The sequence below is a fragment of the Lytechinus pictus genome, chromosome 11 (genome assembly GCF_037042905.1).
Source record: "Lytechinus pictus isolate F3 Inbred chromosome 11, Lp3.0, whole genome shotgun sequence".
Classification (NCBI taxonomy): domain Eukaryota; kingdom Metazoa; phylum Echinodermata; class Echinoidea; order Temnopleuroida; family Toxopneustidae; genus Lytechinus; species Lytechinus pictus.
In genome coordinates, this window is record NC_087255.1 from 26320058 (window position 1) to 26464236 (window position 144179).

The following is a 144179-nucleotide window of genomic DNA, read 5'->3' on the forward strand; positions in this document are numbered from 1 at the left end:
CCAACATGGATGTCCAGAATTTGGTTGGACTTATACATCTTGGCATTCTAAAAGAACATCAGTTAAAAGTTGAATGCGAGGACAGGACAAGGAGGAGGCCAAAAAGATACAGGGTCCGATCCTGGCTGTCACCTAAGTCATAATATACAATATTTTTAAAATTTCATTCAAAAGATGTCGATGAGCCTAATGGTTAATATGAGGGATGCATCCAAAATTTCATAAAAGAGCATAAAAATCTTCTGTTTATTTTTTCCACAAAAGTTTGTCACTCAAAAATATTTGGTAAATTCCTTTTAAATTTGCTGACAAGAAGTAGTCTACTGATGTGAGAGCACTCATAAAAAGGGAGGGGGAGGGGAGCACAATGCCAGAATCTCCCTAAAGATTGCCTTTCCCAATCAATACATTAGTGATCGAATCATTAACAAAATTTGATGTTGTCTACTGTCACTGTGGTTAGAATTCAATTTATTTTCAAAACATAATCAATTTATTTATTTTTGCAGAGGTAACCCATTTCGTCATCAAGACATGTGAGCGTCTTTTTTCTCTTTCCAGCTGGCTCAGCAGTAAGATTTTCATCCTCCTCCTGTACCCCTCCTCCAGGGGCCGCGGAAGCGGGGGGGGGGGGGCTGGGGGGGCTTCAGCCCCCCACTTTTTTCCAAATCCGTGTACAAAAACGTAAAAATGACCATAAGATTGTGATTTTTTGCATGGTCAGCCCCCCCCCCCCCCCACTTTGAAAACCGTTCCGCGGCCCCTGTCCTCTTCCCCCTCTACCTCCTCCTCCTCTACCACCACCATAACCCCTTGATCTTCCTCTTCGATTGCCGGCCTAAGAGGGGTAGCTTGGGCAGCTTTCCCTTTTCTGGTCCTTTTTCTGGGAGGTATGTTTGAAAACGCCGTGGTGTCGCCTCGTAATCTGTTGCAAATATGATAATCCGCCACCATCGGCACGGCGTTTTATAGCAGCGCGGACGGTTGTTGCGCAATCGCTGCCCAGTCATCAGCGGCGCAGCAAAAGCGCAACGCGAACGCCTGTAGCGGGCTGAGAACGTGTGCCACATGCCACCCAAAGAAGGAAGCGTCGTGGTGGAAGCTGTGTGAAGCGTGTCGAGCGCAAGGCAGTCGCCTTGTAAACGGAAGCAGTGTAGCAGAATTGTCTTGGGAACGGGCCTGAAAACCACGGGCGATCGGTGCCGCTTTTAATGCGCTTATACTACGCTTTATGCGTTGGGGCTCCGTTACAGCTACGAATATGTCGTTTGTAATACGCTCATGACTCGATTGTGATGCGCTTTAGCACCTCCGCGATCTCGCTACGTAAGTTTTGAACATGTTCAAAATTTTGTGGCGACCATAAAGATGGTGGCGATCCTTGCCGCTTCAGAAAAGATCAAGGTACGACGGAGAAGATTGAAAAGATCAAGGCACGATCAAGCTACGTTATACCACGCTTTGTCGATTTTTGACGATCGCAGTGGAATCGCCATCTAGTGAGATGGGGGTATAACTGGCCTTACTTACACTAACTTCCCTTTGTGTCTGCCTACTCCTTTTCTTTCATTCCCTTCACCAACCTGATTGGTCTTCTCTAGTAATGCCCCTTTTGTCTCCTTGTTTCTAGTGTTGCTGTAGACCAAAAGCTTCGGTCTCTGTTATGTTGGTTGTTCAGCTGAACTCCGTTGGCTTCACTCACCAAATACAGAGACCGAAGTTCTAGCGCGAACTGTACAGGGGACTCAATGGCCATATGTTTATGTACTTAAGATCGGATAAAACGGGGAAGTGAATTTGCGCGACAGCCGAGGTAAGTCACTGTTTTTGTTCCTTTTAACTTGATTTTTCTCCGTTTTGGGGCAATTAATGCCAAGAGGGAATATTAATTTGCATTTTGGTCGCGTTAATTTTCAAAATTTTTATTCATTAAAGACAAAAATTGAAGAGCCCCGACGGGGGGATTTCGCATTGCAAGTCCCCTAATGGTGGCTGCACGCTAGCGAGCCGTCTGTGTACGAGGAGAAAAAAAAAAAATGTTAAAAAACTCCTCGAAACAGACGGCTGCCAGCTGTCTAGTGTTGCTGTAGCTTGTCTGTGGTCTATATTATGGTTGTTCCACTTTATATGTTTGTCATTTTGCCTCCGACGAAGATTCTGCTAGGATCGAAAGCTTAGACCCCTTTTGACTTTCTAATTTACCCAATTGGCTCTCTTTTATTAGATAAGCAGTTTTCAGCAGCTTCTTTTTGCCATTAAAAATTTAGAGGTTTGGAGACAGAAAACAATTAAATTGATGAAAAATGGACCTAACCCGTTTTGACAAAATATGAGTTCTTCAAAAGAGTTTGGTTGCAAAAGGGTTTAGGTCCACTCGTTTTTTTTTTAGTCTCTCATATTGCAATATTCTTTAATGCGAAACTGAATTTTCATTATACCCTACCATGAGAACATCAAATTGGGTATAAAAGAAGTCTACCTGTCTTAAATCTATTTTTAAATATTCTTTTCCAAAAAAAATCTGTGTGGACCTAGCCCCTTTTGCAACTAAACTGAAATGGACCTAACCCCTTTTGAAAAATAAGTGATTTTTCTTTGCCATTCTAGTTCACTTTTTAATAGGAATTTTAACTTTTCTTTGGTATCATCTTATAGAGCTATCAAAAATCTATACATTGAGACATAAAAGTCAAATTTGATGAAAAATTGACCTAACCCCTTTTGCAAGTGAGCTCTTCATATAGATAGATGGAAAATATCATTGGTATACCTACTCCTGTGTTAAATTTTGTTTGTGTTATTAAATTGAAAATTGGACACGAGAAGTAAACACTGATTGTCACCACTTCTGCTCACGTCATCAGCAAACCTTATTTCACGCTTGGTCAATGGCCTTTTATTTAAAAATATTGTAACTATATATTTATAAAAGGATATTTCATGGAGTATTGTCACATCCCACATTTTGTAATGGTTCGTTGAATTACTTTTCAGATGCTTATGGATAAACAGTACATTTTTTCTAGATCAATTCTAAGAATTTTCGCCTAGTATTTCCAATTATTTTTTTCTTCAGGGTGATTTGATATGTACATAAATATGAACTTTAATCTATTCCACTTTAGTCATTTGTGAATAGTTAAACCGTGAAAAGCGTGATGATAAATTGTTATTACAAGTTATTACCAAGTCAATTGTGATTATTTGGAGTAATCTTTGGAAGCATCCCTCACTTCTTCATAAGACAGCAATCTTACTTATAAAAATTGCCCAATGACTGGTATAGAGACTCCATGTATCATTTAAAAAAATCACTCAATTCATTTGGGTTGAATAGACTTAAGGTTTTTTAAGGGCTTTGTTTGGCCAGGGTCCCGTTGCATAACAGTGACTATTATGGTAACTTTACCCTCTAACGATAGCTACCATGGTAACATTGATCAGCAGCCAATCAAAATCAAGGATCCCATGCAAGTTACAATTGCATGGCCAAGTTACCATAATGGCAACTTGTATGCAACGCGGCCCTGGTGTATGAAAATCATTTTTTGTTTGCTCTTCCGTTGCTTTCTTTTAACTCTTGCTGCGCTGATGTTGCAATTTTGCACATTCGTACAATTTAATTCAACACTCGTAATAATTATTTTTCTCCCTTACCTTAATACCGGGGAATACGATAAATAGCTATAGTTCTCGGGTAGCGTCTATTCAATAAATATCAATATTGATGGTGAAATTTGGAACTCTATATTCAAAGATGATATCATGAGTACAATTGTCATTATTTTACCCCCAAAATTAATTCAGCGTCCATAGAGTTTGCATTAGCATTTTTCAAACATAATTATGTAACAAGTGTAGCCGGAAGTCTATGGAGCAATCCATGCGAAGGCCGTGGAACCGGGAGGTGGGGGAGATGGGGGCCTAAGCCCCACTTTTTGACCACTTTTTTTTCTTCAAATCACCAGATCTTATTGCGATTTTTTTTGCATGGTTTATCACCCCACCCCCCACCATTCTCCATCGGCTCAGCCTATCCCCGTTTACTTTCAAAACAGTTCCCCGGACCTGCCAAAGCGATGCCATATTGGCTGATGGGTGCAGGGGCGGATCCAGGATTTTCCAAAAGGGGGGCACATTTTTCCTGAGGGAAAATTTGACAAGCAAAAAAAAAGTCTTCACTTAAAAAAAAGGGGGCACACCTCTGTTTTAATGGCATTTTTACATTACAAATTCAAATTTTGCTTCTCAAGGGGGGGGGGGGGGGCACGACTGGATCCGCCAGTGGATGGGTGATATCAATGGAGGTAGATTAGATCGCAAAAGTGATATGTAAAACAAATATCGTGTCATATAATATAGCGACTGACATTGAAAGGTTTGGATTCAGGATTGGCCAGAGAGGGGGGTCGTTGGGTACACATAATATTGCAAATAAACAAAGACAGGTAGTAGTAAATGACAGGAAACTAAAATACGGCTACTCATAATTATTGCATGCAGGCCGATTGTTGGTGGTAATTGTTTATTAAGGTAACTCTGATTAATACAGTATTATTAATTAAAATAGATTCTCACGGTGATTGTAATTCTTTAAAAAATATTAATTCCACTCTAAAAAGTGAGGTAGAGCGTATACTCAAAATCCTAACACGCCCCTGACTTTACAGTGCCCTAAAAAAATTGGGTTAGGAAAATCGTGCAATTCCCCCTTGGAAAGTAGTTGTTTTCTCACTTTTGGGGTTATTATGACCATTTTAATTATGTATTCATTCGTTTATCTGTATATTTATCTATCTACTTATTTATTCATCTATATGCTTGTTTGTTTTAAATACGAACATTTAGGAGTGACAATATTTTACGTCATGTTTAGCAACCTTAAAATCTAGAATATATGCACTTTCTTTTTATATGCTTTTGGAAAAAAATTACCCCTCTTCCCTCCATGTGTAAGATATGTTTTTTTACTTATGTCAAGCAGCAACGGATTTTGATCAAAACAAGTATCATCAAACTCTATTTGATACATCAAATGTTATTTTAAAGTGAAAGGAAAACTATGATACAAAAAGGGAATGTGGTTTTGAGTTTTATTGTTTCATTGACGATATCCAAGGCTTAACCCTTTCCTGTGTCTTCAATACCATGAATACATTTTAGACGGAAGTGCAGACATCCACGCTTTCTGACTGATATTCAAATTATCAGTCGCTGAAATTAAAATGAAAATGAAAGGAATACAGAGTCACAACTCAATAGAATCGTATATATCATACTGTAGATAGGAAGAAAAACTCTGCTATTTCATATGAGTTAATGTTTGTTTGCTTTTATTTCGGTCATGGATTAAAAAAAGTATCAAATTAAAGCATAATATTAAGAAGAAAAGAGCAAGTTTTCTCTAAATCAAAATGGAATGACTTTTAACGGGGTTTAAGTACAATAATTCAATATTAGTGTACCTACTCTAATAAACCAGCCTGTAAAAAGAAGACTGAGTACATGAATAGAATAACATCCCAAGTCAATCTCTTGGCCGGGGGGTGATCTTGGGGGCCAGTGGCACTTTTTGAAGCCCTGAAAAAGTTTTTTTTACGCAAGAAAAATGCCCCCTCACGAACGTATAATGTGCCCCTTTCACAATGACCCGTTTTAGGTGTTACAAAGTGCCCTTTCTCGTATAAGTGATGATTTTTAAGAAAAAGTGCCCTTTTCCTTGTGCCCCCTCCCCACTTTCAACTTCGATCCGTTGCCCCTGCTCTTGGCCAAATAAACATGGATTATCGTTGCTTTAAAAATATAATTTTATCTTTCCAAATTTCATAGAAAGCTTTTTGTACGTCATAATAAGAGTGAATTCTGGTAATTCTCACCATTTATTTCAATGTGTGCTCTCTCAACATTTACACCAAAAATTGTATAGCGTAGGAGCTTTATATGAACAGTATAGTGAAATAGTGTAAGAACCATGATCAATGCATAAATTAGCATTTTTAGTTAAAATAAATAAAAATCTTATTATTTCATAAGAATATACAGCATTGTCAATTATATCGCAAACTGCTATCGATAAAATTTTCGCGGCTCTCGCGAGATCGATCGGCTGCCGAGATCTCTATAAAAAAAATCTATGAAGGGGGCGGCGTAGGCCTATATCACCCCCCCCCCCTCCCGGCCTCGGCCATAGAAGAACCACAAAAGCCCTGTCTGGTGCTCACTCATCCATCTCCTCATGAATCACTTTTTCTTCTTGGAGGAGTTCGCAGTTCGCTAAATACACTCAATGTCCTTACCGTCATAATAAATCCTTTACGATTTACACTGTGGTACGAAAGTGCTTATTCATTTCTAAATCCAATCACTGTGACGCGCTGCGGACTTGCAATGAGATAATTTAGAAATAAATAGGAAACAGAACGGGAAAACCCAAGTTTGCTTTCGGTCATTTAGGCTCTCGTCATGTCAACATTCATATCTCTTCCTGTCAATACTGGCAGTTCGTCTACGGTCTGAAAATAGGATCAGAAAGGAATACATGTACCTCTGTCCATCAGCAACACTACTATTTGGTCTCGAATATGAAGTTAACAAGAGAAGAAACTGTATATTTTGTTATCCTCACTGTAGCCATCTTGTCTTCTGAAAGAGGAAAGAACTTTCTTTTTAAAAAAGAAGAAGCAAGTGCATACCGAGTTACCAAGAACGCATATAGCGTTTCCATTTATTCGAATGCAGGGTAAAAGAGCACTGTCGATTAAGTTACTTGCTCACGGGCATCATCAAGGGGGACCGGGGACAATTGTAACAAAATTTACTAGATTTGAATCATCACCTTTTTAAAGCTACTTGTTACCTGTTCAAACCTAAATAAAACGAAAGATGCATATCTTGGTTTGACATATGAATGGATTAAGTTTAACAATTAATTTAGAAGGTATTATCATGTCAAAACAAGAGGTCAAGTGATACAATTATTGCCCCACAACACGGGGTAATTGTAGCACACCTATGAGTCAATTGCAACACATGGAATTTTAACATTAGTTTTTCTTTATCAAAGTTTATGCACTTGACAAATGCAAGATTTTTAATATATAATTTTGTACAACATGAGCCCCATATATTATAGCAAAACATGACAATGCTCGACTCATTTACATTATATTTTCCACTTGCTATTATTATTTGGGTTCTGTTTCTACTTTTAAATAATCAATATGAACCTACCCAACATCTCTTTAAATGGACGACTGTGGTAAAACCCTACACATTGTGCTTTTAAACTTAAATGTATTCCCTTCCCAATAAATTAATGTTATTTCTTAAAGATTGGGAAATTTGAAAAATATGCCACTTTTTCTGACAAAATCAATATTTATTTTCCTTGTTAACAAACGTATCAAACGTAACAAACGTATCAAATCCCGAATGAGTGTTTTCTTCAGATATAATTTGTACGAAAGACATGACTCGTTCCCTCTTTCAATTTAATCCCTCCAATTAAACTTCCTATATATCTTATATCCTAAGTAATAAAATATATATCAATGCTTAACAAAGGGGTGTTGGGTATTTTTATTACCTGTTTGTATATAGGCTATACTAAATTTTCACTCTGTACAAATTCATGTAATTTAGCCTTTCGCTGCGAATTGGATTTCATTAATAAATATAGTTTATCCATATCTATGTTGGATAGATATGTTCAAAATTATTATTTCTTATGTAAATTGTAAGCTTGTAGAAAAGCTCACCATTTTTTTTTAAACAAAGCATTATGATTAACAAAACGTTCTCATATTTTAGCTTATCGACGAGGCTATTCTGTGCTGTGCTTTTATTTCCAATGAGCGTTTACTCAGATTTACAATTTTGACAATAGAAGAACCTATAATAGTACAGCCTCCTCGTGTTTTTAAATCATTCTTTTCTAGTAAAGTGATATAGATAATGAAATTAAAAAAAAGCACAAAATCACGGAGTAACCTGATTACAATTAAACAAATAATACGCAAACTTTATAGGACAAATTTCCTATTTTGCATTATAACAAAAGATTTTGGACAGATATATGTTCAGTGATGTAGATCTTATTTCTAAACTTATATAACTTAATTAACCTTGTAAACAAAAAAAATAATAGACAGGTACGTTTCAAGTTATGCAATTCTCTTTCTTGAGCTTTAGTTTTAACAATTTAAAAGTGTCAGGGGCAATTGAAACATGGTGTTACATTTTCCCCCGAGGAGGGTGGCCAAATTTGGAAAGATTTTTTTTCTATCTTAGCATGGGTGTTCGTCGTTCAAATGTTAGTCAAATACACTTTCTTAACATATAAAAATGACAGCTATAGCTCAATTACATATTTGTCCAAAGGGAAAACATTATGTAATGTGAGATTTTACTTTCCTACAAAAAAAACCCCAGTTATTTTGCTGTAAAACGTTCCACGAACTGTTATATTTTCTTACACCCGAAAAGCATGTGGAGCGATGAAATGCGCATGCTCTGTAAAAAGCTTATATCCTTGTAGCTTGTTTCTGCTAGCAATGGGAGCCTCTGTTACAATCTCCCCTACCGTGACCGGGGATCGGACCCTGAACATTAAGCGATTCTGGTTGTTATTATTATAATGATGATGATTATCATTTTCATTATTATCACCTCTACTACTGCTACTTATACCAATGCTACTGCTACTAATACCAATACTAACTTACTAACTTACTAACTTACTAACTTATTACTACTACTACTACTACTAGGCCTACTACTACTACTACTACTACTACTACTACTACTACTAGGCCTACTACTACTACTACTACTACTACTACTACTACTACTACTACTACTGCTACTAGAACTACTACTACTACTACTACTACTACTACTACTACTACTACTACTACTGCTACTAGAACTACTACTACTACTACTTCTACTACTACTCTACTACTACTACTACTTCTACTACTAGAACTACCACTACTACTACTACTACTACTACTACTACTACTACTACTACAACTATTACTACTACTACTACTACTACTACATCTACTAATACAACCACTACTACTTCTACTACTCCTACTTCTACTACTACTACTCCTACTTCTACTACTCATACTTCTACTACTACTACTACTACTACTACTACTACTACTACTTCTACTACTACTTTTACTACTACTGCTACTACTACTATTACTACTACTACTGCTGCTACTACTACTACTTCTACTACTCATACTTCTACTACTACTACCACTACTACTACTACTACTACTACTTCTACTACTATACTACTACCATACTACTGCTACTACTACTATTACTACTACTACTGCTGCTACTACTACTACTACTACTACTACAACTACTACTACTACTGCTGCTGCTACTACTACTACAACAACTACTACTACTTCTACTACTCCTACTTCTAATACTATACTTCTACTACTCCTACTTCTACTATTACTACTACTACTACTACTACTCCTACTACTACTACTACTACTACTACTTCTACTATTACTACTACTACTACTACTACTACTAGTCGTTGTATAAGTGAGCCCATTTGGATGACTACTGTCTGGTGAATCCCCAGCAGCACGGGTTTATGAAAGGTCGTTCATGTGTAACACAATTGATGAATGTAACTAATGCCTGCTGGTTGAATATTCTTGACAAACCCTGTCCTCCAAAAAGTGATGCAATTTTCTTAGACTTTGCCAAGGCATTCGATGTTATGCCTCACGATGTACTTTTGATGAAATTAGCTACACAGTTTAATATATGTGGTAATATCTGGAAATGGCTTAAGTCTTTCTTACAAGACCGTCAACAGCGAGTTGTTTACAAAGGCTGTTACTCAAGTTGGTACTCGGTTACTTCTGGAATACCACAGGGTAGTGTAATCGGCCCGCTCCTGTTTGATTTACTCATTAATGATATTTTTTCTAGAGTCATGTCTGGCACTGGTCAGATGTTATTTGCTGACGACTCACTGGTTTTTCGTGCTATCCATACCCAAGAGGACGAAAATTTATTGCAGTCGGATCTGACGGCAATCAGTGACTGGTGTAAGAAAAATGATATGAAACTTAACACTTCCAAGTGCAAGGTTATGCGAATAACCCAAGGTAGGAATCCTGGGCAGCCTCATTACCATATCAACAACTTTGCTCTCGAGGTTGTCTCAGAGTTCAAATACCTTGTTGTTATTTTAAACAGCAGAACGATCTGGTCAAATCATGTTGATTATGTAGTATCAAGGGCAAACCGTCATTAGGCTTCATTATCAATGTAGCAAAACATCTATCCAGTGACACTTTAATGTGTTTGTCCAAGAGCCTTGTTCTCCCACTCATTGAATATGGGCAACCAGCCTGGTTTTTACATAGTAAGGGACATATTGATAAAATTGAAAAAATACAAAGGCGAGCAACGCGCATTATTCTCAAGCAGAGAAGACAGGAAATGGAGTATCTCATACGTCTTCAAAACTTGAAGTGGTACACACTCAATTCTAGACGGAATTACCTTTTGATGAGTTTTTTGCCTTATAAAATGTGAAGCTGTTGAATATAATATCCATGTTAATCCCAGATATTTTGAATGGATTCAATTCAAACATCTAAAAGCTCGCACCCAAAGATTGCATGGTTCTGCTATTCATACATTTCCTCGTGTGTGGGATTCACTACCTTCTACTTTAAAGGTAGATATTGTACTACTGTCCTTTCACACCTGGCTTGATAAATTAAAACAACATGTATTATCAACCGGTTAAATATAAAATCATTTTATTCTTAATTTATTAACTAATTAAAATTTAAGCTCTGACAACTTTCCAGATTTGTGTAAGCTTTATGTTGTACAGTGTACATGAGACTCTGACGTGTGTGGGTTTTTTTTCTGAATTAATTGTTCCAAATTCCTTACATTGATTATAATTATTTTCAGTATACATCAATGAATTTGTAAAATTTGCTATTGGTCATATATTGCGGGGGGGGGGGGGGGAGTAATCTCTTGTCTCAATCATAATGTTGGCTTCTCAGCCTACACGTATAGGGTCTAATCAAACTTAATTTATATGCCAATCATTTTGTATAGATGCATGCTAAATCATTTATTGCACAGCGCCCTCTTCATTCAGATTGTGTCAATCTGGGCACGTGCTCACATTTAATTTTTTTTTTCTTGTGAGCTCTACTTCTACCCAGGTTGACACTTATTCTTTTTTATTCTTTATTTGATTCTAATTTAATTTGTCATCTTCAACAACTATATAGTTGTATTTTACTATTTTGTATTACATGTATGTTATCTTTGTAAAGTCACATGGATTGGAAAGGAAGACCTTCGGGTTATAGTTAGGGCCTATTTAGTTAATCTTTTTCCTTTCCCGGCATCCATGTGACTCTCCTATTCCTATTGTTTGTATATGTTGTTTATGTGTTTGATTATGCCGAATAAATAATAATACTACTACTACTACTACTTCTACTACCACTACTACTACTATACTGCTGCTACTATTACTACTACTGCTACTTCTACTACTACTAGTACTACTTCTGCTGCTGCTACAACTACTATTACTAGGACTAATACTATCTATAATAATGATAAAAATACTACCACTGAAATTATTTATACTTTTAGCGCCATCAGGACTATACTTCGATATCAATATGAACAATTGCTTCAAAATCTTCACGATTATATCATAAATTACAGTAAAAAGTCAGGGATCCTCCCCCACATGGCACAGACTAGATGATGCAGTCTATCTAGTGGAGAGCTCCACCGTGCTATCATTCGACCAGGCGCAGTCTCGGTGTCAAGAATACGAATCAAATCTGGCCAAAGTTGACTCCGATGAGATCCAGGTATGTTCAAAGAATATGCGAGTATTCAGGGGCGGATCCACGATTTTTATTTGAAGCAAATTAACAATGAAAAGGGGCCCTCGATTCAAGAAGTGTCATATCGTGGCCCTTCAAAAATTTGCAGTAGCAGAGGCAAATTAATAAGATAATATATTATGATTCCAATACACCTATGGTTCCCCCTCCAAGGAAATTATAATGATAATAAAGCAAGCAACCTAAAAAAGAGGAAATAAATATAAAATGGTTACCCCCAAAAAAATCCCACTTTCGATCTTCGAGGTTGGTAGGCCTACAACCCATTAAGGGTACAAAATGTATGTAAAACTTTGGTTCTAAAGGGATTGGACGCCCTTTTCCCTTCTCTTGGGCCCGTACTTGTGAGTAGCTTATTCGATGATCCGTTGAAGTATAGTATTTTGCGTGACTTTTAAAGGATAATATTATAAAAGGTATTAAGCATTTTCGTCAAATTTAGGCTTTCTTGACGACATTCGTCACCCCTCCGCTCCAAGATACCAGATGTTTTAGGATTGGTGCAACTGACAGAGTGGAAGAAGATCAGTTTAAATGGCTTGATGGAACATTAGTGACGTAAGCAACACCATCACGATGTTAAAAAAAAAAACATGAATATTGTATGACTGATCGGATATTTGCCTTCCCAAAAATGCAATGAGGACTTGTCAGGTTTTATAAGTAGCATAAAGCTTATACCCTCGTTCTTTCTCGATCCAAATTCCGTACGTAATTCAGATAAGATTATAATGATAAAAATCAATATTCCATTATAAGTGAGCATATCAGTCATTGTTATCACCAAGAGTGATATTATTACTTTTCAGTAATTATTCTGATAATCATTATCGTGAATATCATTATGTTATCAAAATATCTATTAGCTCTAAATTGTAGGGATATTGTGCCCCCATAATAATAATAATAACAAGAATGTCGATGATAATAATGTGATGACGATAAAAAAAGCAATAATGATAATTACTACTACTACTACTACTACTACTACTACTACTACTACTACTACTGCTGTTGCTGCTGCTGCTGCTACTACTACTACAACTAATGTTAATGAAATTTAATAATACATATCAATAATGATAGAATTGTAATAATGATAATAATTATAATTGTAATAATGAAAATGATGATGATAATGACAACAGTTGTTTGTAAGGCGGGGTACATAACAAGAATCACACGTGAATCCAATCAATAGAGTGACATTCTTTTTTGATTTGCTATTCCTTTCCGAAGGCTAAATTTGATGTTGGCCCTTGAAATTAAATTGATCAATGCAAAGCTTAAGAAAAGGAATGTCGTCTCGTACGCAAGAGATCAAGACGCCTCCATTCATCTTCAGTTGACCTACATCTATGATTTTTCCTACAATAGATATGACGGCTGGGCACCAAGTCAACCAGATAACAACGGAAATAATCAAGACTGCGCATGTCTCTGGTCTAGCAGGAGAGAAGACATACATGGACAATGGGATGATGATAGGTGTTCATCTAAGAGGAACTTCATTTGCCAAAGAGGACTTTGTGAGTGAAAATTATATTTATCAATAGGCATCAGTGTGTTTTGAGTTTACTCAGAGGTGTTTACATGAGATAATAGGGCATTTTTGCAATTACTGCGCAGAAGCTTTCAACAACTCACCCATTCCTTTGAGAATGCAAGTCAATTAAATCCCGATGGACAGTGGAGAGGTTTTTGTCGAAAGTTGGTGGACCTGGACAGCAGATCATCCGAAGATTTAGACCAGACAAACATTGCAAATATGTTGTTTCTCCGGAGTCCTGGGGGGCGTTTCATCAACATTTTCGTCCGACAAGTTGTCAGATCTGACATCTTTCTCTGATGTTGATTGGCTGAGAGGTACCGTTACTATGGTAACTGTCGGATAAAATGGGACTTGTCGGATAAAACGTCCGACAAGTCCTTTCATGAAACGCCCCCCTGGACAACACTGCTGTTTTAATTTACCGATTTCGACAAAGGCTGTTTTGTCATCGAAGGGCTTTCGACAAAAGATTGTCTGCGTTAAAGAAGCGTCTGGATAGTGATTACGAATACTCTCTATAGTCGTAGGGCACTCACCATTTTCTTTTTTTTTCTCTCTGATAAGCCATGAATGTAAGGGTGAGGTCCTGCTTGCAGAGAGAGATTGAATGCGTAAACGATTTTCTTTTTAAAATGAGAGCATTTTTCGGCCAAGCTGAGGAAATTGTACTTTACTAAAATTGGTACAGGTGCATTAGATTTTGAAGCACTTTGATATCAAGCTTTCGAATTTTGCTAAAAGAATTAAAAAAATTATTTCATTTTTATGCTCATACTTGCAAGAGATTTGTAGACATTTTGGGTCCATTCCACAGTAAAAAACAAAATAAATGAACAGCACGTTCTTTAAGCCAACCACTCTAACGACAAATTGTTTAAACTTTTTGAAATTGCTTAAACTTTTTAAAACTTGTTTAAAACTTTTAAACAACTTGTTCAAACTTTAAGCGACTTGTTTAAATCTTTAAACAATAATTGTTGGAGTGACTGGCTTAGACAACTCGCTTAAAATTCTAAACAGCGTTTTTACAGTGTTTATTCTTTCTTGAAACCTTTTCTGAAGACGATTTCGAATTCATAACCCCCCGAACCAATCCGGGATTCGCTCTGGTCTACTGCGCCGTCGACGTTGATTCCGAAGGAGAAACACTGTTTCCTGATGATGTCAAGCTGTCCATCGGTCAAACACTTTCGTCCTCGAGGCCGATTTCCTTCTCATCCACAAGCCGCGATGGTGAATTCCGTAATAACAGTTACCTCCTAGGCAACCTAAGCGATACTGACCAGATTTTCTGTTACGTGGGCGAGTTACCGAGTCAGTTGGACTCCTTTTCACTTGCTACTCTTTCTCCAGAATTTAATTTTTATGGTAATAACTTAATGAAATTTCATCGCCAAACTTAAATGATTGTATAACTTCCCAATGAACAAAATTATGTTATAACATTTATTGTGTAGGCCGTTTTATTTTTCTCAGATCAAAGCGTTGAAACAATGACCTTAGACAGGGATTAACATTATCCATCATATAAAAGAAATTTATCAATAGGGCCTATAGCTTATTCCTGAATCTAGTACAATGAATATGTTAATGATTTACTGTATAATAATTTTATGAGATAAAGTAATAAAACAGGACCTCCCCGTATCATCATCATTAGTTTTGTTCTAGCCATTATTATTAGTAGTAGTAGTATTAATATACGAATACAGGAATATTTTGACACTCCTTGCTTTCTCACATTCTATTTAGTGGCAGGGGCGGAAATCTTTCCCAAAAGGTAGGGGGGACAAGGGGCTGGAAAATTTGACAAGCAAAAATAGGTTATCATCACAAAAGTAAGGTCATCTCGTCCAAAAATACAGGTTTTATTTCGATTTTGAATGATGTATTTCTTACCATCATAAAATACCAAAAATAGTAGGGGGACATTTGACATTGTGTCCCCCCTACTATTTTAAGTAGGGGGGACACGTCCTCCCTGGGATTTCTGCCCATGTTTAGTGGATATTATATAACGTTGTCGCTGATCATGACGTCCTAGTTTTATTTATCTGTTTACTTATTGATATTGTTACATAGGCCTACAATATATGCATGCTCTGTAAGAACTTGTACTTTGATATCTTCGTTATTTTAGCTTTACCACAACTCACCACCGGCCCAATACCAGGAGAAATCACATCGTCATCAATCGCTGTCTTCTGGAGCCATTGGACATCATCTTTTGACTCCGGTGATGGACCGGTTGTTGGTTACCTCGTCTATCAGCAACCTGCCGGGGAGGACTGGACAGAGGCCGGTGGAATAGACTCAGGATTGGAAGATGGTGATCCCAAACGAATCATCGAGTTTTTATTGACTGGGTTGGACCCTGGAACTGAATATAACATCAGTGTTTCTGCCGTCAGAGAAGGTTCGGGTGGAGAAGGTCCGAGGGGTCCTCTTGTGTCTGTCAAAACTACTTCGTATGATGGTAAGTTCTGTAGTGGTGACCAATCTTATGAGGATCCGTCTCGTGCAGCGAGTGATCATCTTTTTTGTAGAAGTCATGGGCCATGATATAACAGCATAATTACACAGGACCAAGTATGCAAAAGCCCGAGATATCTACAGCATAAATACATTTTCGATTTCTATTACTGTCGGATATGATTGTGATGCCGTAGTCGGTTGTTCAGGGGTCCTGAAGCGCATACATGAATACATTTACGTAAGTTCGGGGTTCGATTCTCGGCACTGCGATAATGCGCTCGATCAATAACTTATATGAATCGTTTCACCCTACATAAAATAGATGAAAATGCATTATCATTGCCAACGTGTCAAACTGTTAATATATTTATGAATTGCTTTTTTTTTTAGCTTTTCGTGCGAAAAAAAATCTGTATTACTCTGGCACTTGCTTCATGATAATTATATAATCTAAGCCAATGTGCAATCCTATGCGGATAATGAGTAAGCAGTGGCGGATCCAGGGGGGTGGCGCAGGGGGCGCGCGCCCCCCCCCTAATATTTGAGCGGCGCCGAAGGCGCCGCTCAAAAAAATAAAATAAAAGTAAGATAAAGAAAAGGCGCTGCTTGAAAAAATAAAAATAAAGGAAAGAAAAGAATAGGCGCCGCTTTAAAAAATTATACACTTATATAATATTAGCAACAGTAAGGAAAGACTTTCCCCCAGCAAAGCACAATCATATCATCTTCCTTATCTTTTCTTTTAACTACCCTTTTCCCAACAACTTCGCCGGTTAAAAATAATCAGCAGTGCGCTGCCGGCATATAACTGGCGCCAATCAAGAATAATCAGCGCCACCTTAATCTAAATCGGCGCCGGACAAGAATAATCAGCGCCATTTGGTTATAAATCGGCGCCAGTCGAGAAAAATCGGCACTGCCAGAGTCTTAACCGGCGCCGATCAAGGATAATCTGCGCCACCTAAATCTAAATCGGCACCAGATAAAAATAATCGGCGCCATCTGGTTATAAATCGGCGCCGGCACAGAAAAATCGACGCTGCCTGAGTTCTTAACCGGCGCCGATCAAGGATAATCAGCGCCACCTAAATCTAAATCGGGGCCGGACAAGAATAATCAGCGCCATCTGGTTATAAATCGGCGCTGCCAGAGTCTTAACCGGCGCCGATAGAGAATAATCAGCTCCACCTAAATCTAAATCGGCGCCGGGCAAGAATAAACGGCGCCATCTGGTTATAAATCGGCGCCGGTAAAGAAAAATCAGCGCCATCTGGTTATAAATCGGCGCTGCCTGAGTCTTAACCGGCGCCGATCAAGAATAATCAGCTCCACCTAAATCTAAATCGGCGCCGGACAAGAATAATCAGCACCACCTGGTTAAAAATCGGCGCCAGTCAAGAATAATCGGCCTCTCCTGGTTCTAAATCGGCGCCAGTCAATTATGAATTGCCGCTGCCTGAATCTTACGTGACGTCGGTAAAAATAATCAGCACTACTTGTTCTAAATCGGCGCCGGTCAAGAATAATCAGCGTCCCCTGGTTCCAATAAATAGGCGCCGGTAGAATAATGAAGAAGGGCCTATTGCCAACCAAATTTAGATCGACGCCGGTCAAGAATGATCAGCGGCACCTGGTTATACATTTTATTGAAGAATGGTCATAACAAAGCTTATCGCATATACCCTTACAGAGTGGACTGGGGCGGGGCAGTTGCCCACAGAATGACAGATGTCATGAAATCTTTAATTTATTTTAAAAATCCCAGAATCATACAAAAAGCGTAGAGCAAATCTTTTGATTTTGATCTTATTTTCCAATGCTTTAATAAAAAGAAGGTCAGTCACTTTTCTTCTTTCCACATTCCACATTGTGCCACCTCTATGGCCTTTAGTTTAAGACAGCTACTATAGTGTTTTATGAAGATGATTCGATATTTTAGCCCAAAACTTTGCTAAAACCCGTTGCTAGTACCGGGGGGGTATAATTACGCAACCAGTCGTATATTGAGATTGAGCTACACAACTCGTTCTTTATTTAAAATCGTGCTTAAATTATCCGCTTCTCAGATTGGAATATAAAATTTTTTCAGCTCGCGCTTCGCGCTCGCATCATTTCTGGAGCAAAACCCCATACTTTTCATGATTAAATAGGTGAATAGAATGTCCCTTTTTCAGGACTAAACGTCAAAAGAACTCCCGCTTCGATTTGCAATAATCTTTTGCTGGATATAATCTTGTTCTTTATTACAAACGTTCATTAAACTGTCATTTTTTTTCAGATCGAAATATCAAAATTTTAAGCTCGCGCTTCGCGCTCGCATCAGTTGTTTTTTTAGATACCCACCTTAATCATTGGTACCAAAAATGCATAGAATATCAAGCTTTCTGGTCAGAATATAAAGAAATTTCAGCTCGCCCTCGGCACTCGCATTATCTGTGTAGTGAGATATGTATCCTCCTCATGAGATACTACAAACAGTCCTAAACAGGCACCTTTTTCCTGTTTTCAGGTCAGTATACTAAAAAATTTCAGCTCGCGCTCGCATTAATTTTTTGGTGAGATATGTGTTTCTATCTCATGAGTCATATAAATATATATATATGCATATGTGTGTGTGTGTGTTTGTGTGAGTTTGTTTGTTTTGTGTGATATCGAGCGCCTTTGGAAAGTTGATTCATGATTTTGCCCCCCAAATCTTAAAAAAGGATCGACGCCCCTATGTATATATATATACATATAGTAAAAAAAAACTTGTATCTCTATTAATATACAAAAGTATTGGCCTCATCGCAATAAAAGGGTTAATGCACGAGATTTTGAAATCGCACATAACATGCATAATTTGTGTTACTTTTTGCTTGTTTCTTTCTTTAATAAGTTTTTCAATCTCTCTCTATAATTATGTTTTAGAAAGATTATATGTTTAAATTGATGTATATTTCTGTTATAATGAGATATGTTTAAGTGGACTTCAGGGAATGGTCGTACGCAGCAAGGGGGAAGGGGGGGCACATTCGCGATCTGCTATTGTGAAAAACAATTTTTTTTCCCTTAACATTTCATGAAAACTATGAAAAATTTGCAAATGTGAGATGTGCACCAAATTTTCGAGTCCTGCCCCCCCCCCCCCGGAAATATTAACTGCGTGTGGTCATGCAAAATGGCATGACTGGAAATCCTACATTTTGAAAAGAGCATTTGACAGGGTCAGACTTTACCCCTTTTTCAACATTTTCTTTTATGGCGCCGGTGAAGTGCAAAAATATGTGCGCCGCTCGGCAGTGCGCCCCCCCCCCTTCGCCAAAAGCTGGATCCGCCTATGGTAAGGACTGTGTATTGCATTATTCCGAGTATGATGTTTCTTTCATGTTTCAGGCAGTGCCTTTCAGGAAGACTCTCGTCGCGTTTGGATTGCTTTATTTCTGGTTTCATTTCTCGGAAATCTCATTCTTCTCGCTGTTCTTTTGATTATATGGTAAGTATGAAAACATGACACCGGCCCACAGGGATAGAAACAAATAGAGATTTCGCTGACCTTTATTTTCTATCATATTTGTCCCTAAATTTGAAATAAAGTCTAATGCGGAAATTTACAGTAAAAAAATATTGATAAACTGCTTGTTAATACTAGAATCATGTGAATTCAATTAGAGTAAGGTTTGCATGTAGTGTTGGTGAATCTATGCTGGCCTACTTTGACGTATGCGAGCGAAGAGGCAAAGATCTAAATGGGTATGTGACAAAAAAGTGACATATCAACCGAAACAGATTACTTTATGTGGTACAAAAAAAAATGATAACCTCTACCGGACGAAATTTGACAGAAAAATGCGAATGCTGCTATGAATGGTGGCTAATTAATCAACGTACTAGTCGGTGTCAATGTAAATTACAAAAAATAGCTCTTTGATCGATTATCATAAGTTTTTACACTTGTTCCCTTTTGTCAACGTAGGCCAGCAGGACCAATACTAGATGCCTTACATTTTATCATGATTCTGGTATCAAGATTGTTTAGCTATAAATTTCCGGTTGGTCTTTCACCGCTTCGTGTAGGCCTACTTTCCGTTTCGTCTCACCCCCGCAAATGGAAAATATAGTACTCCATGTTCGATCGTCTACAACCAGATCGTCTACTTACCATTTGAGTATATTGCCATAAAACCTATTTACCTTCTTGTCCTAATTCTATTTAGGCTATACAAATTTCGTCTTACTGGTCTAACACAACATGTATATAATTATGGTTATATAAACTCTTTATGAACCAAATTTTCAGATAAATTAAGAAATATAATTTCAGCTAAATGAGGCAAAAGGTGGGCATATTTCATATCAACTTCCGTTGCATTTCAAGTAATCACTCCACAATTATTTACAGATTTTTTTAAAATAGATATTTCTTTAATATTTCCATGTATTTCTGTTATCATGGGATTCTGCCCCATCCTTCAAACTTACAGTATACTATTAAAAGAAAATCATCCCGATTCTTTTTACAAACAGCAAGTGGAAGCAGAAGAAGCAGGACCTGTCTCACTTACGTGCTGCCCCAATAAGAGCAGGGGGAGGAGGAGCAAGAGGAAGCGACCCAAAGAGCTCCCATTACGAGCTACCTCAACAAAGTGGAGTCAGGCACGAATACCAGGGTCTTAAGGTGACTGGGAGCAGCGCTGATGAATACCAATGTCTTAAGATGACTGGAAGAAGCGCTGATGAGCAGGTATACGCCGACATCGAAGATCCAGAAAAAAACTACATCAATATCCCTTCTTAAAGACATCGGATACCATTTTACTACTAATAAAAATAACAATGAAATTCCGATTTCATATAGCGGTTATACATCGGAGCGGCATCTCTAAGCGCTTTATAGATACTGTACTATTACCCCGGTCATCGGATCCTGGCATACCCGCACTTTCTTGACTCCATGGTCATGCTCGTGAGCATTGGGATTTCAAAAATCGTTTTTATTTTCAATTTCTATGCAATACTACATAGGCTTTTGCATCCTACCGTATATCTCTTTAACAGCTGGATGGAGAGCGACATAGTTTGGGTCGATGCCTTGCCAAAGGACGCTAGGCCGCGGTGGGATTCGAACACTTGGCCATCTGATAACAAGGCGAGAGTCATGCAGAACCTGCTACACCACGACGCTTCCGTTATAAAGGCCTTAAATCCAGAACCTTGAAGTGTGTTGTATTTAATATAGGTGGTATGGATAACAAAAGGACCATGGAAGAAGAAATGTCGTGAAGACACTTTCAAGACAGCAGATCTCGGGAAAAATCAGTAAAATGAAAAGAACATTTCGAATGAAAATACCTGTGACTGAAAAAAAAAATAATGTGATTCATTTACTGGGGAGTAACAAATACATTTTATGGAATAAAGTTGGGAATGGTGTTTCCACTCACTTCATGTTTTACTTCTTTAAAGTGATTGGCTAACATTGATTTGAATTTTAAGACATCTGCGCTAGAAGGTCACACTTGTCACCTGTGTCTGTGACATGTTACAAAAATGAAGCCCAGAAAAAATCGCGTCCGAAAATCATTAATTAGTGCTTTAAAAAGTGAAACATAAAGTGACCGGAAACACCATCTTAATTTCATCCCATACACTTGTGTGTTCTATTTAAGTGTATTTAAGACGCCTAATTACAAAATCAGGGTTTGCTTTGTATTTTTAGCTTTTCATTCTCAATAATGGTTGTTTTCAGGTTTTTTTAGTTCTAGTACATGTTATACATGTTTCATCTTGGTTTGAGAATTTTTTAAATCGACTGCTCACAAAGTTAAATAATACCTTTAAAGCACTAAACAATAATTTTCAGGTGCAGTTTTACGTGTGTGTGTGTGTGTGTGTGTGAGTGTGGGTGTGTGTCTGGGCTTTGGTTTTACAATATATTACTGACACATGTGACAAATGTTAACTTGCGGCTCAGAATTTTTTTAAGTCAAATCAGTTTTTACTAATTCCTTTAAGTACAACATTAGCAATTCACGTTGCATATTCCTGAGGCATCATGTACATGTAGGTCTATGTATATTCGTGATATTGATCCATCTATGAGTGTTGCCGTAGACTTCTTTCTCTTGATAAGCCTCCCTAAAAATAATTACACTCGCGGTCATTAATTTCTTTCCAAACTATACTCTTGAATGCATCGTTCATATAATTATACATGATTATTTGTTATTACTCAACTACTTTCATATATTTATTGGATTGTTACATTCCAAATATAATTTGAATTGCAGTTATCTTCATGATTTAGAAACCTACAGACTGAATTTATTTTTATTTTACTGTAATGTTTTCAAATATTAAAGTCAAATGAAATAAATTTGAGAAGTACATTTCAGTTGATGTCTATTCATTTCTTTACATATTCAAAATCAATAAAAGAAAATAGTCCTCTACCTTTTTCTCTCTATCGACTGGGGCATTAATCCGAGGAAATACGGAGGGGCTTAAAGGGATGGTCCGGGCTGAAAGTATGTATAGCTTAATAAATAGGGTAGAATTCACAGAGCAAAATGCTGGAAATTTCATCAAAATCGGATAACAAATAACAAAGTTATTGAATTTTAAAGTTTAGCAATATTTTGTATTTTATTACATGAAATTAGGTTTATTCAATTTTTTTCCTCCAAGAACTAGAAAAATTGGACTGACAACTGATTTAGTGCATTATATATTTATTGCTGCAACTTATTTTTTTATAAGGAGACATATTATTCACACAAGTATGAAATAATGAAAAAAATATGATTTTATGTAATAACATAAGAAAACGGAAAGTGGAGATGTGACATCATCAGCCCACCTAATGAATATTCATGACGACTGTTTTCACAAAATATTGCTAAACTTTAAACTTCAATAACTTTATCATTTGTTATCCGATTTTGATGAAATTTTCGGCATTTTGCTCAGTGAGTTCTACTCTATGTATTAAGATATAAATAATTTCAGCCCGGACCATCCCTTTAAGAGAAAATATTATCCACAGATTCATTGGTTGCCTACCAGTGTTATAAAACAAATAATTTAGAGGATTTAAAGTCGGTACGTTAGTGGCAATGCAAGCATCTCGGGTATTGGCAATGTTAATGTAAAAGCGCATTCTACATGTTCTAAATACACCTACGGACGCTGTATCGCACGGACCATCATACTCGAAACTCTGCATTATTTGTATATAAAATACACATATTATGTCCTTTTGACGGTGATGATGGCGATTATCAAATCCATGATGATCGGAGAAATGACGAGACATGATTCAATTAAACTGGCAACTCCAAGTATACAGAACATGATATCAAATGATTCGGTGGCATTGTACGCAGCACCTGTTGAAAACAAATGATACAAAAGATTCTTAAATTCATTACAATGATGCATATCTTTATCGTCCAATAACCATGATAACTTAAAACATAAAAAATACTATGAAAAATATCTCACATTCCCTGTAGTGTTTTATAAAAAAAATGTTTGTAAAGTTCTCGTGACCATTTGAGCCCAATTGTTTTTATTGAGTTTTCAAGAAACTCAAATCTTAAGATGTTAAGTAATTACAATCTAGAGGAGTGAAAAAGTAGCAATATTTTTGAAAGTTTGTACGCAATGGTACAATGAAAAATGATGTATTTCTTAAGAATTTGTAATTACCGTACATATAATTGTTTTAATAGTCAAATTGATTTGTTCCTTGTCAAACAGCTCAATATGCTCCAATACACAAAACGTCTAAATATATTCTAAAGAACTCAGTCATATATTATATAGAGGACATTTTGGCAATATGCTATTTGTTGTAGTACTAATCCGAAAGTGGAAGTGCTTAGAGGAAACAAAAAAATTTAATAAACATCCCCCGTTCCCGATGATTTTTGCTTTCATTTATATTCGTCTTTTCGTAACCAGAATACATGGAAAGGGGATTAAAACATAATGTCGTAAACCGGAATCCATATTTCGAATGAATACACCATTGGGTTATGAAAAGTTGACATTATCTTCAAGAAAGAATGGACGTCAATGCATGCTTCATAGTTTTTCTGTTTAAAATTCAATTTTCTTTCTGTACCTTCGCCTTAACTGGGTTCTCTTAAAAAAACAAGACAAACATGGTACCAAAAAAGAAAAAAAGAGAAAACTAGATTTAAAAAATCAAATCTTTTGTGACATACCAATGATAAAACCGGCGAATGACTCTCCTAAACCAAAGATCAGTGATACTAAAATCATTGCAGATGGAAATCTTTCTTCTGGGACACTGCTCTTGGAAAGCAGTGTAGCACTGATGACCTTCACCCCCCCTGCAAAGGCATTCACGGCCGCTAAACAGCCAAGAACGAGGAAACGCTTGGTGAAGGAATTGTAAAAGTACGCCGCTGCCGACAGGATGCAGACCAAACTGTAGATGATCTGTGGTCTAATGTTGAATCGGGCAGAAAGGAGTCCCATGGTGAGTCTTCCAGAGATGTTCGCAGTCCCACCAACGGTTGCAAGTAAGACTGCTCTGTCGGGAAGGATACCCTTGGCTTCGGCATTTGGGATCAAGAATACAATCCAACCATAGTAGCTGACGGCAGAAGCCACCTCGGCCAGGCAGAATATGGTGAAGCGAGGGTATTCATAGAGGAGTTTTAGGTCAAATGTATCCAGAAACATCTTTCTTGCGATCTTGATGATAGAATGGAAGAACCCATCTTCATTCCAACCATCTTTCACCCCGTCACCACCACCACGACGACCACCACCACCCCCACGACCATCACCATCACCACCGCCATCGTAATCATTACCATCGGCGTCAACACCATCTTCACTTCCGGGACCAAACGCATCTCGTTCATTTATCAAGGATACTGTTAATTCGGGGTCTTCATTAACCTGTGATGAGTGTGATTTTGCCGATCTGACCTTTGGTTCAGCATGCTGATGATCACTGGTCATCATAAGCAACGCCGTTACACAGGAGTGTAGGTTCAAGGCCCCTATGACAAGAATAGCTCCTCGCCAGGAGTAAACCTCGTCGAGAAGTTCTGTAAGTAATGGGAGTGTCATCATACCAACACCACTGCCGAGGAGGACAATGGTAGAGGCAATCTCAAAGTGATCTGGAAAGTAATAGATCACACTGATCTGGGCAGGAAGGATGACTACGCTATAACCAAACCCTGGTAATGAACAGAATAGAGGTAACAATATTATTAAGTTTTATGTTCTCAGTGTTGCCACTCATATTCGAAATACTCTCTCCTTGAAGAGTTAGATATAGTTTTGTAAAGACCATCCTCTTCCTTAAATTTGCTATGATAAGACTATTACGTCTACGTTAAGTGTACTTTACAACACTATGTACGGTACAAACTGTCATAAGGCTAAATTTTGGAATTTTTAGGAGCCAAGATATGTTTAGTATATTGGGGTCATAAAAACGAGGGAGCGGAGTGATCGGGCGAGAGCTATTAGGTTTTGAAAGTAATGCGAAATCGGGTTAATTTAAGCATTCAAATGCGTTCAAAGATTAATTCGTTTAGACATTAGATCAGTGTTTTGATATTTCAGATTTGATAAGTTTTGTGTGTGGGGGGGGGGGGGGTGAAGCAAGTGATGTTTGTACACCCCACCGTCAGTTGATTCACCAATAAAAGAATAATGCATTTGAATGGGTTCTAGTTTAACCCACAAAACGGTTAATTCCCTCCAAGAAGTTTATCAAAATTTTGATATTGGTCGATTAATGTCAATAACAAATAAAAAAACATTATAATGATTATACTGACCAAAAAAAATCGTTCAATCAGTTATTCAAATATTTGGACGATATTAGCATCAGCATTTAATTTAGGTAAGTTCTGAGTAGAACACTGATCTTGAGTATTCCTTGCAATATTATCCGCTCTTTGTCCAGGAGAACTTTGCTGAAAAGAATACACAACTACAGTCCTTTTGAGGACCTATACTAGCAGGGGTTCTCAAACTACGGCCCGCGGGCCGGATCCGGCCCGCGGAGCTTCTCAATCCGGCCCGCGAGACTCTGCTGGGTTTTTTTAATCACTTTTAAGTCACAATATGAATCATAGCTCAATATGATTACATTGTGTATCCATGAAAAAGTAATAAAAGTAATGACAGTCAAATAAATTTGACTTTTAAGCAAAGTTTAGTGGAGTCTTTTCTGTCTGTTCGATCTACTTTCTTATTAGATGACCTGCGCTGTTCTCACCATGTTTGGATGTACATAATACAGGTGCGAAAGTGCATTTTCCACAATGAATATTTTAAAGAACTATCTCATACTGCAGTACCTTTACAGGGCCCGCGGAACGGTTTTCAAAGTGGGGAGGGGGGGGGGGGTGTGGCCATGCAAAAAATCACAATCATATGGTTATTTTTATGTTTTTGTACATGGTTTTGGAAAAAAGTGGGGCGGGGGGGGGGGGGCTTCAGCCCCCCCCCCTTCCGTGGCCCCTGCTTGACCAGTGAACATTTGCACCAATGCGTTCGTCTGGCAATTACACCTTTTGTGCCAAGGTTCAAGCACCTTGTTGCTGACAGTGTCACTTTTCCCACATTGAAAGTGATTATGAGACTGACATCCTTGTTAGAGTCTACAACAGACATGCTCTATTATTCAATCTACTTTTACAAAATAATTTATTTGATACTTCAAGACATTATCTGTCTCCCCAATACCAGGTATGTATAGGTACAATCTAGATTCCTTTTAACAAAGTACTACAATTTTGTTATCATTAATATTGACTCTCGCTGTATTTTGATTTTTTTTCTTTTAATTTTGCCTGCGTTCCATATGAAACTGTTATAAATTTGTTGGATGTTGGATAAATGCTCCCAAAATAAGGGCCAGAGTGCACAAGAGAGCATCTAGGACCCCAACCGCAAGGGTCTTTGCGCTTCGCACAAATTTTTTTTTTTATAAGTATCCACTTCACTCTGGCCCTTTTAGGTTTACTTGGAGTCTCATCTGGCCCTTCAAAGAAAAAGTTTGAGAAACCTTCTACGCTCACAGAGATCATTGTCGTACTTTATGAATGTTCAACATTACAATAATTAACTGATAACATACCTACTAAGATCATTAGTAGAAGAAAATGTACCCAAGCTGTTGCAAAACACATTAGGCTGAATCCTGTACCAGCTATGACACTGCCTGCGAAGACGAGTTTACCGGCTGAAAACTTCTTAAGAAGGGGAATATTCATCACCGCTGAAAAAAAACGACAACAGGGCAACACCCGAATACATTTCCATTACTGATTCAAGGAATAAAACATATAACCTATCATAGTTATTAAGATAAGTGATTAAAATGTTAACTAAAAATTATAAAAAGTATATAAGTACTGATATTATTAATATTAAAAGGTATATAAATATGTTACATGGACACCATGGTTTCCATGCAAAGCCATTTCACATTATTTTGATCTGCGACCTTTTGGTACACGATAGGCTGCAACAGGCATCAATCGCTAGCTGTCTTATAAGATCACATAAAGGCTCTCACAAATGCAACAGCTGTCGTACAACAAAAGCGACCAGTAAACACCGTTGAAGAAATAAGTCGCATTTGCTCGCACAACGCTCGTGCGAGAGGCATTTGCGTTCACATGCAAATGTTGCAAGACTGATGGCGAGTGGTTCTATACCAATCCCAACATGCACGACCGATTGCATCGTATTGAGAGTCGACGTACGTGAGGCAACGCGATCGCTCATGCGATTGAATGAAACCGGTGAGAGCGTTCGTGTTAGTGATGTGAGGTTTAAAACCTCCTTAAACAATTGAATGATATGCAGAAGAATATAGGTACAAAACAAGAAGAAACTATTAGAGGACCCTAGGAACTCTCTGACTGAAGCTCATTTTTAATTCCCCTACATCACCCCGAGGAACGGTCGTATGTATCATGCGCATGCGGTAATGCAACGTTCTAAGCCGTGTTGCGATCGGTCTTGCAACAGTCTCATGGTCTCTATGTTATCGCACCCGCGGTCACAAGACTGGTCTGTGAAGATCGCTAGCGCACGTGCAGGTGTTGCATGACCTCCAGCCGAATAAATGAAAAGTCGTGCCAAATTAAGTCGTGCAACTTTGCACAATGCAATATTCGCCGCGACAATCGCAAGACTGACCGTATACGATCTGATGCGAGTGAATCGACATCGACCGCGCCAAATTAAAGAACTCGGGAGCGTTTAATCAACATTTTTGTCTGACAATTAGACAGTAACTTTGTCGGATCTGACAACTTTCCTTGATTTTGAATGGCTGAGAAGCGCTCCCAGATCACAATATTATTGCGTTTCTTGGTCTTGGTCCATATCGAGGAGATATAAAGAGAAGGGTCTTACCAAAGAATTGTGCAACGCTATGAGATAGTCCAATCGCAAGTCCGACGACACCAATTGACGTTTGGAATTCGTTTGCCATTTCCTCCAGGATGACGCCGAGTGATTTTATCGATCCGATGTCGAAATATCCGACGGCGAATAATCCCACGAGGACCAGCCATCTTTTCATTGAATGGGGTCTACTGCGCTGCGAGTCCATTATTGTCATCAGAATCTAACCTGTGGATTCAAAGTTCATAGACTCTGTAATTAGACAGTTTTCCATATCGTGGTTACGGGACAGTGTTTTGAGGGCGATCATTGCCGACAGAACAGTGCGATTTCGCTTGAAACAGTCCACCTGGCAGTGTGTGACGAGATAATAATACATGTTTAAGTCTGGGGGAGAGACTAAAAAAAGGATATCGCTAGGTGAACAACGGACCTGTGAGTCGATCGGAATCGTCATGTGTATATATTTGTAAATAAACTGTTTTTAAACGATTTGACACGGCGTGGCTTGTTTGCTAATTCAGGAGTGTCTGAATGGAGAACAAGATTCAGGAGGTTTACGTTGGAGTTTGTCCAGGACAGGTAACAATAAGAGCTTGTCAGGACCAGCAAACGTAACAGTGGGGGCTTGTCCGTGAATCAATCCTCCGCCTAACAGTGGGGGCTTGGTGATGAGAGTCGAACCAGAACTCTCGGCGTAAGTTGTATCGAAGTACCGTATAACGTATAATGCTAGCGCCGGCAAAGTCGCATGAACGTATTATCGATGCCGTGTGCAATCGTATTCAACGTGAGGATTGTCATTAGACATTTGCATGGGTGTGTGTACACGTAGATGTAATGCCATGTGTGTGTGGATATCGCTGTCAGTTGTTGTGTATGACGCTGTGTGATGGCGCACAAGGTTGAGTATGGCGTGCCGTTTGTCCCATAGGCAATTCCATGTATTTCAGTGTGTCTCGCTATGCGATGTGTTTTTGTCACGTAGTGTTGAATGGAATTTGGGTTGATGATATTTCAACTGGTTAACCATTTTTTAAAGGGTTGCTGTGTCGGTTAATGGAAACTGACAGTGTCGACTGGAGTCAAGTTGACAGTGTGGTTGGAAAAATTTTCAACTGGGGTGACCGAGTCAGGTTACCGTTTCTGTAGGTTGAGGTCATATCTACAGGGTCAGCCAGGTCAGGTTGACATTTTCTTCTGTGGTTGATATAATTTTCAACTGTGATAACCGTATTGGTTATTGTCTTGGCTAAGAATTAAAGGTTTTCTTTAGCTGTTTCTAGTCTTTTCAGCGTTAAAGATTAGGGGTCTTTTGTTGACCATGGCGGAATTTTCTTTGGACGATTTCGTTGATTCTCCCAGTGTTGAGAAGTTGCTGGTTCTGAAGAAGGTTCATCTCTTGGAGATTGCTCATCATTACCAGGTTGCTGAGGTAAGGACTACTTGGCGTAAATTAGAAATTCTGAAAGCTGTAATTCAGTGGTTTGTGGAAGAGGAAGATGTTCTGCCACTTGAGGCTTTATCTAAGGTTCCGATTGAGTCTGTGAATGTGGACTTGACAGAACAATTACGTTTAAAAGAGTTGGAATTAGAGATAGCGAAAGTTGAACTTGAACGAGAACAAGTAGTTTTGAGAAGGGAGCATGAGAATGCTAGAGAAAGAGAAGAAATTAGGCAAGTAAAGTCTGATTTTGATGTTGCGAAACATGTTCGAATGGTTCCCGTTTTTCAGGAGGGGGAGGAGATAGAGAAATATTTCCTTCACTTTGAAAAGGTAGCTGTTAGTTTGAGTTGGCCGCAAGAAAAATGGTCACACTTGTTACAATCTCAGTTGAAGGGTAAAGCTCGAGATGCTTATTCAGCTTTGTCAGTTGATGATGCGGGTCGTTATGACGTTGTAAAAGCAGCAGTGTTGCGTGCTTATGAGCTTGTACCGGAGGCGTACCGTCAACAATTTCGGAAAACACGCAAAGATGAGACCGAAACTCATCTTGAGTTTGCTAGGCGCAAACAACAGTTGTTTGATAGATGGAGTTCGTCACTCCATGCAGATAGCTTTGATAAGCTTAGAGAAATAATTCTTCTCGAAGAGTTTAAGCGTAGTGTGCATTTCGATGTTAGGTTGCATCTTGAAGAGCAGCAAATAGGAACGCTTAATGAAGCAGCGAAGCTTGCAGATGATTATGCGCTAACGCACAAAATCACAAACAAAAAATCAGATGAGACAAACAAATCTGGAAAGTGGAAAAACAAAAACAAAAATGGTGCTTCAGCACACAACAAGAAAGAAGTAAAACCACAATCTAAAGATGACGAGCAAGAAAAGAAATGCTATGCATGTCACAAGGTTGGTCATTTTAAAGCAAAGTGTCCTACACTTAAAGGAAAAACAAGTGAATCAAGTAATGCACATCCAAATGCATTTGTGAATAATTTGCTAAGTTCAGAGAGTAGGATTGAGCCAGTTAACTTAGAGAAATTGAAAAAGCAATATGAACCGTTTGTTTCTGTAGGATATGTTTCCCTAGCTGGTAGTGTCGAAGCAAGAAAAGTGAAAGTGTTGCGTGATACTGGTTCTTCTCAGTCTTTGATTTTGGAGAGTGTGTTGCCTTTTGGTGAGAAATCTTGTGTTGGAACTAGTGTTTTGCTCCAAGGAATAGGAGATGGCTTTGTAAAAGCACCCCTTCATGTGGTAGACTTGAAATCAGACCTTGTTTCTGGCAGTGTGAAAATAGCTGTGAGACCATCACTTCCGATGGCAGATGTTTCCATCATTTTAGGGAATGATCTTGCTGGTGATAAAGTTGTACCATGTCCAGTTGTGAGTGCTATTCCGTGCGAGAGTAGTAAAACAGAGCAGTTGGTTGCAGAATTTCCTACTGTGTTTCCGTCTTGTGCTGTAACTCGTTCGATGGCAAAGAAAGTAGAATCTGAATCGAAGTCTAGTGAGATAGATGAGGTTAAATTGGGAGATTCTTTCTTTTGTCGTTTGGTTGATGATGAATGTGAATCAAATGTGAATGAGGGTGCAGGAGAAACTCAAAGTACAGAAGAGAAAAGTAAATGTGAACCAATGCCGATAAGTAAGAGTAAGTTGTTAGAGGAGCAACAAAAAGATCCTCAGTTAGTATCCATGTTTGAGAGAGCGATCTCCGAGGAGGAGGCATTGACCGTGCCTGTTTGTTATTATACGAAGTCAGGTGTTTTGATGAGAAAGTGGAGGCCGATAGATGTTCCTGCTGATGAAGTTTGGAAAGAGGTCCACCAGATTGTAGTTCCTTCTACTTATAGGCCGGAAATACTTAGTCTTGCTCATGAAGCACCACTTGCAGGTCACTTGGGAGTCTATAAGACTCGGGAAAAAATCCTTTCTCATTTCTTTTGGCCGGGTTTACAAAAGGATGTTGCAAACTATTGCAGAAGTTGTCATGTATGTCAGGTAGTAGGTAAACCGAATCAGAAAATACCAGTCGCGCCATTAAAACCAGTGCCAGCGTTCGATGAACCGTTTGCAAGAATAATCATAGATTGCGTAGGTCCGCTTCCGAGGACAAAAGTGGGTAATGAATTCCTGTTTACCATTATGTGCGCAAGTACCAGGTATGTCGAAGCGATTCCACTTAGACGCATCACCGCAAACAATGTGAGCAAGGCGCTGATCAAGTTTTTCACGACTGTAGGATTACCGCGTACCGTTCAGTCTGATCAAGAATCAAACTTTATGTCGAAAGTCTTTAAGCAAGTGCTAGGGCAGTTAGGGATTGAACATGTAGTTTCTAGTGCATACCATCCTGAATCGCAAGGAACACTTGAGAGATGTCATCAGACATTCAAGAACATGCTCAAAACATATTGTTTGGAGACAGAGAAACAATGGGATGAAGGAATTCCATTGTTGCTATTTGCTTTGAGAGAATCTGTTCAAGAATCTCTTGGTTTCAGCCCATTTCAGCTCGTGTATGGACATGAAGTCCGTGGACCCCTCAGGTTGTTGAGTGAAAGGTTGTTGTCAGATGAGGAAGATGTGAATATGTTAGACTACGTATCGTCTTTCCGTGAGAGATTGCATCGTGCTTGTGAAGTTGCTAGGAAGAATTTGTCTGATTCTCAGGAGAAAATGAAGTCTTGGTATGACAAGAAGTCCATGGAAAGGAATTTCAAGGCAGGTGATGAAGTTTTGGTTTTGTTACCAGTAGTTGGTAATGCTTTGCAGGCTAGATTTTCTGGACCGTATACCATTCTGAAGAAAGTTGGTGATGTTGACTATGTCGTCAAAACTCCAGATAGAAGAAAGAAAAAGCGTGTATGTCATGTGAATATGATAAAAGCTGATGTTCGAAGAGATGATGAAAAGAGAGCACAACCAGTGTTGAGTGCTGTAGAATCTGAGCTAAATGATGAAAGTGAAGAGATGTGTAAAATTGAGAGATGAACCATGTGTGAAATTGAAAAATTCAGAAGTTCTAACACACATCAATGACAAACTAACCCACTTGTCTGAGAAGGAGAGGAGGGATGTGAAAGAGCTGTTGAATGAGTATCCGCAGTTATTTGCAGATATCCCATCTCGTACTGATGTTGTTGAACATGATGTTGATGTGGGAGATACCGCCCCAATCAAGCAGGCACCTTATCGTGCTAACCCAGTAAAGATGAAGAATCTTGAAAAAGAAATAGAGTACATGCTGCAGAATGGCATCATCGAGCCAAGTAGCAGCGCATGGTCGTCACCATGCATCTTAGTTCCGAAACCGGATAAGTCGTATCGTTTCTGTACCGACTACAGAAAAGTCAATTCTAGTACAAAGACCGATTCTTTCCCGATACCGCGCGTAGATGACTGTATTGACCGCATAGGCAAGGCGAAGTATGTGAGCAAATTTGATCTGCTTAAAGGCTATTGGCAGATTCCGTTGACTAAGAGAGCGCAAGAAATCTCTGCATTTGCTACACCCCAATTAGGCCTATTCCATTACACTGTGATGCCATTCGGTATGAAAAATGCGCCGGCTACATTCCAAAGACTTGTGAATAGTCTTGTCTCTGGTCTTGAAGGCTGTGAAGCTTACATAGATGACTTGATTGTGTATAGTGAAGATTGGAAAGTTCATGTACAAAGAATCAGAGATTTGTTCAGGAGATTGTCTGATGCCAAATTGACAGTCAACTTGGCAAAGAGTGAGTTTGGAGGTGCTACTGTTAGTTTCTTGGGTCACGATGTTGGTTCAGGTCATGTTCGACCACTCTCAGCGAAGGTAGAAGCTATTCTGGCGTTCCCGACTCCAACCAACCGGAAGGAACTGATGAGGTTTCTTGGCATGGCAGGCTACTACAGACGATTCTGCCATAACTTCTCTGATGTCGTCGCCCCGCTGACCAATCTACTACGCAAGGAGGTGAAGTTCATCTGGTCCAGTGACTGTCAGAGTGCTTTTGACAAAGTGAAAGCACTCCTATCTACCAATCCTGTACTGGTGGCTCCAGATTTTAGTCAGCCATTCTCTCTGATGGTTGACGCTAGTGATGTGGGTGCCGGAGCTGTTCTTACGCAGAAAGATGAACAGGGAACAGACAGGCCCATATCGTTCTTCTCGAGGAAGTTTTCGAGCAGTCAGAGAAATTATTCCACTGTGGAGAAGGAAACTTTGGCGTTAATCTTTGCACTGCAACACTTTGAAGTGTATGTGAGTGGATCTCAACATGCATTGGACATATGGACAGATCATAATCCTTTGACGTTTCTAAGTAAGATGAAAAACAAAAATCAAAGACTTACAAGGTGGAGTCTACTGCCCCAAGAGTACAACTTGAACATTAGACATCTACCGGGAAAAGACAACATTATTGCACACACATTGTCGCGAGTGTAAACTGAATCCTTAACTTTGAACAATTTGATAACTTCGAATTCGTGTGAACTTTGAAGTCTGGACAATGGAAGTTTAACGTCGTGTGTATCAATGCGAAATTCGGACAATGAAAGTTTGATATCATCAATGTGATAAACTTTGAACGTTTGTCATCGTATTATGTCATCGTGACGTTTGAGCAGTGAACATTTGACAGCGTGTTAATTCATCGTGACATTTGAACTGTGAACGTTTGATATTGTGTACAATCAAGGTGAAATTTGGAAACTGCACTTTCTGTGAACAGTTGAACTTGAAAGTTATATCAGCATGTGAATTTATACCTAAATGCTTACTTGTCATCTCAATTTAATGGATACTCCGGAATGGACTCTTTACCATGTTTGATTTGAAAGTGAACTGAACTTGTTTTTTTTTCTGGATTTCGGGATGTCAACTGTGCTCATGTTTACACTATATCTTGGATCAAGTAATCTGAACCTACTGTGAATCTTCATGAACATTCAATGAACCCTAACTGAAGCGATGATGTTGAACTTTGTTGAACTGAAACTATAATTGGAAGAAGATATTGGAAATCAGAAGTTAGAACTTACATCTTGAATGATTTCTCATGTCATTGACTTTTGGACTCAGTGAAGCAATGCTTTTTATATCGCTTTTCTCATCACACTTGGAAGAATATCATGTATTATTATGTTGATTATTCATGTGAAATTTCTTATGGCTGTGATTATTACGAACATACATGTATTTCAGAACATGCGTGTACCTTTTGATGAATAAGTTTTACTACATGCATGCGCTATCAATACATGTCTGTTTTACTCATTTCATTATACTATGTTTTATATTATGCTTTTCTTTTGCCAAAGTATGCGAAATTGCTGCACAAAAAGCGTGAAATTGAAAAAGGGCATTTCGATATGTTTTAATGCATTAACTGTGTTTGGTTAAGCGCTATATTCATTGTGATTATGTTCGTTTATATTAACAAGCAAAATTTGAGTTGCGAACATACTTATTGCAATTTCTTTGAAAAATTATAAGCATGTTTTTAAGGAAGGGAGTGTGACGAGATAATAATACATGTTTAAGTCTGGGGGAGAGACTAAAAAAAGGATATCGCTAGGTGAACAACGGACCTGTGAGTCGATCGGAATCGTCATGTGTATATATTTGTAAATAAACTGTTTTTAAACGATTTGACACGGCGTGGCTTGTTTGCTAATTCAGGAGTGTCTGAATGGAGAACAAGATTCAGGAGGTTTACGTTGGAGTTTGTCCAGGACAGGTAACAATAAGAGCTTGTCAGGACCAGCAAACGTAACACAGTGTATGATATAAAATGACCGACCTCCATCTGTAGGTTTTCATGGCATTATTTAGACAAAATTGAAACCAAATACGATTCTGTTATTTAAGATAATGGGCACATAAAAAGGCACATAATGCATTGTTATCTATCTGTTTTATTTTGAATAGCAGCAACTAATTCGTTGTGTCAGCGTTCGACATGAAAGTAGACGAATTGTGTCCAGCCTGGCGTTCCATAATAATTTTAGCGCCGCGTTATGTTCGCAATGAATGGTGTAGGATCTTGTCAACTGATCATCTCTTCTACAAGATGTCGACATGATGAGATCCGGGATCTTGACATCTGATCATCTCTTCAAAAGGATGTTGACATGATGAGATCCGGGATCTTACTGATCATCTCTTCTGAAAGATATCGACATGATGAGATCCGGGATCTTGTCATCTCATCATCTCTTCTAAAAGATGTTGACATGATGAGATCCGGGAACTTGTCATCTCATCATCTCTTCTAAAAGATGTTGACATGATGAGATCCAGGATCTCGTCATCTGATCTTTTGCTATCATGATGTCGACTTTCCAAGATAATTATCTCAACACCTCGGTGGCACTTTTAAAGATAAATTCCAGTTTTGGTAACGATCTAAAAATGACTTTTTACAGAATCTAATATAATGACCACCTAAGTGTCTGTTTGTATGAATAAAAAATATGTGCCAAAGGATTCTGGTAGAAATTGTGTGATTGCTGAGAAATAAGCAAAATAAGCGCGGATTCGGTCACTTCCGTCGGGTCTTTATTTTAGCAATAATAATACACTGTCCCACGTGTGCCTATCTGTGTTGGTGATCTTCAGTGTGAACATTTTTCAGCGTAGATTTCAAGATTTCACAAAGTTCAGTTTATGTAACTGTACCAGATCTAGATCCTCGATGATATACTGACAATTAAGCCTTGTTTTACAGACTTTCTCATGAAATCAGTGTTTACTGCAAATACTGGAATTTCTCTTTAAGCTTCCATATAGAATCGGCTTTTTTTTTTACCGTGTTTACACTTAATCGGCTTTTGCATCGGCTTTTTCATAGCGTGTAAACGCGATTAACTTGCATCGGCTCGCGGTTCAGAACTGGTAATTTGCACCACCAAAGTAGTAGGTTCAGAACCGCGAGCCGATGCAGAATCGGCTTTTTAACTACGTGTAAACAGAAGGCCATCTGCAATTGGTGCGCATTTCATTTACTTTACCATTGTGACGTAATTGTAAGCGCACGGATCCAGCGTTGTCTTTATTATGACGTATATTGTTGGTGTGCGTATCAATTTAGGTTTTTGACACGCGAGCCGATTCTGAACCGCGAGCTGTAACAGCGTGTAAACGCAGTGCAAGATAAACCAAAAGCCGATTCTGTATCGGCTTTTGGTTCTGAACCAAAAGCCGATTGTGTAAACACGGTATTTGTCGCATGTATACGCGATTAACTTGCATCGGCTCTCGGTTCAGAATCGGCAATTTTGCACCACCAAAGTAGTAGGTTCAGAACCCGTGCGAGCCGATGCAGAATCGGCTTTTTTACTACGTGTAAACAAAAAGCCGATTCTGCATCGGCAATTGGCGCGCATTTCATTTACTTTACCATTATGACGTACTTCAAAGCGCACGGATCCAGGCATCCAGCGTTGTCTTTATTATGACGTATATTGTTGGTGTGCGGGTCATGTCAAGTTTTTGCCACGCGAGCCGATTCTGCACCGTGAGCTGTAACAGCGTGTAAACGCGGTGCAAGATAAACCAAAAGCCGATTCTGCATCGGCTTTTGGTTCTGAACCAAAAGCCGATCACATGTAAACACGGTCTCTATGAAGGTATTGTATAAGTTACATTTCTCCTTTGTTGTACAATGTACTTGGCAAACTGTGAAATACCAGTCGTTCGTCAGTGTTCGTAGACGCATTGTTGTCTTTTGTGGATATAAATGAAACACAATTAATGCAAAAGAATATATGAATAATCAAGACATCAAAGTTGGTGCATGCTTATCTCATTAAATTTTAAACCACCATGTCACTTTAGTATCAATGACCTTTCTCTGATCATGTGAAAGTGCAGAGTGGAACTACGCCTGGGGTCCCGTAACACAAAGGTTTGCGATTGATCGTATACGCTTGATCTTTACGATCATTGCTAAGTTTTGTGTTACGGGCCCCAGTTCGTAATTACTTGATGGGCAATTTTGGTCAAATGACCTTTCATTTCTTTCATTATGATAGGCAGATTTCAAAGAAAGATATTATGTAATCATGCCTTACATAGCAGGATGAAGAAATTGAATAGACCAGGTGACTAAGAATAGCACACCAATTAACAATCTAAGAAGGTATTTGTTGCATTTCTACTTTGAATGCATTAGCGTGTTGTTACAACAACAACAGTGGACGCATTGTTGTTTTTGTGGATGTAATGAAAAGCAAAATTCAAAAGAATAAAAGAATAATCAAGACATCAAAATTGGTGCTTATCTCATTAAATATTAAAGCCAGCATGTCACTTTAGTACCAATGACATTCTTCTGATCATGCGCAGAATGGAACTACGAACTGGCTTATAATTATTGGGAGAAATAGTCTTTCTAGTACATGATAAAGCCGCTTTTATTTTCACTGATCTCTTAAAAAGGGAATATTGTTCTACAGGGAGGGGCGAATCCAGGATTTTCTAAAAGGGGGCACATTTTCACGACGAAAATTTGACAAGCAAAAAAATTCCTCACTTTCAAGGGGGAGGGGGCACACTTGAATAAAAACTGTATAATTACATTAGGTCTACAAGTTTTGATTATGGCTCTCGAAGGGGGGGGGGGAGCACGGGCCGGCGGTGCCCCCTCCCCCCTGGATCCGCCACTGTCTACAGGTAACATGAAAAACAAATGTTCTGATAAAATTCGAATGTTTTCCGATGGTGCACGGGGAACCACATTTCCGACTCAACTAAGTTGATATAGGGTCCATATGGTTCTACATGTTTACGAGTAACTGGTAAACTTAAATGCACTGGTAGGGGCGCCATAGGGCCAGTAGCCTTTGACTATTTCAGGTCTATACATACCTTAATTTATATGATTGCACGCTTTTCCGCAGAGGTAGTGTCGACCAACTTTGCGTTCGAGTTTCCAGCAGCGTTATAGTTTGCAGTGGATATTACACTTGTTTGTGTAGTAAAATAATAGATCAGGATGTTGATATAGATGGATCCGACTTCAGATCACTGCAACTTCTGGTGGCCATAACTTGGGGGCTTCCAAAGTACGGGCCTATACTTTCGATGGGTTATGCAACGAGCCAGGCGTGTTGCTGTGTCGATGCATACAGTATCTATATTGTTAGGTATAGTCTTGAAGCCCACCAGTTAAAAATAGAAAACAGCAACCATGCACACGAGATCTAAAGGAGCTTTCTATTAATTTTGGACAATGTATGCTTCTCCCGTTGACAACTTATTGTGCCGTCAGGTGTTACAATATCCCCGTCCAGTGGATAAATCCGTTCGCTTTTTTGGACAGATTACAAAACAAATTCATGCCGTACACACTAGTACAAAAGAATATGATTATAGAGGCCTACAGAGGGTTCCCACAAGCTATACAAGCAGCCATGGAGGACATTCAATAAAGACCTGCCCATCCGAGTCAAACCGAGGGTTTTTATTTTCTAATGCGCAAGTTTCTTAAGCCAGTTCACGGTTAGCTCATGATCAACTTTTCTCAAATACTGACCTTTGTGATTTTTCATTAGGATAAGCACTATCATTTTCAAATATAGATGTTGCGTATAAGCTTTACCGGTTTAGTATTTAAATTCTAAGAACAAAAGGCATTGTATAGACCAGGTGACTAGAATAGTACATCAGGGATAAAGTTTGGAAATCTGTTTTATTGTCTGCCTTTGGCACATTTTGACTATTTAGGCTACTGTCAAATGCCAATGATTATGAAGGCTCTATTTATTACTCTTCAGTTTGGATGTGATAAAATGAATATTTTGAAAGGAATACATGAATAATCATCAAATCACAAATGCCTATGTCAGTGAATTTGAAAGCCACTTTCATGGTTTATCTCAAATGACCTTTTTCTGCTCGTGCGCAGTTTACAACCCGCGTAAACAGGCTTTATCTATTATAGTCTTGTGAGGTAATATGGGAACTCTCTTTTTGCAGTCTTTAAAGGACAGTACAATCCCCCCGGACAAGTCCACCTAAATAAAACAAGCACATTACTGATAATTTAATAAAAATCGGGTGTAAAATAAGAAGTTATAACATTTTTAAGTATCATTAAATTTTATCACCATTTACTTGGATGTCACGGAAAATAACACTAAACAAACAGGAATTCAGTACTCATGCAGATTTCTTTATTCGTACTATCATACAATACATTGTATAGTATAGGAAAACATAACATATACACAACTGTTTGCTTACAAGGTACTATGATGCTATATCACTGGACCAGTACATTGTGAAATTAAATAGATGAACGTTTTAAACATTGGTGTTTTAAGTGCTTTACTAATTCTCGACAGATACAGAAACTGGTAATGTATGAAAAGGTAATTTATTAACAGGAATATATTACTTCTATGTCTGTGTATAGTCCGTGTGTCTACTTTGCATGAAGTATATAGACTTGTACCAAATCTGCCCAAACTGGCAATCCAAAACGGCATAATCCAGAACATTTCAGCAAAATCAGAGGGAGGTCATAAAATTTACGATCTCTTATCTTATCTATTTATGATTTAAGACAGCAACAAGTGTTATTATTCAAACGAGCGCGCTTATCGTGTCACAAATAATTATTTGTTTTGTATTCTAAAAAAATATTCAATTTTTGTAGATTTGAGAATGAGAACATTTTTAATTGGAGCATCGTAAATTGCAAAATGACGATTCCACGATATTAAAGAAAAATCAAAACCCATTTTATATGATTGAAGAAAAATAGTAATCATAATTTGAAACTTCGGTGACATGTAATTATTTTCAGCTCTCTTATTTATGATCCTGTGATTGTATAGGATAATGTGAAACTAGGGAAAATGCAATATGCTATTATTTTTTTATCCGATAGACCTATAAGACTTGTTTGAATTTGGTCTTTTTCCAGTAAATCTGTTGTGAGGGTTAACAGTGACTTTGGTCTCCGCGGAATTTTAAAAAAGGCGGAATTTAAAAAAGGCGGAATTTAATAAAAGGCGGAATTTAATAAAAGGCGGAATAAGAAACACAATAAAAGTGAGCATTCATGGGTGTATACTTTAAATTCATTTAAAGTTTATCAGAGAGCCAATTATTTACGCTGTTCACATAATTATACTGAACCACACATCGGCTTCATTCTCTTTTCATTCCAAATCTAGTGGCAAGACTAATGATTATAAAATGAGTGGTAATATGGGTTTTCTTTTAAAGAGGATACAATTTTGTGCGCTTCTGAAAATAAAATTCAATTCGCGTTATTTATGATGCGCAAATGGTTATCAATGGCTTTTCTCAGACGGTTAAAAAATAAATGTTATGACTTTAAAACGATTAAAAGTAACCTAATCTAAAACAACTTCGAAAATCGTAACGTCAGAAAAGCCATACGTTCAAGATGAATTTCCCGGCCTGTACATTCACAAATATTATCTAGTGATATCGTATATAATTATCATAAGCGTTTTCAGGCTTGCATGTTTGTTTAATTGTAACGCATTGGAATAGTGACATGAAACTTAGAGGAAATAGAAAATTAAGATAGGCTTCAATATCCTATACAAATGAAAATCAGGAAAAGCGATTTACAAAGTGTCCTACAGTATTTATTTAGTGACATGTGATCTGAGCCAAACAGCCAATCAGATGCAAGCTTTCTTTAGATGCCGGTAAAAATCATGATTAATCCATTAAACTTACCCCGAAAGTAAAAATAACTTCTTTATAAAACACCCTTTCATTAACATGCAAGTGATAATAAAGTTAGAAGAATGATACATAAACTCGAACATGAATTGTAAAACGTATTTTAGATGGTACCTATAAAACAACAGAAGAGTACTGAACGATGAATTGCACTTTGAAGGGAACGCCCATCAGAGGTACTGAATTTTTCGCTGATACACCAGTTTTAGAAGCATGCCACACCGGCCGCAGTATGGGAATGTCTTGCTATCTTTCCGTGGGATCAGCCAACAGAACGGACATCGAATTCGGTACTTCTTGTATCTAGAAAAAAATAAAATTGTCGCGTGATATTCAAAGTCGTACAAAGGAATTCACCCCCTTCCCCAGAATTTGTAAAATAAAAACACGTAGGTTTGAAAATGTTGAAAGGGGCGAGTACCCATTGCCACTTGTTATGTTTGAACAATGCAACGTCAAGCCCATTGTTACAAAAACTTGAAATAATGGGCCAAAATAATTGTGTATGAATAATTCTTTTCAAACGGCTTTTATTTTGTTCTTTATGAACTGAAAGCTTGCAAGAGAGTTACCACATATAGTTACATGCAAATATGCAAGCTGACATCATTTGCTGTGTCATTTTATACCAGGAAGTTTTTATAAAGAAAGAACAGTTTCTAAAGAGGTACAAAAAATACACAGGTACACGGCGATGTGCGATGCCGTGATTTTCATAAGAAAACTAAAAACTCATTAATTGCTGAAAATATGCAAGCATGTCGAATTTATCTTTCCTACTTCCATATGATATATGCATCTTTTCAAATAAAGTGCCACTGTTGAAGCATGCGTACCTTTAACATTATAAGCAGGCACACTGCCAAAATATAGGGCCTACAAAACTGATGCATGCTTTTTTAACAAAGTCTGTTCTTAAAAAGCTTGTCCAGGATTGTCAGACGTAGCAACAAGTAATATAGGAAAGGTTTATGTGACTGGATTCCAAGTGTTGTAGTTTCTTAGTTCCCACAAAGAAATATTCATTAATTCAAACAAATATAATAAACGGGTTTGTTACCAGACACAGCAACAAGATATATGCAAACTTTTTTTTAAGTATACAGGGCCTAACATTCAACTAAATACAAACACCTTACCTGATACCACATGCATTGCACAAGGGCGTTCCATCCTCTGCATCCCGCCACAATGGAGTACGTGCCGTTTTACAGGACTCACAAGTTTTTCCTGAAAATAGCCGAAAAGAAATAGTTCATGTAGGCCTGTTAATAATATTCAACGCATTATCTTTGTAAACATGGTAGACAGTGGCGAACCGTGGTCACGGCATGGGGGGGGGGGCACCAGCAAAAATTTCAAGTCACTTAGTGAGCGCGCGAAGCGCGCTCAGCTGCCAGTTATACTGACCTAATAGAGACATTTTAAGGACATGCATTGCCATTAAACGGATATGCATCTCACTGATTAAATAATGTGAAAATTTTGTATATTCAGACCAAAAAAGGGACTTTATAAGCAATTTTTTGTAGTCATGATACGTACCTGTCTCGCAAAACAAACAATGCGAGCGCGGAGCGCGAGCTGAAATTTTTGTATATATTGACCCTAAACAGTGACATTTTAAGGACTATATTTTAGGAAGCCATTAAGAGTATAAATATCTTACCATAGTCATCTAATGCTAGTGCCATGCTCTGCTGATTTTATTAGAATTACATCTAAACACATGAAGTCATTGTAATCATGATTAACACACGCATTTCACTAACCAAATGATGCGAGCGCGAAGCGAGCTGAATTTTTTGTATAAATTGACCCCAAACATGGATATTTTAAGGACTATACATGTATTTAGCAATCACTTAAGAGTGAACATTTCTCACCATAGTCGTCTAATGCGAGTGCCAAGCGCTTGCTGATTTTGTTAGAATTACATCTAAACACATGAAGCACTTTTTGAAGTCATTGTAATCATGACTATCATAAAACAAGGTTTCCACTTTGGCGAGTTAACATCGCGAGTAATGGCGAGTTATGGAGAGTTGCCAAAATGAGGCACTCGCGATAACTCGCATAAAGCTCACCATGAAACTCGGGATAACTCGCGACAACTCGGCATGGCTCGGCGGAGCTCTTTCAAGCTCGGGACAACTCTCCTTGAAGTCGTGAGCAGTTTCGAAATTTTTGAACATGTTCAAAAATTTTGCTAACTCGCTGTAACTCGTGTTGAACTCACCTAAACTCGTCATATACTCGCAGTACTCGCAATAACTCGTAAGAAGCTCGAGATAAACTCGTCATAACTCGTAATAACTCGCCACATCTGAGTATACGCGAGTGCGTTCCGAGTTTTCAAGAGCGAGATACGAGCATTGCGATCGTTTTACGAGTCAAGTGGAGGTGCCCACGAGAGAAGAGCGATTTTAGATCGAGCACCCCGAGTTACAGCGAGTTTCGTATGAGTTTATTCAGAGTGCGTTGCGAGTGCTCATTGACATGCCAGCTGAATGATAAATGTCCATGGATCTATATTTTTGCCATATATAAACCCCTCAAAAAATTTGAAAATCTGAGTTTGGCCATTAATTTCTCCCAACTCCCAATTTTACACAATGCATATTTGACATCATTTAAAGATCATTTAATTATCTTTACAGTGATGCAATGCTTACTATGATCATGCCATCACGAAAAGAGCAGGATTCAAAAGTTTTGGATGATGTCTGAATTGAAAAGCCGCAAAACGAGCAAAAAAGTTTTGAAATCTGATTTTGGCCATTCATTTCTCCCAACTCAAAATTTTACACAATGCATATTTGATATCATTCAAAAGATCATTTAGTTTCCTTTAAAATGATACCATGCTTGTTATGATCATGCCATGACGAAAAGAGCAGGATTCAAAAGTGTTGGATGTCTGGATTGGAAAGCTGCAAAACGAGCAGAAATAGTCATGAAGGGTTAATACAGAACATGATTCTTTTGTCTGTGTCAAGAGATAAAAATCCATTCAAATCAAGCCCCTGCTTCTTCATATTTTAATGTTTTGTTGTGGTTCATGTAGTGATGTTTTTTTTTGTTTTTGTTATGTGTTTCCTTGTGTAGAGGTGTGTTGATTCCATGTTAATGTTGATGTTAAGGTGAATGAAAACAATTAAAAGAAACCACTGAGACACTCATCACCACGGAAAAAAGACCAGTGACCTTCAATATTGTGTCATTTTGCAACTTTTGAATTTGACCTTGATCATGTGACCCATAAGACTTGTCAGTTATACTTGATTACCCCTATATCCAATTTTTTTAAACTGTATCTAAATTTTGAAAGTTATGACAGCAATCTAATAATAATCTCCAAAATGGCCAAAGTTCAATGACCTTAAATGACCCTTGATTTTGGTCATGTGACCTGAAACTCGCATGAGATGTTTAGTGATACTTGATTACTCTTATGTCCAAGTTTTATGAATCAGATTCATAAACTTTCAAAGTTATAATGGCATTCAACGAATACCCCCAATTGGCCAAAGTCCATTGACCTTAAATGACCTTTGACCTTGGTCACGTGACTTGAAACTCAAGCAGGATGTTTGGTATAATACTTTAATAACCTTATGTTCAAGTTTTATGAACTGAGCTCATATATTTTCTTAGTTATGATGACATTTCAAAAACTCAACCTTGGGTTAAGATTTTGATATTGATTCCCCCAACATGGTCTAAGTTCATTGACCCTAAATGACCTTTGACCTTGGTCTTGTGACCTGAAACGCAGGCAGGATGTTCAGTAATACTTGATTAACCTTATGGTCAAGTTTCATGAGCTAGGTCCATATACTTTCTAGGTTATGATGTCATTTTAAAAACTTTACCTTCGGTTAAGATTTGGTGTTGACGCCGCCGCGGCGCGCCGCCGGCATCCATCTTTGAGTGCCCAAAATGTGCATTTCCTTCACCTTGATCGTATGAAACTCTTATCACTCGTAACAAAATCTTGATAACTCGTTCATAGCTCGCTTTAAGTCGTATAAAGGTCACTGCAACTCATACTAAGCTCGGTCTGACTCGTTTCGCGCTCGGTTCACTCGTACAGCAATCGTAGTGAACTCGATGTTGAGTCTTTTGTCACTCAAGCAAATTCCAGAAAAAAATGTAAATTTCACGCGAGCTTGTGCGAGTTAAGGCGAGTTAGAGCTCGCGCAGCTCGCGTATGACTCGCAACTCCAACTCGCCAAAGTGGAAACCTTGCTTAATCAAATACCGCGAGTGCGAAGCGAGCTGAAAATTTATGAAATTCAGACTTGAAGAGCGGCAATGTAAGGCTTGTTTGTAGGATTTCACTAAACAATGATGCGGGCGCGAATCGCGAGCTGAAAATTTTTGATATTCAGATCAGAAAAATGCACATTTTAAGGACTGATTTTAGGAATTAATTAAGAGCAGACATCTCACCAATCCACTAATGCCAACGTAAGCACGGACAGGAAATGTTTTATATTAAGACTTTAAAATGGGGCAATCACTTTAAGTAGTCATGAAAAAGAAGCATGTGTCATTTCATAAAACAATAATAACTCGAATTGCGAGGACTTGAAAACGGGAGGTTTTAGTAAAACAGGATTATATATCTCGCTAAACAGTCTATGCGAACACCAGGAACAATGAATACATAGGCCCTGAGCAAATAATGTTTCATGAAGTTATGATAAAAATGGTTCTTATGTAATGTAACATGACATCATATAGTATAACATTATAATGAAAAATGATTTCTTCTTTCCTACTACGTTTCTCTTCCTTTTCTCCTTCCCCCCTTTTTTGGCCAGCCGATTTGGGGGGGGGCACATGCCCCCGTAGTTACGTCACTGATGGTAGACATGGTATAGAAACAGCAAACTCTAAATAATAAGTATTTCATGAGATGACGATACACAAAAATCGGAAGATTATTCATGATTTATTATTCAGAAATAAAATTCGTTTACTTATCAAATACAAAGCTCTATGTAAAATAATGGGAGGGATGGGGGTGAGGTGATAGTGGTCCTTTAAAGCATATGCCTCCTGCACGTGCACGTTTTGGTAAAAAGGTAACATTCTACAAACATTTATATTTTATGTTACAAGCGATCGCTAGCTAGAATTACGGAAACTATTTTTGAGGTATCGTTTTAAGCTAGCTCAGCAAGATTTTATTTAAGAAAATAAGTTGTTTTCTGCACCCCGCGGAATAAAATGACGACCGATGCTTTCAAATCTAAGAGAGCAATAAGTACTAGTTATGGGGCATAAAATGCAAATGTTGCATTTTACAATTTTTCAGAAATTTACGCTCCTCACAAAACGTTATAGCGTGCCCCTTATTGTATCCTTATCAACATTATTTTATCATTTTCGAGGATGGGGGGGGGGGGGGGGTAAGGACAAACCTTGTGCCTTTAAAGGGTCTGGTATCGTGTGTGGTGGTAGTCTCCCAGAGTGCCGTCTTACTCTGCACGAAATGTTTGAAGACCACCTCAAGGATCGAACAAAAACATTTGGCCATGGTGGCGCCATTCCAAACCTGCTCGATTTGAAAGCTTTCAGCTTCATCAGTCTAAATTCGACGTCACTATCGGTCTCGGAAGAGCTCGAGCTGGACTGGGCGTGGCCTACATTGTGTGAGTTGCCATGGAAACAGAATCTCCGATGAAAACTATGTCGCCATCTTCCCATTGAACGCTTTGCGAGCATACGATGATAGCGACGAATGCTGGAGAAACAAAACAAAGACCATGATCGGTTTTTGATAAATTTGCAAAGTTAATTGGAGTATATCGTTTATCCATTATCGTGTATTGACCTTTTTAATCTAATTCCTTTTCAGTTCATATTCATGCAGTCTTCCATTTCAATTTTCTATGTTTATCATTTATATATTTATCTTGTCACTTTGTAATCAAGCATCGAGCAGCATGGACGGTGATTTCTTTATGTATGAGTGAAGATCCATTATGCATAAGATAATTATTCCAAGGCCTATTTGCATAAGAGTAACTATCATTATTATGGTAACTTAGGAAAAGGATCAATAAAGAGCAGAATTGAGTAGAAAAAATATATTGAAAATTGAAAGAACAAACCTAAGTTTCGACTTGATTTTGAGGATTGGTTCTTGACTTCCGTATGAATTGACCGTTACCATGGAGAATGCTACTCCTTTGAACTTTGGATCGTTTTTCTTCGGACTTCTCCTAGGTCGGCTAGCCTTCCTCCTTCTCGATCTCGAGATCTCTGATGAATATGATGGGGAGGACGGTGTGGTAATCGAAGACGTTGTTGAAAGAATAGATGATGCCGGTGAGGGTATCGGTGACGTGGTTTCATCGTCCTCGGTAGAAGTATGGGGATGATGTTGATGGATGTTCAATTCGTGACATCTTTTTGCCCAAGAAGAGACATGAAAACAATATAAAACAAATCAATAGACTAATAAGAATATTATCATCATCATCATTATCATCGTCATCATCATCGTCATCATCATTATCATCATCACCATCATCATCATCATTATCATCATCACCATCATCATCATTATCATCATCATCATCATCATAATCACCATTACCACTACCACCACCACGATCAGCAGCATTGTCGTCATTAGTAATTATCATCGCCAGCAGCGCCACAAGGGCATCACTCATACCACTGGTACCATCGCAATGCTGCAACGCCACCAACTTCATCATCGGTTTCAGCAGCATCAGTAGCAGCAGCAGCAGGAGGATCAATAGTCACGAACTAATCATCATCATGATCATCATAATCATCATAATCATCACCATCATCATCATCACCATCATCAACATCATCATCATCATCATCATCATCATCACCATCATCATCATCATCATCATCATCATCATCATCACCACCACCACCACCACCACCACCACCAATCACCGTACTTACAATCAGCGATCATTATTATAAACATCTTCCCCATCACTACCAGTATACTATCAACAGTAAAACGGAAGTTGTGAGTTCAAAATAATAGTGATTTATTCCATCAAAGTATCTCGATTTTTTACTTAATCTAAAACAAAGAAGCATTTTTATTGATTTACTATAAGGCGTAAAATTAGTTTTGTTACATCGCCCAATGGCAATTAAATAGTTGTTAGGATAAAAAAAGATCAAATCAACTCACTGTTTGATTGTATCACGTGTTGAGTGGTCCGTCGATTTGCAGCCTTGGATAAGAGGTACGTCCGATTGAGGGTTCGAAGTTCCTCTGATCATAGCAACACCATCTCTGGAAGATTCCGATTCAATCTTCGGGAAGAATTCTCTATAGCGCTGAAAATCAGCTTTTAAAAACCGATGATAAAACTTATAAGCCATAATTTTTTGATCGATCTAGAGATTAGACATCATCAACAATTCGTCCAATTTTGTTATAATGGTGCATGTAGATCGCCTAAAGTGGCATCTCCCCTATTCAAAAGAATGATCGTCGCGGTTTGTGTCGATGATCATTTGGTATGTCTGCAAATTTTCTTTAAATATCTCAACGACTGAAGTGTTTGATAGACAAAGGTTTTTTTTATGTTTTATTCAGTAATCATTGTTGATAATAGTGCCGAGTTTGGTATTTGTTGTATAGGAATTTATCCATGAAAGGTTTACAGCTGTGCATTCAACGAAGGAAGAATTCGAGACATATTGTGCATGTTTCCATGTTTTAAATGTGTGGTGTTAACAAATAATTATGTGAAATAAGGACAAAACAGGTGGCGAGAAGACGGTGAGAAAAAAAATGAGACAACTAATACCCGTCACATTTGCTTTACGGCGGCCGTACGGCGAGTCGAAAACAGCCGTTATAACATTTTTTTTGTACCAGCTACTTATAGGTGGTTTGAATAAAAAATAATACAAGTGGAATGCCTCTGGCCGTCTCACCTGCATCACGCGATTCAATATAGCAGCAGTGCTGATTTTGAAAACTACTATAACTCGCACAAGATGTTCAGTGATACTTGGTTACTCTTATTTCCATGTGTTATGAACTAGACCAATACACTTATAGAGATATGATGGCAATTCAACAAATACCCCCAACGTGGCCAAAGTTCTTTGACCTTGATCATGTGACCTGAAACTCGGCACAGGATGTTCAGTGATACTTGATTAGTCTTATGTCCAAGTTTCAAGAATCAGATCCATAAACTTTCAAAGTTATGATGGTAATTCAACAGATACCCCCATTATGGCCAAAGTTCATTTACCTTTGACCTTGGTCATGTGACCTAAAATGTGCACAGGATGTTCAGTGATAATTGATTACTCTTATATCCAAGTTTTATGAACTAGACCAACACACTTTCAAATTTATGGCTGTAATTCAACAAATACCCCATTTTGGCCAAAGTTCATTGACCCTAAATGACCTTTGACCTTGATCATGTGACCTAAAACTTGCACAGGATGTTCAGTAATACTTGATTACTATTATGTCCAAGTTTCATGAATCAGATCCATAAACTATCAAAGTTATGATGGTAATTCAACAGATACCCCCAATTCGGCCAAAGTTCATTGACCCTAAATGACCTTTGACCTTGGTCCTGTGACGTGAAACTCATGCAGGATGTTCAATGATACTTGATTAACCTTATGTATAAGTTTCATGAACTAGGTCTATATATTTTCTAAGTTATGATGACATTTCAAAAACTTAACCTTAGGTTAAGATTTTGATGTTGATTCCCCCAACATGGTCTAAGTTCATTGACCCTAAATGACCTTTGACCTTGGTCATGTGACATGAAACTCAGGCAGGATGTTCAGTAATACTTGATCAACCTTATGGCCAAGTTTCATGAACTAGGTCCATATACTTTCTAAGTTATGCTGTCATTTCAAAAACTTAACCTCAGGTTAAGATTTGGTGTTGACGCCGCCGCCGTCGCCGGAAAAGCGGCGCCTATAGTCTCACTCTGCTATGCAGGTGAGACAAAAACGGCTTGTTTTACTCACCGCACGACCGCCGTAGAGCAAATGTGACCGTGGTATGACGAAGAAAAGGGGGGAAAGGAGGAGATGGAAAAGGAGAATAGGAGGATAAGGAGAAGAAGAAAGAGAAGACGAAGAAAAAGAAGGAAGAAGAAAAAGAGAAAGAGAAGGCGAAGGAAAAGGAGGGGAAGACTGAAGACAAACCAACTTCTAGACAAGCATGCTCGGGCATCATAGTTACCATGCACCATTACCATCATCAACATCATAATTTCACCAGTGCTGCCATGACAATTGATGTTTGTTCCCATTGCCATTGATCATCATTATGCTATTAATGATACTCATTGATTAAAATACATGTTATCTTAATCTCAATCATTACTATAATCGTCTTCATAATCTTCAACTTCATCTCTATCATCATTACTGTCATCATCATCATCTTCATATCGTCGTCTTCACCATCATGATTATCTTAATCATCATCATCTTCTCAACCTCTGTCATCATCATCATCATCACAATAATCATCAGAATTATTATACTCATCACCACCACCATAGCCCTCGTCATCATCATCAAGGTAAATATCTGAATAAGCACTTACTCTGCATTGGAGATGAGGTCAGAGACATCATATATCCATCCACCGCTCACCAAATTAAAACAACAACAAAATACTTTCAGATTATTATACATTTAAAAATATTCCTTTGCGTCTTTATTCCTCTCCTCAATACTGACCGACATGCACACCACCATATGCATCAAGTTCAGAAAAAGAAAGGTACAAGGGTAATTATTACGGGCAATATCAGTAAAATAACATAAATGAATAGGGGCTTTGTTATATAAAAGTTACTTTATCCAATCTAAAAAGGTTTGCATCATGAAAGTTTGTAGCATTTCTTTATATATAACATGGCATTTTGGTAACATTTAAATCAATTCCATGCCTTTAATATTAGCATAGGTCATTTCTAACAATGACCACAAATGCTTTTATTATTCTACACCTAACCTGGCATTTGGCGAAATTCAAATTGATAACATACATTCAATGAATATGAGTATAATGATTACTACAAATGAACACCATTTACGGCCTCCAAGTCCAGATCCAATGGGTAAACATGAATTACAAAAAAAATGTATTCAACATAAACAAAAATATAAAGGCATTTAATAACTACTTTAATCAAAGAAATACCAGGAACAATTTGCTTACGATCTTGATCTATACTTATAAATATTGTATGGTATACCATTCTAATTCTCTGGCATGATGGGTAATCAGTGTACAGTATAAGGTGATGTTTTTAAGAACATCCTGCTAATGAGCAAATTTGCTTAAATTATACAAACTTTTACCCCTTTCATGAATTTGTAGGTCCAGACTATTTCTATTCATGAGATATCCATGACCAGAATAGTTTGGACTATTTCTATTCATAAGATGTCCAGGACCAGAATAGTTTAGACTTTTTCTATTCATGAGAGGTCCAGGACCAGAATAGTCCTGGCCTTTTCTATTCATGAGAGGTCCAGGACCAGAATAGTCCTGGCCTTTTCTATTCATGAGAGGTCCAGGACCAGAATAGTCTGGGCTATTTCTATTCATGAGATATCCATGACCAGAATAGTTTGGACTATTTCTATTCATAAGATGTCCAGGACCAGAATAGTCCTGGCCTTTTCTATTCATGAGAGGTCCAGGACCAGAATAGTCCTGGCCTTTTCTATTCATGAGAGGTCCAGGACCAGAATAGTCCTGGCCTTTTCTATTCATGAGAGGTCCAGGACCAGAATAGTCTGGGCTATTTCTATTCATGACATGTCCAGGAACAGAATAGTTTGGACTATTTCTATTCATGAGAGGTTCAGGACCAGAATAGTCTGGACTATTTGAATGCTGCTACTAGCAGGACTCTGTTCAAATTATAGGTTCACTTGATTTCATCTTAGAAGGGATGAAATATATTTTGAATAGTGCAAACTCTGTGGACAATTTACCCTATATTGCGGCACTGAACTGTGTGCAAATAAAACAAAACATCAAATTTTGTGTGCTTTATCATGCATTTTTACCACGAAAATTTATAACTATCTTTTCGCTGCACTTGTTAAAAAAATATTGACTATTTCAGAATGAATGGATGCAATTTTCATTCCTGGGTCTGTACTTTTCAATTTCTGATCCAAACTATTTGAGGGTGAGTTTGTGAAAGCTGTATCTGTGATAATCCTGAAAGACTAATTTTTTTCTTCAAGTAAACGGAGTAGAAAATGCCCTCTGCTAAAACACTAAATCTGATTTATATATTACTTTCATTGGAACCAGAAAATGTGAAGTAGAGAGCAAAATTGGAGAACAGATGAATATCCAAGGCATTGGGGCAGAAAAAAGGGGATGAGGAGAACTATTGAACAGGAAATGAAGACAATAAGCCAAACCTGGGATGGGCTGGGGATACTTGCTCAGAACATTGGAAACTGGCGCTCAGCTGTGAAGGCCGTATGCACCGACAAGTGTCAAGAGGATTAAGTAAGGCATTGGTTGATATAGCTTGTGGGTGAAACAAACTGAAGATTCAAGATTTGAAATGAATGAAAATTGGGATATCAATAGAAACAGAAAAAACAATTGAGAACAAGTAAGTTAAATTTTCAGAGAAATTTTGAGCACAGATAACAAGTTAATAAAAATATTGTGGACACCTTTTGAAAATGCTTTTAGGGTGACACAAAAACAAGATTTAGGACTTAAAATGAATGAAAATCACCATTCTTTAATCCTTTTTACACTGGAAAATGCATCCAATCATTAGTATCATACCATACCCTACATTAGAATCTGATATGCGACATGAAGAAAATATGTCATCAATTTACATTTGGCATTAATGACAGCATAAGAAAATCCGCATTTAATGCTTTCATTCTGAGTCCAGTTTCATATAATAAAAAACGGTAACTTCAATACCAAGTATTAATGTTCGTTTGGGTGTTTGGTTAGAAATTATTACATAGAAAAATGAAATTAAGCATAAAAATATGCAATTGAAGGAAACAAAAAGGTTTTACTGATTGAAAGCACATGAACATGAGGTATGGATGGGCATTTGCTTTTCAACTCGAGGGACATTTCAGAATAAAGACGTTTTCATGCCGTACATAGATAGAATATGTTTCATACTTTGCTCAAGCACTTTGATGACAATATAAAGCAAGTACATGTACATACATGTAGAGTTAGCATTTTCTACATAATGAAAGTGATTTTATATTTGACATTTAAACACGACAACTTTGAAGTGAAATATACAAAACTATGTACATTGGTTCATAAATAGTGATAAAAACATTTACACGGTGTACCATATTTTGACAAAGATAGTAAGCTATTCACAATACATTCACATGTAGCTAGCATTATGCATAAAAAAATTAAGTAGCTGTTGTTGTTTAAAAAAAGAAAAGAAAATCTAGACATTTATCATCTTAAACTCACATAAATGGTAGCAACTTTGCAGCCCCTCCAGATTCATTCAAACATCTCTTTCCAAAAACTTACTTTTCATTGATACATTTCATCAAATTTGGAGCAATGCAGTAGAAACATTAATCTGAGGGGTGGTTTCACAAAAACTCGCTAAAATGCGCACTTAGATTCCCAGTTGCAAGTGGTACATATCACATCACTGCATTGTTCAGGGGAGTGTTTCATCATCATTTGCCATCCAACAAATATGCCAGAACTGATAATTTACCCTTGTTACATTAAAATTTACCCTTGTTACCATCTGATTAAATGTCTGACACGTCCCACAAGTCCTTCTATAAAACGCTCCCAAGAGCTTACTCAAAGGGTACTTACTGTACATGGTAACGAGTAATCATCAATGTGATTATGTGTATATGCTTACTGGCGTTCTGAGTGACTTTTAGTCACACAAAACTCTTTGTGAAGTGAAACACCCACCCCCTCCATTAAGAAATAGAAATATAGTATCTTATAAATATTCTTAGTTTTTTAGCACAATAGGACTTGGCTGATGCAAGATCAATTTATACATTTCATTTTTCACTCAATTCAAGAAACAATGACAATGAATGCAACGTATTTGCAATGTAAATTTGGTTCATAATTATTTAAAAACTCTTATTGAAGATTCATTTTTAAATATATTCATATTGTGAATACACTGAATTCACCGAATTCAAGAAAAAGTTACAATGAATACAAGTATTTGAAAACAAATCCAGTTACATAATTGACATTATTCGAAATGGACATTGAATATTTATTTTTAAAAATATATCAAAACTGTGAATACATCCATTTGATACATTGCAAGCAGTTATACCCAGCAATTGCATTACAGTATAAGCTGTATTTAGAAAGTTATCACGATAAATAGCCATTTGTTGTTTATTATATGTTCCAAATCAAACAAAAAATGTTTTTTGCACTAATACAATTTTGATGTATTTGCAAATATTCATGCAAGAGTTGAATTCACTTACATGTACTGTAAATGTATGCTCTATCCCAAGCAATTTCCCAACAATAAAAAAAAAACTTAAAGAAATTACAGCTTATACTGTATACATGTATATGGAATATTGTACTCTGTTAGAATCTTCTAATGAAGCAAATATTTGTGTTATCAGTAGCACCCAGGTTTTCAAGGGCTGCCATAGTTGGTACAGCAAGTTGACAGATTAATACAAGTATCCAAACATTTTTATAACTGAACTAATTGAATACAATTGAAAACTTTTCATTCTCCTTTTTGCTGACAATTTCATCATTAAGTACTTCTCGTATGGAATTTCAATATGATATTTAATCATGATAATAATACTTTTAAAACCATCATTAAAAATAATTGCTGCGGACATGATTGCTTCTCACTGAGAAGGTTAAAACATTAAAGTACAAAACATTAATTCATATCTACATGAAAGTCATTAAAAGTTAACAAAAACAAAATAGCTTGATGAATGAATACCGGTATTTAATGATGAATGAAGCATGAATAAATAAATACTTGGAAAAAATATTGATAATCAATTCCTGTAGCTTATAAAAAAAAATTCTAGTGGCTGAGGCACAACAAGGGAAAAAGAAATGGTTCATGATGAAAAATGAAAAAAAAAAGTATACAGCCTTGAGGTATCATTTCAGCATAATAGAGTATTTGAATACTGGATAAAGGTACAAAATAAAAACATAATGCCGTACATCAAATCTGTGAGGGTTTCTGATGGAGAAAAATGTGCTAAAAATAATGTTACCATGTTCAGTGCAGCATATCCTGCCATTCTTGAAGAAAAGCCAGTTAACTTAAGCTCATCATTACATAGTAACTGTAAAAATAAAACTGTAAAAACTGTTAATGGTTAAAATTCACCTGATTTGTACTTCAACAGAGGCGATATTTTCATTGATTACACTGCATTTTACTGTATTCCACTGTATTCCAATCAACTTTGTTTAATATTCAGTATTATTACAATTTTTAAACTCGTTTTATTATCTTAGAACTTATTACATACAGTTCAGTAACTTTTCATCAAAATTTAGCTGATATAATTCATTTTGCATGATTTTTGTTCCATTCTTAATTTATTAAAAAGTTGAGAAATGATTGAACACGGATTAATGTTGACAATTTGAGGAGAGAAGGCAGATTATTTGTGACCTTATGAAAGCTGTGTACAGGCAATTTTTTGTTTTCATTTCATTGGTACTTTTCGCAACCTCCTGCCTAAATCTCCAGCATTGGATAAGCTTTAACATTGCAATGAATGGGATTTTCTGTGGTTCTTTTTACTATTTTCATGGGCTCTTTTGAACAATTTTTTTTTTTTTGGGGGGGGTGCCCCGAGCCCCCGTATAAGTTTTTTTTCCCTGCTGTGTACCTTAATAAGTTAATAAAACTTATCCCTTATTTAGTCTAGTTGGCTTTGCTATGGAATTTCCATAGCTGAAAAGCTAATAAACTAGTTACTTTACAAATGGTTGGGTAAATAAATAAATACACTTTTTTTTTGGGGGGGGGGGGGGATGAGGTATGAAAAGCGACCTTTATCTGCCATCGTACAAATGAAATTTCACCCTGTATAACATATGCATACATGATGGAGAAGAATGAGTTTGTAGTAAAAAAAAAACATATTTGGCAATTGTTTTTAAGTTACTTTACTGAGTTCATAAATGTAATCATTGGCTTAGAGCTAGATATGTAAACAAGTGTAGCAACGCAATAGAAATATATTTGGCAACATTAAACTATGGGCACCATCGATAAATTATGTAAAATTTACAAGTTGTGCACCTTAAAAGGGAAGTTAGGACTCATTTTTGCCAACAAGTAGGCTACAGTAACTTTATTCCCGCTCAATTTAATTTATTTTAACTGAAGAGGCAAACTTGTTTGATTAAAGCTGAAATGAGTACAATTACGTATTCACTTACTTGTATTTTCATTATTGAATATGAACTATGTGAATACATATGCTAGCATTTGATTGAACTTTCAGAATCATTTTTAATACTAAACCTTCTCAGCAGATTTGGTGTACCAAATGATCTGAAAACACACTCTTTGGCCCCCACTCTTCAAATTAACATAATACCATATTAAATTCTTAAGATGTCGATTGCTTGAATCTCTCAGTGAAATATGTTTACATTGAAGTGTTACCATAATAGCTGAGAATCAACATTTTTTCCTCTGTAAAAATATGAAATCTACAGCAGACCAAGCAATTGGGGGGTTATGAACAGGATAGAGATATAGGGTAATCCATTGACAACAGTGTCACTTTTGCTCCCTCCAAAGCAACGTAAAACAATTTTATCAATTGAAAACAATAATCTGAATATCAAAGTTTTTTTTTATATAATGTACTGCATTAAAATTTTATATCATTGCAAATTGGAATTAAAACACGAGAGTAAGAACAATATTTGGTTTAAATAAAAAACAAACTGAGATACATGTATATACAATTTGGCAAATTCAAACAAGATTTTTCATACTGTTCTTTGTTAAAGAAATATGAGTAAAACTGAGTTTGGTTTTTGGCAAATGCGAACCACACTGGGAACCCCATAAACTTTGAAAGGCTTTTTGAGTTTTAATATGAAGTTTACTGTTAGTTTTTCCGCACCAATCATAATGTCTATTCTATGAATATATTTCCTGCAGTATAATTAGAAATGTATCTATAAACAAATTTTCATGCTGATAATTTAATCTATTGCAGTTGCATCATAAGGATACATAAGGAGAAGAAAATACTATCTCTAAGGCAGGTTTACAATGAATACAGTGTAAAACACTTTTTGGATTTGTAAAATATTGGACAAGAAATATACACAATTTTTTTTAATGCAGAAGTTGGTTTTTGGTTTAATATTAATAACATTTGGGGTGGTTGCAGATTTAAGAGGTATTCAGTAGAGCTCTGAAAATCAAGGCAAAACATTTTTTTTGGAAGGGGTAATTGTTTATGAAATTCTCTTGATGTTGATACATATAGTCTATCAATCTTAATGTGATATACATGTATGAGGAATATGTGAGACCATTGTATGTAGTGCATATTTTACCTATTGGCTCAAAAAGAATAATAATGGGGAATACTCAGTTAAAAACAAGTAAAAATGAAGGACGGAGTTGCAAAGTTACATATTAAGCATAGGATAATATTCTTTGGTTTTGCCTTTGCGTGAGTACATGAACAAGAAAGCAAATATCAGCTCTATAAAATTACCTAACTGTTTACTAGTGCATTCACATTAATAAACTCTTTAAAAACAGTTGTATTTGATAATCTACTAGCAAAAACTATACCCTCAACACATTGCAATACAGAGACCCATTCTAGGCCGAAGCACTACTTAAATTTAAATTTTCTGTTTATTCCAGTACAACTTTATACAAGTGCATATATCATAAAAGAGACAATATTTAATAGCTATTATACAGCAGTTTGTTCCACTTTTTCTGATTTTCCATGTCCCGTTGACCTTGTATGATGCGATGAGCTGGAGGTCTCGGACATGGCTTTGTCAACGAGACCCATTTTGGGTTGAGAGTGTCTGCTGCCCCCAGATGACCCGTGACTTTTCTTGCCCTCGGAGCTGCAGTGTGTCTGCGGAGAGTACAGCCCGCTGTACTGGGGGTTAAAGTTCGCGGCAGGGTTGCCATATATGTTACCATTTTGCGTGTGCATAGGTACAGTGTCTAATGCTCTGAGGCGCGTGGAGATGACCTTGAAAGGGGGTCTCCTTGCGGGTATTTCGCTCCAGCATTCCGTCATGAGTGCATAGATGTACTGAGGGCAACCGCTGGGGCATGGGAGAATGTGACGTGTCCGGATCATCTCTATCACCTCGTGATTGTTATAACCGTAAAACGGTTGAAGACCATAAGAGTAAATCTCCCATAAAACCACTCCAAAGGACCAGATATCGCTCTCCACCGTGAAACGACCAAACATGATGGCTTCTGGCGACATCCAGCGGATCGGAAGAACCGCCTGAGAGGGCATCCGGTAGTAATCCCCCGAATAAATATCCCTCGCCAGACCAAAGTCGGTGATCTTAATCTGATGGTGCTCGCCCACCATACAGTTCCTGGCGGCAAGGTCTCTATGGACAAAATGCCTGCTTGAAAGGTAATCCATACCGGACACGATCTGGATGGCTATGTTCAAGAAATCCGAAGCATCCAGCGAGGACTGCGTGTCGTCGTCCCCGCTTCCGAAACCGATGTCTGAATTAGGAGAGTGCCGGACCAGGAACTCGTGCAGATCACCATGAGGTAAGAACTCAAAGAGCATGCAGTTTGGTGTCTCTTTGGTGCAGACACCTAGGAGAGTGATGATGTTTGGATGGTTCAGTGAAGCCATCACGCTGGTCTCATTCCGGTAGTCCTGCTGTAAGGCGGGGCTGGCATCCTTGTCCAATGTCTTGATGACTATGGATGTACAGCTGTACTGGTTGTTCAGGCCCATCAGCTCACCTCTCCATACCTTACCGAACGTACCATCCCCGAGGGCCTCCATGAACTTGATGGCAGACAATGGAATCTCCTTCACCTGAATGGAGAAGTTAGACAATGCTGGTCAAATCTTTAAACAGACAAGAAAAAATACAGATTGGTCCTATTTCATGAGACTTGAACAAGAATAGGTAATTTTTAAGCCAAATGTTGCAATCAATAAAAACAGCTGTTCAATTTGCTTCAAATTTTTAACATGCTGCATAAGTCTAGCTCTATGGGATGTTACAAGTTAACAGCTGGGCAATCCTATAAAGCGTATACATCTGGGTGACCAAACCCAATGCAAGACCTTCCTGTAATGATTTGTCTCTGTTTTCTACTTCATATGAAAGTAAAATGCTCTCAAATTACCATGGCCAAAGCAGTTTGTTAATTGCTGGCATAATAGATGAAAATGGGTGTCAGCTGTATAAAAAAATTGATTATCTTACGGAAATGCCAAGGTTTGTCATTCTAACAACTGAAACATGGCCCAGTTCTATCTCAATCCATTGCTTATAAGCAAACCTAGTATCATGTCATATTCCTTTTGTCAATCTGTGTATTATATAACTTGATTGATTGGTTTGAATATTCTTATGTCTATCTAACGCAAGGAAGATGCTCTTGAAAGTGGACTATCAATATAACTTTGAAAAGTAAAGCCTGTAGATTAGTGTTGATCCTATATCATTTCACACTATGAGACAAGGGGCCCCGTCTTAAAAAGATTTGCGATTGATCCGATCAATCGCAACTATGGAAAGCCAGCAAAGTCAACATATAAAATGCATGTTAGTTCAAAAAATTTTCTAGATATGAATGTACATGTATATCCATAAATTCATTGATTTCTTGACAATTTGGTGCGTTCTCCTTTCTTTACAAAGGACATTTTGCAAATTTCCTGTAGAAAAACTATGACACTGATGGATTTCCATAGAGTTACAATTGATCGATCAAACGTAATCCTTTGTAAGACGGGGCCAAGATGTGGGTTTCCATTGCCCTGAACTGACCTGAAGTTTTTGCTGCAGGGCCACCATTTCGCTGGGCCTGGTCCTGCTGGCCACGCCCCCGTAGCGCTGGGACTTGGTCTGTCTCCAACAGAAGCACACACAGCCACAGATGAGGAGGATGACAACAATGACCGTTACCGCAGGAACAATGATGTAGAGGATCGTGGGTCTGCTGACCATACCACTTCCTGTTAGCTCATCTGGGAAAGGAAAAGAGAAATCAGAAGAATGTGGTAAAGCAACATTAATAAAACATAAAACTTGGGGGTTATATAAGAATTCATTTCCTGTTATATTTTCGAAGGATATTATATATGTACAGGCAGAGGTGTGTTCATGAAGCTTTCTATTTCAAGAACAAAGAAAACTACACGTATCCTACACTCACAAGCCCGTGTTCTAAACTCTGGTTAAACCCATTGGAGGTATGCCGGCTGGAGTCTATTGTATCATATAAAAATCAGTCAGTCTCCAACAGGTAAACAATAAGCTTTACAGTGCAAACAAATTTCTTACACTTTAAGCTTCCAGTTAAGAGTTCAGAACATGGGCAAAAAATAAAGATACATAGTTTTGATTGAAGAGTTACCAGCACCTTTAGTGATAAAAAAGTATAACAAATTCTTACATATTAGATACACTTTTGTGGGGTGGAAAAATCGGATATCAGATCAAAGACACATTTATGCAGTTAAAAATCAGGTTTAAGGTCAAAGGTTATTGAAGTTGACCTTAGAATTCCCAATTTGCTCCAGATTCCTAAACTAGGTAATGGTTGTAATATGAAGCAACATTCCTGGAAGCAAACACATCTTTCAAATGACACCAGATGAAATCAAGTGTCTTTGCTCCCTACTCCCTTATCGGTGATCAGTTATAGGATTGAGTGACATTACCTTGATGTCCAAGATTTTGAAGAAATACTTTAATGAATATTGCAGGGTCGACGGGCCCAAAGATACAAAGGAAGACAAATATTAAGTAAACTTTTTTTTTTTTCTTGTTTGGTCTTTGCAATGTGGACCATTGAATTTTCTGTTAGGATGAGATTTCATAAAATAGAAAGTGGTCCCAATTCAATCCCCTGTGGGACACCACATGTCATCTCCAGTAATATATTCAGAAAAAAAATCACAGATTTTTGAAAATGTTATTATTAATTTCTTTTTTTATTTTAACAGGGAAGCCTCCTTAGTTGACAATCTACATGTATTTTCACTGAGGGCCCTGTACAATAAAAACAACAATTAAGAGTTGGATCTTGGAGAGACGTCAATGAAGAATGAACAACACTGGAGCCGATACCTCATGATTAATATCTGTCATTACTGTACCATTCCCAAGCCATGTTTTGATTGAAGGAAGAGGATGGATGTGAAAGTATGCAGTACACAGTGACAGTTTGATGGGTCAAAAGGGTATTAACAAACCCTGATGAGCTGGAGAAAATAACATCCTTAGTGTGTCCTTGGCCTCATTTCTTCATCTCTAAGGAGATTAAATCTAAACCACTAAGAATTTTTTTTTAATGCAGGAACCTAATTATCATGATCCCATTTTTTTTCATTCCCTTCAAGAATATGGAAATAAAGGACATAATAATAGATGGAGTTTAGACCACAACATGTTTTTCAGTTCCATGATATTTGCTACGACGACAATTGATCCAATTAAAAATCTGCATGTTAAGCCAAACATAAAATCTAACCTTCAAACTAAATAAACCCTAATCATTATCTTTACATTATTCTATAAAAAAAAAGAAAAGATTTCAATCCTAACTCTATCCCCATGACCTCTGTGATATTAAGACCCAAGCAAATGTTGTGCCACCGTTTTTCCAACCAGAGTAACACAAGCAATAGCAAGTGCACATTGCCAATGGATCAAATTCAGTGTATGTGCATGTTTCAAATAATTGGGGACTACTTTTAATCTATATTTTGAATCCCAGCTGAAGTTTTAATGCACATCTTGTTAACCACTGTGAAAATGAAATTATTTCCCCCCAAATAACTGTGGTGTTAAGTGACAAGGTGTTTATTAGCTGATATCAAAAAGAAGTTCGTAATAATGATATTATGGACATCATGAAATTCACAACAGATCAAGCATGTTAAGGTCAAAAGATTATATTTTGAAGATTAAAGGTATTTTAGCTGCCAAATTGTTGAAAATATCCAATAAATATTAATGATGTTGAACTTGTCAACATCTCATGCAAAGAAAAATTGCAATTTTATGAGATTCATGTCTCTCATGTGATGCAAATTGGCAATTTTTGGATGTTAAAGAGTTCAACAAACAACAAAAGGAGAAATATAAACTACAAAACAATAACATTCAAAGAGAATATAGAAGAAGATTTATTCCGATGCCTTTGTCATCTGAGGCAAATTGTGGAAGTTGAGAGTTCAAAGGTTAAACATTTGATCTCTACCAAACTAGCTGAATCTAATTGACCATAAATTCACAATCCCCTAATGGGATATGACCCCCTTGTTCACATAGACCAAAATTGGTACATTCAAAGAAAGAGATTTGGTTATAAGCACCCATGTTGCTGTGTGTTTCCATATAAGGAAAAGGGGTGTGCACCACAAGACATGCAGGTAGGTAATAGGATGATAAATAAATGATGAGGTTCTTTCCATCAAGAAATGTAAGAATATCATAAGAATGACTTCCAGACTGAATGGTTCAGTTGCTATTCCTAAGTAAACATCAATAATTCACATTCATCTCATATTTCCAAGGCCTCTTTAAAAAAAGAAAAGAAGAAGAACATCTGTAAATGCTTGAAAGTAATGGCTGGTGTGGGTGGAAGGCTTTGATTTTTCTTCTCCACTATAGACAAACAAGAATGTGATCTAATGAAAGCTATAGCATGGCCTAGATAATAATATATGACTCTTTTACATCACGCTAGGACATAAGTTTTCTCTTCTCCCATATAAATAAAACACGGCATCAACAACTTACACATAGGCCAATATTCTATTTTCATCCAATGGAAATAGAGATTGATAATTCACGATCATCATATATGCACCTGAACCACACTTAGATTCAGTTATATCTAATATAAATCGATAACCAAAAAGTATTCATAGAAACTGGGAGCATTTCATGAAACAAACAGTCAGTGATGTTCACTGACAATTGTTATAAGCTACTGAAATCCTTGTACCCGATTGGCTAAAATCAAATTAATCAGTAAAACTAACTATTTGCTTCAACAAAAACTCCAGTGTCAAAAATATTTCATTCTCATATCTTACCATGTCACTTAAATACTGAGGGGTGTAAATCTTGCCAAAGCTGGATAAGAAAGGCAGATCTGACTGCCAATAATTAACTTTCAATCATAAAAAAGTATATATCGGATATCAATAACAAATGACAAGAAATCTATTTGCACTCGGTGCCTGTGTGTGACTCTGAATCATGATCCTACAAATTACCATGGCGAGAGATCGCAATAAAGGAACATATCGACTCCACTTGGTACTGGTAACCATGGTTACGGCATGAGAATCAAAGCTCCTGTATCAATATAATTTCAGTCACATAAAGAGAGGGAGAGAGAATGAAGTCGTAGGCCATCAATCATGAAACTTTCACAATATCAATGAAGGATGCAGCACGTAATTAACGAGATTTGATGATGCTGTATCCATGGCAACACCTGATGAAAGCATCTTTGTTGGATAGAATTCCACCACTTATGGTGTGAAGAAAACGATGATTATGTAACTCAGCTCTCTGAAGTCTCACCTCATGATTTATTTGAACCGAAGATTTACAGGATTTTTCTCAGTTAAAATATGTATAGGTAGATACATTTTTGTGTTGCCTTTCAAACGCATGGAAGCCTGCATACTACAAACTATTCTTCTAATTCATTACCCCCCCCTTTTGTTCATATGTGACATGGAAAGGAGCATATTGCTGCAACATCTATGGCCCTTTTCCCCCGGATGGCTAACGTACAATATGGGGTAACAGTGTTGTTCAACCATTTTCTTTCCACATCTTAGGATGTTACACTTTTTGGCCACGAAATGAGGATTTGTGGTAAATAATTTTTGACCATTTCCAGCCAGTTCAGATGAGCTGAAGAAGCATCGCGGATCAGACGTGAAACTGTTCTCTCTGTTTCAAACACTAATTCCAGATTATCAGATTTATTTCTATCTTCCTGGATGAATCATAACAAACCTCAGTTTAATTTTTGAATAGTTAGACTCCACTAATAAAGTATAACAGTTTTACAATCATTTTCTTACCGCATCTCGGAATGTCACACTTGTCTGCCCTGACATCAGGATTGGTGGTGAAGCACCAGGGTTTGTCGAGGCCGTTGCCAGGATTACGGCAGAAGTTGTGTCCTCCAGCAAGCTCTCGGTAGTGGGAAGGCCAAAGGGCATGCTCATGAGGCTGAAAAAGGGAAAGATAGACAATGATAAAGAGATATATTTCATGAATATGAAATAGCCATATAAACATAGAAATATGTTTTTTTAGCAATCAAAGCTTATCTACTTGTCATATTTGTAAATAACAATCATAATGTTAATCTGCAATTAATAAGTGCACATATATTGCCAAAATGGAAATGAAAATGAGTTTTAATCAATGGGGGAGCCTATAAGTATAATCAATGTCTATGGAATTTTTTTTTTTTGAGGGGGGGTGCTGAATTCAACTCTAGATACTATATAAAATATAGTATACTATAAATTATATAATATGTCTATTCTTCTTTTCTTTTGGGAAAGGGAAATATTTCAAGGTCTTCTTCATCAAAGAAAGATTTATCTAGGAAATTTGACAAGAATTGGGCGTATATCATGAAACAAATAAGCCAGTGCTTTTCACTGAAAATTTTCACAAGCTACTGAAATCCTTGCATCTGATTGGCTGAGAACAAAGAAGTCAATGGAAATCACTTCATTAAACACTCCCTCCGTGACTCATGGCTTCTGATGGATACAGGCAATGAATCTGATTGCTTACTTGTTGCTTATCCCAGCCCTGACAGGGAAATCCTGATTTGGTTGTGTTGATCCTCCCTCGATAATCCTCTCCAGTATCATTGTAACACGTGTGATCTAAACAAGAGAGAAGGGGAGAGAGATGTTTAATTACAATGTAGAGAGAGGGAGATAGAGGAGAGAGAGGGCAGGTTAGTGAGAGAAAGGGAGGTGTGAGGGTGATAAGGAAAAAGGGGAAGTACAATAGGGAAGGAATGGGAGGGAGAAAGGTAGGTAGGGAGAGAGGGGGCGGAGTGGAGGGGGAAGATGGACAGGGGAGAGCGAGGGGGCATAAAGACGGACATAGATAGAGATAGAGAACAGGTAGAATGAAGATGAAAGGAAAGAGCAAATTTCCATAGGAGGTGTGGAATAGTTTTAAAAACAAAATAAGAACAAAACATATTCTCATATTATATATATGAACATATACATTACATACAGCAAGTCTTCTTTCATGATAAAATGCTGTACATACAGTATTATAGTTTCAATAGTCTATGTAGCCTACATGTCAAGTGTAAACAACCCTTCAGATTGTAAGACCATTCTCACGAGCCTGCAGACATCAGCTAATACAATATCTAGTGCAATATTTAAGTTCTTGAACTTTTGGTGGTTTCAAATTAAAAGCAAGATAAACAAATCAACCAAGTTCCTAATGGGATATTAATTGTGGTATTAGCTAAACAATAGCCAGCCTTTAGTCATCAGAAGGAGGCTATTTGCATTGTGGCACTGATGACAAACATCAGTCCCACTATATGTAAATCTGTATCAGAGAGGCAGGTGAAGTTTACTTTGTGTCTCAGCAGTGACCTTATGTCAATAGTGTGAACAATTATTGGCCTACATGGTCTTGTCGAGTTCGAGTGGAATTAGAATTTATGATTCTACCAATTCTCCGGTAATAAATCATACTTATAATCGTCAAAATGCCTTGAAAACCTAAATGATTATATATTGGCAATTTAGTGGTGTCCTAAATCTACATTGTATGTGCTATCATCGAACATCACCCTTTAGCAAAGAGAATAATACTACATTTGTTGGGCTTTCCATCAAAGTTAAGCAAAGTGCAGGAGCCCCATTTGATCTGACCAAGAGGTAGATTACTGTTCAGCATCCTTTCTGTCAAAGTTTCATCTACTGCGATGGGAACACTCGCTTTCATCTTGCTTAGAAATACACTGGCAAATAGGGAACAAAGGCATCCTGCAAGTTTTGCTCCTTTATGACCTCTCTTCAGTGTAGTTCTACACAACATGAAGTACAGTGCACTGCAGCTCTTTTTTATGTATTTCAATAACAATGCACATTACCTGTGATCGCAGCTACATCCGGTAAGCCCACACGTATGCAGCTAGCGCTTGCATCGGTTCCAACGGCCGGTAACCTGGAGCAGTCCGGTAGGATGACGTTGGGCATCTCCTTGGCGATCTGGTACTCCTTCTTGCAGATATCCTGCTCCAGGATCTCGCACTCGTCCCTGCAGAGCTCCCTCCCGCGTGGATCCTGCCGCGTCTCGTCGCAGAACGGGAACGCAAAGAAGCAGAGGGATGGGATGGCGTACTGCTGGCACTCGGGGCTCAGGTCGCGGGTCATCAGCAGGAAGGGTGTCAGACGTTCGTCGATCAGCTTCTGGGCTTGGAAGTCGGTAACATAGATGGAGTGGTTACTGATGAACTTGGAGCATGCCACTCCGCTGTAAGGCTGGCAGTAACCCTGATGTGGACTAGAGAAAGAGAGATTGACATTAAAATAATTTTAAATTAATGACAAATCCAATCCATTAAGTATTTGTTACAGCACCTGTCATAGAAAGTTGATCCACAAGATACACATGTTGACCATTCAACAGTAACATTAAAATTTCATTAACAAAATATATAGGCCTTTAAGAGCTTGTAAGTAAGAAAAACTAGATGGATTCTCAACTACATGCTGTCAAATTTATGCCTCCGACTTTGCAAGATTAAAAGTATACATCACACTTGTCTCCTAAAACTTTCAAACCCATTATAATCTAATTAGATGGTCATTAAAATATATGCATGTACAAAGTTTGATGCTAATTCCTGAATTGTTCTTTTACTCATTGCGAGAACAAGATAATGCAAAGTATATCAAACCTCTGTGATCGCTATCGTTTGACCTCAAAGGCATAAAACTAGGATATATACAATTCAACATTTAAGTAGCTGTAGATTTATCCTTTTGAAAAATAATTTAGAGCTACATGTAACCACACAATTCCCATATCTTAATCATTCAAACCTTTCTGTGAAGGAAAAAAAAATAAGCCTGAAGTGAGACACAAAATGATAAAGAAAAATTTATTTTTAACCCCATCTTAGGCCCGTTTCATAAAGGACTTACAACTGTTGTAACCTTGCCATAATGGCAACTACCATGGCAACAGGGCACAGTAGCCAATCAAAATCCAGGTTACCATGGTAGTTACAACAGTTGTAACTCTTTATGAAACGGACCCCAGGATGTAATGCAATGAAACTAGGGGCAACAACAGGATATTTTGATACAGGGAGGCATGGCATCAGATTTTTTTTTCTATATTAACTTAAAGAAATATCAGAGTAATGCATCCCAGACATCTCCTTTCTATACTGTTCTTGTTTCTTTTCATCTTTTCCTCCCTCTTTTTTATTGTCTATGAAAAATCATAGGGGGGATGACCTTGTCCTCTCCATTGGCACTACCCCCTGAATGAAACCTTGACAGAGGTACTTACTTAGAGGCGACAGTCCGAGTTGTTTCACTTGCTGCAGAACATAGAAAGAAGAAAAACAAAGACATTATTGTGATAATGCTGGAGTAAAATAAGATGACCAATCTCTCTGTCTTCATCAGAGCTGCAAAGGTTGGTAGTGAGGTATTGACTGATGTAAATTGCATATAGTCTCTCTGTCACAAATGCCTAAGGTAGCACTGGGATTATACAAAACTTTTGACAAACCGAAAATGCCTACACTTGAAATTTCTCCATTTCGTAACATCTTCCATATATCCAACATTTTTTTTTTCAAAATGGACACACACGTTTACACTAACATCGAAAACTTTCCTTTAATACTTTTCTTGTTAATACTTTATGTGATGAAACTCATGTTAGAATAAAATTGAATTCCTGGACAAATACTTTTGAAAGAATTGGGGAAGTAATGCATGGGGCCAATTTCATTGTCTACATGTATATATTTCTAATGTATAATATGCTTCCAGTGTCCACTAACTAAGTTGTTTTTATGCATCAAGAAGCAGTGGGACTTTACATACACCACCCTACAATTTACCAATTCTTATTCAATTCAATTTTGTCCACCACATTACCTCCGAGCATTTTCAAGGCAGTGGGAAAAATAAACATCCCGGGCAATCTTCTCAGGGAATCCAATCAGATTACAAGATTTTCACCTTTACCTGATCGACCTGCCGTGATTCTATTGCTTCCTACCGTGGAACTAAACTTATTTTTTCGTTTTTTTTCGCAAACAAGGATTATTGGTTGGCAAACAACTCAGATAGGATTGGGTTACATCCAGCTCAAATACATGAAGGTCTCAGAAAAGGGTGCTATTTGCAGGGATAAAATGTTTGTATTCTAATGTGGTATAAAAAGGCCATGAAATTTCTGGCAAACAGAGTGTGCCCTGCCGACCGACAGGTAGCGCTGAATTCAGAAGCAGTAAATTGCCACTTGGTCTACATCCACTTGGTCTACTCTCAGTTTGGTCTCACATGGTCTAATCCTAGTCTATATACAACCAGTTTGTTTAATTGCCTATTAGCCCATTTACCATTGTCTCCTTTCCACAAAGGCTATATCCAATCTGTTTAATATCTACTTGGTCTAACACTTCTTAGTCTGTTTGTTTCATTATACATGTATACTTCCGGAACTTTTAACTTCACTTTGTTGTTTTACTGTTAATGCATTTTGGAACATTCTTTCTTTATTATTGGTTAAATTTTGATCACTGCATGTTATATACTTATTTTATCTGTTATATTGTATGTTTTCAATTGTGAACTCACATTAGTCTTCAGACTTTTCAATGAGTATATTTTAATAAAACCGAATTGAATTTGAATTTGAATATGAATATGACGAGAACTGTTTATGAAACAGATAAAATAAATACACCCACAAAATAAATACACGTGAAAATTAGCCCAAGTATTAGACCAAGGGATGGTTGGACCAAGTGAACACAAATTGAATAAGTGGATGAAGCCATGATGGTGATAGACGAACAGAGAATTAGACCATATTATAGTAATTGTTGGATAAAAAAGGACTTGTCGGAAAATATGTCCTTTCATGAAATGCTCCTCTACGCTTGGGTAAAGCGTAACACCTTCTGAGTTTTAGCATGCTTTGCACTCGTAGTCATGAACAGGATAGTAATGACGGTCCAAGGCAAAGCATACACCTTTTGGCCAGTATTCTGAAATTGGGTTTAATCTAAACTCTAATTTTGAGTTGTGGTTTAAATATGGACAGAACTCAAATATTTGCATGGAAGGTTCATTTTATCAGCACTTGACTTTCAAATCATTCAGAATTGTCTTGGAATAATAACTAAATAGTTTTTCTTCCATTGAAGCATTATCAAAGAGCATTTAGTACAATGGAAACAAAAATTTGATAGCTATGGCTTTCCATAATTTTAGCAGATGGTTAGACAATGGCATCTGTTAAACTAGACTTAAAGGTTAGCGATCAATCGTATGCTTGATTTTTCACAATTAATCATACATTGTAGTCAATGCAATCAATCATAAAGAAATGCTCCATGATGATTACTAAGCATCGTGTTACGGGCCCCAGAATGTGCGCCTTTCAGTGTTCAGAAGGCAGTGCATACCCACATATGAACATGGTGGTAACGTTGCTCCGAGGTAAAGCGTATGTTGTGAAGCACCTTCTCAAACTCCACTGTCAATTGATTCAGCTGTCACTTTGTTGACTCATCTCGCCTGCCAATCGCTATCAATACTTGAGCAAATAAAACCATTTCTCAACCACTTCCCCCTTCCCACTTTTATTCCTTGATATATTCAGATGCCACCAAAAAACACTTTCTCTTTATACTCTATTGAAATTCTTTAACTTCAATATTACAGTAAAGTCTTAGTTTCTTCCCCCAAATATTTATTATGTTTTCATTGATACTTTCAGAAAACACAAAATACATTTCAATTATAAGGACACACTCTTATTCTAAATGTCTCTCTCTATTAACAGTATTTTAAAAAGCATATTGTAAATAAACTATAGATAGTCAACAATGATTTAAATTCAATAGAAAATAAGCTGCAATACAAATGTACATGTAGTGCGAGTTTGTGGTTTGTTATCAATAATATGTCTGTTCATAAATAGAGATAATTGTAGCTTTCTCCATCAATAATTTTGCTGTTATATAATGAAAAAAAAATAAATAAATAAAAGTTCTGCATGTGCAGAGGTTTTTTTTTCCAGAGGGGGGGGGGGGGGGTCATGCTAATGCATCAGATAAATTTCAATGAGTTTCTAGTATAAAAATTCATGGACATCATTTTGTGCACCAATAATGGACGTTAACTGTTAACTGATTTCAAACACTTTCAACACTCAAGCAAGAGTGCAAGCAGAGGGTTATATATTTCATTTACCAACACCTTCATTTACTTCAGAATTGCCAATTATCATTTTAAAGACACCATACAGAGAAAGTCTCTTCTCACGTCCATTCATTGTCAAGCCATGAAATTTGATATGCTTGTCCATAATTTATCGCAGTCTTCGGTAAAATTGTGTGTTTGAGCGTAGGAAGCTGCATGCACGTTTCTCGCTTTGTGAAGCTTTGCATTAAGAGGGTGATTATTTGCAAAAAAGTGTGATATTGCTCGGTTTGTATTTGACAAGTTCAAAAGGGTCACCGGCTAAATATTTGCTCACATTTGGAGCTCCAACTGCTAAGTTTTCCGCTCCGATCCCTTCTAAAATAAATGACGGAGTGGGAAGTGTGATGGAAAGTTTGGCTTTATAAAAGGTAGTATGTCAGGATAGATTTGCGATCTATCAAATCAAAGTGTAGTAGTCCCACATATTGACACATGAAATCCTGCTGTATTGCATACACGTGGGTGGTGATTACACTTTACATCAGAGAAACAAATTACCTGTGCGAAATTCGATAACTATTAAAACTTAGGTATAAACTCTTATGGCAACATGTAGGGGGGGGGGGGAATCAGTCCATACAGTATGATCTTTTAACTTCTACTAGTATTTCATATCATGTTTTTATTTTTCATATCAGGAATCCTTTACCAACATATTTGAATGTTCTGTTCAGTCAATCAAGTTTGTATTTCACTTTGTTATGCTTAGTTATTGTATCTGCTTTTTATACAAATTGGTAAGTGGTGGTGATTTTTTAACCTGATTGCTATTAAAGCATGAATGCTTGTAAGCAAGTAACCAAGGACCAACAGCTTAAGGTCCTCTCCAAGGGACCTGGTAATGAGGATGAATGCCTTACCAAAGGGCACTAGCGCACCAAGTAGGAATCGAACCTGGGTCACTGGAATCCGAAACCCCCGCTCCATCGACTGAGCTTTGGTGCCTCATTCATGTGCTCAATACCAGAACCACAATTCAAAATAGAATTTCACTTCAGGAAGGCATTTAAAAAAAGATGTTCATAAGTTACAAATGGATTTATATGACTGGTGACCCTTTCTTATAGTAAATTATGTACACCAAATTTGCATTGGTGATGGTTTAGTGCCTAAGAAAAGGTGACCAGTCGGACATGAATGTATCTGGTAAATTATGAGTAGCTTTATGAAACACTCATAAATCTTGTGAACCTGTATAGATATATAAAATAAATAAATTTTCAAAAAATCATGAAGGAAGAAAAGCTACATTCTTGTGGTTGTTGGGGATTTCGGGGTGCTCTCAAAAAGCTCAAGGATATGTTGTAGTAAGAGTTATTAAAAGACTTTGAAAAAAAAATCTAAACACGATTCTTAAATGCTCATTTTTGGTTGGTTTAAAATCAAATTATGTTTGAATAACAGAGTTGTGTTTGATTACAATTGATTTGAAAGGGCTCCCTCTAAGTTGTCTACTCACCAATCCTAGCAAAGAGGATACCCATGGTTGATCTCACACCAGCTCTGTTCTCCGCTACACACTTGTAGTAACCCGTATCCGTAGTATCCACATTTTTAATGCTGAGTTTGGAACCCCATTCATACTCCTTGGTCGTTATCCTCCGATCTCTGCGCTCCTCTGTCAGCAGAGCGTCGTTCTTGTACCACTTGTAGTGAGGCGTCGGCTCGCCGATGATGCGACACCGAAGTGTGGCCTTGTCGCCAGTATGGAGTTCAGTCTCGTTGTTCATAGGTCTTTCCACGATGATGAAGTAACGTGCTCTGTATTGATGACATTGAAAAATTATATGAAAATCCTGACAACTCAGCAAATTTTGTTTCAATTTTCATGTTAACTCATATACATGTATCTTTACACCTTGTAACAAATCAAAGTTCCATGGAAAATGTACATCACATTTATACAGATACAGGCATACATGTATCTTGTTAGACAATATTTATGAATACATCAAAATATCAGTCCTTTGCTCTTGAGTAGGAATCTCAGCATTACTACCGTTAATTTCAAGCACTTACATTAAAGGTCAAGTCCCCCTCAGAAAAATGTTGATTTGAATCAATAGAGAAAAATCAGACAAGCATAATGCTGAAAATTTTTATCAAAATCGGATGTAAAATAAGAAAGTTATGACATTTTGAAGTTTCACTTATTTTTCACAAAATAGTTAGATGAACGAGTAAGTTACATGCAAATGAGTGAGTCGATGATGTTTCTTTTGTTTGTTATTGTTTGAATTATACAATATTTCATTTTTTACAGATTTGACAATAAGGACAAACTTGACTGAACCATAAAATGTTAAACAATGGTAATTCCACATGTTCAGGGAGAAATAAAACTTTGTTTCACAGGACAATGGGGAGAAAATTAGAATATTTCGTATTTCATATAATAAAATACAAAAGAAATAGTGAGTGAGTGATGTCATCAGTTCCCTCATTTGAATACCAACCGAAATGTGCATATAACTGTTTTGTTAAATGAAGCGCAACTTTAAAATGTCATAACTTTCTTATTTTACATTCGATTTTGATGAAATTTTCAGCGTTATGCTTGTTGGATTTTTCTCTTTTTTTTCTTAAAATCAACTTTTTGTTGGGGTGGACTTGTCCTTTAAGCATTTATAGCAAGCATTAATATCCCATTCACACTGACCACAATACGTTGTGAGATAATAACCAGAATTTATACAGGTAGTACCATTTTATGGATATCAGCCTTGTACCATTAGAAACTGATCTATGACTTGGTAAAATTGGGATGAACCTTGACGATGAGCAAAAAAACGTTGATTGTAAAGTATTTTCATTATATCTCAAACTGAATTCTACTCAAGCAAATTCATTTATTTTCTACCTTCAATTTTCATACTGAAAATGATGATACAGTTAGCATAACATTATTAAATCACATCACAGGTTACATATCCAAAGATCAGCATACAGAGTGCATTAAATAATAATCAATGGATCACAACTAAAATTAGATTTGTCATACTTACGTTGGGACTCCAAATGGGGTTATTGTAGCAACTGAATAAATCAAGAAAACAAAAACAAAAATTAATTACTTCCAAGTACATGTAGTCAAGTAGCTTCTGAAAGGACATCATCTTAACCTTCAGCTGGTTAAAGAAACCAGATGGCATCTCATAATACAAAATGGTCTATATTCTGAACTCAGGTTTACTCTAAACTGGGGAGCATTTGTCGGATGTTTTATCTGACAAGTTCCATTTTATCTGACAGTTACCATAGTAACACTGCTTCTCACAAGTTGGCTTCTCAGCCAATCAATATCAAGGAAAGTTGTCAGATCTGGCAACTTGTCGGACAAAAATGTTGATGAAACGCTCTCTGATGTACGAATTCAGGTGTAAAGTTATGGACTTAACTATGGATTGCAAAACGTGACAATTTTTAAACTGTAAATTTTTAAATCACCACCACATATGGCATTTAAATCAATCATATCTGCCTGAGAATAATTAGACTTGAATAGTTTCATTTACTATTAAAGAAATAGGGGAATTTAAAAATAAGAAATGCGCAATGCGAACAAAATCTTGACCTTCCTATAATATTATCACAAAACTAGCACAAGTCCTAAGTTCAACAAATCTCCAAAATATAGGCTAAGTCTGCACAGCTTGATCGAGTTTGGTCTGTTCACATTAACTCCTGTATATAGGACACCACAATATCTCCATTTCCAAGGAATTGAGAAATACATACTGTATATACCCAATGGTCAATGAGGGTAACTCAATTTTAGAGTAACCAAAGCGGGGTTCTTTATCAACTTGACTAAATACAAAATGCAACATCAAGCTCTGTTCTACATAAGCAGCAATCAATCACAGGAAGTATGAAATGAAATGGTCCACTGAAAGGGGGGGGGGGTGATCAAAATGTGAATTGAATTTTTTGTTGTTGAAATGATGCAATGGGAAACTTTCCTTCTCAATCTTAGCCCAGTAAAACTATCAGCTTTTAACCCACTGCCTACCAGAACTAAGTAATGAATGTAAGTGGTCTGTGCATTTGAGAAAATTCTGTATTCAATAGCTTAATTTAGATTTCAGCCTGGCTAGGCCATTGCTACATCACCTCACAGGAATCTAGATCTAGACCAATTTTGAGGAAATCTAGAGCTACCCTAGGCTTCCCTATCACTCAATCTCAGCATTGTTTCTTTTCCATGCTGTCAAGAAGCATGCCATTAACGGCTGTTACAGCGAAAGAATCATGTTAAAACCTCCTTGACTGTGAAGCAAGGTGTATAGTTACACCCTTTTTCTATGTCACGGATCCAAGATTTGGATCAAACGCGAAACGAGAGAGGCTACCTGGAGGCGGATAACACCTCTTAATGCATCAAGATGGCGGAAAGAAGAAAAATTGCTTGTTTTTGCTCATATATCATCCCGAATCAATACAGCCCCAAGATTGGGATGAATTTAGAGAGAGATGCATAATTGCAGGATTGAAGTTCTTAACCAAAGCTGTTTATCTGAGGACAGACACCCTTTTAGAGGAACTTAGGGGAATATCAGATGATAAATAATACATTAACCATTATATCTACACTAATGTTATACTGTAATTAAGATGGGATAGATATGTGCATATATAAGGAGGCAACAATGTACCAGATATGCATGTAATGGCTTCTCTGAAAATGCTACCCTATACATGTATATCTCAATACAATTATCAGGAAATCATCCTTAGTTTCATTTACTTTAAATGTCATTTTCATACCTGTTTTGAGCAAAGCTTTCTCTACAACAAGTGAAATGCCTCTGGCCGTCTCACCTGCATCACGCGATTCAATATAGCAGCAGTGCTGATTTTGAAAACTACTATAACTCGCACAAGATGTTCAGTGATACTTGGTTACTCTTATTTCCACGTTTTATGAACTAGACCAATACACTTATAGAGATATGATGGCAATTCAACAAATACCCCCAACGTGGCCAAAGTTCTTTGACCTTACATGACCTTTGACCTTGATCATGTGACCTGAAACTCGCACAGGATGTTCAGTGATACTTGATTACTATTATGTCCAAGTTTTATGAACTAGACCAACACACTTTCAAATTTATGGCTGTAATTCAACAAATACCCCAATTTGGCCAAAGTTCATTGACCCTAAATGACCTTTGACCTTGATCATGTGACCTGAAACTTGCACAGGATGTTCAGTAATACTTGATTACTATTATGTCCAAGTTTCATGAATCAGATCCATAAACTTTCAAAGTTATGATGGTAATTCAACAGATACCCCCAATTCGGCCAAAGTTCATTGACCCTAAATGACCTTTGACCTTGGTCATGTGACGTGAAACTCATGCAGGATGTTCAGTGATACTTGATTAACCTTATGTATAAGTTTCATGAACTAGGTCCATATATTTTCTAAGTTATGATGACATTTCAAAAACTTAACCTTAGGTTAAGATTTTGATGTTGATTCCCCCAACATGGTCTAAGTTCATTGACCCTAAATGACCTTTGACCTTGGTCATGTGACATGAAACTCAGGCAGGATGTTCAGTAATACTTGATTAACCTTATGGCCAAGTTTCATGAACTAGGTCCATATACTTTCTAAGTTATGCTGTCATTTCAAAAACTTAACCTCAGGTTAAGATTTGGTGTTGACGCCGCCGCCGCCGTCGCCGTCGCCGTCGGAAAAGCGGCGCCTATAGTCTCACTCTGCTATGCAGGTGAGACAAAAATGACATAAAATCTACAAAGCTAACTAGATGCTTTAATATCAGCAATGAGAATCTGGTCTGCAAAGATCATTTTTTTAATTAATTAAAGCTGATGGGAATAAAGATGATTAGCAATCTCATTTAGCATCCAAATTGTTCTACTGAGTAGGTATTGTCTAACTTAACACACAACTTCATGACACAACCCCACCGCCACCCCCTCCCCAGTTTTGGTGGTGCATTGTTAGTGGTGAGTGCAAGAAGAATCTAGCAATCCCTGTTCAGCAGGGACAAAGACATACTTTAAACTATGGACAACTGAAAAAATAACCAACTATGACGAAGTGACCAGCACATACCTCCAGTTTCTGACATGCCCATCCTGAGGCACGAATTCTCCGTGTTGGCACTGGGAAGCGGCAAGTCCGTGCAGATTGGCAACATGTCAACCAGTCCCAGCTCGGGCTGCGCATCCACGTAGTCCACCAAAGACGAGCAGATCTCGGTGGTCAGCAGGCGGCACTCGTCGTAGCACATCCTATGGACGGCCAAGCGAGGGCGCTCTCTGCACAGCGGGAATGCTGTGAGGCACATGGATGGCTTAAGGTACTTGGTGCAGCGTTGGTTGAGGGTGATAGGGAGGTCGTTGTTGATCTGTTGGATGGCGGAGCCCAGGGCGGCCTCTATCTCGGATTGGGTTTGTCCAGCGGGGATGTAGACCTGGCTGTTGGCTATGTGGGGGCTGCATACGGTGCCTCTGTAAGGCTCGCACTGGGGTTCGTCGACGCTGACCTCATCAAGGTAATCACTGTCAATGTCAAAAAGAAAGAACCAAGAAATCATGAGAAATAATCTGTAATCATCCACCTTGACAATGCGTATGTACTGTTATTGTTACTGTTACTGTTATTCATTTTGAAACAGTAGAAACCTCAGCAATCCTTTTCCTTTCTTTTGTTTAAAGATAGAACTTGATACTGATTGAATTATACGTTGGAATTAGATGTAATCTCATATTTCTTTTTGCCATAATACATTCCCTGGTCATCTGTTGGTGTTTTTTTTCTTTTTCTCCTTCATTTTTAATTGAGTTTCATGCGGGGAAAGAATTGTATCCCGAAAATGAACTGTTTATATAAGCTTGTTCTATTTATTTTTTTCCATTTATTTTTTTAATTTAGAAGTGTTTCTTTTTTAAGGGGAGGAATTAAGTTTGCAAAGTGAAATTTGATAAGAGAAATTGAAAAAATTTCATTTGAAAAAACAAAGAGCATATTAGTGTGTTTTCACCACCATGATGTAAAGCTATAACCTTTCTTTCGTAGTAGCAGTGGGAACGTTGCCTTGTTCCAATATCACCATCTTTGCCTGTCAACTTATTAGAATATGATATGTCTTGAAATGAGTTGATCTTGAGCGTAAGCAGCTTATAATCATAAGGATTTAGAGGATGATACCCATCTATAAGCTGCCCCAATTTTCAAAATAAGCTTCCAAAACAAGGGAAATAAAAATGGCCCACAGCGTGCCGAGCATCGAGAGGGAATGACTTAATCATCGCAAAGAGATATTATCTATTCATGGCCCCTTGGTGGATGAAACCGTAACTGGAGCAGTAAGAAAACAAGTTAGCCAAGCACACAGGAACGATGTGATGGCCTAATAAATAACACTTTCTTGGGTTCTCATGGGCAGACATAGGGAATACTCCTCCGATGCACATTTTTACACTCTATCGGACCTGACTTTTGCTTGAACTTTCATGTTCGATGACTTCCTGGATTTGGAGAGGGCATCGAGGAATAGATAACAGGGTTAAGTCAAATCGATGCCGCTGTTTGCCTTGGTTATATTTAGATCCACTTTAAAATGGCACTTGACTTATACACTATAGTAAATCCTGATACAAAGAAATCATTTTGAATTCTAATATCTTATCACGTAACATTAGCATTATATATGTATCAGTAAACTAATTATGAAGGAAGGGTAGGGGATGTTCCAAATTGAAAGAAAAAAGATCCTTGTAAACGCTTTTGTACCATGTGAATCATACAAAACAGGGACTCGGAATCCACTTTCAATTGATGAAAAAATTATGATAATCATCTGGAATGACCCATTTCCTACATGACATGTGTTTTCTATGGCCGAAAAATATGTTGAAAAGTCTGAATTTAGTCTGAAATGTGGCTTGTCTAAAATAATAAAATTCACAATCATACGAATGATCAATGTTTGGATCGTACTGCATATTGTACAAGCTCTTCAAGTGATGTGCAGTTATGAATATAACTGAACTTTGCTGCAGATTTTGAAGTGTGATAGGTCACAATGTTTTTCTCCTACTTATTTTCATTTGGTCTACAAGTAGTTGGTTTACTTCTCAAATAGTATAATAACACACGGGCTAAACCCAATTGGTCTACTATCAATTTGGTCTTATTTCTGTTTGGTTTACCCGTCATCTAATACCCACTACAGTAATTCTCATTTAGTCAATTTCTCATTTAGTCTAATAACCCAATTTGTCTACTTGTCATTTTGCAGTTTGTTTGGTTCACAGTTCAATTGATGGTGTTAGACCAAGTGGATATATATAGGCAAAATGGTTGATAAACAAAGTGACTGTAGACCAACTTGGATTTGACCATGTGGGATTAGACCATATGGGAAGTAGACAAAATGAGTGTAGACCAATCAGGAATTTACCCATCTAATGTAGATATTAAACTATTATTCATGCCTGGCCCAAATATAAAATTCAAAGAAAGAATTTTCCCCTTTTTTGGGGTGATTCAAAGTTTAAATAATTCTTACAGTTGCTCACAGTCTGAGCCCTTCCCCAAAAGGCCCCATTGGATGATGATGTGATTACTTACACACATCTACTTGTACACTTGGGGTCAAAAGTTTATTTACACCCAGGCAATTCTGCATAAAAAGGTCTTTTTCCAAAATTGTTATCTCTACCATATTTTCAGAAATACTTGTCCTATTCTAATAAATCTGGTGTCAAACAAAAGATCTAATAATTTAATTGATCTGAATTGTATTAATGTCATTACCACCACTATAAACAGACAGTGAAAGCAATTTGAACCACTGCATTAAATGAGCAGAGAGGTTGATCAAGCGATGTTATTATTTAATCCTAATTCTTGATATCAAGAATTAATTTCTTTATTCCAAGATATCTAAACTAATATCAACATGAATTCATTTTGCATTGGTAACAAAAGTAAATTTCAAGAAAAAACATTAAGTGATTTCAATGATAAAATGTGTCAATTGCAATATAGCTTACATTGGCTAAACCATCCAGGTGTGACCATTTTTTTTTAGTTTTTCCATGCTCCTTAAGAAAATATGTAACAAATGTTTAATGATATGATTCTCAAATATAAATGAAAGAAGCAGGAAATTTGAAGTTGTCTTAAAACATTCATATGTCAGAGCACGTAGCCGAGACACGAGGAGAAAGATGTAGAGAATAGACAAACATGTACACATAAACATGGTTTCACTGTCAAAAATGAGAAAAATACAGGGAGATTGAAACTCTAGGAAGTGTGGCGATGTTCCTTGAGAAGATAAGAGAGTTGTAGGCTGAGTGGAATTACATCAAGAATTCATAGGTTTGATCACCGGCACTGCCCCATCAATGTCATAAATGATTCATGGCAGCGTCCTCCCAAGATAGCAACCGATCAATGCATTCTAGACACGGGAGACAGATCGGAGATGATCGAACGACTCATCTCCCCAAACGCGATTTGGCAGCAACCGGCAATATCCCCCAAAAATCCTTGTTTGATACGGAAGTGATAATCGATTCCTGCGATGGGGTATCTTGAATGTATGGATGGATGGATGGAATATGAATAGATATGATCATGAACTAAATATGAAGGAGGTGTGAATACTATAAGAGAAAAGAGTAGAAAAGATACAATACAGATTGTCAGGGAATAATTTGCAACATTCCTAATCGATGAAAGTAACCGAAAAAGCTCTGAAGGGGGTTAACAGTCTGATGACTTCACAGAAAGCAAATGGCAAATAGATAATTTGATTATTACAAACTTATAATCTTCATAAAAATGTCAAAGTCAAATAAAATCAGGAAAGAATGAATCAGAATTATTTTTATCTATTTTTATATATCTCCAACAGAGAGGAATGAAGAAATTGTTCATCGTGTGAGAGGAGAAGAGTATGGATTTTTTTACAGAATGTCAGTCACAACAGCAAATGGCACACAATCTATTGAGAAATTGAGATGCTTATATTGCTGTTATGAGGACAACTTTGTTCAAGACAAAAACACATCATGATGTGAAGATGGCAGATATTAACATTCATTCATCAAAAATACAGGAGGCCTGCTAAAAGAAATCCAGTACAATAAAATAATATGAGCATTTGAATTCATATTTGGAAGGGGAAGAAGTTTTGTGCAACAAACTAGTGAGCTACAACCAACTCTCAAAAAACAAGCACAAGATGAATTGTTCATGGTCATTTAACTGTTCTCCCAGCCCACGCAAGAAAGTGCTATCATGATCATCGAAGACAACTTCAATATTTGGGCGTGCATGCACATGCAAGTTAAATGAAGTCTAAATAGACATGGCAAATAGGGAGAAAGCGAGTCTAATTGTCTTAAACAACAGATGCCCACTAGACCCCCATGCCCCTGACCGATTCCAGACCATCTCCAAATGGAGGAGACAGAATCAGGCGACATGGAAAGAATGTCTTATTAGGGCCCAGAGTCCGGGCAAACATGATGAAGCGTGGCAAGGTACGTCACGATTGATGACTGTTGTGTCTTGTGACAAATGGAAAACCTACACGCAAACTTTGGGTTCTGGGGGGCCGGTCCTCACGAAAGAGAGGGAAAATGAGCACAGAAGTTCACTGTACTGTTTATTAGTTCCTGTACAACATGACTAACAAAACTAACTTGATCGCCATTCTGCAAAACTGTGGTTGTTTACGGCATACCAACATGTTCAGCTATTCTGATAACTTCAGTTATGTTGCGGACAGAGAGACCCAACCCATCCCTATATGAAAGAAATCACTTTTAACCAATATGAATAACAAACAAAGCTAGAAGAAGAAATAGAGAGAGATTGGCCAATGAATGGAATAAAAACACAGAAGACTCAGGGAAATTCCTCCAGATGCAAAAGATCTCAATTTAATCATAGATCTGTCACATAAAACTGGAACTACTTCCAACATCATGTATTGCATCAATACATCCTGTAGTCGTGTCACAACTTCTCCCAACTTTCAGTTTGACAAAGCCCATATTTTGCGCCCCAGTGCCAGAACTTGACGAAGGGGGAAAATCAAATTCTTATGTCAGGGCAGGTTCAAGTAGCTATCATGTATCTTCCATGGACACACCTGTTCTCATTTATCTTCATCATTTCAGAGGGAAGCGTGTTTATGGTAACAAAATATTGGTGAAATACACCCCTCTACATGTTATACAAGAATTTCTCTGTGACGTTAACGAGGATATACTGAAATTTACCATTCTCATCATTTCCGCAAAAGTGCTGAAAATGATTGCGTCTATCATATTTATCTTCAAGGGAGTGAAAGGTGAATATACAATGTAACAAGGGTAGGAAATAATTTCTATTTTAGGGGCTATTTTCCCCCCAACTTTGGAGCGATTGCTGAAATTTGGGACTATTTCTTTCATTTGAAGGGCTACTTTTTAGGGGTAAGAGGCAATTATGCAGTAAAAGCAAGTATCATTATTCTGCAACATATTAATTTCTTGAACAACCTTTTTGACAGATCTTGAGGCAACTGTAGAAAGAGTGGTCATCCCAAAGGATGCCTTTTGGGGTATTTGTAGAGGCGATTTTGACTGTCATGAGGAAAAAAATCACCCGTCGTCCTAATGTATTTCCTACGCTGATTGTAACTCCACCTGATGAACAAATTTTGAAGTTAAAATGATTGAACTGTTATTTTTATGTATGTTTCCTTTTTATGCAAATTCCATTAGAGTTGTATTGATAATTTTATTCCATAAATTAAACAAAAATGCACTCTTTAATTCCTGTAGATTCTGTCATTAAGGTGTGTCCTTTTTTGACAATTAATTACCTGAAAATGAAATTCTGAAAGATCAATTCTAATTTCCATCTAAAATAAAGGAAACTCTGCTTTCTTACCAAAATTATTTTACGTGACATACTTTGTAGTTTGTACAAAATAATAAGGTTCAAACCAGGAACTTCACATCTACTCAAAAATGCAGACGACAAAACGTATACATATGTACATCAATTCACCATCTTCCCACGCAAGAGCATCTTGGTCAGAACTGTCAATGAGTGTAGTAGTAACCTTAGCATGGCCGAAGCTTCTTCAGCATTCAAATGACTTATGCAACAAGTGAATCATCCCTCTTCACCTTGTTACCAGATGATAGAGGGTCACATGTCAATCAGATGGTGATGATAATTCACGTTGAGCAGCAGAAGGGCATTCAAGCCATGGACAAGATGATAGGTTACATGTTTATGAGATGACAGTAGTTTATTTTAAGCAGCACAAGGGCATAAAATTTAAAACAACTGCTTTTTAGGTACCTTGTCAAAATTCTGTGCCACATCTTACACCAGGATTCTCTTTATAAATGGTCATTTTCAAATGTGAGTGACACGACAATCGGAGAGGGTTAAGGGCTCATATCTTTAAACTTAAAGGTTATGAATCAATCATGACTACTATATTATATACAATGTAGGACTGGCATGGGCCACTACCAGTTTGATTTGAATTCTACAATTTGTTTAGTAGATATGATTGAAAAATGATGCGTGAGTGACACGACAAATTTTGGACATGGGTTTCTGACCATTATCACTTATGATTGGATTCGTGCCCAAGTAGCTGTCCAGGAGTACTGCGAGTACCCATACATGTACGTAAAAAGTGTACCTATCTAGCACATATAGTCAGAATCGATCAAACCTTCTCTATGGAAAATGGTGCCCTCCTATATACCGTGAGTGACACGACATCCAAAACGTGAGTGACACGACAAGTGCAAAAATACAACATTTATCTCAACAACGAAAGTATTTTGGCATGTTGTACAAGAGTGAAATCCCATCAACCAAAAAACAAGCTTAATTAATACATAACAACTGCCTTCTTCAAAGTTGATAATGTGTCATCCTAATGATTTATTCTTGGTTTATGGTCATATTTGCCCATCACTCACATTCCCTATACCATACCGCATTATTGTCACACTCGGGCTTCTACCACTCTCCTCTTTGGAGGAGGAGGCACTTGAAGGAGGTGTTATGTGGTCTTGGCATTGACATCAACTCAAACATTCTTTTTGTTGCCTGATTTTATTCAAAACTTTAATTCTTTCTCTCTATCTGTATAGGACAGTTTATGGGTTTACAATTCAGCATCCACAACTGATGGAATAATTTTTCCTTGTAAGAAAGGTATTCTCAATAGTCACTCGCATCATCTGGCATGGTCTGGTAGCCAATGATGTCATGTATGACTCCTTTTTCTTGAAATATTGGATTACAATATTATCCTCCTTAAATATTTTAGGCATTATCCAAATAGGACTTGGCAGATTCAATGTCTTTTTTGTACAATGTACCAAACCACAGTTACTTGGCTGCACACTTCAGATGGACTATTAGCAAATCCTTGAGAAACTTTAATAGGGATCAAGTTCAACTCATCAAGCATTTGTTTTCTCCTGAACACTGCTTGTATGTGGACCCATCCAAAGGCACTGTACCAAAATGCAGAGCTATGATTTTTAGCAGGAATCTTGTAAGCTGCTTTTCATTGCTAATTACCATATTTGATAATAAACCAAAACCATGGGTAAGACATGGAAAGCCACGAGGTGAAAGACGCATAGTCAGTACCTGATTCTTGCAAAAACTCACAGCACAGTCTGTTGGTATTACCTACAACTACAAGTCATTAGCCTTTCCTTTGATGAGCCCTTGGATGTTACAATGAAATTCAATTCAGCATCCCAAACCATCAAATACTCTCCCTATACCTCCATATGGCATAGCTTTTTCCCCACGAGGTCCAGCTCAGTTCTAACCAGGGTACCCCCCCCCCCCAAGAAAAATTGATCTACATGAAAACACTGCAACTCACCAAAGTTGCTCAAATGCAAATTCGGTCTTGGTTGGGACTTGTTGGGACCTACATATACATAATTTACTCTATCAATTTGTTGTGTGTAATGCAAATCTACTCTGAACCCACATCACAGTAGTTTGCTGTGCAGTAATCACTAGTGGCATGAATGGTGGCCAAACAAAGAATGATTTCGAACCAGGCATGTAGCTACTTCAAGCAATATCCAAAATGCTCTTTTAAATCTCAGTATATTCTCACCTGAGATGTTCTTGCAAAAATTTGTTTATTTCATGTCCTCGAATACATGTACAAGCTTTGTGGCAAAAAAAGGTTAATTTTAATTAATCAGAAGGGAAAGGTTTTTTTCTGATTTTGAAAGAATGTTTGGTGTTCACGGAGATCTCTTCATACACTTTTCTACCATTAGAATATTTTATCTATTTCTGCAAATTTCAAAATATTAGATCCCTGACCTTGCTACATGTAGCTTTAAACCTTTCTTAATTAGTAAGACAAAGAAATAACATTAAAAGATTGGTGAACATTCTGCTCATTTCCGTAAATGGAGACAGAGAATGTTCAAGTCATACCTAACTATAAACTTGAATCATCACCAAATCTTTATGCACTGTAAATATGTTCATTACTATGTATAGTGGTTTTTCTCTTGATATATTCATAATTATGTGTTGATTGATTATGTTATTATATTCTTTTATCTCAGTACATCATTAAAATATGAATTAGGATCTGAGTCTTCACACAAATGGAAAGTTGTCAGGATTTCTGAAACTGAGAAAACCATGGAGAGGAAAGAAAATAGATGAACTCAACGTCAAATTCAATATTTCCATTGATAGGGGTGAAGTTGGGAAAACAGAAAAAAATATTAGCCTCACATAGGCCTAAATGATGTCAAGAACAACATTTTGACTCCATCCCTGAATTTATCTCTTAAAATGCTTTAAAAATTATTCGATGTTCTTTTTTATACACAATATGAAACCGTGAGTGACACGACATTTCGTGAGTGACACAACATTGTGAGTGACACGACACAACTTTAACAGTTAATTTTAGCTTAACCTTAACACATTGGACCAAGTTACTTTATATACAATAAGGTATGGGAAAACTGTATTTGCTCCTGTACTGGGATAAATTAATTTTCAGAATACACAGCTCTAGAAAACTTTTTGTCTTTAAAACGTGAGTGACACGACAACCAGTTTTGAAAACTTTAAAGGTCTACTTTTTTCAGAAAAACACTTCAGATAATTTTTTTTTTTCATTTAGGAGTTAGATACAATACAGAACTTGTATCTTGCCAACAAAAATGCTTTTAATACAAATTTTATATTGTGATAGGCAATATGTGAATTTTAATACAAAAATCAGCATTTTGTAACATTAAATTTCCCTTGCACTAAATTCGCTGTATTTCAAGACATAATGAATAATTTTATGTAACTGAAATGGAAAAACATACTTTGAGATGTCTAGTTTAAAAAACCATTGAAGCCTACTGATTTCTAGCAAGTTTTAATTTTTACCCCCATGTCCACTTATGTTTGAAAATGACCAAATGCAATATAGTCCTTTAAGGATAAATACCAAGTTGTGGTAACGACTCAAAATGAGTTCGAAAAGAATCCACTGAAATTACCATCAAAATGTTTGTATGTATAAAAAAACATATGTACCAAATAGCTCTGGAAGAAAATGCGTAATTGCTGAGATATGTGCAAAATAAGCATGGTATTCCATCAAATGTCGGGTATTTTTCAAAGCAATATTAACACATTGTTCCACATGCTTTTCTGTGTTTGTGATTGTCATCAGACTTATCGATTTTGAGCTAAGATTTCATAATTTCACAAAGATAAGTTTACAGATCTAGATGTATGATAATATTTTGACAATAAACCTTGATTAAAAAGACTTTCTCATGAAATAGTTGTTTTCTGCAACTCTTTTACCTTTAATATTGGCTTTCCTGCATTCCCATTGTTTTAACTATAAAGAAGTGTGAGAATTGGTAAAAGGAGGCTGCTTGCACAAATAAACAAACAACAAAACATCCCTTCCATCTCAAAATCTACATTAAGACTTGAAACTTGAATGTATTAACTTCCCAGGATTGTTGAAAAAAATAGGCCTAAGTTGCATGATTTTCTATAATCCTTCTTTGTCATCCTCCAAATTAATAGAAGTGAAAGCTGCAATCATGTAAGAATGCCATTACATTAATTTGGAAGATGACAAAGAAGGATTATAGAAAATCAAACAATTTAGGCCTACTCTTTTTTCAAATGATGTGTCATATCTCATCAACCTAAAAATAATTCCAAATGGCCCCCCTCTCTTCTCTTCCAAACATTTGTGTTCATTTCTAATTTTCCCTTTTTTGACTCTCTTTTAACTTTCTAACTTCCTCCCCTCTCCAACTCATACACATACTCTATCAGCTTCTCTCTTTCTATTACTGTCTCTCTCACCATCTCTTGCACACACTGTAGATCTGTCCATCTGTATTTGTCTTTATCTCGCTCTCTCTATCTCTATTCAATGCTCTCCCTCACCTCTTTCTACACATGTATATTAACGCATATCATTCCTACATCCAATCACTCCTCTTTCCTTCTCTCCTACCCCATCTCATCCACCCCCCCCCCCCCCCTCTATATACCACTTCAAGTTGGAGCAGGTGGCATGATGTCATGGTAATTGGCAGATCTGGGTCTTACTTTAGAACAAAGATGCTGCCTGAAATTGGGCGGAGAAATTAGGCCGCTACCAGCAATTCGAGAAAAGGGGTCATCATAAATGGTCCAACGAAAACTGGATCACAAACGGCATCACTAGAATAAACAGGAGATGTCTCCTGAATTCAGCTGCTCCAATTATTACTCCTTTTACATCATTTAAGGCAATTAAAGATCAAATGGCCATAAACCCAGAATTGAAGAATAATGATATAACAGGAGAGTGAGAGCATGAAGAGATCAAAGAGAATTTCAATTAATTACCCGCCATAAACACAGGATTTAAAATAAGGCACGGCAGCCCCGAACAACCTGTCTCCATTCCATCAACATCCTTACACCCCCTCCCTATCACACTCCTTCCCTACCTTTGATTGAATAATTTTATGAATCAATATAAGACAATTATTAAAGCCATCATCAAAATGAATACAAAATGATGATGCAACATTGATGTAAAACAATAAGACAAAAAGATAAAGAAATTTCCATACCTGACACTGCTCTCGCTGTAAGTTGGTGAATCTGTGAAGTTATAGGGAGAGAAGTGGGTACCACGAGTAAAGGGTATGGTAAAGATAGAAGTGGGGGTGGTAGTATTGGTGGTGGTGGTGAAGATGATAATGTGATTATGATTATAATGATGATGGTGGGGGGTGATGTGATGGTAGTGGTGGTATATAGGTGGTGGTGGTGGTGAATGTGGTGGTGATGATGATAAAGATAATAATGATGAAAGTAATGATGATGATGGAGCAAGAAGAGGGTATAGAAAGTAAAAAAGATGGTAAAAGTAAAGGAGAGAAAACAGAGAAATATATAAATAATCATTGCACTGACAAAATTTCTATTATCAATTTCACCTACCAAGATCAGAATTGCCTTAAATCCTCTGTAGCATATATACAAGTTTGTATTATCAGTGTGGTCTCAATAATGGGACCATGAAGCAAGAAAAATGCTCATCCTTTGTATAAGAATGCAGGAGACTTATAAATATGAGAAATCTATATGGTTCGGGCGGGTTTGAATGAAAGACAGAAATCATTGTTTACTTTGAAGTCTGAACAATTTCTTGTGATTAACCATAATTTTTTTTTCATGTGGCTGGTGCGAAAACACCCGAGGGTCCAAAGGGCAGGCTACCAGGAATCTCCGCAGGTATCCAAGAGCCCCAGGTTAGTTTTTATAAGCCCAGTCTATCATTGGTCAAGGTTTGTAACATGACCATGAACATGGATCAGCTGAAAAAAATTGAAGAGACTGTGTTCTTCCAGAGAGATTATATTGCATATCTTGATTTCATGTCAATTTGTCAACTAAACACAAAAAAGAATATTAGTGGATTTCAAGCTAATAAGCCATTGATACTGCTTGATAATTCACATAGATAGATTATGAGAAGGAATCATCTGGAAAGCAATTCCACACCAATGCTTATATTTTATCAATACCAAATAATATGGCCTCCAAAAATTCCTTTAAGTTCAAATAATTGTTAAAAGTACCTCCTAACTTCTGTATTTTTTCTTGAGGGGATGTTACAACTGCTTGCTACCACACTCGCAAAATACATGCTATGTTCGTTAATCAGGTGGGTATAACAGCACCTAAAACTTGTCCTCAGACAAAGGTCAAAGGTCTGTTATCTAAAGGTCATCTCTACACCAAGAGAAGGTGAAGACATATTTATGGGAAGATGACATTGCTAGTTGACTAGTTATCTAGGTTAAGGTCCTATGATGATAAAATGGGAAATTATGTGTTTACAACATGGAAGTTGATTTCACACTAGTTACTCAATTCAAGGTTCTGCTGACTCTGCTTTTTTAAACAGAGTTTATTTGGTTCACACAGGATTCTATCAATTCAATTTAAAAACAATTATATTTTGTTCAATTAGGACAGTAAAAGTATCCTGTCAAATTTCTGCTGCCACACTTGATAGAGCCTATAACTTAAGTTTAATGGGCAAAATTGACAGCACAGGCCTACAACAAAACTTAATATCTTAAAGTGATATTTGCCTGAGGATGCAAAGCATTGCTATTATTATCCCAGATTTAACTGTGCTGCCAATACAGGTGCTCAACTCAAGCATTCATGGAATTTCTCCCTACCAGGTTACCATTCACCACACCTGGGTTGAGAGCAGCACAATGTTGGTAAATCCCTTGCTGAAGGAAAACACCTCATAGCTGGAAATCGAACCCACGTCCCTCAGATTGGCAGACAAGAGTCATAACCACTAGACCACAACGCCCCCATTTAGCACCAAACAACTTGAAAATATACGAGAGTCAAATGTATTATTTGGTGCCATCTGGTAGGAGCATGCCAATTTGGCAAAACTTTGAGAAGAGATATCCAAAATAAGAAAGTGGGAGGGGCTCGCTTTTGCATTTCACTTTCACATTGACTCCCTCCCCCCCCCCCCCCCCCACTGATTGTGCTTAGGGCCTACATGTATGCATGGAAGGCCGACTTGGGGCATGTAGGCCAGTGACTTTAAAAAAAAAAACCTTGTTATTCTATTTCAATTATTTGCGGCACAAATCAATCTCAAATGTCAGGATGTAATATCAATTCTTCCACGCTCCCTTGGAATAATAAAATAATCCTCCTTCTTCCAAGGTCAATATCCAGCTCAAATCTCAGGTTCATTGTAAAGGCAATTACACTTTGTGTGGTCCTAAACATTTTGGCAGAGAAATGTTCTACGATAGCTGCCAGATGGCCAAAAGACACAGCATCACAATCATAGGCCTAGGAGTCGTTAATATCTGTAAGGACTGTTTCCAGGGAGATAGATGCTTACTCATCCCACATCTATAAGAAATTTTGCATAACATATTCTGGGATTAGGTAGGAATATAAACTGATGTCAATTCGCAAAATAGCCCACATTCCTTCCGTCTTTCTTGTAGGTCCATGATATAGCCTACAATGCATTACAGCAGTAGGAAAACGATCTTAACTTTGTGAATGAGGTGTGATGGCTCAGTCGGTAGAGCTCTGGTGACCCCGGTTGGATTCCCACTCTTGGTGCACTAGTGCCCTTTGGTAAGGTATTTATCCTAATTACCAGGTCCCTCGGAGAGGAAATAAAGCTGCCGGTCCTCTGGTTGCTTACTTACAAGCAGTCACGCTTTCTTTATAGCAATCAGGTAACAAAAGATCATTCACCACCACTAGATGTACGATCAATCGTATAAATTAATCACTAAGCTTTATATGCAATTCTGAGAGGCAACAAGAATAGAGTCTGATTTCAGTTAATTGTTCACATGTCATTGAAGTGTTCATCATCCATAACTTGTCATTAACTTAGTTTGCAAAATTTCAACTAAAATGGGAAAAAATGCCCCCTGTCCCCCCCCCCCCCAAAAAAAAAAGACAAAGAGGACATACACCAAAATGACAGAAAAGGTCAAAATATTTTTGGTGGGGTGCCAATTAGCTGAAAGCTGAAGATTTTATCACAAATCATTGCATGTAAGAATGTTAGTTATAAACCATCCTGCCAAACCAATGATCACAACCAGCCTTCTACTACTATGTTTAATCATACTCTTCCGGTAGAAATGTGGGGCGTGGTCATTCCAAAGGGTCGAGAACTAAAAATCGTACAAGGATCAAGATTAAGGTTACTCCTTTAAGGCGTTCCTAACCCTCTGGGGTCAACATTTCTTCATGCGAATACACAATGTTCATGGCTGCTAGGAACATGTGGAGATAATCCTTGCGATAAAGTCAAACACCTTAAAGAAAGGCTTGCCTCTTTGATGGAGAAAATACCAGAAAATCCTTCTACCGCAATCCATCTTAGGCCTCAATTCAAACTCCAAAGCCATCACACCCCTTTCACCACAAATCCTACCGAACAACCCTTACCAACCCCGCACCCTCCAGACAGATTGAACACATGGAGAAAAGCCATAAGTCATGGGGTGCGTTTCATAAAAAGTTTGTCAGTAATTTTCACAGAACAGTTTGCTCTCAGCCAATCAGATGCAAGGATTTACATTAGCTTGTGTCACCTACCAGTGAATATCATTGACAAAACTTTTCATAACAGACTAGAAAATTTATGAAACACCCAAATATCAATGACTTTAATAACAGCTAGGAGAGCATTTCATGACAAGGTTTTATTTGTGATTTTCACTGTCTAATTTGCTCTCAGTCAATCAGATGCAAGGTTAATTTATTGTTCCAGATCCCATTTCACAGAACAAAAGCCACACTTGGTGATCCTGCATTTGCACTTGCTGCCCCCAAACTATGGAATAGCCTGCCAATTGACATAAGAAGCTCTCCATCCTTGACTCTCTTCAAATAAAAATTAAATACATATCTCTTTAGTTAAAGGTCAAGTCCACCCCAGGAAAATGCTGACTTGAATAATTAGAGAAAAATCAAACTAGCATAGTGCCGAAAATTTCATCAAAATCGGATGTAAAATAAGAAAGTTATGACATTTTATTTTCGCTTATTTTTCACAAAACAGTGATATGCAGAACTTGGTGACTCAGTCGATGATGTCCCTCACTCACTATTTCTTTTGTTTTTTGTATTGTTTGAATTATACAATATTTCATTTTTTATAGATTTGACAATAAGGACCAACTTGACTGAACCATGTTCTGGGAGAATTAATTGTTGTATCACTTGACAATGAGGAGAAAATTAGAATATTTCACATTTCATATAATAAAATACAAAAGAAATAGTGAGTGGATGACGTCATCAGTTTTCTCATTTGCATACCGACCAGGATGTGCATATAACTGTTTTGTGAAATTAAGCGAAACTTTAAAATGTCATAACTTTTTTATTTTACATCCGATTTTGATGAAATTTTCAGTGTTATGCTTGTTGGATTTTTCTCTTTTTATTCAAATCAACTTTTTGTTGGGGTGGACTTGTCCTTTAAGAAAATTTGCTGTGTAGACATAAGTAAAAAAAGCTCTGAACAAGCGCAGCTGAATATATCCATATAAAAGCTGCCCTATACAAATTAATGTTTATTATTATTAATGATCTGCAGTAGCTTATATTCATCTACATGTATGAGTGAAAAACCACCTGGAGACAAAACTTTTAATGAAATGCTCCCCTGGTTATGTGCATGAGTTGTGGTAGATTTCAGACTCTTTTTGGTACTACGAATGCTATTCGAACTAAATGAAATGAGGAAAAGAACATAAAAACTTACAATATTTTTTTTTTAATTCCAAAAACAAGAGTTCCCTTTAAATCAGGGATGCACCATTGGTACCATCCATACAATTACTTGAGGGAAAATTTTCTTCCTTTGTATATTCTAGGGGGAGAGGGGAGGGGGTCACCCCCATCATCTGCAATGTTAAATTCCCTGAGGGTTGTTGGTTTCAATGTATGTTTCATACTGATAAGAGGCTGATCATAATCAAAGAATTTCTCCTCATTCTGCTCAGTCATGACCTATGTGCACCTCAATTGAAGACTTCAACTTCCAGATGTTACCGCAATGTAGAGTGTATGGAGCTCGATGAGGGAGGATGCAGTCACACAACAAAATTATATTGAACAGGATTTTTTTTCTTAGTCTGAATTTTCCTCATAAAAATATAAACGAAGAATCAGGGACGTGAGCGTCCCTGGAAGAATCAATGATCATATTAAAAGAATTTCTTCTCATTCTCCTCATAACCTCACATACTCCTCAACTGATGACACCAGCTTTCAGATGTTACCGAAATGTATGGAGCAAGATGAGGCAGTATGCACGAGTCACACAACCAAATTATATTGTGTGCAGCAAAAGGTTTTCTAGTGTGAATTTTCCTTTTCTAGACCTAAAAGTATGAATGAATGAAGAATCACTAATCATAAAGAAATTCCTCTCATTCTCCTCATGACCTTGATGTGCTCCTAAATTGAAGACATCAGCTTCCAGATGTTACCACAATGTATGAAGCAAAAAAATTTCTTTAGTCTGATTTTTTTTTCCTTTTCAAAATGCATACATGTAAATGAATGACAAATGAATTTGATATTACATTGTCAATATCAATGCCCATTGCAAGTTTGAATAGGGATAAGAATGAGTGACCAGTGACCTCAGATGATTGACTGGCTTTTCTGCAAATAGACCTCTTTTGGTCAATAAACTGGACAGTCATTACTGGCTAAGAGCATAGATTTCTAAAGTGAATAGGTTTAACACTTACCATTGTCTTTAAATCCCCTTGCAATTACATCACAATAATTCTGTCTTGGTTAAACTGATACCCCTTTCATAAACCCATCCTCCAATTAGCCGCCTAAGAGTAATGCGGATAATTCAATAAAAATTGCGTTCACAAACTCCGACAATAATCCGCACTATTTTTACGAGCGCCCATCCTGAAAAAGGCGGATAATCGTCATGGCGACCGCACACACCCCCTCCGATGCGGTTGTGTTGGAAAAGGGTGACCTTGTGACCGCACCATGGCAATTATCCGCATTACTTGGGAAATGCGTTCATAAAGTCAAAATCTGGTCCCGATGCCGCTATTATGCGGATAATTGCAGCATCAAAATAATGCGGATAACTCTGGTCCTCCTCCGATTTTACGACCAAATTATTCTGCTATTAGCCGCATAATTGGGTTTATGAAAGGGGTATGAGTTTAATTTGAATTTGACCTGGATAAGTGATGGTTACACTCTAAAGGGGATCTTTCCTTCCTTCCTTACTGGAGGCATGTGGTTGAATAATTTAGAGATTTGTCCATAATTCTCACTTTTCCATGCAAATGTCTGAAAACAGACCAAGGTAAACCAAGCAAGAAAAGCAAATGCAAAATCTGCTTTGCATAATGATTTTCGAAATGTACTGAAACTAAGAAATATTGTCTGTTTAATTAGTCTGTTTAACAGCACCTGCTAGAACTTCCAAATTCCTCTGAACATTCTACAGTCTTGCAGATGGGTATCATGCGAACACATTCTGTAGCAGGTATGTCTCTGAAGCAGAACTGGTAAGGTCATGACCTGCCATCTAACTTTGGATTTATCAGGTTTGATCAACACCAGGATTAAGCTAAAACTCTTGAGCTGGCAAAACAAAGCACACGTGAAACTAAACTTGAGCTATGGCTTAGCATTGACCAAGCTAGCTACTCTACTCATCTTATCTTATCCACACAAAATGTACGCTGTAAGAGGTGCAAACACCATAGAACTATCCAATTCCTCTGAAAAGAACTAGGACATTCTTACAGATGCTATCACACAAATGTATTCAGTGGCAGTCTCTGAAGCATTTTGGATGTCTGGTGAAGTCATGACCTGCCATCAAACTAGGGATTGATCAGGTTTGATCACCACCAGGATTAATCTAAACCTCTTGAGCTAGCAACACAAAGCACAGGTGACACTAAACTTGAGCTATGGCTTAGCGTTGACCCAGCTAGCTAGCATACCTATCCCATCCACACTAAATGTACACTGTATTAGGTGCAAGCACCAGGCAGAGAACTATCAAAATTCATATGAACATTCTATATTCTTGCAGATGTGTTTCATGTGAGCACATTCTCTGATGCAGGTATAGGATATCTGGTGAGGTCATGACCTGCCATCAAAATTGGGATTTGTCACGTTTGATCACCACCAGGATTAATCTAAAATTAAACCTCTAGAGCTGGGAACACAAAGCACTGGTGACACTAAACTTGGGCTTTATAGGCTTTGAATGGATCTTCCATACCACATGTACATTGTACAAGGTGCAGACACCAGAGAACTTTCCAAGTTCCTCTGAGCATTCTACAGTCTTGCAGATGTGTTTCATGTGAGCAACATTCTGCGGCAGGCTCTGAAGCAGGTAGGATGTCTGGTGAGGTCATGACCTGCCATCAAACTTGGGATTTAATCAGGTTTGATCACCACCAGGATTAATCTAAACCTCTTGAGCTGGCAACACAAAGCACATGTGACACTAAACTTGGACGAAGGCTTAGCATGGACCTAGCCTACTAGTCTAGACTTAATGCCTAGTGCACAGAAAACATTGAATCCTTTTGCACTGCCATCAATATGCATTTATCACAATTTAGAGACAAACTAGGCCTACTAGCATGCCTTTATTCTATGAATCTGTAGGCCTACATAATACAAGATTGTACATATCGAGAAATTAATTTTCAAAAATATTTCAGTTTAAGACAAACAAAAATGAAATTATGATTTCTTATCAAGTAGAATTAGACATTGATTGTCTTTGATTTTTTTTTTAAATAAGACCTATAATATAATACATTATTAGTTTTTTTTTTTTGGGGGGGGCATACTTTCCAGGTTCATTGGGCTATTAGTCTTGTAAATTTTAATGTTAAATGAACATGTAACAACATTTTGAGAATTACATGTATGCCAGCCAATTTGATAAATATTTCCAACTTTTTTTTACCCAACTAGCAAATTAAGTAATCGACATTAGAGACATTATTCATAATGTGATATGCGCTATACAAGAAATGTATATTATTATTATTATAATATTATTATTATCGACAGAATAATCACTCTTTAAAAAAAAAAATCTCAATCAGAGAGAACAATGATTGCATTTTGCCGGTATATAGCACATCATCATTCTAATGTCTTTTCATGTTACTGTTTCTAAAGAGCTCATCTACATTAATCAATTAAAATCAAATCAAGGAAAGTGACACCAATAACAAATCAATATCAATTATTGCAAAATCATTCCACATACTTAAACATAATGAAGTTTCTATCAATAATATATTCATGAGGCAATATATCTTCGCTGATACATGTTCAAATGCTTTTCATGTTCCTGTTTTGTGCTCATTTACTTAAATTAATTAAAAACAAATTATTTAAAGTGAAACCAACAATTTCCAATAACAAATCAATATCAATTATTACAAAAATTATTTACCGACATAATGTAGAGCATTTATGAAACAATATATTCTTGACTAATGTATTTATTAAATCAAACTGCCTTTGATGTTTTTGTATCTTGCTCATTTACACAAATTAATCAAAAGCAAATTACTGAAACTCACATCAATAATAAATCAATATCAATTATTACAAAAAATATTTCACCTACAACATACACATAGTTTGCATCATGAATGCATGCACCCCAGCTTAATGTATATTTTAGGCTTCAACCTTTTGCTTTGTTATTAAGTAGAGCAGATTTTTTTTGTCCTTGCTGTACCCGATCAAATTGCATTATAGTGAAATAAATGCTGTTAACATTTATCTTTCCATGTTAACTGCAACGAAAACCTATATCCCTAGGGACTTTTCAGAGAGACTCTGGAGCCCGACATCCTCCTGCCTACACAACATACAAATTGAATCCAGAGACTAATTAGAAACAAAATATTTAGACAGATGCTTGTCCATCCCTGGCTTTTGTGGTGAAGGTTAAGCGTAAACAATGTATCCAAGAGTATGGCTGGCATCTGAACCTTCGTTTACACTGAACTTGACATATCAAAATGCATAGTGGGGTACGTAGCCATGTCTTTGCACCCATATTTTGGGGTTCTCCTTCATTAAAAATTGTGAATCTCATCTTTTAAAAAAATCCAAAATTCATTTTGATCCTTATAATCTAGAGTCTTTATTGACAGAAAATTATTCAATATTTTAGTGAGAATGATATAATATTCAAAAGAAAAGGTGATGGTTTCTGTGTGAAATTGACATTGGAAAATAATCATTCATCAGAATCATTAGGCCTAATATTTAACACTCGTTTTCATAAATTTTGCATATTTCATAGACATTATTAAACACAGCTTTTCTTTTCTTTTTACCCAGTTTCCCTTATTTCCTACTCAAATATAAGCCTATCGATTGTAACTTTTGGCAGCCATATCGTGGGTGGGTGGGGGGGGGGGGGGGCTGTGGGGGCAGGGAAGAACAAGGGAACTTTCAATGAAAGGAGCCAGGTATATTGCTATGTCAGTGCAGAGTATATTTTGGTTCTGTTGTTTAATAGTAATTTATAACTGGGGGCTGTACGCCTAATGAACGTTGAATTCATCAATATATTTTAAGTAGGATCACCAGATAATAATTGACAAGTCTCATTCAGAGACACGGGCACCAACCCATAGGGAGTTTGAGGAGTGAAACATACAAATGTTGGAAATCAATATATGATTGAATTTGAGGATGCAGAAGGTATACCTTGCCTTCAGAAGTGACCAATGTAAGACAAAATGTAGGCCTACGACGTCTTCCATTGATTTAAAGGATGGATAAATGAGCAACGATAGCAAAGTTTGTTTCAAGGAAACATCATATCATACACAGACTTTAATACTGAAAACAGTCTAACAGCTGAGTGATAGCATTTTTTAGAATCCCATATTGAAATAAAACAAACAAACAAAGGCATTTCCATGACTATTTAGATCAATATTTAGATCAGTGGAGCTTTGTGGCCCAGTGGATTAGTCTTCGGACTTTGAAACAGAGGGTCGTGGGTTCGAATCCCAGCCATGGCGTAATTTCCTTCAGCAAGAAACTGATCCACAATGTGCTGCACTCAACCCAGGTGAGGTAAATGGGTACCGGTAGGAAGTAATTCCTTAAAAAGCTGTGTGCGCTATGAACGCCTAGCTTAGCCGGGTAATATAGGAGCGCCTTGAGCACCTAACAAGGTGGATATGTGCGCAATATAAATATCCTATATTATTAATAACAAGATGACCATGATAGACAGTGAAATATACACCATCCAATGAATGCCCTTTTTGACACGAAAACTGATAGAATCAATGTACATGTGTATCAACTTTTGATCAAAGCAATCCATCAATTGGACACAAACCACAAATTAACATGAAAATGATATTTTAACCAACAAAAGTTAAAGACAATGTGAATAAGTATTCAGAAAAGATTTTCATACAATGATTAGGTCTACTGATTTTAAATGACCCACTAAAAGGCATTTTTCTTTTTTTATACATATATATATATATATTTCCTCAAAATGAAGTTGAAACAAGATATTTAATGAACCAAAATTTGCCTATATCAATTAATATTTTTCTCTTACAAATACTGGCCTCAAGGTTTTGTGAGCAATTTCAGTAGTACTATTTGGATAGTTCTGGATTTAATACTGGTAGTATGAACACACCCGTGCCCTGGCTGAAACAAACAGATGCGCAGCAGGGTGACTGACCCAAGGATATAAACTTGACTGGGGCTTTGTTTACACCGAGGTTCAGATGAAAAATGAGATCATCAATTCACAGTTACTGCAGGGGTATACATTAGCAACAGACATTTGCTTACTTCTAGCCCAGTCAGTCAAAAATAGACTGTTGTCGCTCAGCTATCCCACTCCCTTTCTTTCTTTCTTTTCTATTTTTTTTCTGTTGCCTCTTCAAAAAATAGAAGTAGACCACAGCCTCTCAACATGGGGAATGTGAGGTTATGGTTGACATCTGCGCTGCACATCGCACAAGAATTTCGGCTGTTGGAAACTTGTACAATGTGCCTCAGTTTGGACCGAGAAGACAAAATTTAACACTTTGCCTTCTGAATTGATTTTGAAAATATTTTGTTTAAATCTGCTTTCCAACGTGTACGCCTATTACGTGCAGTAGGCATATGAATGTTTTCATAAAAAAGTTATCTTTTGCATTTTTTTACTTGCAATTTACATGGATGAAAGTAATGTAAACAAATAATTTAAACAGATCTAGATATAACCAACATTCGGATAGTGAATGAAATTATTTGCCATTTCTATAAAATGGGAGAATCAATAAACATGATTAGTTGGTTTGCAGGAATGAACTTTAATCTATCTTGCTGTAATATTGAAAAGTCAACTTCACTTTTCTCTTTTCTGATAAGACTCTCAAATTGAAATGAATCCAACATTCAAGAAGACAATTATTAATGTGGATATATTTTAATAAATTCCTTTATTCCTGCTCTTGATTCGTTTGACATTGAGCAGTAAATTATCATAAATTCCTTGCAAATCAAGCTGAAAATATGTTCACAGTTCCACGTGGAACTACTCCCACAGGTGCACGCTCAGAGGGAAACAGTTGTAATCATAATTTTAACCTCTCAAAACATTACTCTGTTTAAAAACCTCACATTTTCAATCAAACTGCAATCTTCTCAATCCAAACCACATGTGTTAGTTCTTGGTTTTAATGCAGAGAGGCAAACTCCAGCAAATGGCAAGGTGTTGAGATATGAGAGGTTTTATACAGGTGAGTCCCCCTACCTTTATAAACCCTCTTCTACCCCTCCCAGGCATCACAGCATACAGTTTTATGACGATTGTCCAACCCCGTGGTATGCATTCTCATTAAACATTTTGGTTTGGTTATTTAATGAAATTAAACATGTACAGGTGTATAGTGTAACATTAACCAATCAAATTCAATTCGAGACAAGATGATAGCCTTTGATTTAACCGACATAATGGATTGTATTCATTTATGCATGATTAGACTATAGACGATGAACTGGTCAGGCTCAAGACCACAATTGTCAGGAATTTTGAATAATAGCCAAATCGTGAGTTGAACTGTTGAACCGAGTCTAGCATATGGTATCATTCCGACATGGCATATACATGTATAAAGGTATACCATGGAGCTGTTAATAGCTCTATGGGTATACTGTGCATACAATAATAGTTGGTGTCAGTGGCCAAATGTATTTAAGATATAGATTTGGATTTATTCAGTTCACAATTCCAACATGCAATCAAAGATCAATGACAAAACAAAGAAACAGAAGAGAAAAATGTTATCAGGTCCTAATCAGTCGACACAATATTCATAATTAAAGATTGAACATTTGGTATATAAAAAGCTGGAATATTCTGTTTTGAAGATGGAATATTTTCAATTCAAATGGTCATTCAATCCCTAATCTTCCAAATGTTGATTTAGATTTGTGTTTGATTCGAGTGCAGAAAATGGGATCAGAAGATTATTTAGCTTTGAGAAACTCGAAAGGAACTATACAAAAGTCACATAACTAGAGCTGGGGTAAAAATCAACAGAGTACCTTCCTGCAAGGCAATCTCGCTTTCACCAGAGCAAAATCCAAAATAAGCTCCCATTTAACGAAGAGTTATTTTGACACTGCACCACTACAAGCTAACTATAAAGCACACACTGCCATTTTCAAGCAATTTTTTCCTCCCATTTTCGCCCAAGAGGTAAAGCAAGATGGAAGAAAACAAGAAGTACAATTCATGGTGTTTTTATTGGAGCTTAGAACCAGTCTACCCGTTCCCTTTTGTACACAGATACAGTTACAGTTTCTCCTGCCTCAACCCATAAGCCGCAATCATAACTTTTTTACAGCTGTACACGTACTGTACATATGGAATGAAAACGTGTACAAATTTCAGGGAACCTAATTGAAAAAGACTTTCCATGGGCTTAGATTCTTCTACATTCATGTAGAAAGGGTAGTTTATATAAATTATAGGATCTACCTCAAGAGTTCTAACTGAGCCAAATCCTATAACATAAATTAGCATTGCATTGGTGCTTCTGGACCATTCTGGGAATGTGTTTATGAGATAAAAGATCAAATATTCAGATATTCAAAATTTATTGTCGTGCTCAAGTTAAATAAATTAACAATGGCATGAAAATTAATGCAAATCGATGATAAAGATATATATCTTTTTCAGAACAACCCAGACACATTAAAATATGGTAATACCATTCTCAAGAATGCAACTCTATAATCAAATAGAATTTATCCCGAACTGCTCCTGGGCTGGAGGAAAACGAATCCCCCACATGAAGGCCTCTATTTGAAAGGGTTTTGGGTCACAGTTTCGACCACTTTGAATGCACAAAGAACACCCTGGTGCTCCATTTAATTCCATGTAAAATTTGTGAATAGGATTAGCCTCCGAGATGTAGGTTATAGAACACTCCCATGAATACAACTTTCAAGTACTTCCAGAAAATCTGTTTGTATTCCCTATCAATGTGTGTACCCTTAGCAAGAATGTGTTAAGATTCTCTGGTTTATTTCTAAACCGTGTTTGGGTCATGAAGTGAAATTACTTCCTGTTTGTATACAGATTGAAAACTACAGATGTAGGCAATTTTTTATAGAAAAGGTGTTAAATAATTGCACTCAAAACTTTGTAATCTTCTGTTCTGTAATAACTTTTTAGATGGTTAAAAGGAGATAAAACCATGCTTTAGTACAGAAATCTAAAGTAAATATTGTTTTTTAATCAGAAACATAAAAGATAATCTGAAGATGTACAGTCAGCTTTAAAATGCCACAAACTATACAAGAAGGAACACGTCCAGGAAAAGTTGTTTCTTACATACACTGTATTGTACATCCATTCTCATATCATAATGGTAGAGAAAAATAGAATACTTCATAACTTTTCAACAGAATGTTGAATAGTTTGAGTACCGGTACTAAAACATACTGATAAATTTATGTCTTCTCTCAAAGATTTTTTCATCACATTAGGCTTCCCATAGTTAGGACACTGCTTCAATCAAAAGTTGAACTAACATGTACCATACATTTGCGTATATAATCGGTAAATTGCCAAGTCGTCTACTGCCAAGTCGTCAACTCACCACATGGTCTACTTTCATTTAGTCCAATGCCGTTTGTCCATCAACGTTTCGTCTAACAACCATTTGGTCCATTAACCATTCGGTCCAATTATCAGTTCTTCTAATCACCTCTTCGTCTATGACCATTTCGTCTCATAACCAGTTGGTCTAATATCCATTTAATTTTCATTCATTTTACATAATTTAACACTTAGTCCAATTAGACCAAATGGTGGCTATTGGACAAACTGGTTATTAGACGGAATGGCATTAGACTAAATGAAAGTAGATCATGTGGTGAGTGGACGAACTGATGGTAGACCAAATGATAGTAGACGAGTTGGCAATTAGACGAATTGGAAATTAACCAAATGATCTAATGATCTCTACTTACTTGCACTCAGAGTGATTGATCCCTGGACCGACTTGGTCCCGTTATCATTCGCAGCTATGCACTTGTAGGATCCCGTATCCAGCGTGCCAACATTATTGATCGTTAGCGTTGAGCCGCCCTTGAATTCCCTGACGACGTTCCTCCCAATATCGTCCCTGATTATAGCATCGTTCCGATACCACCAGTAGGTGGGCTTCGGGAACCCTCGTATCCTGCAGTTTAGGGTGACTGAATCTCCTGGTATGACCGTCTCATTGTTCATGGGGGCATCGATTGCAATGTATTGGGTGCCAGGTGGGGGCGTGGTCCTGTAAGATACAATGGTACAGTAATATTTTCAAATGTATCAAGCATAAATACATGAATAAAAAATTTTGAAAACCACCCAACGCTTGGAGTGTTCCATACAGTGCGATACATAGAGTAGGGTGTGGTCTTGCAAGAAACAATAGTATATTTAGTTTTTTTAGTGTAAAAATGAATTTAAAATATTAAAAACCAGCAGGAAATACATGCTCAGTGTATGAAATACCAGGTAGGGGTGTGATCCTGTAAAAAATAATGTCAAAGCTATACAAATACTGTTTACAAGGAAGGTGCTCAAAAATTGAATCAATTAAAAAGATCAACACACAATAAAATATCTCACTATAATAAAGCTTTCATGCAGATATAGATGTAGTTCTAGGAATTGTAGGAATTTTATTTTTAAGTTAAAATATTACGCTGCAGCAGATAATTTGTTGGGAGAGATTCGTCTACCCGATGATCCCAAATGATTAGATAGAATTACAGACGAAAATGTTTGATGCAATAAAACATGTCTTCATGTTCTTGTAGAAGCATAAATAAGCTTTCATTTGTCGGAAGGTGATTGGTGAACCAGTATCATGAGGCTTTCTGTAGACTCTGCAAGAGGCCCTCCATCTAAAAACCATTTGTGATTCTCAAGTGTATGATTTCATAGCAGAAGCTATGTTCACATGGCATTCTTTGGCTTGTTAATGACAAAATAATCCCAAAGAACAAGTTCATTTGAATGAAGAGAAATTAAAATTTGTTATTATCATTGGTTTGTAAAATTATACCAATTCATTGGCACAAGTTGATTGTAATAAAAAGAAATATTTAACATCAGCTATTATCACTGGTTTGATAAGGACCACATCTGCCAAAATAAAACAAAAGGTTGATTTGAATAAAAAGAAATGAAAAACATGCAAAATGATGCAAATTTAATCAAAGTTGGGGATTTAGAAAGAAAGCTGCATCATTTTTTAATTAAAAAAACCATTGATGGGAGGTACATGTGTGGATATAAGAGAACCAAATACACCACACATTTACATTTTCTTATGTGATTTCATTAATTTCAACAATATAACTGCTCATTAATCCCTGTATTATGCAGTGACACACATCCCTGTATTAAATTTAATCAATTAAATTTAATGAATTTCTTGAAATAAAGACAAGCCCTCACTACAAACACTATAAACATATCAGAATGATGAGTTCCTCTGCATAATCTTCAGATGCACAATGACTGTGACTTTCCCATCGCAAGTTTAACCTTAATTTTAACAGAACTTCATGTGAACGCGACATATGAAATAAGGAATAAATGAGTATGTCAGTATGATGTTTCTCAGTGGAATTGAACAGAATGGGAATGATAAGAGATGTCTGATCTTCGCTAACGAGGCCACCCAAGTTAGATAAAGATGCAAAAACAAACATAAATTTCACTGACAAAAAAGGTATTATGCAGTACATATGTTGTGCATACATAAAAATATGAAATTTCATTAAAACATTGTTTTGAAAGAGGATCATTTGTACATTCTCACTCTCCGCTCTCAAATGGGAGATCAGCAACTGTGATGGTATTATAAAACAGTAATCAACTGGGATATGGACCAATAAAATGAAAAATATGGAGGGAGGAAATTCAATGGCAAAGAATATTTCATATATTTATACAGATGACACTTCATTGAAGAGTAATTATTGCAAAGTTGATCACCTCTTCATCCTCCTCAATATAGTGATTAATTTGTACCATTCTCCAAATATTTAAAAAAAAAAGAAGAAAAGAACCACATTTCCAATGTCATATCCAGTAATTTTGCAAAAAAAAGGTGAAAGTCCATTTTCTTCAATCTCATGCATTACATGAGAATGTGTCAGGTGTAGATATTTTTTTTACCATTTTAAAGTTTAAAAAAATGGGAAAAACATGGGTACCACAAATTGATTCAGCATTTTCAACAGTCTTTTAGAATGAATTCTCTTCAAGTCCTCGATAGATAAAATCAAGTTTGAAATCTAGGACACTTGCAGATCTATTACATAAATTCATAATCATATTGAGTTGCTGAAGCATACGCTATAGCCCAACTTTTTTTTTTTTTTTTTTTTTTTTCTCTCTTTCACCCATAACAGGGGCATTTATTTTCAACAAAAATTCATTTCATATACACATCGTATTTAAACAAAACTCATAGATACATTTCCAAAGCAACAGGCAAATTATACATTTCTTTCTTTCTTCTTTTCCTCAGAATCTTATTGATATCTAATCTTAATTTCAATTCTCTGACAAAAGTAAACCATAATTTATTTTCTCTTTCTTCTTTTCTATGTAAGTTTCTAAAAATTAACATCTTATAAATACTCAAAAGTGCTATTGTTATAATATCATCAATCTTCTTTTCTTTGTAATTTTTCAACAAAATATCGACATGAAAACAAAGTTCTACGTCATACACATTTTTAATCATTATGAATAAATTATAAAAGAAATGCCTATTCAAACTACAATACAAAAAAGCATGTATTAAATCTTCTTTGATATTACAAACTTCACATTTATCATCATTGTCCAATTGCCATAAAAACAACATCCTCTTCGTAGGAATTAAGTTATACAACAATTTTAAATTGAATTGTTTCAATTTGTTTTCCCCTATGTCTTTCAAATTTCTCTGAAAGACATTCTTCCAATTTATAGGACTATCGGCAAAGTCAGCCCAATATGTAGGAGCGTCGTTTGTTTTGTCATGTGTTAATAAAATGTAGTAAAATAGTTTTCTGGAACAGAACTTAAGTTGTTTGTCTTTTCCCTTCAGTGGTATTTTTGGAATGTCCAACGTAATACCATCTGTTAAATCATTCAACCATATTTTCGGTATCGCCCTTTGTAGTTTAGAATAATCAAACAGGGCTCTTGCTTTTGTTTTCTCGGATTAAAAATATTCTTTCAGTTTCGTAAGAGATACAAATTTTCCTTCGATACAAATATCTTTCAGAAAAATTATTTTGCTAGCGTACCAATCTCTATAGAAAAATGGTTGATTATGATATACAATATATTTATTATACCATAGAATCTGTGTGTTCGATAACAAATCATCTTTTTTTGTGGATTCTTTCAAGTGTGACCATGATTTTATAATCTCAACATAAAATTTTGGCAATTTGTTAACAAACCATTTTTCTATCATGTGATTATCCATAGTACAGTTAAGAACTAGTCTGACACCCCCTACTGATTCCAAATTCAATAAAGCAAAATCTTTCCAATAACCACTTGTATCGTCAACTATTCTCGCCAACCATTTCAATCTGAAACTCTGTATTAATTTCTGAATGTCGATCATTCTAATACCACCATCCTCATATTCCTTTACAATTGTCATTCTCTTAACTTTGTCAACTTTCGCGTTCCATAAAAAATTGTAAATTATCTTCTCCAGTTTCTTTATTATCTGGTTCCGCTATAGCCCAACTTAGCACTAATCACATTTAAAATATTAATAGGATTTTCAGATTTTCACATTTAATGACCATGCCTCTGGTAACACACACTGGTCATTTTAATTTTGGCCACTGCACATGTGATAATTTCTAAATCAGATTTTCTATTCCATCTCCTCCACCTTCCCCCTCCCCGGGCCTCTGGGGGGCTACGGCGGCTACAAAGGGGTCTCTACGGACATCCTTTGTCCCCCAACACTCTTGCATCATGGCCACAATGCCAACTACATGAAAAACGATATCCGAAAGTAAATTTCGGCAGGGCAACTGGGACAGTGGGGGTGAATATGAAGCGTGGGTTGGTCTATAAGTGGTAAATAGTCATGGCCGCTATCGTGACGAAACGCCCAGAGGGTGCCCGCTTCAAAGATTCTATGAAGGAAGTTTGGGATTGTGCAGGGCTGCAGGACGAGGAAAGATAAGATTCCAGTTTTTGCTTGGCCGAAATGGTCTATCGATTTCATCCATTGCAGAGGATTTTCTGCCCTATTCTTGGTATTTTATTTCCTTTTCTTTTGTAGAAACCAGGAGTTACATCCATATTCATTAGATAGGGGGCTGGAGGCTAAAACCAATAACCTTTAACTTTGCTTCATCTTTTCTCCCATAAAGCCATGTATTGAAGCACACATGTCCAGCTTACAGATGAAAATAATATTTTGCATGTGTCTACAGGCCCATGGGAAATGATAACCTTGTGTCTTTTAATTTCCATATCAACATTCTAGCAGACCTACACTTGATTCTACAGAATTTGTTTGTAATATCAGAATTACTGAGCTTTAATATCAACAAAAAACAAAAAAAATGAAATGTTGCATATTATCAAACAATAATGGTTGTACTACGATCAGCTGACCACAATTAAGGAAAAATTAAGATATATCTCTCTTTATAGCAGCTATTGATGGGGGAGGGGCCGGTGTGAATTTCCCAGGTATTTTTTTCAACATGACATTAAACGCTTCCTGTAGATCCTGATGATCGGCATTAGGAAAATCATTGAACTCAAAAAGGAATGTTTATAATAGATAACTGAATAATTATGTGCATATTATAAATAGAGAAAAAAGGGAGATGATTTTCAAGTCAATTATATTTTTTATTCTGCATTGAAATTCTTGAGTAATTCGTATCAATATGAATTTATAAAGGAATTTATAAAGGCATTAAAATAATAAAAATATCTTTTGAGGGCTGTGCATCTAAAGATTTAAAATGCTTCATGGTTATTACCTAAACTACTTTTACTTTTAGAATTGTATAGCCAGCTACAAAAAAGTATGTGTTACCAGATCGGAGAATAGGCATTTCTTAAATACTATTTGTCAGTTCACATTGTGCCTAAAATATTGCCATCCGATTTCCCAAATAAGCATTTCAAATACGAGATCATCATGCAGATTATGATATTGAGTGAGTACCATAATCATGATGAAATCTTGCACAAATGCCACCAATACCTTCCCCCAAAAAATATGCAAAGTAAGATTTTAAATTTCCTTACCTATCTGAAAGCACAGGAGGGTAAAACGTCTGGACAAGTAGGAGATGGGCAATAATCCAGCGATAGAATCCTGTAATCTCCATGGCACAATCTAGTCAGTTCAACCTTCTGACAAACTCAACACACTTTCATGAACAACCCTGAGGAACAACGTAAGGTAACGCTGAAACCTGTATGTCCAGCGACGGTGTATAATGTCAAAATGAAGGTTTTCAAGTGAAAGTGCTTTCCTCGAGATCGAGCAGCACAGCTCTGGCTATATTGAAAATGAAGATGTCTGGGGAGGGTTTAGATGGAGATGTCAAACTCGGACACGATTCAAAGTCTTGACATTCGGCTCGAGCTGCCAGGTGGCCAGTTAGGATAATTTTTCCTCCAAATACAATATAGCAAACACGGGATGCGGTTACTGTACTAAGAAGAGGGTTTGGATTCTTTCATTTCCCAGACAAGACCAGCTGCCCCCAAACAGCGACATTTGACAGAATTTGAGATGAAAAGTTCCCAACAAAGAGCAGGATTGGAGCAGGAGAGTTCATTCCAATAACCATGAACTTATTTTCATCAAAAGTTCCAGAATAGCGACATGTCGTGTCCATGTGATTCTATGCACTTTGACTAGGTAGGCTCATCATACATTTGTTTTGTAATGCCTGTAATGTTAAAATGAAACACAAGATTGTTGATAACTGTCAAGCCGAATTCGAATCTCTTTTTGTCCTTTGCTTCCACAACATGTAGACTTGTCACAGTAGATATGTCACTATCTCACAATTGATCACAATACTCATCATCATCTGCAAGACGGAAGACACAGTTGCAAGACACAATTGCAAGATGCGGTCGTTTTTCACTGTTTGCTAATTCCGAGTGACACGTCGCTTGATAAAGCAAGGCTTGAGTGACAGACAGACAGATCCAGCATAACTTCCCCACTGCAAATATTCTGTGGATGTCATCCGTGAGTGAGATAACTGGCATTGAGGCCCATCAACATTGTATGTTGTACCAGGATTCAACATAGATAACGGGTAAATGCTCTATCAATTTGTCACAAGGAGATGATAAGGCTCCCCTTACCACTCTCGGTAGTACACTCACTCATAATGAAATGACGATGCATCTGTGAGCTACACTGTGTAAAGGTTAGTTGTACACCGTTACTGCAACACTCCTTGGGCTAATACCTTTGAAGTATCTTTTGTTTGTGGACCGGGTCTTAAAAGTAGCTCATGACAATTCAATCAAGGAATAGAGCCTTGAGTTGGAAGTATAAAGATAAAGAATGAGAAAAGGGGAGAGAGAGGATGAGAGAAAGCTAGGGGTTATAAAAATGTTTTGTCTGTCACAAAGTTGAGAAAAGTGATTCAGGAAATCTAGTGAAGACGTTATCAAGCTATTCAAGTGCCTGTCGGTACCTATTCAGCTCTAGTGGTTACTCAAAGGAGAAACATTCCAAATGCCATACAATTCGGCTGCACAGAAAAGGATCCAGCCCTTTATGTTTCCCGTTAAAGCTTCGTAGCTTGGTTACGGAGTGTTTGAATGTGCGCTCTTTGTGATGACATCCGCGAAGAAAACCTTTTTACGAGAGTTGGCTTTTAAGTAAAACATGGCTACAAAACTGCGAAAGAAAGGGCCGACATGATCCGATGTTGAGAAACTGTATCCACTGCAAGCTTGTGTGTATAAAGTGCATATCCAAACACTGGTGGTAAAAGACGATACGAGTATCTCAAATGGGATGTCCCTCCTCTCCAGACATGGTGTAAACAGTCACTTAGTTTATAAAGCACAGGTGAAAAACACTTGAAAAAAAAAGGATCAAAGCCGCAGCATAATCAATGCATAAAAGACAGCATTTCCCCTTGTCCGAGGCATCTAGGCTAAAGCTAGGCTGAGTGCTTCAAGCTCCTTTCAGGCCGGCTTAGCACCTAGGTTTGCACCCCTCCGAGTCTAATGACCTCTAGGGGAGTTTGGCACACAAATGTGCTTGGTAGGTAGAGGGTTGGGCTTGGAAGAAAAGAGGGATTAGAATGCTGGTGGAAAAAAGAAAAGGAGGGCAACCGCTCAAAGGTTCCGCCCACCACTAAAACAGACAGCCTACTTCATACCATAGATGTACTTCTTCTCAAAAGAAAGTTAGAAATGAATGGTGGGGGGGGGGGGGTTCATCCTTCAGCACATTTTGAAGGCTGGCTGCTGGCTTGTGATGCCTTCATCCCTTTGATACCTCAAATTATCAAATGAATTGGTTTGATTCTTACTGATGAAAGCCAACATTGTCAGCTCAATGCCGTCTAGACATGATCAAAAGGGCTTTTTACATTGGCAAATTTTTCACTTATTCTCATACCATCAGCGGGGCAATAAAGCAAGGACTCAGTCCCAAATAGTACCAGACTATCCTAAGCATATCTTTTGTCGACACTGGTTTTTTAAAAAGGTGGGCCTGCCCAACCGATATTCGTAAACCATATAGCTAACCCTTGCAGGTCTGATTAAAATTTATTGATGTGTTTCGTCAAAAACAGCGGATCAGGTCCATATTTTTTTTCAGTTTCTTACTAGATATTGTTCAAATTAAAATAAATTTTACTTTTTTTACATTATATTTCTAACATAGAGTAAACCAAGTTATGAAAATATAACTGTCAGTACACAGCCCCAGTTTTCCTAAGCATGGGCTAGGCCCTAAAAAGCAAAAAAAAAAAAAAAAAAAAATATATATATAATAATTTGGGACTATCAGCATCAAAAGTTTTAAGTTTAGAATTGCCAGTGTAAAGAGGGCTAAAGCATGCCATCATTTTCCACCAATGTGAGATAAGTTGATGAAATCATACAACAGTAATGTAATGACCCCGGCACAGTTCCATCATTAGGCCAGTCTAGGCTTGTGACAATGGACCCCGGCTCCAACGTTGGCCCATCAACAAGAGGAGGGGCTTCGCTGACTAATTAGAGCGGGGTAAAGGGCCGCAAATGGAAGTCCCTTCCGGCAATGTCACTCATAATAGATATTATGACGGATGGAATTGACGCCTCCAGAAGAAAAATGAGATAAACAAATGGCTGGATTCCGACCCGGGATGTTATCCCACACAGGATACTGACATTCTGATTATTGTTACAAGGATGGTGAACTTAAAAAAAAAAATGTTTTTTTGAAAAGTTGTAACTTTATGTAGGCCTACAAGATCATGTTAAAGTTCATTGCCCCCCCCCTAAAAAAAATCTTCACAAGAAATTTAAGATGGTGAACCTACTCTGAAGTCAGTTAAATATCTGAAATTTCAAAATTTCACAATCTACAATGCAGAATTATGGATTCTGTACCATACACTGCCCCCCCCTCCCCGAAATAAGACAGTTCTCTCCACAATCAATAAAATAACAGACCATGAAGCAAGGCCAAAAGGACGGATTATTTGGAGGTAGATATGTTACATTATTGTAAAGGTAAAAATATTATTTTTTAAGGGTAAACAAAATGAATGTCATTAATCAACTACATGTACCTGCAATATCATCTCGTAAATTTGAAAAAAATGTGAAAAAATATGATGCAACCTATGAAATCTTTGGTACTAATTTGACCAATTTATCCCTCTATCGTCACAAATCCTGTAAATTTATCTTATATGCAACTTCAAGATAGATTTCATGTACCTAATGATGTTCATTATTCTTCTTGTTTAAAAAAAACCCAGAAAGTCCGCACGTTTGGCACTTTGATATTTTCAAACTTACAGGTACCTACCGACAAAATAATTGAAAGAGTGGAATATACATATATATGTCAGCAGAGAAGACCACACGGTAGACGAGGGTTAGAGGGAGAGAGGGAGGGGAGAAGGGAGGGTGGAAGGATTGACCAGGGAGAGGTAAATCTGGCCTTAGAACCACTGACCGTGCAAAGTGCCGTTTCTTTAACATTGACCTAGGGTGTCAGAAGGGGTGACTGAGCAAGGGCTAGCCTTACCCCGTTCTGTTGTCATTACTTGGTCATTGGTGGGGATTCCTCATCTGGCCTGGGACTCCACTAATGGTTGAACAACCAAACAGGTTGATCTCCCAACGGGACTGGTCCTGGAATTTTTGCCTGAAAATCTATCTTCATGTTGATCTTAACGAAGCAGATGATGTTTCATAAAGCAATAAATCAAGCCTGCCCGGCTTTGAATCCTTGACAGTATTTCACAACTGAGTTTGAAATATGGAAAGCATTGATACCAAACCGTCTGTCTTCGCACAGAGCGTTGTGTCTGTCAATGAAATATGGATGAACAGTTTTCAGTCTTGACTAAAATGATGAAAAGCATAGGATCTATTTAAATAACTATTTGAAACAGAAAAATACAAGTAGTAGAGTACAGAAAAGGCAGTAAGCAACATACATATGTCTGACAAGTTTCTTCGATTTTGATTGGCTGAAAAGCACACTTCCTGCACAATAACCGTCGGATAAAACATACTTTTTTATAGAACATCCAACAAAGCCTTTTATGAAAGTGCTCCCCAAGAGGAAAGGTCCTCATCATTCTTAAATAAACCAAACAATGAAGATAAAGTTATGATTTAAACTAGAAATTTGACGTGTCCAAAAGACACAGATGCCCCCGCTTAACGCGATCAGAAATTCATTCAATATGATTAAACTTCATATTGTGCAGAAACCAATATGCATATAGACCTTTGACCTAAAGACTCACCCTTTCCATAATAATCTATGACAGAAGATAGGACAGTCATCTTGCCAACATATCTGTAATATAAATACAAACCATTCATTTCTTTCAAACTACCCAATATTAATATGCCAAGATGATATTGCATTATGATCTGTTGAACTTGACATGATGGCTAGAGTAGAGTATTTACAATGCTCACGGACCATGAACACTGGGGAGACAAGAAGACTGGGCCACAGCTGTCACATGACAACAGACGATGCCTGTGATTGGCTGTTCTCAGACCAGGATCTTCGATGATGACATTGACTACAGGAAGGTTTCCGACCCGAGCACATGGATGGAATTGAAGACAAAGGATGTTATAATGTTGACTTTTCATTTCAGTTCTTATCATGCAATTTAATTTAATTCAATTTAATTATGTAGAGTGATGAAATCCAGTAATTAGAGTAATGATTTGGGATTCTGGTAACTTATTTTTCAATTTAAATGACAAAAAAGGATGCATCTAGAATGTAAAATTTATTCATTTTTATTTATTTATTTATTTCATATCCAGGCAGGAAGCATGACATAATGTTCAGTGATTTCTGACATATCTAAGAATTAAAAAGTCTTTAGTGACATATCCCCCCCCCCCCCCGAAAAAAAAAGTTAAATAAAGCTTTATCAAAACTGATATTTTTTAAATGTCTTAATAATTCATTGATTCTTTTTAGAGGGGTTGTTTTGAATAAAAAACCTACTTTACATGCAGCACCTTACAATCTAATTTCACTTTGTAAAAACCAGGAAAAGTCTTAAAGAAGAAAGAGACAAAAAAGTGAAAAATAATGGAGGAGGAAAGGACATCTCTAGAAAGAAGAGCCGTGGAGGACAGACAAATAGCGCATCTTCAATCATGCATGTCGAATAATGAACTCTCTATCCCCTATCGCCTTGGGCGCCTCAGTTTGGATTTCACATTCTCATACCTCTTAACATTCAGGCATCCTCACTCCATGATCAAGTTCACTATTAAAGAAATCAACTTAAAGGAACTGATTAGCATTCTGGTGGAGAATAATTATAGATTTCTTATTATCTAAAGATGCATTGATGCTAAGCATGCAAGAAACAGTTTTGCTCTCTGTGATTTGTATGCATTACAGGAACATTAATAGGCTTCTGTGGCATATCAACAATTAATTATCTGATTAGAGATATAGGAGTAAAATATTGAATGGAAAACTTTAAAGAGTAGAAAAATAATAATCCTTCTGCATATCAAAAACTTAGTATTTTGAACACATTCTTTTCTGTGTTAAGCTAATAAGAAGAATGTTTTTAAAAAGCCTAAAACTAACCGTCATTTGAGGGGCAAGGAGTTGTCCAATGGATCCAAAATTAACCTTTTATATATTATCATTATTGCTATTCTATGAATATTATGTAATTGGTACACATTGTCTTATAGTATTGTAATAGTTTCAGTTATTGTTTTTATTTGTTTGTTATTATATTGATCATGGAATGAATAAAACAACAAATAATAAAAAAAATTGAACGACTTAGATACATGTTTTGGTTGGATGTTGAATCAGAGCCTAGCATTCAATCCTCTGCACAGAGTGACATGTTCTCAATTATAATGTGCGGAGGTCCCTGAATATAAAATGCACCAGGTTGCTATGAGAATATGACCTACATAACGCCATGTTGAACATTCTCCATGAAACGCAATACTAAACCTGACAGATGCCTGGGCAGGTGCGGTGTGAACACGGCATCTGATCTGGTTTGCAATCAACAAAGTGTGAAGAATGACATGGTACAAATTCAGAAGTGAAGCTAGACTTGCAGAGGAGGCTCCTGGAGGGATCAGACACTCCTCTCCTGAAGGACAACTACACCAAGGGTTGCGTTAACTTGACCCAAGGTGATGAAGGGACTGCCTTGGGTGCCCACCGGGAAAAAACATTAATGGGGGCTCCGGTGCGATTTCACCTCCAAAATGCTCAAGAGAGTCCTGGAAAACCCCCATTCCCTGCAAAAGCTTAGCCAATGTTGCAGATTTATGCAGCTGGTTGTGAAAAGTGGCCCCTGATGAAAAAATTAAAAAAATTGCCTGGTGCCCACCTTACTGTCTTGCTGCCCTCTAAAATCCACTTCATGTATCACCCATGGTAATTCTGAGGCGCTTTATAAAAACTTACCTTGCCATCCTGATGGCTTATACTCTACAGGGCTGACTCCGTTATGCAGTATATACATGAATATGTATGCTTCCGTCTTATCATATTGTGCAAGAAGTTTGTTTTCGTGGTCAGGGTAAGTACAGAAGAGGACATGGTAAACCTTGTTAAACTTCAGAAGCACCTGGGGGCCGTTTCATAAAGCTGTTCGTAAGTTAAGAGCGACTTTAAGAACGACTGGTGAACCTTTCTCACGCGCTTAACCATCGCCAATGAATATACCATTTTCCACAAGAAAGGATCACCAGTCGTTCTTAAAGTCGCTCTTAATTTACGAACAGCTTTATGAAACACCCACCTGGACCCAATGCTGTGCAACCCCTTGAATGGGAGAGGAGGGGAAATTACAGGGAAGGGGAAGGGTGTGGTAAGTTTATTGCACATTAATAGTGCCAGTCTGCTCTTTGTTTTCCAGATGGAACAATCAAATTGAGATTTGCATTCAAACTCAACAAAAATTCTGCACTTTTTGATACATAGGAATTGCCAGGATGCCATTTTAGCTCTAAGTTACCAGTCAGTATTAGAAGGATATAATACTGGGGGCTCAATTTGATTCTCAAATATGAATTGAGCAGCAACATCGGTCAGTGGAAGTGTAAATCAAAGCGGTCATTGGCCCTGCCTGCTTGAGAGTCCGGCTAACGATTTAACACATTCATCTCCCACCATTACGCATCCCAATTACCACCACCATCATCCCCCGTGCGACAGCCCAATAATTGGGTCATGAACGGGACAATCTACCCCCTACGGCTGATTGTCAAATATGATCATCGACTCTGCGGACAGCACAGCTTCATCTGCGGCTGATGCACTGCAGTTAATACAGTTGATAATCAAAATCACACCTACCTTGCCTACATGTCATCAATCATGTTCATTATATACATATAGCATATATCTTTTTCATTTCACACCTACCCAATCCATGAAAATAATTTGTCCAGTCCTCCAAATTCCAAAGAACTTTTTCCCTGCATTCAATGAACCTACACATTCTCATTGTATACAATGAATGTACATCAGAAACTTTCCTTTAAAAAAAGAACTACCACCAAATTACCAGGTAATTTCTTCTTGGAAAATTACAACTCCTTTGCTTTTAAACCGGAAAATACCTGATAATGCAGCAGTGAAAACATCTCTTTTGTATTAAGAAAGCACATTATTTACATAATGCCCAATTTACATAATAACCGCGCATGAGTCAATAATTGTGTGGAGCTTTAGTTACAGAGATAATCACATGACCTGAAAGCATTTCATTGATTATTAAACGTAGACCATTCCCATCTATGTAATTATCCTTGCAAACTATTGATCAGTAATGCCCTGTACCCTCCCCCTCGTTTTCAGACACATGGAGACCCAATGCAGGGGTTTTAATGTTAATACAATTAGGGATTTGAGATTCAATTTGCGATTTGAAATCTCTTGATCTTGCAGACATGCCTCCAAGCTCTGAGTTTCTATTTCATTAAATGTGAATTACTGCATTCACTAGGTATTAACATTCTACACATACAAGCACATCATTCACACATGGTCCTATATACTCAGTTTCCAAATTCTGTTGCCTCGATGCCATAGAAATAGTCATGTGAACTCCCCCCCCCCCCCCACACACACTCTCTGTCTAGGTATCTCTACCTCACCAACTTTTATTCTTTTGTTTCAATTCTCTCATTTTCTCCCTTTTCCCCTTTTTTCTATTTTTAAACAAAGGGGAAAAACCTATATATGTGAATGATTTTGACCCAAAAATATGTATTTCAATACATGCATACACATGGACTTTAAAAAAGTTGTAATATGTTTAACTTTTATTTTTTCTCTTTTCTTATGTATACATTGAGAAATTGAAGCATTGATTCATGTGCAAAATTCCCAATGGATTAAATTGCATTTAAATGAAAAATACAAGGACTGATCGTATTGATCTTGTAAATTGGGAGCAAAATAACAATTGCAATCAATACCTAGCAATGACGAATGGGAAAATGTCCATTTGCTATGTCATCAAACGGGCGCTCATATTATTTGTTCTTAACACTTTATATGGATTACTGATCGAAGTGTTCACTGACAGAAGATCCCAACATTGACTTTTCAGAGCTAGAAGGGAATTATATCTCTATTTTGAAACACATGAGTTACTGATCTTCAAAAGCTAAACAGGATAAGGTATGAACAGAAGTTTAGAGTAAAAGATATAAGGGGCAGGATAGCAAAGTTTCTTTGATCAGGAAACAAAGAGAGACAAAGAGAGAGGAAGAGAGAGAGACAGAAAGAGTCAGACAGTGAAGAAGCAATTAAAACAAAGATGCAGATGAGACAAGAATGGAGAAAAATTGATAACAGAAAGAAATAGAGATATACATTGCAGGAATGATGATGAGAAGAATAGATTGCTATGCATTGAAATGTAGACAAGAGAAGGAGAAACATAAACAGAGAGTGAGAAAGACAGAAAGAGAAAGTGAGGACAGATAGAGAGAGAGGAGGGAGAGATACCAAGAAAGACAATCAGAGAATGAGATGTAAACAAAAAAAATACAAAACAAAGAATTGGAGAAAAGAACACATAGAAAGAGAGGTACATAGAACGAGACATACAAAGACAAAGAATTATAAGAGATAAACAAATAAAAGAGAGATTGGTCAAGGCAATCAACAGACTGACTAGCAAAGATGAATATACATAATACAACATAGGAATTTAATAAACCATAATAAAAAACCTGGATAAAAAGTGTAAGTAAGCTATGATAAGTTTTGAAAAAAATGCCCTTCCAAATCACCCCCAATCCTGGACATTTACAACTCAACATGTTACTATCTACTAAAGATCAGTGCCCAATAACACATTGACCTTACACGTATTGTATTCAGGACAGCATTTCACAAAGACTTGCCAGTGATTATCACTGACTTATTGGCTCTCAACCAATCAGATGCAAGGATTTCAGTAGCTTATAACAGCTGTCAGAAAAAAGCACTGACTCCTTGTTTCATGGAATGCACCCAGGATTACTATAGCTGGAGGCTACACTTAACTCAAAGTCTCCAGGTTCTTTGCTTTGCAATCGAGTGAAAGCAAAAGTCAGTTAATCGGACACTGAACTAAAAGAGCAAATATTGAAATAATGATGTTAGGTGGTTGAAGGGTAAAGCAGAATCAAGACCAGTATAGTCAGGTCTCTTTAAGAAAGTCAATTTCTTTTCTTGTGTCATTGTATTTTAAGCTGTCACAAATGTAAACAAAAATATTGCTGTTTTGGTCATCCAAGACTTTGGTGAGTAAAACACTATTAAATCATAAATTAACAAACAAACCAATTATCATGCAAAATTAATGAATCATGAATCAATAAAACCAAACAAACCAATATTTAAGCATCATGAAAACTTTTTCAAGAAAATCTGCAATATCAAGATTTTTTCAGGCAAGTGGCTATGTAAATGCAGGTCTATCAATGTCAGGCAATTTTTTTTTTCAGGGGCTACTTTTCCCAGCTTACTTAATTCCACAAAATAGGATAAGCTTTAACATGGCAATGAATTCAGATTTTCCAGGAATCCTTTTGGTTAGTTTCCAGGGCTCTTTTGAGCACCTCGGGGGAAAAAATCACCCCGAGCCCCTGTGCAATTTTTTCCCTACAATATGGCATATTTCTATAACTTACTGTGAATTCAAAACGGGTGTAAAATACATGTAAATGGTATGGTCCTCTCATAAAACCTACTGGTGTAGTTTTAACACCAATGTCTTGGCAATGAATGTGAAAATCATAAGGCAAGGGGAACAGGTGTAAATCTCGTTTCTGCAATATGTGACATGTTTCAAAGGCAGTTTGATATCATCTGGGGCCCGTACCACAAAGCTATTAAAGTAAATTGCACATAATGATCAATGTAATAATTCATAAAAATCAGCCCTATGATCAAGTGCTAAGGTTTGTGAAAACAGGGCCCTGATATCCATATCACTGGTCTAAAAATAAGTTTTACAGAAAGATGAATACCTTCACCAGCTGTTCCTCAAAAGCTTCATGAAAAAGAGGTTACAGAGGTGGAAGAACATGAGGTCAAAAGTCACACAATCTGTGACAAATATGGTTGCTTACATTAAGGGTGATGGAAAAAATGTGATGTGGTGTGCAACATGTTTACTGGAAATGTTTGACTACGTTCAAACTCTCAAATGGAGCACATACTAATAACACTACATTGTACTTTGTAGGACACAAAAGTCAAAATCATATTAGGGATTACAATGAAGGACCCTGAGCATGGGGTCTTGAAATGATGGCATATCAAGAGGAAATAAGAGGGTGTGAATATAACCTCATGTTTGGTTTTTCAAGACAGTTATAAAGTTCAAAACATGATCAAATGTATATCATTCGTCAGCCTTTTGGGGAAGAAAATTTCCTGTCTAATAGTAACTTTTGTAATTAAAAGATTTATCTATTCTGAGACCAAATAAGACTGAATAAAACTGGTTAAAAGAAGCAAAGCAGTGAGAATTTCATCACAATCTGATGAAAGGCTTTCACTCCTTTTGAAACTAACATTGTTTCAGAAAACAATGAATTTTGCCATATATCCATTTATTATCCTAGAGTCGGTCAATAACGCCAACATTCCACTTTCTCTTTTCAAAGGCAGTTGATGGTAACTTTGTACAAGATTGAAAATCAAAATAACTGATTTCAGCTGCCAATTTCATCATGATTACAATCCACCAGATCAGACAGGAATGGCTAGAGCTTTCAAAACCCCAAAGTCAGTTATCTATTCATTTGTTATTTTGTAAAAAGAGTACCACCATTTATAGAATTCTTCCAGCAGGCATAGTCTCTGTGTATCAACATGCCGCCAATTAGCAATTCATCTATTAAAGAGTTAATTTTTATCATAAAGTCTGAAGAGATACTGTATTTGTAATACTCATTTCTTCAGAACTGAGCACATTAAAAATAATCACAGTTAATTCATATTCGGCCGACCTGTGTGTTTCCATTTCCATGATGTCTGTACAATACTTGACTGCATGATTTCAACGTCTCTGAAATAAAAGGTCAACTGCACGAGTCTTGATGCTGTTGTACAAAATCAGAGCTTAATGAATATTTGATATTGACAGAACAGTTACATATTCAACCGTTGGATGGGGTTTCAATCCGTGAAATTCATGAAATACCATGAAAGACAATTGATCATGGTTTTGACATGCATCTGTCATGGCAGACTGGTATCCGATCCCCTCTCAAGCTACCCTTGGCCCTTGACTCATTAGTCAGGGTGTCATGAGATATGATATGCGTCTTGGGGGCTGGGTATGGTTCTTGGTGGGAGAAAGGAAAACTTTACCACCTGAGCTGTTATCACCAATGATAACAATCAATAAAGTAGAGCAACGACTGATCAGAGAACACAGGCCGTCATTCATAATGTATTGTAATGATACTATATCAATGACAATGACACCACATTCTGCTACAGTTTCTGAAATTTACCGGAGTGGTGGTCAAAATGATCCTGTCTCCCTGGCCTTCTGATTGGCTACCACCAAGGGAGCCTCAAGGCGTTGAGAGAATCCATACAGTAGCAGTTCCCTACTCCTGGATTAAGAGAGGCATTTTATAGATGGATGACACAGCATCTGCTCCAAGTGACCTCATTGTCCACAGACGATAGAGTTAGATCTAAGATTATGGGATGGCTTCAAACTTGACTTCAGAATGATGGGGGAGTAGGAATTTATTATTAATCATTGTTACATTTGAGAAAAGAATTTGTTTGGCTGAGCATGTAAATATCTCTCAGGGAAAAACGCAGCCAAAGCAAATGTTAGATCCCATGTACAAGGACCTACAAATACAGTTTGTATCTGCCAAGGATCACCTCTATGAACCTGGCCTTGAAAATCTGGAACCATACCAAAGCACGCCAAATTCGAATTTTGACAATAAACCAACCATCCTCCCGAGCATTACATGAAGCAAATAGTCAGTGGCTTTCCTTAACAACTGTTATAAGCTACTGAAATCCTTGCGTCTGATTGGCTGATAACAAATTTGTCAGTGAAAATCATTGATAAGATGCTTCATGAAATACTTACCTGATGGGCTAGGGGATACTGTTCATAGAATATGACGCAAACAATCTATCGATGACACTTTATACCACACAGAGATTATATTTAAAAAATCTGCCATTCTTATTTTCATCAGCTTCGCTTCGGTACAGAGAGCCCAGCAAAAGTGTCAGGTGTGATCAACTTGGGCTAAGACAAGTATGAAAGCAGGCAAGATCATGACATTGCACCTACCGGTTAATTGGAATTTAATTGCTCTGCGGACTGAGTGTTTTGCGGAGAGTGCATGATGGACGTGTGAGGCAGGAGAGGTGAAGAGGATCAGTCAAAGATACTTTAACATGGAGAGAAACACAATTGTCTGTATGTATAGTGATTTTCAAATGTCGTCAAAGTATCAATGACTATGACTAAGTTTAACTTGAAGATATGCAGTAAAATTAGTTCTTATAATGATAATTTGTAGAGGTGTTGTGGCTCAGTGGATAAGTCTTCGAACTTTGAACCACAAGGTCCAGGGTTCAAATCCCATTGCAGCACTAGTGTCCTTTGGCAAGGCGTATATCAACTTTTGCCACTCTCAACCCAGGTGTAGTAAATGGGTACCCGGTAGGAAGGAATTCCTTGAATGCTTGATGCGCCCGAACAGGGTAATCGTGCTAAAGCCGAGGTAATAGTATGCAGCCCTTAGAAACACTTGTATTGAGTGCTATACAAATGTTGCATATTATCATTATTTATACCACTTTATCTTGTCTATTCAAAGTTGCATTAGACATCAACCAGACTTTAGCTCCAGTTCTTAGCGCATCCAAAGGGTGATTTCAAGTTTGGTGTTTGTGCACGCATTGGTGTTGGAAGCACAATTTCACATGGCCTACCCTAGCTCCAACACCTACATGTAATCTGAATTTAAAAAAAAAATGATCCAAAGCACATATATACCATTGCTCTGTATGACAAAATCTTAGTAGTCAACTTACCCTAGAATATGAAGAATTTCTGATGTCTCCCTGGTGGTTGAAGCGGGTACTGGATTTGATGTTGAATGGACTGTGGGAGAACATGAGGCTGAAAATAAATAAAAACAAAAATCAAAGAAATATGTTAACTTCAGTTGTAAATGATTAAATATAAAGTTAATATTTCTATGATCCTGAAATTATTTCAAATGTTACATATCGAATTTGGCTGTGAGGAAACTAGTCAGTGAACATCACTAAATAAATGCTCCCAAGGTGTTGTACTTGCAGTTACAGTTCACAACAATGGAATCTGATTTTGTCTATATCATCACCACCCTCTTCCTCATCATCATCGTCATGATCATGATCATCATCATCATAATCACCATCATCATCATCATCATCACCATCCTTTAAAACTGATTGAGAGAGATACCTGATAAATCTTTAAACTATGAGTAAACTTTGTAAAAGAAGATGCAGAATATGCAGTAAATCATTCTTGCATATTTGGTGATATCATTCTTCAGGGTAATTTAAAAAATAAAAATGTATCTTTTTCAAGATTAAAATGTAAATCTTCACGAGCTATTGAATTCAACCAATAATCATTATGCACTCTCATTCACGCAAAACAATAATTATTATGCGACTCCATTTAGTAAAATTAATTGATTTCATATTCAATATCATCGCAAGGTTAGAGATGGGTTGAATGACGGCATAAACCACAAAGAGGAGGGGAAAAAACCACATAGAAAAATGCCATCAGAGCATGCAGATGTCATGATTGGCCGACCGAATTGGGAATGACAGCAGCTCATATTATCCTCCTACACTCTACATTAGTCTCAAATTACAAGCAAAGCACCAGTAATTTGGGCACCATAATGGAAAGCATTTATCCCTCCTCCTGCCGTCATGCGGAGGTAATTGATAAAACTGAGGCACATCCACGCCACATTCATTCATGTATTGTAGCATTTCGACTGGCAAACGTGCCGCCTCATTCATCACGCTAATGTTTTAGCCAGCTTTCGCTGCATATTGTCAATTTGGGGTGGATCACCTTGTTTTAATATCTGAAAATAAATAGAATAAAAACTGTGGTTTTTGCCACTTAATCGAAAGATATCCCGCCCCCGGGGCTACCGTTGAATGTTATAACTGAAAAGATCAGACAATTAATACCAATTTGGAATCAAAATGGCCGTTTCCGGTTCATTGCCCAGTGCCATGAATCAAAGTAATTTCCGATTGAATTGCTTTTCCATATATTAAGGAAAAATGTTGATATTACTTGTATTATTTTCGAAGGATTCTGTAGAAAGGAAAACTGAATATTTTACAAATTAAAAACTGTCACTTATTTCTAAATGAAACTTACTTTTGCTAATAACACACTAAAAGCAAAGTAAAAATAGCTTCAACATCAACTAATTACTTAAACATAAAAAAGATGTCCGGCAAAACGTTCATATTGTAGGAAAAAAATCTTTTGAAATTGTCTCTATATCATAATCGCATTTGCAATTTATGTACAATAGTACAGTTTGAGAATGACTGGGAAGAAAACCGATAATATTATATAGGCCATAAATAATCACCTTCTTTATTATCCATGTTTCATTAATAAATTAAAATTAAATCAATGTATTTTTGTCAACAAATCATGTTAATCCAGTCCACAGTTAGGCAATGGGTTGAAATTATATTTCATAGAATTATTTGATAGACATAGCGATAAGAGCAGTGCACCTACAACATCAAGATTTTAAAAGTGTTGGCTATGAAACTGCTTTATTCTTAAAATGTATCTGAACTGCTTTGAGAAGTATAAGGGGCATAGTTGTATATCAAGATAAAAATAAGCTAAAAAACTTCAAGCTTTAATAAACATCTGGGAGTTTTCAAAAAATATATTTACTCTATTTCCCACTCTCACTTCCCTTTTTGTGTGTGTGTGAGATAATAAATAGCACAAATATTGGCAGGAATGTAGGTTAATTATCAACCAATTTAATTTTCAGAGTGATATTTCTCATCACAGTTTGTTTTTCTCAATATTTCCTTTCATAACAAGCTTGATTGATTTTTCATGAAAGCCTGCAATATGTATGAAAATAAAAGGTAAAGAGCGAACCATTAATGTCAGAAAAATCTTGCTAATGCCGCGATGCCCCACAGAGATAGTTCTGGTGCGCCCTCATAACATACAAATCATATCTATGGCATGCTACCTTTGACACACAAAACTGGGCATGAACTAAATTGAGTTTTAGGGGAGAGGTCCTTTTGTTTCTGGGCAAACAAAAGTAAGCAAATTTCAAACCAAAATGTAAAAGAAATAAAAGGGCATAAGTTTTATGGGCGAGAGGCTTTTGGTTCTGGGTGAACAAAAGTAAGCAAAATTTCAAACCAAAAGGTAAATTTTGTTTAACCTTTGGCATACTAAACTTCTGACTTAACCAGTATAATGCATTATGATTTTCTTTAAGCACATGTCTCACACTGCTATTAACATCAACATAAAATAAAAGGAACAGAAGGGTTAATACCTCCACCACAAACATGATATTACATAGCACCGTGCCTTTAAGATGAGACCCTGTCACTATGTCTTGAGCATTTTCATGACCTGTTACAACCAAAACAAAAATAAATGATAAAAAGACACTTTCTTACAAGGCAAGGCTAAGCGAGCGGTCAGCACTTCTGGCAGGTAAAATTGCCCATAAACCGGGGCAGAAGGGGCATAAAACTGGTTTTATGGGTCGGCCTCAATAGAATGGACAGGTTGGGGGATTGGGGAGACATGAACTTGAAGTCATTACGATATCAGATTTATGGACGCTAAAAGTTGATGACTGAATAGCAGGAATAAATCCATGTCATAACACAAACCCACAAAGACCAAGTAGATATTAAAGGTACAATCACAGTAGTAATATATGCATCCACATGGACACAGTGTACGCCATATGGATTTTTATAAAAAGAGACATCTATATTAAAGATTTAGGGTTTGATAAGTATATATATAACTACACCTTCAAACTTGTGTGAACTTTCGATGTATATCAATGCACATTCAGAGTAAAATAAAGTAATAACTAATAATAAAGAAAAAACAGTTTTATATGTCAAGTATTCTCTCAAAAGCAAAGACATTTGTTGTGTTTATATTAGCTTTTATTTAATCCCCCACCGCCTTACAAGTTAAATTTGCAAATTTCTCTCTCATAATTTGCCTTCTAAATGCCTTTTAAGATAAGTCTCTACCCACAGCAAATCCCTTGGAAGGAGAATACCTAAGTATTTAAAAAATCATAACAATTCTGTCAGCAGCAAGGAGCTGATGCCAATAATGCCAAATCTTTCAAAGTTAGGAGTATAATTCCAGTAATGGAAAGGCAGAAAGGGAACATCCTTTGTCTCCAGATTAAAAACCAAAGGATAAGCTTCATAGGAGATAAGCACCAATTAAAGGACACGCCTCATGTGAACTAATGAGGCAAAACTTTATTTATCGATTGCACCATTGAGGCCTGACCAACCATTTTACTGCTTACTTAGTCCAGACTTAAAAGGTATAACCTCGGTCAGGTGACACAGACGTGTGAAATTTAAAGCCAAGGTTTTCAACAAGAAAAAGTTTTTATTGAAAATGCATGATTAAAGCAGTAGGATCCATGATTAAAAAAAGCAAAGCCATGATAAAGGGGTGTTTACATGTCCCTCAGAAACAACCTGAATACCATCTTCAAAATGGTGACAATGGTCACCTTTTGGAATAACTTAAGGAGAAATTGTGATTGATGAATTTCATGATGTAGCTTGAAATTCTGATACGAGATGTTAAATTGTATATAATAAAGCAAATGTCTGTTTGTAACTTTTGTGTAGTGTAATTTTAGGTTACAATGTACATTTTTCTTGTTGTTGTTGTTTATATTATGTACATACTTGTACAAGGGAAATGTTGTTGCGCTATTTCCATGAGCGTCTTTGAACAGTGTGTGTACTCTACAACTTAACACAATTATTATGATGATTATAAGACAAAGCAGTAACAGAGATGGGATCCATAAACTATTGCAATTGGTTGACCATGGTGCAAACTTATTTTCCATTTAGGAACTTGTAAATCAAAATAAAATTATGAAAAAGGGATTTTTCCCCCTTTACATCTTTTTAATCGGGGGGGGGGGGGGGTTATGAATGGAGTACTAATTGACTGTGGATAAGAAGCAGTAGAAACACTTAAATCCAAGAGAGAGAGATGCTTTTAGGAGAGATCAAACATTCTTCAGAGAAACCATACAAAATGATAAATCCTACTGTCCATTCGAACCTCTGCAGTCTCAGATTTCACATACACATGATGTACAGAATACTGAAAATAGAATACCTTCATGTATCCTTCACTGCAAAACAAAGACTATTTTTTTCATCAACACTGGTGCTCTGCAGAATTATGAAACTGTTGGTCAAAAAGTCTAACCAACAGTCGGTCAAATCTTCTCCAAACCCTCCCTTGGTCAAAATTTTGAATGTTTTATGTTCTATATACAGTGCAAATGCTGGTCAAAAATTTGTTGTTTGTTAAGAATATTTTTTTTTTACAATACAATCTTTTTTTTTCTCGTTTGTCGGTGTGTTCTTGCAAGCACAATCAAATTACCCATAATATGTAGCTGTTGTTGAACAAACATCTGCACAGGCAGTAGAATATTTAATTTAGTTATCTTGTGAGAAGATGGCCCCCAAAGTGAAATATCTGGAGGGCCCATTTAATTTCCAAAGAACACCCTCTTTGACTGAAAAACGCATTCTTTGGGTATTGCTGTGTATAGGCCTACATCTTGATAATAATTTTTTTTTTTTAATTGCCAATGTTTACATGTCATATCATCCTTGTGTGTTAAAACGTTGTATCTAAAAATAAAAAAGAAGACAGCTATGAAAAAGCTTGACGTTAGAGTTCTGACGCAAGTGGCAATATTCTTTTGCATAATAGAAAGAGTTCTCTACAGGAGTTAGGAGACTGTCATATTTCTATTTTATGAAATACAGGCTTTTCTAAGCTACCTTCAATTTCTTAAATTTTGACATGCAAGGATTTAACATCCCGGCGATATGCTCCTTCACAGGCAAACAAATGGGACTACAAGTCTTCGATTTTTCGAACATACATCATTTATACATCCATAAAGGAAAATCAGATTTGTCCACTAATGGGTATTACTAAACCCTCTCAGACTTGAGTGGCACAGAAGGCGTCATTTGTATTAATCACTTCTTAGTGTCCCTAAGCACACCTTGCAGCTATCTAGTCATTAGCTCCTTATCATCATACCACTTTCATACTTACAACCTGAACGTATTGAGTGCAGACTCAACCCTTGCTCTGAGCTTTCTATCTCTTCATCATCCAACACCCAGTTCATACTTACAACCAAAATGGATTGAGCGCAGGCTCAACCCTTGCTCTAAGCTATCCAGTCATAGCTCCTTATCGTCAACATCACTTTCATACTTACAACCTGTGTTGTACCAATTGAGTGGCAACCTATTCCCTTGCTCTATAATCATAATTAATCATATGAAAATTAGGCAGATGTATAACGCCATTTCTCCATAATATATTCCGAGACGCACTATTATAATCATCCTGGCTTGCGCTTGAGCTACCTTTTCCCAACGCTTAATGGTGAATTCAAGGAATTATGCCAGTCAGGTACCAATTCACCTCACCCGGGTTGAGAACAGCAGAATGCAGGTAAATATCTTGATTAATAAAAACACAACATGGCTCGGATTTAAGCCTACAACCTTCTGATTGAAAGGAAAGAGACAGATCCACTGAATCACATCAGCTTGATCATCTGAAATAATTGGACAGTATATTCCGTATCTAATATACCATACTTTCTGAATGTGGACTACATAAGTTTCTGGAAAGATACTTTTAATCCTCTGTATTTTCCCCATTATTGCACTATTGTTTCTAAGTAGCTATACATGTACATCATTGTTCAATTAAGACAATTATTCTTAATCTTTCATTGAACGGCTGATTATTAATGAATATTCATGTAATGTCAGTGCTATGGTACCTTAAGTTTACAGCATTTCTATGAATTCATTTTTCATTCTTCTTACTCAAAATTGCACAACAACTAGGCTTATAGCCATGGGGAGTTTAAGCAGGTTTCTTTCCATGTAAAAAAATTCTTAATTAAATGCACAAGGAAATAATATGTTATTTTGTTGTGAGTAGGAGTGTCATTATTAACAATTCATGATGTTGAAATATCAATGTATAAGCCATCAAGCAATTTTCTTTTTATGCTTTGTCTGGGATTTTACTTTACGATGTTGTCAGCTTTTTCATCTGGCTTAGAAATGTCAGAATATGAGGAGAGGATTAGAGCTGAGAGAAAAACCAAAAGAGCATTCTTGGAAAAATCATTCTCCCTTGTGTATTGATAATTCAAAGCACAATTTCTCTAAAAGCCAGGGGGAAAAAAATCAGAATATTTTGATTGGGGTTGGGGGCAGGGATCCAGATCACTCCTTGTTATATTCTTCTTCCTCCCTTTCTCGCCCTATTACTTTTTATCTTTTTATTCCCTTTGCCCCCCCCCCCCCTGGTGTTACCGCCCCTGATTATAGCTTTCATAACTGTCGCATATATCACAATTATTATTCCACTTGCTTGCAAATCAAAGACTTATGCCATCAAATTGCTGACTTTAGTGAGGCACATTCCTATAACAACAGAAAAGATTTCTCCTTTCATCAAGCCGGGTGAATCCAGCCTCCATCATAAGCTTTCAGAGAAGGTTTCCCTGGCCATCATTTCCTCTTGATTAAGCAAACGCTTGATTCTTTCTCGTCCTGACGTCACTGCTGCCCTCAAACAGTCAAAGCCTCACACATCAACCTCTTTTCACCAAGGGAGTGTTTCATGAAGCAAATAGTAAGCGATTTACACTGACAAAGTCGCTCTGAGCCAATCACATGCAAGGATTATGGCAGCTTTTAACAATAGTCTGAGAAAATCACCAACTATTTGTTTAATGAAATACTCCCCTATGTCTTTAAGTACTTGTGGAATAACTAACAAAATTGAATGATAATGGATTTGTTTTATTTTTTCGTCTTCTTCGGTAGGGGAAAAATAGACTGCACATCAATGTTTGTTTTTAAGGGCTATGTTTAGACGGGGAATGTAGACTTTTAGACTCGTCGGATGGAATGGATCCAATCGTCAAATCAGCCTTGGGGTACCTTTGTGGATGTCGCAACCATTCAACTTCTGAAACCGGATTTTGATAAAATGTGCATCAAATCTCATGATATTGTTGCTCAACTTTAATTTCAATCACTGTGACAAAAAAAACAATCCTGATTAAACCTCATGACTACCTTTATCTGGGGCCCGTCTTACAAAGAGTTGCGATTGATCCGATCAATCGCAACTATGGAAAGCAAGCATAGTCAACATATAAACGAATGACTGTTCAAAAAAAAATTATAGATATGATTGTATATCCATAAATTAATTAATTTCTTGACAATTTAGTGTGTTCTCCTTTGTTTACAAAGGACATTTTGCAAATTTCCTATAGAAAAAATTATGACACTGATGGATTTCCAAAGAGTTACGATTGATTGGATCAATCGTAACTCCCTGATATCTCCTCTAATGTACACAACCAAGTACATGTACTTGAAATGAAGAAGCAAAATAATTAGAACATCGCAATTGTTGAACCAATGTTGCTCATTGAAACATGTGGATTTACCAAGTAAAACCACAGAGAAGTAATGTTTACAATCAGTGTGTCCTAAAAAAGAGAGTGACCCTACTTAGGACAGTAGAAGACATACACAGAGGACACAATTTTCTTTACATGGACTTTAAATGGACCTCTATTGCAATACTGCTGCGAAAATCGATAAAGTGAAAGATATCAACTTTCAACTCATTATCAAATGATGTAGCTCATTACCTTAAAGTTCCATTAATACTCTATGGACATTACCATTTAAGGATACATTTAAATTATCTGGAATTGTTTTCATATGACTTGAATGATTTGATTACTTTTCCAGAAGATTTCCCTTGGTCATGTTGGTGTAAACTGGACTACCACCATTCACATGGTAAAACATTCAATTTTGTGAGACAGTTTCTTTAATGTGCGCAACTTTAATTAAACTAAAAGATAAATTTTGGAGCACAATTAATCAAGAATATCTTCTATCAAAAAATTGCCAAACAGGTTAAAATGTAAAGTACAGGGCCCTGTTTCACAGAATGTTTTATTGATTGCAATTTATAAACTAGTGTTATAAGCCATTTAAATAATGGCATTTCATTGGATGAAGTGAAATGAAGAGATTTGCACCCTGCATTACAATCTAATGAAGATATAAACTTACCAAAGAAAAAAATAAGAATTCCTCACTTGTCTGTAAACTCTCCCTGGCAATTACAGTAGAAAATTTATTTTTTGATTGCTGAAATAATTAAGCGTTAAACAGTATACATGGCATTGGTCTTTCGAAATAATCACTTCTCGAAATCCTTTGTTTCAGATTTGTATTTAATTTTCATTATTCTTCTCATAACAATACAAATCTGACCATATAGACTAGGACTATCACCATGTTGTTAGACTATAGGGAGATGAATCACAATTTTTGTATATCTTTGAACTGAATCACACAGTTGTAGTCATGTTTAATGTTTCGGTTTACTTTTCCCCACATCCCCGCACATGCAAATGTATGTTGTTGGAGCAGACAAAACAAATCGGGGCAGAGTTTTTTTGCGGGTAATTTGACACATGGCAATTTCCATTCTGACTGGCCTCCTCTGACATACAATATTCCCCATGGTCTTGGTAGGCATGCCAGCCCCAACTAGGCCACATTTCACTCAACCCAAATATGGAAAATGGTAGTCAAGTTAGCCACAAAGACGGTTCCATCTTTGCGCCCTGCATTTCGACAATTACATGTTTAAAAATGCATATTTAGCTAACCTGATGTCGGGGATTTACTATCACAATAGCTCCTGAGTCTATTTTTTATCTCCCACTTTTGCTTGGTATCACAACATCCATTGTTCCATCTTCATAAGAGCATTTCTCTTTAATATGTCTTCATCATCTTGCACTGCCTTCAAAATTTTCTACTGTTCTGGAAGTGGAAGGTTCAGTGTGTGTGGGGGGGTGGGGGTTGGAAGCCTTGCCAATGGTTCATTTCATAATTTGGCAGAAATTATTAAAATTTATGTATTTTATGTGAAATGTTCCTGCTGCATCCCTCGAAACAAGAAATGACAATGCTTCCAAACTTCTACACAAGATGTCTCTGGCACATCATCATAAATATTCCTGTTATTTTTTGCCTACTGGAAACGGGTTGTTCCTCTATAAAAAAAAAAACCTTTGTTAATTACAGAATTCAGGAGCCTGAATTCAAAGCACACAATTTCATTTATAAATATTTGCATCCTTCTGAAAACAACTGCACGCCTGTGAAAACTGTACAATAAAATAACCTTCTGCTCCCTTCCTTCCTCAATCCTCTATTCTGTCGTTTCTCGTTTTCCTGTTGGTCTTCTCAAACTCCACCTTTTATCATCACCCGCTCCTAGCTCTCATATTTGTTCATTCTCCAATTTCATCCATCACCTCCATTAAGTCTTTATCAACCCAAAATTCATTACCATGACCCTCCATTTCTCCTTTTTATCCTATTAGTGAGGTCTCGTCTAATTTTGGCCCTCTCTTGACAAATCCACATATTATTACCCCCCCCCCTTCCTTCCTGTTCACTTGTTAGCATCACTCTAGTCATAACCCCCCCCCACCCCTCTCCCATCTACTTTCTTCACCATCAACATCATCATCAGCACTCCTCTCTCTTCCCTCTGTGCAATAATCCTCCAATCCCAATCTTTACAATTATACCCCTCTCCCCCAAAACACCTACACTCCATAAAGCGCACCCCACCCCTCATCCACAACTCCTCTCCCTTCGCTCCCTGTGAAATAATCTTCTAAACCAATCCAAATCTTCACCATCACACCCCTCCCCCCAAAACACCACCCCCCCCCCCACCACTCCTTGATGCCATCACCACCACCAGATGGGTACAAGAGTTAACAGATGCGTCCTCTATTTGGTCTTTCCAATGTAACCATGGCCGTACCGGACCATGGTAATGATTTAAATTGGAGACCGAAGACGACAGACAAGATACCGGAGGACATCTCCGGCTTCTGGGAGGAGCTCGGTGTTTACATTCCCCCGTCTCCATTTGTAAATGCACATGTCCTATCAATCTATTTGCACAACAAATTACTTCAGCCAATGCAATACATGCGTGAGTTCAGCCAGGAGGGGCGAAAATATTTGACCTCTTTCCTGTGTATTTGTCAGACCCCACCGTCATTTCATCATTGCAGCATTAGCGCTTGGCTCTTGACGAGGTAGAGAGTCATCATTGTACTGTCACAATATATGCAACATCTCCACTGCACCTAATTCATAATTTCATTAGAAGAGCAAATTTGAATTTCAGAGCATTGGACATCATCCCAAACCCCTCTCTTGGGTAAGGAGTGGCAAATTCAGATTAATGTTCTATTAAAGATCATTCTTGGGCTAAAAACAATCAACTACAGCAGAATCTATACTTAATAGGAATATAAGGTTTAACACCCCCTTTTCACAATTTTCCACTATATACCTGCATACTATAAGGGTGATTATAATCACAACTATCATCACTAAAATGCCATGGCATCATTTTGCCCTTAAAGAGTACAGGGTCATATTGGAAGAATTATGGATTCAATAGCATGGCGCTTCTTGGATTTAGTAAGCTTAATTTACATTGATGCAAGCTTGCGTCCATCTCCTTGTTGTATACATTAACCGGGCATCAGAAATTCCATGATATTTAACTGGTACTATTAACTGACCAGTGGCTCATTGGGTCAAAGGGACAATGTACTCAACTCCTGCAAAGAAAGCGGCATAAATATTTTACTTCATAAAAAGGAAATACATATTTTCCCTCTTTTTTTTAAGTTTCATGAATCACCTTAGAAACACCACAAAGCATTTTACAGGCTTGGAAACATAGAGAGGTAAAAAGTTGTTTACCAAAGTCAAAGATATCCCCAAAACTTGACCTTCACAGAATGAAGTTAGTAACATTTCTGTCAGTTCATGAATAAATGGGGATGAAATATACTCCAATTACCATGATTACATTCTTGCAAGAATGCATATTTCACTTTCATTGCACAATAGACTTTATTTAATAGAATAACTCTGCCTGTTATAGATTTTGATCAATTCCTATACCAGTAGGTTATCAAGGGTGGGTTTAACATTCACCTTTCTGACTGCCCTGTCTGTACTAAATCAGTAAAGAAAAAAAATTGATCCTTCCTATGAAGCCGCTCCTTCTGAGGTGTTGGGTGGAATTAGTCTAGAATGCCCTTTTTTAATGATAGTTTATTTCCTACTTTTCAAACATGAAAATTGATACAATAAATCATGCACAATGCATCATACATACATGTACACAAAGTAACACACATAATATAGCATACATACATAAAACTTAACACACACAATCAGACCTGCCAACCTCTGGGAATGAAAAACTGTATTCTGTGATTAAAAAAACTGTATTTTTCCCCAAAAAAGTGTATTTTATAATAAAATGTATGGCGCACTCGCTCATTGCGGCGCTCAAGCTGCATGCAAGCTAAAATGCGCACTGCTCTTGCAGATGAAAAAAAAAAAAACATTGAAACATGTGTATATCTCACCCTGGTTTTAACAAAATGATTGAAAAAAAAACAAGTTACCTGAAATTACATTGATCTAATAACCATATTTATGTAAGTTCTATGAAATAGAGACATATAGAGATGATTTTTCTCAATATATTACGATTTTGTAAAAAAAAAATAAAAAAAAATATTTTTAAAAGAAAAAACATACTGCCGTATTTTGGTTGCAAAAACGTACTGGTTGGCAGGTCTGCACAATGTTGTAGGCAGTGAGTTCTCACCTCCCTGATATACAGAAGGGTGGCCACCTTCCCCTCCCCTATCTCCCTCCCCCCCCCTCCCTTTCTCAAACAACAAAGGCATCACTGGTCTATATGCAGTCAGGACTACAGGGGTTTTATAAGGTGACAAGAGAAACAAGACTCACAGAAGAGGAGGGGTAACTTGATCATTTGCTCATCCTACATCGATCCCATTAGGGAACTGGCCAGAGCAAACCTTTGTTCAAGTGCGGGTGGAAGGGATGCAGCATGGAGGGGAACTGGGCTGGAGGAGATGGAGCTGGTAGCGGTAGCAAGGGGGTGGAAGACATTTGGAAGCCTACAAGAGTGGAGCGTTTCATGACACACTAGCAATTTTCACTGACTATTTGTTATAAGCTACTAAAATCCCTGCATCTGATTGGCTGAGAGCAAATTATTTTAGAGAATTTGCTTTCAGCTCTACTTCACCCATCTACAACAGTAGGCCTATACTCCTATAAACATGAAATTCACATGATATTTTCATCCAAATATATATATATATGACAAACCTCTCATCTTAGCCCGCTAATTAAAAATTGAAAGTGTCATTTCATGACTTGCCTCCATCTGCTAGATTTCAAGAGCTATTAATCTGATCAAATATTGGTTTATAAATAAAGTTAACCAATGCACTGAGTAATTCTCATCTTTTCCATCTATAGGCCAAATAAAAAGGTTAAACCAATAAGATAAACAGACATCAATCAACCACATGTATTAAATTATCATCAACCTAGCCTAAATATGTGCATAGCTGAACCTTCCCTCCGGCGGTGGCACAAATACAAGAAAGCCAAATTTCCAAGACCAAAATCATTACTTATTTCCTCTTCACCTGGCCCCAAACACTATCCAACACTGTCCCAGATCCCCTACATTGTGTCTAGGTGAGAGAAATTGGGGTAATTTCCTCCAATTCAATGCCCTAAATTGCCTCATGAAAAATCAATAGTCCCTCTGTCAAATCAATAATTTACATAAACTAGGAAACATGACCACACAAGGCGGCGCAGCCCCCTTTTTCGGAAAGTCAAGATGGAAAAGAGAGAGAGTAGACTTTGGATTCCCCCAGGACTGCCTCATCACATATCACCTAAAAGCTAGACCCATTTTCAACTAATCCGAATCACCTTGACATTTCGCCTAAATCTGATATTTTCACACTTGACAACCAAACAAATTCAACCAAGTGTGTACGCTGTCCTTTCGAGCTCCAGTAAAGATAAATGAATTGTACTTTCGTCTCAAAGAAACAACATCAATGTAAGATGTATATCTCATCTGAATGTACTTTGTAAATTTACAAGCTGTCTTGCAGGAAGATTCCAAGTCAATTCTGATTGTACTTTAAATGCCAACTGGCGACAATTGATTCGCAGACCATTCCTCATGCCACTCAATTTCTTTAAGGCCTTGTTTTTTGCTGTGAATAACAAGTTATTCCAAAAAATTGACAAGAAAATAAGACTAGGGTCTCGTTTCTACAGGAAGAGTGCACAAGGAGGAACAATAGGTGGTTTCAGACCGCCTCGAAGTTCGCCAGTTCCAGGTATTCTCTGATCGGGAAATTTACCCCGATCAGAAAATACCAGGTATTTTGGCGGTGTGAAAGCAAACTACGCGTAATATCCCCGAAAGAAAATACCCGATAAATAGTAGTTACTTGGCGAAATTACGAGAACTTTCGCGGGGATTTTTCCAAGGTCGTGGGTATTTTGGCGGTCTGAAAGCAAATTACGGGAACTTTTAGCCCAGCGTGTCGTTGGGTGCGGCGCCGTGCATGGGTTGCTGCTGGGCTAGTGTTTTTGAATTTCGCGCCTTGCTGCTTATCAGACCATACTGCGCATGCTCGTAACTTCAGGAACTTATCCCGAAGGGTATGTTTCAGGGCGGTGTGAATGCAGGAATAATTAATGGGTATTTTTCAGCCTAAAAAAGTTCTCGTAATTTAACGGGGATTCTTGTGATCGAGGCGGTTTGAAACCACCTTATGTACATCATTGGTTAATAAGAAGCAGAAAGGGAGGCACGTACCCCCTGTTCCCCCACCCCCTCCCCTCTGATCCATCCCTGTAAGGTAACATATTATATAACTGCTCCATTCCTTGGCACAAAGGTGAAATCCTACAGAGTGCCATCACCTTTCAAAACAACATGTAACAATATTGACAATGTCAGGGCTGCATTTTCCATAATAGCTGAATAATGATTTAATCAAACTGCAGGATTTCAATAACTGAAAGCAAATGATCACAACATTGCCAATTGCATCAGGTTTTAGGAACCAATCAACAGGGATAAGAAAGATACACTTCCAGAATTGAGCATTTGGCTGTATACACATAACCAGGACACCCATTGTTACAGGTCTGCAGTAGATAACAGCATCCTCATTAGGCGGTGCTGCACCATCCCGAGTTTGCTCAATCTCGAGGTTTTAGCCCGATAGGCCCTCTTCGCGATTAATCTCGAGATTCAAGAAACCCCGTCTCCACCATCGCAAGAAGAGCGATTCCTGCTCGAGCGAGACATCGATGCATTATGGTCTGACGCCGTGAATAATAATCCCGAGTGCGTCTGCACCTGCGAATCAGCGCAATAATTTGTAAAATAGCGCGCTATTTTGCAAATAATCCCAAGTTGACTTGGGATTGCAATCTAGAGATTAATCCTACGAACTAGCGCGATAATCGCGTCTCCATTACAAATAATCTCGAGATTGTTCAGATCGGGATAATTTGCCGGATCAGAAATAGCGCGCTAATTTGAAAACTTGGGATGGTGCAGACGGCCCTATAGAGTATATTATAGGTCACCTGCAAAAACTTCAAGAAACAGTATCCAGTGACTATAGAATTCCGCAAGTCCTATAGCCTAGGCTTTGTACATGGACAACCTGCTTCCAGCCACCAAACACACAACACAAAGATGAGCCAGAGACACCAAACACCCCAAGCTGTACAGCAATTTCTACCTTCCCCTCTTTTTAATCGTGCTAATTTCCCCCCAGGGGCTCATCAACTCACAACTGGGTCAATGCCCTTTAAATATTCATGATGAATCCAGTACACCTTGAGAGACAGTTGGAGAATGATTGTGCCATCAAAGGCACGACCCTGATACAGTGCCCTTGGTAATAGCATGAGCAGACATGAACACCTGCAAATGCCTTGGTTACAAGAAGTGTATCTAGGTTTGATGAGGGGCTGTCACGTCTGGGCAACGTAACATAGAGCTTAGCATTTTGATAGTACGGCTTATTACAACTGATTATACACAATAATCAATGCAATTAATTGTAAAAATCAGCCCCATGATCAATCGCTAACCTTCCTGTGTTTTATTTTCAATTGGTTTAATGTCAATTCTTCTAATTACCAACTCGTCTACTATTATTTGGTCTACCTTCAGTTCGTCCACTATCCACATGGTCTAATTGCAATTTTGTTCACTCACCATTTTGTCTAATAACCAGTTGGTCCAATAGCCATTTAGTCCATAAACCATTTGGTCAAATTTGATTAAATGTTAAAATTGGGCAAAATTAATGAAAACAAAATGTATATTAGACCAACTGATTATGATACTGAATGGTCATAGACGAACTAGTGATTAGACGAAGCGATGACTGGACAAAATGGTTATTGGACCAAATGGTTGTTCGACAGAATGTTGATGGCATAAGACTAAATGAAGGTAGTCCATGTGATGATTGGACGAGTTGGCACGCATTCGCAATACAGGACCCTTGATGTTTTATCCGATGCTCTTAAGCTATTTTTCTTTAATACTGAATACTGTTTCATGATACCAAGGATTGCCTGAAGATTGTTAACAACACAAAATTATTTCTTGATGAGGATTTGATTTCTTTATATTTTGTGTTGTTCACAATTTATATCAACAATAGAATGCTTCATATGAAGAAATATTGTGAAGAAAGAAATTTCATCAATCGTTTAAATCAGCCATATTTTCAAATGCTACGCTTGATGTCACTTTTGGCTGTCGACTTCAAATGAAGTCACTGCTTGAAATTCACAAAGAGAAGAGCAAAGCAGGTCAAAATGAAACAAGCAATGTCTTCACACTTTGAGGAATGAAGGGGTATGTTTTCTCGAATGACTTCATAAAATGTGCGATGTACAAGTGCAGTTTTCTGTGTCCCCTTTCACAATAATCATACCATTCTGTGTTATACAAACATCCAAAAATTAACCTTTCTCCACGTGTTTGCCTCAAGATGTATTCATTTGTAACGCTCCTGTATGTTTTTCCTTTCATTGTGCCCCAGCTAAAGCCCCGCTGGCAAAACATTCAGCCTTTCAAAATTGGTTTTCATTCGATTTCTCTGAGCGGGATCTCTATTCACTAAGGGAAAATAATGTGCCATAAATTTCCATCTTGCACAAAAGACTGAAGAAAGGACATATATATACGAATGCGGTGGGCAAACAGAATGACAGGCCAGCAACTCTCTAGACTCGCAAAACATACTTTTTGTAAAGTCTTAAATTGTTTTTTCTTATACAAATTATTTGTATTTCTGGGACAGCACTGTAGATTACAATGAAAAATTATTCTATCCTTGGGGTAAAAAAAAACTCAAGGTTGACCCATTTATGTCACTTTGTTGTTCAGAAATGGGTGATGCTGCCAGTGCGTTTTCCATTCAAATACAATTTGTTTTGTAAATAAAACAGTACTCCACAATAGTAATGCTTCATCTACAACATAACTTTCCTCAAAACTAAATCCAAACTTAAAGGACAAGTCCACCATAACAAAAAGTTGATTTGAAAAAAAGGAGAAAAATCCAACAAGCAAAACACTGAAAAATTAATCAAAATAGGATGTAAAATAAGAAAGTTATGACATTTTAAAGTTTCACTTAATTTCACAAAACATTTATATGCACATCCTGGTCGGTGTGCAAATTGGCAGACTGACGACGTCACCCACTCACTATGTCTTTTGTATTTTATTATACGAAATATGAAATATTCTAATTTTCTCCTCCTTGTCAAGTGAAACAAAGTTTTATTTCTCCCTGAACATGTGCAATTTACCATTATTTTAACAGTTTATGGTTAAGTTAAGTTGGTCCTTATTGTCAAATCTGTAAAAATTGAAATATTGTATTATTCAAACAATAAAAAACAAAAGCAATAGTGAGTGATGGACATCATCGACTCTCTCATTTGCATATCGCTGAGTTGCGCATTGAACTGTTTTGTGAAAAATAAGCTAAACTTAAAAATGTCATATCTAACTTATTTTACATCCAATTTTGATGAAATTTGCAGCGTTATGTTTGTTTGATTTTTCTCTATCGATTCAAATCAAAAATTTTCTGGGGTGGACTTGACCTTTAAATCAAAATATGCATGAAACAAAATGCAAAGTATTTCCAAACCAGGGAAAGCTATTTTCTTATTTTGGGGGGATATTGCTCTATTTAGGTCCAATGCATACACATCTACATTAAAAAAAAGACAAAACACTTTCATATGTCCATCATTCAAAATTAATCAAAGGACTCTTTATAATTGTCATTTGAAGAATATCTTCCTGTTATTCCCTGACAACTGAGAAGAAAGCCACAACACTCGTTCATTTAATTAAGAATTTCAATCAAGAGAAAATCGAATCCTAAAAAATTAATTTTGAAGAGAAAAACTAGAACACACCCCATTACCTCACTATTCCCTCCATATTTCATTCCATTTATTTACTGGAGTAACTGATGAGTAGCCTGTTAAAATACGACCATTTAATGATAGCCGCCAGACACACACTTTCAGAATAAACTTTCAGTCATGCATTAGTACAATAACACCAACAAGATGTACACGTATTTATTACAATGGGGATGAACAGGATGAATCATACACTTATTGCACACATAAAATTCATCAACATGATTCATGGCAAGTTTAAGCCATAAAATGGAACAACAATATATTTGAGGCACATTAATTTTTTTGTAGAATCCAGATGAATGGCCAAATTGCATCATTAACTGTGTTGAAAAATACCCTATATTGTACTGGTAACAGAAATGCTTGCTCTTTCTTTGATGTGGGATAATGTATATGCAGTGGGGTGCAGAAAATGGATGTATAAACAAGATTAATCTGAGCGGTAATTTCATATGATTTTGATGGATGGGGGTTTGGTCAGGGTATACAATACCTCTAAACGAATTTAGTTGGTAAAAGGGAGCAATTCAAAGGAATGATTAAAGAGATCAATACAATTTAATTTTATGCCCGGCACGAGGTTAATGTAAGGAAAGCACCACTTTTCAAGCATTTAATTGCACTTGGGCATTGTGATATTGCTGAATATTATACCTACTTTGGAGTGAATTTATGAAGGGAATTTCAGAGTGTAAAATGGAGCAAGAGATCTGGCGGCTTTCTTCTAAGTGATCAAAGTCAATATTACAAAAAAGGTCTTGAAACACATTCAATGCTTTTAACAATACCATGGAAACAATTTATGATAACAGTCAAGAATCATTTTCTATACATTCATGTAAGGAATTCATTTAGAGCTTATATACAGACATATAATTATAGATTTTTTGTCTTTTTTTTCATTCAATTTTTGTAACTGATATGGGGTGTGATTGTACATGTATGTACATGATGGACATACATGTAGTCTGTCTATTTTAGATTCTCACATGGGCCGTTGTTTCCCTTTAAACATCCTCCTGGAGGAAGCTTTGAACCTGTAAGAGGTGATGTTTGCTTGATGGATAACCATTCAATCATCGCATTGGACCAGATGATCATTGAGCTTGTATTGGCTGGGGTACATGAAGGGGTGGGAGGGGTCACATCGCATCAGACCAGATGATCATTGAGCTTGCATTGGCTGGGGTACATGAATGGGTGGGAGGGGTCACATCGCATCGGACCAGATGATCATTGAGCTTGCATTGGCTGGGGTACATGAAGGGGTGGGAGGGGTCACATCGCATCGGACCAGATGATCATTGCGCTTGCATTGGCTGGGGTACATGAAGGGGTGGGAGGGGTCACATCGCATCGGACCAGATGATCATTGAGCTTGCATTGGCTGGGGTACATGAAGGGGTGGGAGGGGTCACATCGCATCGGACCAGATGATCATTGAGCTTGCATTGGCTGGGGTACATGAATGGGTGGGAGGGGTCACATCGCATCGGACCAGATGATCATTGAGCTTGCATTGGCTGGGGTACATGAAGGGGTGGGAGGGGTCACATCGCATCGGACCAGATGATCATTGAGCTTGCATTGGCTGGGGTACATGAAGGGGTGGGAGGGGTCACATCGCATCGGACCAGATGATCATTGAGCTTGCATTGGCTGGGGTACATGAATGGGTGGGAGGGGTCACATCGCATCGGACCAGATGATCATTGAGCTTGCATTGGCTGGGGTACATGAAGGGGTGGGAGGGGTCACATCGCATCGGACCAGATGATCATTGAGCTTGCATTGGCTGGGGTACATGAAGGGGTGGGAGGGGTCACATCGCATCGGACCAGATGATCATTGAGCTTGCATTGGCTGGGGTACATGAAGGGGTGGGAGGGGTCACATCGCATCGGACCAGATGATCATGGGGCTTGCATTGGCTGGGGTACATGAAGGGGTGGGAGGGGTCTCATTGCATCGGACCAGATGATCATTGAGCTTGTATTGGCTGGGGTACACGTAGGGGTGGGAGGGGTCACATCACATCAGACCAGATGATCATGGGGCTTGCATTGGCTGGGGTACATTAAGGGGTGGGAGGGGTCACATCACATCAGACCAGATGATCATTGAGCTTGCATTGGCTGGGGTACATGAAGGGGTGGGAGGGGTCACATCGCATCAGACCAGATGATCATGAGGCTTGCAATGGCTGGGGTACATGACGGGGTGGGAGGGGTCTCATTGCATCGGACCAGATGATCATGGGGCTTGCATTGGCTGGGTACATGACGGGGTGGGAGGGGTCACATCGCATCGGACCAGATGATCATTGAGCTTGCATTGGCTGGGGTACATGAAGGGGTGGGAGGGGTCACATCGCATCAGACCAGATGATCATTGAGCTTGCATTGGCTGGGGTACATGAATGGGTGGGAGGGGTCACATCGCATCGGACCAGATGATCATTGAGCTTGCATTGGCTGGGGTACATGAAGGGGTGGGAGGGGTCACATCGCATCGGACCAGATGATCATTGAGCTTGCATTGGCTGGGGTACATAAAGGGGTGGGAGGGGTCACATCGCATCGGACCAGATGATCATTGAGCTTGCATTGGCTGGGGTACATGAATGGGTGGGAGGGGTCACATCGCATCGGACCAGATGATCATTGAGCTTGCATTGGCTGGGGTACATGAAGGGGTGGGAGGGGTCACATCGCATCGGACCAGATGATCATTGAGCTTGCATTGGCTGGGGTACATGAAGGGGTGGGAGGGGTCACATCGCATCGGACCAGATGATCATTGAGCTTGCATTGGCTGGGGTACATGAATGGGTGGGAGGGGTCACATCGCATCGGACCAGATGATCATTGAGCTTGCATTGGCTGGGGTACATGAAGGGGTGGGAGGGGTCACATCGCATCGGACCAGATGATCATTGAGCTTGCATTGGCTGGGGTACATGAAGGGGTGGGAGGGGTCACATCGCATCGGACCAGATGATCATGGGGCTTGCATTGGCTGGGGTACATGAAGGGGTGGGAGGGGTCTCATTGCATCGGACCAGATGATCATTGAGCTTGTATTGGCTGGGGTACACGTAGGGGTGGGAGGGGTCACATCACATCAGACCAGATGATCATGGAGCTTGCATTGGCTGGGGTACATGAAGGGGTGGGAGGGGTCACATCACATCAGACCAGATGATCATTGAGCTTGCATTGGCTGGGGTACATGAAGGGGTGGGAGGGGTCACATCGCATCAGACCAGATGATAATGAGGCTTGCAATGGCTGGGGTACATGACGGGGTGGGAGGGGTCTCATTGCATCGGACCAGATGATCATGGGGCTTGCATTGGCTGGGTACATGACGGGGTGAAAGGGGTCACATCACATTGGTCAATCCAAAACACACTAAAAACCACATGAATAGATGGAGTTCATGGGAATGGAATTCAATCTTATCAGATGTAACCTATATCATAATTATTCCCATTGTCATTGTCAGATTATATCCAACCTCACTGTTATTAAAATGTTTTCTCAATCTGTTTAAACAAATGTCATCAGCCATTTTTTGGGGGGAGGGGGATAGTGGAGGGTCATTAGAGTATTACAATGCTGCAATTTTCAATTTAAGTATTAAACTGTTTCAAAAACAAGCAATATCAGCCTCTGAACAATCAGAAGAAATTCTGCATTACTTTACTGCTCAAGTTCAATCCTCAATAACAATATAGTGCTCCACTTTTTTGCTCTCTGTAAACGTCACTTTAAGTGATCAGGTTGATTTGAGGTCAGACCTCACTTCCTGTCCTGGTGACTGGCGACCAGAGCTGATGATGCTATCAATCAGTGTTGGCTCAAATCAAATTTTAAATGGAAGTATTCGGTTAATGAGATGCAAAATCAAACAAGAGATGTGGAATTCCTCCATCTCCCACACACATGACCAGGGGATGACAGGGAA

The 144179-nt window shown here is 37.3% G+C and overlaps 6 protein-coding genes across 8 annotated transcripts; 2 read left to right on the top strand and 4 right to left on the bottom strand.

The window, feature by feature from the left end:
• Positions 1–1696: 1696 nt before the first annotated feature.
• Positions 1697–22348, top strand: LOC129271086 (uncharacterized). Of its 2 annotated transcripts, XM_064106233.1 has the most exons (8): positions 6494–6649; positions 11759–11912; positions 12391–12506; positions 13326–13477; positions 14563–14868; positions 15641–15976; positions 19351–19450; positions 20482–22348. In XM_064106233.1, exons 1-8 carry the CDS (start codon positions 6582–6584, stop codon positions 20750–20752), a joined length of 1503 nt encoding a protein of 500 aa, XP_063962303.1. In that variant the 5' UTR covers positions 6494–6581; the 3' UTR covers positions 20753–22348. The 2 variants fall into 2 exon arrangements, with proteins under 2 accessions (XP_063962304.1, XP_063962303.1); XM_064106234.1 differs by lacking the exons at positions 6494–6649; positions 12391–12506 and adding an exon at positions 1697–1813 and having other exon boundaries at positions 11761–11912.
• LOC129271087 (monocarboxylate transporter 3-like) lies at positions 19498–28604 on the bottom strand. Its single transcript, XM_064106235.1, has 5 exons — positions 28384–28604; positions 27095–27235; positions 24186–25178; positions 22970–23342; positions 19498–22456 (listed from the first exon to the last, which is right to left on the bottom strand). Exons 1-4 carry the CDS (start codon positions 28589–28591, stop codon positions 23203–23205), a joined length of 1482 nt encoding a protein of 493 aa, XP_063962305.1. The 5' UTR covers positions 28592–28604; the 3' UTR covers positions 19498–22456; positions 22970–23202.
• Positions 28605–29698: 1094 nt separating this feature from the next.
• LOC129280402 (uncharacterized) lies at positions 29699–32809 on the top strand. The gene has a single exon (XM_054916428.2). The coding sequence runs from the start codon at positions 29699–29701 to the stop codon at positions 32807–32809; it is 3111 nt and encodes a 1036-aa protein (XP_054772403.2).
• A 7148-nt stretch (positions 32810–39957) lies between these two features.
• Positions 39958–49081, bottom strand: LOC129272049 (uncharacterized). Of its 2 annotated transcripts, XR_010295104.1 has the most exons (6): positions 48733–49063; positions 47657–47953; positions 46964–47286; positions 42671–42761; positions 41322–41834; positions 39958–40274 (listed from the first exon to the last, which is right to left on the bottom strand). XR_010295104.1 is itself a non-coding variant. In XM_054909287.2 (5 exons), the coding sequence occupies exons 1-5, from the start codon at positions 48924–48926 to the stop codon at positions 41702–41704; spliced, it is 1038 nt and encodes a 345-aa protein (XP_054765262.2). In that variant the 5' UTR covers positions 48927–49081; the 3' UTR covers positions 39958–41701. The 2 variants fall into 2 exon arrangements, 1 of the variants encoding a protein (XP_054765262.2); XM_054909287.2 differs by having other exon boundaries at positions 39958–41834; positions 48733–49081.
• Positions 49082–54015: 4934 nt separating this feature from the next.
• LOC129272050 (inactive tyrosine-protein kinase transmembrane receptor ROR1-like) lies at positions 54016–77891 on the bottom strand. The gene is made up of 9 exons (XM_054909288.2): positions 77446–77891; positions 74357–74387; positions 72811–73112; positions 68413–68443; positions 66983–67395; positions 65644–65738; positions 64914–65064; positions 60625–60824; positions 54016–59660 (listed from the first exon to the last, which is right to left on the bottom strand). Exons 1-9 carry the CDS (start codon positions 77678–77680, stop codon positions 58539–58541), a joined length of 2580 nt encoding a protein of 859 aa, XP_054765263.2. The 5' UTR covers positions 77681–77891; the 3' UTR covers positions 54016–58538.
• A 21549-nt stretch (positions 77892–99440) lies between these two features.
• On the bottom strand, positions 99441–110325 carry LOC129271088 (inactive tyrosine-protein kinase transmembrane receptor ROR1-like). The gene is made up of 2 exons (XM_054908446.2): positions 108368–110325; positions 99441–103349 (listed from the first exon to the last, which is right to left on the bottom strand). Exons 1-2 carry the CDS (start codon positions 108448–108450, stop codon positions 103034–103036), a joined length of 399 nt encoding a protein of 132 aa, XP_054764421.1. The 5' UTR covers positions 108451–110325; the 3' UTR covers positions 99441–103033.
• Positions 110326–144179: the final 33854 nt, after the last annotated feature.

Excerpts from the sequence above, each read along its gene's own strand:
- LOC129272050 (XM_054909288.2), bottom strand. The coding sequence starts at position 77,680 with ATGTGCCTCACAGCATTCCCGCTGTGCAGAGAGCGCCCTCGCTTGGCC. Across the intron at positions 67,396-68,412 it reads ACTCGGACTGTCGCCTCTAA|TCCACATCAGGGTTACTGCC; the intron begins GTAAGTACCTCT and ends CTCTTTCTCTAG. Across the intron at positions 65,065-65,643 it reads AGGGCTGGGATAAGCAACAA|CCTCATGAGCATGCCCTTTG; the intron begins GTAAGCAATCAG and ends TCCCTTTTTCAG.
- LOC129271088 (XM_054908446.2), bottom strand. The coding sequence starts at position 108,450 with ATGGAGATTACAGGATTCTATCGCTGGATTATTGCCCATCTCCTACTT. Across the intron at positions 103,350-108,367 it reads CCTCCTGTGCTTTCAGATAG|GACCACGCCCCCACCTGGCA; the intron begins GTAAGGAAATTT and ends TGTATCTTACAG.
- LOC129272049 (XM_054909287.2), bottom strand. The coding sequence starts at position 48,926 with ATGGCTTATAAGTTTTATCATCGGTTTTTAAAAGCTGATTTTCAGCGC. Across the intron at positions 47,287-47,656 it reads AAAATCAAGTCGAAACTTAG|CATTCGTCGCTATCATCGTA; the intron begins GTTTGTTCTTTC and ends TTGTTTCTCCAG. Across the intron at positions 42,762-46,963 it reads AGACCCTTTAAAGGCACAAG|GAAAAACTTGTGAGTCCTGT; the intron begins GTTTGTCCTTAC and ends GGCTATTTTCAG.
- LOC129271087 (XM_064106235.1), bottom strand. The coding sequence starts at position 28,591 with ATGACAATAATGGACTCGCAGCGCAGTAGACCCCATTCAATGAAAAGA. Across the intron at positions 25,179-27,094 it reads TCTACTAATGATCTTAGTAG|GGTTTGGTTATAGCGTAGTC; the intron begins GTATGTTATCAG and ends GTTCATTACCAG. Across the intron at positions 23,343-24,185 it reads ATTCGCCGGTTTTATCATTG|GTGCTGCGTACAATGCCACC; the intron begins GTATGTCACAAA and ends TGTTTTCAACAG.
- LOC129271086 (XM_064106233.1), top strand. The coding sequence starts at position 6,582 with ATGAAGTTAACAAGAGAAGAAACTGTATATTTTGTTATCCTCACTGTA. Across the intron at positions 11,913-12,390 it reads TTGACTCCGATGAGATCCAG|GCTTTCTTGACGACATTCGT; the intron begins GTATGTTCAAAG and ends CGTCAAATTTAG. Across the intron at positions 19,451-20,481 it reads GCTGTTCTTTTGATTATATG|CAAGTGGAAGCAGAAGAAGC; the intron begins GTAAGTATGAAA and ends TTTTACAAACAG.
- LOC129280402 (XM_054916428.2), top strand. The coding sequence starts at position 29,699 with ATGGCGGAATTTTCTTTGGACGATTTCGTTGATTCTCCCAGTGTTGAG.